The sequence below is a fragment of the Micropterus salmoides genome, unplaced genomic scaffold, assembly GCF_014851395.1.
Source record: "Micropterus salmoides isolate LMB-PRFRI ecotype aquatic unplaced genomic scaffold, ASM1485139v1 Ms_hic_scaffold_22, whole genome shotgun sequence".
NCBI lineage: Eukaryota > Metazoa > Chordata > Actinopteri > Centrarchiformes > Centrarchidae > Micropterus > Micropterus salmoides.
In genome coordinates, this window is record NW_024041373.1 from 8,618,710 (window position 1) to 8,762,529 (window position 143,820).

General features: G+C 41.3%; 1 protein-coding gene and 1 long non-coding RNA gene across 2 annotated transcripts; both read left to right on the plus strand.

The window, feature by feature from the left end:
- The first annotated feature begins 10,657 nt into the window (after positions 1 to 10,657).
- wdr11 (WD repeat domain 11) lies at positions 10,658 to 70,321 on the plus strand. Its single transcript, XM_038737231.1, has 29 exons — positions 10,658 to 10,860; positions 11,959 to 12,070; positions 14,576 to 14,729; positions 15,009 to 15,182; positions 15,444 to 15,645; positions 19,874 to 20,039; positions 21,932 to 22,034; positions 22,704 to 22,902; positions 23,888 to 23,988; positions 27,138 to 27,314; positions 40,612 to 40,696; positions 46,718 to 46,824; positions 49,974 to 50,049; positions 51,211 to 51,319; positions 52,090 to 52,211; positions 52,631 to 52,778; positions 55,148 to 55,254; positions 57,117 to 57,231; positions 58,556 to 58,727; positions 58,893 to 59,001; positions 60,623 to 60,685; positions 60,979 to 61,044; positions 62,290 to 62,479; positions 64,427 to 64,522; positions 65,173 to 65,338; positions 65,769 to 65,866; positions 66,197 to 66,342; positions 66,914 to 66,993; positions 68,277 to 70,321. Exons 1-29 carry the CDS (start codon positions 10,775 to 10,777, stop codon positions 68,477 to 68,479), a joined length of 3,732 nt encoding a protein of 1,243 aa, XP_038593159.1. The 5' UTR covers positions 10,658 to 10,774; the 3' UTR covers positions 68,480 to 70,321.
- On the plus strand, positions 27,323 to 33,288 carry LOC119917116. Its single transcript, XR_005447225.1, has 3 exons — positions 27,323 to 31,042; positions 31,670 to 31,733; positions 32,433 to 33,288. It is a non-coding gene; the product is annotated as an uncharacterized LOC119917116 (long non-coding RNA).
- Positions 70,322 to 143,820: the final 73,499 nt, after the last annotated feature.

Genomic DNA, 143,820 nt, shown 5'->3' on the forward strand with positions numbered 1-143,820 from the left:
GAGGTAGTGTAACAGAATGGTGGGCGGACAGAGGGTGTTTGACATTAATCTGGGAAGCTCTATTGTAAAGCTTTACCATTGTTCAGGCATTTACATGGTAGTAAAAGCTGAATGAAGAAAGGGGACAGATTATAGAGAGTGTGACTGATCATTTTACAAAACCCTAGATTAAGTTTTTTTTTTTTTTTTTTACATCTAATATCAATGTTTTTAATACTATCACTTTCTGCAACATCTGCATGGCTACTATTGTATGGTTAGGGTTAGGCAGTTTAGGAAACATCATGGTGACAGTACAAAAGGCAGTGTTTTAACAGGTTTAAACCACTCTTGGCCCTAAAAAAGTTTTTTAGGTTTTCTAGTCGAGATTTTGACTACGTCACAGCACCAGGGCTGCTCTTGTTAAGGCCATGATGGACATTAAAATTAAAAATAGGCCGCAAAAAACAGCTGTACGGGCCAATGGGAAATTTTTTTGTTAGGCCGCAACCTCGAGTGGCAGAAGAAGTGAGGAGACATAGAATAAAGTGCAACAAAGATGTAAGGAGGGTGGTGGGGCGGACTGTCACTCAGGAGACTGAGGTTTGGATCGTTTGGATGAAAGTCAAAGATGACGCCACGTGACTTACGTTAATTCTGTCATGTGTTTAACGTAATGTACTTATTTTAACCCAAACCATGATGTTTTTCTAAGCCTAACTGAGTCAGTTTTGTGCCTAAGCCTAAGCAAACATTAACCATAGAGCTGTAAGATCATAAAAGGTTTGTCAATAATGATTTGTAATGGGTTTTAAGAAACCAGACGATGTTTTCCTGTCGATTGGGGCATCTGATTAGAAAACGCTAATAGATGATGATCAAGATGAATACCAATATAATTTTAAATGTAGAGTTTAGCCAATAAAAAGACTTTTGTTTCTTTGGAAATTCGTTATTTTTTTAGATGATAATTTAGATAATTCCATTGCTGCTAGCTGATGTAAACATTTGATTCAGAGAAAACAAATCACTCTTTCATCAGCATATAGACATTGGTGGACTGCTGGGGTATTATGGTCCCAACTGGTCGGGGATCAGATGTACAATAGCCCAGAACAGTTCACAACCTCTTCCATTTTCTATCTCCGTACTGTAATGCATTCAGGTAGCCTTCCAGCTCTTTTCATCTGGATTGACAGGGGAGAGCACAAGACAGAGGAGTTACACCAACAGCCTGAAGTGAAGATTTACTTTTACAACAAACTAACTTACGTACTGTCTTCTTTTCTCTGTTTCTCTGTTTATTTCTGGTGGCCTTTGCCCGTCATTGCCTTACATGTTGTTCTTGCTTCCCCCTCACTCCCTCACTGGCATAGACACACACACACTCACACTTGCACTAAGGCAGCGGTCAATTAATATTGAGCTGTCATGCATCCTCGGTTTTGGAAAGTAATCTGGCTTAATTGAAACTTGGGTAATAAGCACATAACTCGTCACTGGTCCAAGATGGAGTGCCTCTAATTCAAGCCCATACATGCACCAGTAAACACGTGAGTGCACATACTGTGTGTTCACGTGCGTGGAAATAGATAAACACACAATTAGGAGCTGGTCGGTTCAGTTGTATTTCTTTATGGACTACATTTACGTTAGAAGAGGAAGAGAGCAGAGAGTGCAGCAGTGTTTTCCTGTGCAACTAAGTTAAGATAATGAATGGCTGCGCTTACTGTGGACTCCTTCACTTTCTTCCTTCCATCTCACTTTCACTTCTTCCATTATATCCAGATCAGGCAGGACAACTTGAAGCTACTAGGGATGACATGATCTGTTTCAGGGCCTGTGTTTACAGTGTGCGGTAGCCTATAATGCAAGCCCTCATATGTATTCCTATCGTTCCTTCTATTCAATTTTGCGTTTAATCCATATTCTATTATAAATCCTACCTGATGAATACTGCCAAAGCAGAATGCAATCAGATGTCACTGAGATAGAAGAAAAACATGCATTCTGTCTATTACTTCATCTCTCTCTCTTTGCTCTCTTTGTCTTTTTTATGCCACTGTATAATTTAAATGTATCCCTGGCAACTGAATCTTTATTGTCTCTGTTGCTGCCTTCACCATTGACTGCATGGTATCCAGGGATAATCTATCCCCTTTCTCTTAGGTGTGTAGGAGAAACTAGCTCAATGAAACGTCACCTTATGAGTTTAAAAGTTCAGACCACAGAGCCAAATAACATTGTTAGGAGGTCAGATAAACTCAGGAGTATATTAATCAGGAATGTGTGTGCCCCCAAGGCTGTAATGGAATTACTGTATCACAGCTTTACTCTCTGCCTTAGAAACCAAAGTATGCGAGATTTGGATCACAGAAATATATGCTAGTGAAAAATGATTTGCATGACTGTAATACATCGAAACATTATCATGTTGATGCAGCTTTATAGGCTTCATCATCACATTAAGCTGGTGAAATACTTCTCTTATGGCCTTCACACCATCCTCACACCACTCTTCTTTGGTGTAACTAATAGGCTCTGAACCCTCATTTGTCTTGCATGTTGAATATAGTCTTACTGTTTTATTGAAAGTTCACACACCCGAGGTTTAATTCATTGTGTTTATACTCCTCTCGGGAGAGGCTCATTTTCTTTAACAGCATTTCATATCTGACTGTCTGTCTCCTTGTCATTTATTAGACGTTAATAAAACATCAAGAAGGAGGCCACAGCAAGAAAAAGTAATATGCGCTGACAGTCACATCAGCATGTGTGGTTTGTGTTGATGAGGCATTAAGTGTAGCCAGGAGACAGAAAGTACCACTTATGGTTCTCTCAGGGTCAGGTTTAACTGACACAGAGTTACCACTACATTAAATATTCTTTCCACATTCCCTGTAAAATGAAACTGACAAATATGCATAGTCATTATTTGTGTGTTTTTCTTGGTTCCTTAGTCAATTTATATGAATTCATTTTCCTCCTACAGTTTCTCATTGTTGTCTTTGCTGAGTGCTTAGTGGTTTATTGACTCATTCCCTCTAATGTTTAAATGGTTTGAGTCTGTGGATAATGGTTCAGAAAGGGCTTAATGACCAGTATTATGCATAGTTTAACAAACCTCCATCCCACTCATATCTCCACTATTAGGAAAGAGAATGCCGGTGCATACAGAAAAAACTTGAAGGCTTCTCAAAAGTCTAATCATGATAATCCTCAATTGCTATTCAATTGCATACTTATTCCCAAACACACATGATAGAGATATAGATACAGATAGGTGAAAAAAACAACCTATTATCTATAGAAAGGTGTCACCACATGCCAGGAAGCCAAGCCAAAAACAACTTTGTTATGATGCACATGGAAAATATTTGCAAGTCTCTGGAGGGACGAAAGACATTCTTATAAATAAATGCCCTCATTTGGTGTTTGGATGACGCTGGTGAGCTGGCCCTAGTCATGCAAAAACAAAATGCTACTGACAGTGTTTTTGCTTTGGTATTTTTATTAAAATATTTTGTACTGTGCAAATAACACTTACACACTTGTACGGTGCATGTCGGCGTATTTGTTTTGTGAGTGTGTGTGGTGTTTTGTGCCACCACAGTCATATTTTATTCCCATGTTACCAGGATTGGGAGGTCTTTAAAATGTGATCTGGTACAATTACAAATTACTTGTTAAAAAATGTAATAAGTTCCGTAATCCAAGTACCACCTAAAAGTAATGTATCCTGATTAATTTTAGTTTGGATTACTTCAATGCCAAATAGGCAAATGAAGACAAGAGAGTTTCAATAATACGTTTTCTGCTCATTGTAATATTAGAGAAACATGTACAAAATCTTCCATTTTCCATGAATTCAAAATCCATGTTTGAATGTTTTTATATGATAGGCCTATGCTTTGCACTATGTCACCACCATGGCAGTACCTTGCCCATCAATGACAAAAAGGTATTCTTGATGATATTTAAGAGTTGCCCCACTGATTACTGTACAAAAACACAACTTTTTTCACATATTTTGGTGAAACTGGATCATATTTGATGGAGAAATATTAGAAATATGGAGAAAATATTTTTCTAGTTTTCGCTCTTGCCTCAAGTCTGTGATTCACAGAGTTTCCTGATGGACAGATAGCTTTACTTTTTTTGCTGAAGTTAGGTAACAGCTTGGTTAACTAGCTGCAGCTGTACAATCACTGGTCAGATTAGCTCTGCCCGTACTGGGAGCTCGGAGCACCGTGGGAGAGTTATTGTTTACCATAGACTGTATAAAGGTGTTAACACCTTTACTCAAGCACTTGAGGTTTTCAGGACAGGGGCAGGGGGACCCGGCAAGGAATGATTGAGGGGTGCTGCGCCTGAATGGGAACCGGAACAGGGCGAGCGGCCTACAAAACCTTGCTCACCAGCCTCCCAATGAACACGGAATAAACAAGACAGAACACAGCCTTGGACTTACACAGAGCTTCTTAATGGATAGCTTTACTTTTTGCTAAAACGCTAACTGTAGCCTATCTACCTGTATCTGTGGCTGGTTAGCTTGGTCGGTTAGCTGTGCTGCTAGCGGTTCTATGCTTACTCCAAGAGCCAAATCCGGCAAGAAAACGTCTCGGGACTGTATTCCCAGTGGTCAAACTGGCCTCTGTTGATCTTGGAGGCTGTGCTCGTTCCCCGGCTGCCACTGTTCACTCACTGAGGGCTGGAATCAGTCTGCACAGAGTCTGCATGACGGGGTGCGGGCGTGTGCATTCAGCGCTACTGGTGACTGTAAACACCAATCAATGTCTGTGTGACGTCCCTCCCTGACTTTGTGTTTTTACAGTTACACGTACATATACCATAGACTATATATAAATATATTTTATGGAAACTTTCTGCTTAAAGTAATCCCTATGAGTAATCCCCAATTTTACAAAATTAACTTGTAATCTGATTACGTCTATTTCTTCTGTACTGTAACGGAATACAGTTACTTTTCTTTGTATCCTGATTACGAAACACCGTTACATGTAATCCATTACTCCCCAACCCTGCATGTTACTTTCAGTAACGGTTCCACTTCATTGTCGGTCCATGCAAAAACATCTCTGGTGTGGTCCTTTGTGTATAGTAGTACTTTCTCCTTTTGCTAAATCTTTTGCAGCTGCAGAGTGGAATGAAAGTGCAATCTGCTTCCTGTTTACATCGGCATGCGCATGCCCAGTGTATGTGAATGCCCACTTATACTTAATGTGCATTTTAATATAGATGAAAACACTTAATGAAATGTACTTTTAACTTGTCCACATATTCATTGTTACTGACATGACATGAACTAGGGACTTATAGTGATAAATATGCACAGTAACTCCTCACAGCAAAAATATGGATGTAAAAGTAACTAAAGGAATGTATCGAAATGTATCAAAACAAGAACTTTGGTTCAGATCTTGGTGAGAATTTTCAGGTGTGATCGTCTCAGCAAGAAACTAGTGCAAAAATGTCTCTTTCACTCTTTAAAATCCACAGTAACATAACTAAATGTAATATAAACATGAGTTCATACGTTTACAGTGCTTTGTGAGTGGTAATTATCTTAAAAAAGGGGAAGAGTAACGATGAAGAAACACGCACACGCAACTCTCGCCTTCATTCGTCTGGAACGAATTAGGATGAAGAGAAAAGCAATCCCCCTACTGGGGCCCAGAGGCATTACCAACAGATCGATGACCAATTAACCCACACAGATAAGGATCAGTATTATCTATCGGCATTCCACTTCTTAGTATTACTTCCTGTGTAGTTTTAAACAGTGACCACTTAATATACACTCACAACTATTATAAATGAAATTACATGTAGTACTGTGATAAGTTCAAAGTGAAATTAGATTTTCATTTGAAATTTGAAATTTCAAAATTAATTATAAATGATTCTGTCACAAACTACATGTCACACATGTCATCCCCCCTCTCTCCCCCTGCTTTTCCTGTCTCTCTCTACTGTCATTATCAAATAACAAAAAACATGTTTAAAGTGCTTAGAAAAAATTGGAACATTTACTGTACATTTCCAAGACAACTGGGCAGACTTCATTTGCTGATGAAGATAATGTGATAAAGAAGATAGGAATAAGAAAAAGCTTTAGGACAGGTACTAAAAGGTCACCAATGAACTTTGAAACTCAACATTCAAATGTGGTTTAATTTCCTGAGCAAAAAATTCAATGATGTTAATCCATTGACACTATGCTACCACAGCGCTCTCATTTTCACCTTCTACTTTACACTGTATAATAAATATATAAAAAAAATGTGTGTCCATTATGTATAATTTTCCCCAGTGTGGAGAAATGATGCAGCCCAAGCATAAAATGATTACTCATTTTGCTGTTACAAGCCAGCAATTTAGAATCAATTTCATGCCAGCAGTAGTAATAGGAACAGTGCTGCCAATTACACAGATGACAATGCGTTTACTATACAACTCATTCAGGCTTTTATTAATATATGTATATGGCAGATGTTCAATTGCCTGATGATAAAAGTACATTAGGGGTATCGGGATCTCTCTTCTCAAACTGTGACATAATAACTCATTCTGACATGGAGCGCTGTAACTGTCAAGCGAGACTGTTTGAAATATGGAAGAGAGCTGTTAACACATTCTGGAGGCATGATTCAATGGGCTGGATCTGACATGCCTCATGAGCAACAGAAGGTCTAATCTGGTGATGAGAACTTTGAAAGAAAAACGTTTTGGCTTTTCTTTTTTTTCTTTTTTTAACTCAGACGTGACATGGTAAAACTTAACCTCCCATATGGACTGCTAGGATTTTAGAAAAATCTATAATGCCCACTGCGCTCACAGACGGAATTCTGCTGATTTGAAGCCCAAGAGGATGGCGGGTATGCATGAGAGCATACAGACTATGGGGGAGAAGTTCATCATGAATGCTCTGTTTTGTGAAAAACAGAGCAAAAAAACAGACATAAGAACACACACTGACATGGTGTGTGATGTACTGCGGTATATAATTTTGTATGCCTCCTGTCTTGTTTGTCTAGTTTGTTAGAGCTGTTCTGTTACTGTGTGCATGTTTTAATTGTGACCTGCCAAGGTTTTCAAGGGACTGCAGATGAAAATTACACTAACTCTGCCACAATACATCAAATTCTAACATGTAAAATATATTTAAAATTGCACATGGTCCTTTACAAATAAAAAAAAGTAGAAGGGACAAACCACCAAGTCATTAAACGGACTCAGATATCAGAGCAATTACATCTCTCCCGAGTTTGCACATCAGACAACTCAAGCTAGTGGCCATACTAAATCAAGGAACAGTTGACTGACAGATCTGGTATGTTTTGTTACTGATGGATTATTTTAAATGTTTCATAATCACTCTTTAAAGTAACATTGTGTTGTAACATGTTTTAAGCTGAAACTTAAGTATGGGAATTCTGGCAAAGTTTGCGGCATCTAAAATTTGTCATGAGCAAATATTTGTATATAACTCCCTGTAAGGCACATGATAGAGTCAATGTTGTAAATCAATACAATATTTCAGCATGCTCATAAACACATCTAACATAAGGGCGGATATTGAGGGAAGAAATACAGATGGGTAGCGGAAATAATGGGATATTTAACACGGCTGACGGCCAGCAGTCAGGCGCACTCCGAGCACTCAGGCTCTAATTGGGTTTTTACATGACCCAAAGTGTGATTATCCCTGCTCTCCATTTTCATCACAGAACCTTCATTACGCATTGCCATCCTAAGTCCCCTGGCCTCATCACAGCCACAGAAACTTAAAGGCTATAGGGAGAAAAACAAGAAAGAGAAATAAAGAACTGATTTATTACCTTTCACTCTATCAAATAAGGCCTGTCCTGGGAGGATAATCTTACTAAACATCTCTCCAGCATGGACAGAAGACAGCTGAGGTAAACAAGAAAGTTGTGCATCTAACAGACTTAAAAGCCAGATATTCTTTCTCAGGAGTTATTCAGGAGTTAGGCACCAAAACAGAGCTAAAAGGACAGTGACTATTACGACCTCCCAACAACAAACCTCTCAGAACTAGGCTACTTGTTTTTACGCTTATGTTTTGAACAGATTAAAGAAAAAGGTTGTAATGTGTTAATTAGTGAGCTTTAGAGGTGCTGGTACCATGACGGGATTTTTTTATGTTTGGATACAGCCAGGATAGCTGTTTCGCCCTGCTTCACCTTAACCAAACCATAACCATATGGATGACAGTTTTATTTTTGCAACTGTGATTTACAACAATTTTTAAAGGCCCTGACAAGAAATGTCACTCTGCTGTCAGATCAGAAAATGACTATATGTGTCACTGTGGTGAGCAATTACAAACAATGCATTTTGATATTTAATTGGGAGACTTATTGGGCCAGAAGCATGGGACGCTCTTATCACTCTGTGTAAACATATTAGTTTTAACAACTTAATTGTTATTTGTTTTTAAAGCTTTTAATGCGCCCGATGCCTCCCCCTACATATCTAACCTCCTCAGCCCCCACTCCACCCCTACACTGGCCCTCTAGTCAACCATCTTAAATTTAATTTTAAATAGTGTCCCACTCTCTCTTAGAGCCCCTTCCCAAAGCTCATTAAAAACTCAAAACCCACCTTTTTGCCCTTCTGTCTGTTTTATTTGGTTGACTGTCATTGTTTTGGTTGTATCTGTGTTTTGCCACTTCCATTTTTACTATGTTTTATTATTTCTTATATATTTTATTGTTCTTTGGCCTTTGCCACTATACAGCACTTTGGTCAACTTATGTTGTTTTTAACCCATTAGTCAAAAATGACCCAAAGCAGCTGCAAATGAATGTAAAATTAACCTTGCACACAACATGCAAACACAATAGTTATACAGTATGTTGATGTATAAAGACATGATAGGCTGTACAGCAGGTCAGAATAGCGAGTGGAAGTGGAAATTAGGTTCAGTCTGAATGAAATTGAGATAGTGTTAGTAATCAAACAGCTGCAAACCTGTTTCCTATCATGAACATTAGGTTGCACTGAGAGCGGTAGGAGGATGTGCCTCAAAAAATGTTCATCTATATCATGCAACATCATGTTAGAATAATTACAGAAGCACATCAAGAGGTTGTTTGACAGTAGATAATAAATAGTAAAATGTGATAGAAAACATGGGCTTGCAATGGTCCCCAGACGAAATTGAACAAGGGATGTTAAAGTTACTATACTAGTTTTCAGACCATTGTCATTAGTTGACTAGGACAACCCATAGTCATCATACTTAAAGAAATACTTTGAGATTTTGGGAAATAAGCTTGGTAGTGGTCTCCTGCATTCAGATGAGAAGATCAATATAAATGTAATTCGTGTGCATCCACTGGCTACAGATGCTGCTCAGATGTTTCACATTCGTCAAACAAGTACTGAAAAAATAGACCCTGCCGAGGGTAGGTTTTTTTAAGTCTTACTCTCATAATTCCAAATGTATCAGTTCAAGTAGGAAAAATAACTAAATTGAGAAATGCATAAATGAGATCCATTAGATACTTTAAATGACTACTGTACTTTTAAATTGTAGAAGGAGATTTAGCATGCTGTTGGTTGCTCGGATGATCTCACATTTATCGACAATGTATTTGAGTCATAACCTCTCAAATTGATATTCACACCTTTGATAATCTTGATATGGAAACCAGCTATATGTCTGATTGAAGTTTAAAGTTGTGTGCTTCAGAGAAGAGTGAGAAATACAATGATTCTATTTCAGCTCAGCAGACCTGCAATAATAACAATGAATGTGACAGATTCTGGGTGTGTTTGGACACCACAGTAGAATAAATGAGCAGAAGGCCATAACCACAAGATGACTTTGACAGAGAGTCAAAGATCAAGGATGTAAAGTGAGATGCAATCTTGAGTCAACCAATTGATTATTAATATGCAATTCAGAGAAGAGCTGCAGCAGATTGTGAACAAAATCCAATAATCATGTGACAAAGATGGGATTTATTGTTCTTGGTCATCAACAGGCATCATTATAGTAATCTACCAGTTTGTGGAAACTGTTTGTTAAGGTCACTAAACTATGAGAGATAAAGTATCTCGCCTATGTTCCAATTTTTATGCACTCCCCCCTTCTTGAGATCCTAGATTTTAACACATTTAACAATACTTTTAAGATGAAATGGCTCTTACAATTATTTAAAAACAAAGAGAGAGCATATGTAATTGTATTTTGGATTTAATTAGTGCTATTCTGTTTAAGCTAAAATGCAACTTCTGATTTGATAGAAGGGGGTGTTAAATATTGGATTTCTATATGCAAATACTGCTAGCTTGTCTACATGTCTACAAATTTATACCCAGTCAATACATTATATGGGACAGTGAGTTGTCCCTGACAATAAAAAAACCCCTCAAAGATTTGGTTAAAGATGAAACAATAAGAATTCCCCACAGCAGAGTAAAGTTAGGGGACCATTGGATGTAAAATAAATAGTAACATAATATGAAATAATATCTAAAAAATGTTTTTTTTCTTGTCTTGTCAATAAAAAAAGCATTTGACATTTTGTGAGAATTTAATCATTTCAACAATTTGTTTCCGCATTGAAACTCAATCGGGGAACCTTGTTACGCTGGGATTTATTCCCACACGGCGTTTCACTGAGAAACACCGTTTCACTTCCCGTTAGTAATCAGAACAGAGACGAACCACAGAAGCTAATCAATTGTAACGGCTTATACTCAACAAATGTTAATGTAGCACAAATAGTGATCGACAATTATGATTCCGTACACTGTCAACATCAAACTCGCGGCTCGGACGTTGACTGGCACTCTCAATTTGCAGAATAAAACCGCTGTAGATTGGTGAGTAACGTCACAGCACCTCTGCCGTTAGCATCATTTTGTAGCTGCTTCAGTCAAGATGCGCTACTGACAGATGATGTTTACGAAGTGCTAATTACAGTGTATGCGTTTCATTATATTGTTTTCTTTCATTGCTGCCTAGAAGGATGCCAGTGACTGTTGAGGCTGTATTGTTTTTCTCAACAAACCAGAGAAACATGTATTAGGGCATCTTGTGTCATGTGATGTGATGTGATTTGACATTTTGCTGGGCCTAATGCCTCATTTTCCCAGAGTAACACAGCAGAGACTGTGACTGCAGTTTAAGTTTTTACCAGTTTCGACAAGGTCTGCTCAATCACCAAGTTTGTCTCCACCTACATGAAGCTTGCAACCATTGATATTACATTTTATTTAGCAATATTCTTTGCAATAACATCTTCAATGAAAGTCACTTTCAGTGTAGGCTAAATATTCTGGATATGATTTACCTCGTGCAGGTAGACAGCATGTGTAGTAGTAAATAGTGCAGACTTCCCCTGCGTCTACTCTTTATTTTCTTTCTGTTATTATTCTGTTAATTTGGTTTACAGTTACACACTTCAGCCATGAGTTGTATCAGTCTGTTGCACAAGGCATCAATTGAAAGTCTGTGTACAACAAAACTGATATTAGATCATATTGGAGCTTTTCATGTGGAATTTGATGTGGTATTGAGTTGGGGTTTTTGTGCAGTCTGGATGCGATCCAGCCACATGTGCATGCAGAAGTTGTACATATGCTAAAAGATGAAGATAGATATTGACATGGAGCGGCAAGCAAGAAAGTGTAATGCAGACACAGCTTTCAAATTATACTATATCCATAAGACAGGGTATAAACCAGTGTTAGGTCAAATGGGTGCATTCATTGATGTTGTCTCATAAAATGAAATGTTTATATTCACATCTCGAAATTTGCTTGGTCTGGTGCATTACTTGGCTCCCACTTACAAACCATCTCTTTTATTCTGTAGTGGACTGAACTTTCAGTTCCCTCACACTTGCTTCAGCATTCACTTTCCTCTATTTCTGTTATGCTCACCCTCCCATCATTCTCTCTGGCTTTAATTTACTGTAGGGGTTGGCAGGGGCTGATAGCTCAGGGATGTCACTCCAGTATTCTCATCATCGATCCAAAGACGGCCCAGACCATCCAGGTGTTGGAGAGGCACAAAGCTAATGTGGTCAAGGTGGGTTTCCTACGTAAATGTTTTTATAGGCTCATCTGTCTAATTATTTATCTCCATGGTAGGGCTGCAACTAACCATTGTTTTCATTCGATTACACTTTTGGTTATTTTCTCAGTTAAATTATTAGTTGTTTAATCTATAGGGCTGAACAAATAATAGAAATTTTATCAAAATCGCAATATGGCATAATGCAGTTTTCAAATCTCAGGCGGCACAATAATTATTAAAGGTTTTTGTGTTTTAAAATATAATTTTAAATTAAATATTGTCGTGCTGCAGAGATGTCCTGGCCAACACATCATATTCTAGAGATTTAAGAAAACATATTTGTTTAGTACAGATTCCTACAAAAATCATACCATTATTCATTTTAATATGTTTTTCAATGAAAATGAGAATAATGATGTAAAATGATCACCCCCCTAGTATCGCAAATCATATTGCAGTATGTTAAAATAATTGCAATATGATATTCTTTTCAATCGTTCAACCCTACTATAACATCTGGAAAAATGGTGAAAAATGAAAAATCAGTTTTGTTTGTTAATTTTCTATCAATTGACTAATCAGTTAATAGACTAATAACTTCTCTGTAGGCTACAGAATAAAATTTGACATCTGTCAGTAAGTTAAGCTGACGATTTAGTGTACAATATTTTTAGGTTTACGTTAAAGAATGAATATGACAATTTGGTTTGATTAATGTGAAAAGAATATGTTGGATATAGAAGTTTGGTTTTGAGACACTTTTTCCGCTTCTTATTTCCTTTTTTTTTTATTCTCAATCTCAAAAGTGTTGACACAATTGAACTTGACAAAAACAAAAATCTGACAGTCAGCATGTATATGTATGTGAAGTATGGTTTGTAAGCTTTAAATGTCTTCAGTAGACTTACTGTACATATACTATATGTTCTTTATATACATGTCAGTTTCAATGGAGTAGTATTTTATCACCCAGTGTAAATGTTAGCATTGTGTGACCTTGCTCTAAGTTGTTTTTGTCCCTCTCTGCCAGGCTGATTCAGCTCTGCTTCACTGTGTAAGCCAACATTAGCAACAGTGGTGCAAGGTTGCTTCTGTATTGACTGAGAGTCCTATTGTGTGTTTTGTAGAAGGATAATAATGGGCAATAAATTCTACAGTGATTATCAGTGCCTGGGCTCAGTCAGATGCTCCCATTCCTCACTTGGAAGCACACTTTAATCTTGTAAAGCACTGCAGCCACAGCAGTGGGCCATTCCTTACCACCCAGCCTGACACAAGAAAGCTTGCTAAATTAAAAAAAAAGAAGTAGGCAGTGTAAAGAGCATGCCCATTCAAGAACAAAGACACAGACATAATCAATTATTATTATTAATAAACTTGTTCATAGAATAATTTGTCTTTTAAAGGCGAGGAATGTGATTTTAATCTTATACACATCTTTTTTGTGTGTCAGGTAATGTTAAATGACTTGCACACAGACATTCAGCTTATTTTGTAGTTTGCCAAGACATGCTGTTGTTGTGATGTTAGCTATAGCAGCAGGAGAGATATAAGTACTGCTGTCTGGAGTTGTTGCACTGCCTCTGGGACTGTCTCCTCCTCTCTGCATTTTAGCTTTACAGCAGCAACTGTAAGGATATTTTTGTAGCCTTCAACTCAGCTATCATTAGTTACATTACTTGCTGTGTTGTTGTTCGCTTTTATATCCATGGTATCATGGTATTGGATTTCTCTAGACTCGCATACCCCACCTTTAAAGAGGTCCTATTATGCTTCTTGGCTTTTTTTCCCTCGCCTTTATAGAGTTAATATCTTTTTTTATGCATGTAACAGGTTTGCAAAGTGAAAAATCCCAAAGGCATTTTCCTTTTATTCTCTATGACGTCACAGCAAAACGTGCGTCATAATGCTAGCCTAGCGGCTAATCCGACATACCCTCAAAAACACCGGAGGAAAAACACTGTACTACAGCTACAGCAAACAAGAAGTCCGCTAGGGTTGGGCGATGTCAACAAAATTTCCATGGGACGATGTCTACAATGAAACATCGGGATGGACAATGTCATCGGGTGCGCGCACACTCGCGGGGGGGCAGTAGCCGTCTTATGTGCATGTGTTCTTGCACAGACTTCACTCAATAAAAAAAATTGGTAGACTATTAACTTACCTTACAAGTCGCGGTGGAGCTGCAGCAGTGTGTAGTATGACAAAAAATATGGGTTTTTTTTGAAAATGAAACCATGTTCTGATACAACCTCTAAATACGATTTTGAACCTGAAAATGAGCATAATATGACCTCTTTAAATGTAGAGCTTGCATTGGCTGCATTACAATGTTGTGTTTCCTACAGGGTCTGATGTTATTTCTTCTATTTTCTGCATCCTTTTCCATTAAGCTCACATTTATATGGACTAGTTATTCTGTTTTTTTTACTTTCTTCACACATACAAAGTGTAAGTCTTGCAGTGTTTCCATAGCGACTGCCACATACTCAGCCTGTGTTTTGTGTTTGGTAGGTGAAATGGTCCAGGGAAAACTACTACCACAACTTGAGCTCTCCCTACTGTTTGCGGTTGGCTTCAGGAGATGCCTCTGGGAAGATCATAGTGTGGGATGTGGTCAGTGGCACCGCCCATTGTGAAATCCAGGAGCACTCCAAACCTATCCAAGGTAAGAGATCTTCCAGGACCCCCCAACCCCCCACCCCTTCCCCTCCATGTAGGCCTGGATTGATTCTTTGTCCATCAGCTCTGTACAGGAAGAGACCATTACCCTGTCAGCACTGCCAAAGGCAAAGCTTTGATCTGTTGCTCTGTTGTCGGCTATTTGTTTTCATTAAGATGCTCTTACTATCATTCTCTGTCCTCCATCCTGGCAGTGGCGCACATTACGCCTCCATCCTCTTCATTCTCACATTCTCCTCTCTATATTGCTGTCCTTCTCTGCTAGACTTGGAGTGGCTGTGGAATCAGGATGCGTCTCGTGATCTGCTTTTAGCCATCCACCCTCCCAACTACATCGTTCTGTGGAACGGAGACACGGGCACCAAGCTGTGGAAGAAAAGCTATGCTGAGAACATCCTCTCCTTTTCCTTTGATCCCTTTGACCCTTCCAATATGGCGTGTAGGTATACAACGTAGTGTCCAAAAATCTGACTCGGCCTTAGTTTATTCACCGTTTCACTTTTTCACTTTCTCGAAATTCAATACTATGCCTGAATATATCTTAGCACATATCAGACACAGTGCCACCTTTAGGGAGATTTTCCGTTCTTCATTATTTTTGCAAAAAGCAAGGGGAAAAAACGGATACATAAGTGACAGATGCAAAGTTGCAAACACAAGCAAGCAAACGCATCTTCATAGTGTTTTTCTTTCTTGGCAGTGCTGACCAGCGAAGGAATAGTCTTCATCACAGACTTTACCCACTCCAAACCACCAGGTAGCGCTGGCAAAAAGGTCTACATTGCCAGCCCCCATGCAAGCCCCGCCCACACCAAGCCTGCGCCCGCTGCTGCCCCTGCCCCTACTGGCGCCAAGAAGGCCCTCAACAAGGTCAAAGTCCTCATCACCAATGAAAAACCCACGTAAGAGCCACTATATTAGACTTAACTAATTGCAATATGTTGTTACATATTTTAAACCACTTTCAAAATCTGTCAGACTCTTTCCCATAAATCACTCTTAAAAATCTACCTGGTCTGCATTTCAAGTAAAGTCTCTTGCAGTTCTACTCCGGCAATTGGGATTAAAGGGCAATGCTCAGGGTCAACTCAATTGAGTTTTATTCCAACAGAGTTACAAGAGATAATTTTTATTTGTCCTTTTTTCAACACTCAGGACATTTTTAGCAACAAAGTGTATGTATATGCCCTTGGCCTGTAGTGAATCTGCACCTGTCGGCATGAGCTGATTAGTTGTGTCCTTTGCTGCTGGGCAACATATTCAGGCACTGGTGTCTTGTTTGATTAATCAAAGTTTACCGTATATCCCATAAACATGAGTGTGTGCAAAGTAAGAAATACAGTTTGGGGAGCATATTAACACAACAGGATAAGTCAGGCTGCCTGCATTTTCCTCTTTCTGTAACTTGTGCTGCTCTTCTCTTTTATTATACGAGCTACACCAAAGGGATTTGCCAAAATTTATCTTTCTCTAACAGGATGAAATAACCGGCTTAGATATGAGAGAATAATAATGGATTTTGGATCTTGTTTTCATCTTGTGGTTGACTTGCATGGAAAGGTTTGTTTGTTTTGTTCACTTCCAGGATAGAGTTTGGTGACTTTTTTTTCATCATGGTTTGACATTGATGGAATTGGGAGTGTCATATCAATTAAGCTCAGATCTGGTGATAAATCAAGTCAAGTGTCAGAAAATTGAGGGGCCACAAGAATAGGGAAAGATTTGGCAGATTTACTACATTGCTATTTAACACTGAAATACAAAGAAGCAGCAGCTAACCTAATTTATATGGATATTATTAAGTACATTAAGGTATATATTAAGTGACAAACTTAAGCAAAATTGTGTACAGCATTACTTTACAAAAAGTTGTGACGGATCAGGAACCAAAGGCTTGTTTGATGCACTGGCAGCTTCCTGTCTGAGCGGTTGTGACTGTCAAACAGGCTTATTTATAGCAGCAGCACCCCGGCCTCTCTGTCCACCCATCCAACCAGCAGTAATAACAAACACTCTATTAATCTTACTTGTCTTTATTCTCTCTCTCGCCTCCCTTGTCGTGTCCATTTCAGTCTCTGTGTCTTCTATCGGTATGTGACACCCTCTTCCCTCACCTTCCACACAGCGTGTAATTGCTCTTGAAAATGCTGAATTCCTTCAGTGTACCTTTGTCTGTGTGTCAGTTATGGGTGTTTATCATGGTCAGTGTTACAGTATCTCTCCTCTCTGGCTCTGTCTGCCTGTGGTTGATAGATGGTGGATTTAAACAAGGATTTGCTTTCCCAGAGTGTTCAGAAACTTGGTGTATACAGTACTCTATCATGCACATTAGTGTCTCATCAGGCAGCCATTAATCTGGTTGTTAGCCAGCCCAGATTTGGTGCCTTTATCAAGATGACAGAAATTGGCTTCATGCTCACATTCAAACATACCAGTTCACACACGTTTATTGTCAGAATTATAATGTTTATAAATTTAATTTCACAAAAATACTAGAAGAACAATAAATTATTTACTAAGACAGTAAAGTTAAGATTTCAGACAGCTGTGGAGGAGTTGATGCTGTGCAGCCTGTTGCCTGCAGCTCTCCATGTAACCGTTCACTGTAGCTGCTCCTTCCGGATCTGCTGATTTTAAAAAAAAAAAAAAATGCATAAAACAAGTGTGGTCTTGTACAGGCATTTAATGAACGATGCTAACCGTACAAGTCACAAGTACATTGTATATCCTATGACTGCTTCACAATATACCCGAGGTTGAATGCTTTTATTGTGAGGGATCCCTTGCGATGTTGCGTTTGCTTTAGCAGTAACTTAATACAGCTCTCGCATGGTGTAAAGAAAATCAACAGTAGCTAAATAACAATAAAATTAGTATTAATGTATTGTTTCCACTGCGGATGTGAAAGCAATTTCAATCCAGTGCGGTGCGTACTGTGTCTTTAACAATGAAAACAAGTACATATAGAAGTAATTATTGAATGTTAATATATTGATAGGCTGCAGAAAATGTAGTTTGATTAAACGCAAAATCTTAAGTTTTAGTGGCATCTAGTGGTGAGAGTTGCAAATTGCAACCAACGGCTCACGGTGCATTCACGTGCTCCTCGGATGGTCCCATTTCCCGAGTTGTGAAGTTTTTCTTCCGACTTCATTGTGTGTTCATGTGCTCTTAAGTCGTAATGTGGAATCAACATGGATGCTACTGCAAAGATGTGTTGGATTAGCATTATCAGAGCAATTTAATTAATATGGACTACCACTGGCAAATTTTTATTATTTGTCACTTATATATTTGTAGACTGTTCTGTATACCTCTTAATGTCCCATGTACACTTTAATCCTCTGTTTGCAATAAAGATTTAAGGAGGGCCACATAAATGCACCATCAGTCATTGCTTTTACAAGCATGCAGGAGAAGCTACAGTGGCTGACATGCTCTGTTGGCTCATGTGCTAATTAATACGTGTGGGCCTATTCTCTTAAAAACCGCAAAAGATATCTAAAATTCAAGGTCATGACCAACTAAAGTGAAAAAGGTTTACTGTGTTTGATGTTGTAGATATTTGTTTTGTCTGTTTTTAATAGTGTTCAGTTTTATCTTAATTTTTTTGGGTCCCCACTGCCATTTCCATATGCCGCTGGTCTTTTCTTAGCCAAGACTTGGGGAGGGCTCAGTTATTAAACATAAATATTCACACATTGGTGCTCATTTGCAAATCCAAGTCAAAGTCCTGATTTATGCACCACTGCCTGCCAGTATCAAGTTGTGTGAGTTTATTCTGTATTGTCTAGACATCAGAAGCTCAAGCTGAAGTGACTACATAATGTATAAACACTGTATTTGATTGTGATGTCCTTTGGGTCATCTATGTTTATTTAACATGATTAAATAATAGAGAGTTTGAAGCTTCAGTCCTTTGAGGTAGCCTCGCATGCTATCAAACGCACCTTGCACAACTCACATTTTGTTTGTGAGCACACATGTTTGCATATGGCAGTGTATAACTATGTATGATCCACTGACTGCAGTAGGCTGCATGCGTGACAGCAAAGTGAGAAAGATGTGAGAAGCGTGTGATGTTTTGGAAATTGGACAGCTGGATATTTTGGGAGGGTTTGGGGTTACAGGACGACTTCTTCTGTTTCCTTTTTCTCTTTGAAGATCTGTTGTTGTTGTTTTTTTTTACTTCTAAGACACAGAAGTATCTTTAACTGTTTCTTTCTGATGTTTTGCCTTTGGTGGCTCAGATATTTCAGCCTCTATCTCTGCTTCGCCTGACTTCAGGAAGCTGGCAACAGTGTAACAGCCACAGCTAAAGGTTCTCCCATTGAGTCGACTTTGTCTGTTCCGTTTTCCCCAAGATGATAATGATCTCCATTGTGTTATAAAGTTTGTCTCGCCTTTATTTGATACCCTGGTGACCTAGAGGAATGAAGCTGTAGGAATGACTGCTAAGTATTTGTGACTGCTATGTTGCCACACAGATTAGATCAAACCTGGCTGCTGTTGTGGATAATAGTACATGTAATTAATTTAAACACATGTGAGATAAGTTACAGCGGAAAAACTTAGCATTTTTAGGACTCTCAAAATAATGGAAAGGAATTTTGTCTGATGCTGCCAATGCCTGTTTAATTCATCAGCCTCCCGTCATTAGACCAAATTCACTTTTAAGTTCTCTCTCATTTGCTTGTGGCTCAAAGATACTACAGCAGTAATAACTAATTTATTCAGCCTTCTGTATGGGTAGATATGAATAAAGATCAAGTTGATCTTAGGAATGAGTCAGTTTTTATTAAACTTGTTTTAAGACTTTCTCATCCATCATCACGATGTTGTACATAATATTTGCATCTTTCAAATGCATGCGTTTTTACAGCAGTCTCATAAGATCATTGGTGATGTGACTGCAGGATAAGACTGGAAACACATCTTGTTATCTTACATTGAAATGTAAGAATAAGTTAATTTATCAATAAATACATAGGTGTGTTTTAGGCTTTTTTTTAAAGCTTACCTTTTTTCAGAGCACTCTCCATATTTTTCAAGAAAGTAACCTGACTGAAAAAATTTCCATTTCCTATTTTGTGTGCATTCCCCTCCTGTCTCTGCTTTGTGGCAATGCAGTGCGGAGGCGGTGACGTTGAACGACTGTCTGCAGCTGTCCTACCTGCCATCCAAGAGGAACCATATGTTGCTGCTTTATCCCAGAGAGATCCTCATCCTGGACCTGGAGCTCAGCCAGACAGTGGGTGTTGTAGCCATCGAGCGCTCCGGGGTGCCCTTCATTCAGGTGAGGCACTGCATACATGTACTGCAAATTCTGTGAAATAAGGATCTCAGTAAAGGTTGACGGCATCAAAAGTTTGTGGAATTTGCAAAGATTAAAAGAGTTAACTTAGTTTTGGGTGGAAATTAGGTGCTTAGTTTGCTCTAAGCCATTTTGTCTAATGGGTTGGAATGTGTTGGGAGAGACATTCCTGTTGTGCATTTGGAAGTTGCATGCAAAGACAACTTGCAGAATGTTCGCACTGGTCTAGGTGAAAGGATGGATGTGCTGTCTCACTCTAACACGCTTCCTACATCTCTTATTTTCCCTCCCCTCGTCTGAAACCTGGTACACAGTTTCTAATTTTGTTGCATTACTCGAAGGGCTTCACCAAAATCTGTCTTTTTATGGATGATTCTTCCAGGAAGCCAATTCCCTCTGCCATGAATGATAAAGTTCTCTACTTTTCTTGCTTTCTGTCAGTGCTCACCTCATCAAGGTCTGATGACTGCACAGCAGGGCCGTGCAGTCTTAGCTACAGCTAAAAAAATCTCACTAGCACTACATATCGTCTGACTTCTTGTTCCTTTCGAAAGTCACATTCAGCAGCATCAGGTGACCTTTAGGTGCCAATTCCCTTCTTTTGGAGTGGATTTCTAATTGGAAATTGATGAATGCTGTGGGGGTATAAGATAGTGGATTTGTCATGGCTGCAGAGCCAGTAATGGAACAGAAACTGTCTGTTAATGCCACACTTTTCACTTTGCTCTCACTCTGTTTCTGTCTGTAAAGGAATAACCATCGTGGTGGCTTGTCATTTCACAGAGTAAATCTCATGGTTTGTGGTAGTTCTACTCAACTGGAGCCATAATATGCCCATTTTTGAATGTATAACCTCAAATATCTTGCCTGTATCCACATGAAAGGACCAGTTTACTGTCCTTTAGCTTTTCACTATAGTTAATTGATATTTTCTGTGTGCGTGAAATTGTGTTCTGTTTTATATTTTATTGTACTTCCATTAATCATACTTTTTGTGGGTTGTCAGTGATCTTGTTTTAAGACACGTATTCATGGTTAAACAGTACAAAGCTGGAGAACAAGCCTTTGTAGTCAAGGAGTAAGTGCTAAAGTCACAGAGCAGGAGTAGAGGGGTATTATTCAGCCACCCAGGCTCTGTCCGGCCAACGCCTCCCCTCTCTAAGTGTTATTAAGTGCTTGTCACGCAGCCAATTTGCATGACTGATGACACAACTTCAGCAAAAGTCCAAGCTGGAGTGTAGAAGCTCCAGGAGCCAAGGAAAAACAGTGAATTATAGACCCACGCACATCTTATACTACACACTGACCAATCTGGCATATACACGGTGTACACAGTGTTGGTACATCTAATGCAATCCAATACACAATCTATCAACGTAGAGTTGAAATGTTCAGTTTCAACAAGGTGTTGATGCACCTGAATGGCCATTTTAAAAGGCTGCAGATTGTGCTGTTATTGATTTATATTGCACTATATTGGAAAGTGTATGTAATATTTTCTTTACCTGCACTGGCATAAATGGGTTTAGAATCAGCAGTTAATTCAATGACAATTAGTTAGTTGAAACCCTTATTCCTTGTATCTGTTATGAGAAGTTAACTTCTATAGTTACTCTTTATAAGACACAAAACACTGTATTTTTCAGACTGACATAAGGGCTTTTGTTTTGCATTTGTATACTAAATTAAACTAAATTACACACATACATATTGGTGAATATGTAAAATTTCTCGTCCTGTGGAACAGATGGATTGTTGCAGTACTAAGAGCAAACTTAAGTACCACGTGTTCAACACTATGTCTTCAAAAGATCCCAAATGTGATCCTTAACACACACCCATCATCACCTGTTTCCCTGACTCTTTGTGTTCAGGTGATTCCCTGCGCTCAGCGGGATGCCCTCTACTGTCTCCATGAGAACGGGTGTATCACCCTCCGAGTGTGTCGCTCCACTACCACTGCAGAGGAAGCAGCAGGTATGAAACCTCTTCGCAGAGATGTACACACACGTGCTGAACATGCTCGTCTCATACACAAACCACTCTCACTCCCGTGCTGTCCACCAGTCATCATGTATTCAGCCGAACTGCACTGCAGTCGGAGCCTGTAGCATTTTTTATGCTCCAGTGGGCATTTACCCTCTTACAGTCTCATTTATCTTTGGCTTAGTGTTAGGCCAATGGCTGTCCATTGTCTCACTGAATCTCTCTCTCCCTCACTTATTCTTCTTGCAATCTCTTCCACGCTGCTCATTCTTCTTTTTTCCTGGCATTTCCGTTTCAGTCTCTCACACTAATTTCCTGTCTTCGGTTCGTATCTTCTAAAATCTTGCCTTCTATCTCTCTATTCTGCTCCTCTTCTTTCCTCTTACACTTACTCAAAAATTGTCTTAAGCTGTCTTTCAGTTGAATTTTATCCTACTCTTATCTACTTCCCTTCCCCTTTCTGTCTCTATTCCCTTTATTATTTACATCTACTCAATGTTTTCTCCCACATATTCTCCTTTTTCCTCCTTGTTTTTGTCCCGTTCCATTAACGCGGAATTGATTTGCTGATTTCATCTTATTTGTTATCTCCCCTCTTCTTTCTTTTCCACTCTCCCATCGTCTCTTTGGCTCTTTACCCTTTATTTTTCCATCCCTCAGACCCCGAGCAGAGTGTCCACGAGCTGGTGTACGACCTGCGTTCTCAGTGTGATGCCATCCGAGTCACCAAGACAGTCAGGCCTTATCGCATGGTTATCTGCCCCGTCAACGAAAACAACGCTGCGCTAATGGTCAGCGACGGCAGAGCCATGCTGTGGGAGCTCAAAGCCCACACAGGCAGGACTGCTGCCAATCCCAGGTATACACTCACAGATAATTCTGCAGAGATATATATACAGTGTTTTAAGTGGTGGCTGAAATGGCAGGGAGAGGTAATGGTAAAAAATTTGAATACTTTATAAGGTGACGTAAACTGACTTTAAACTACATAATCCTCTGACCTAAATTTAGTCGTCTTAGGCACTAGTGCAGGTATGGGGTGCACAGTTTAGCTATCGTTGATAAGCCCTGCTTCCCTTTGATGGAGCACTCCCTTGCTGCTGTCGAGGAGACAGTTTTGTATTTCTCTCTTAAGTTGGCTTCCTGTGTGAGGCAGAGAGAGGTTTGTCAGCCTGTGAGCAAACCCAAACCAGAATTTATTTTGAGCAGACGTGAAGAGAGCTCAGCCGCATTGAATTAAAGTGAAATGGCATGTTTTTGCTTTTTGCGACTTAGTGATAAATTGTCTTATTATAGGCTCAGGCTTTCTATTTAAGGACTATTCAGATCATGGCATTTGTCTTTCATACCATACTAAATTGATAATCCGATGCTTTCTTGTGCTCAAAGTTCCAATTTGAAAGCCAAAACAAATCCTAAAAAGATGGTTTGGTTTTCACTGACATGAATTATTATTCCTGTTACTTTCTCTCCCTGAAGCTGTGTCACGGTGTGCTGAGCACAGACATAAATTAAGATGAGTTATTCAGTGTGGGATATTTCACTCTGCTGTACCTGTTTGGTTCACATCAAAGTTTCCAGCAGTCATAAAAATATTTTTTTCTAGGAATAATCTGTTTATTTATTGAGCGGCATCTAATCAATACAAGGATCAGTATACATGTCATCCTCTAGGAATGCTGCTGTCTCTCTCTGGTGTAGTCAGTTATTAAAAAGCGGATTACATTCATCATCCACACAAGCAATCTTCATTTATCACTCCCCATTCACTTGGTTTCAATAACTCATGTGTGCACTGCTTTCACACTGTATTTAATTAATATTCTCTCCCCTCTCTGTGTCAGTTCGTGTCTTTCACCGCTGTACTCCCCCGTGTCATTTTGTGGAGCTCCACTGGGCCCAAACCAGAAGAGGATCCAGGATCTCTCTCTCAACAGCATGATCGGTACGATTGTACACATCACTATTAACACCAAAGCGAGCACCAGACATGTTGGTGTCAACATTTTCTAAGGCCTAATGTCACATATATTGCTTCTTGTTGCAGCAACAGCTTTCTCCCGATAAAAAGAAAGCCAAATGTGAAAATGAATGAATGCTTTATGTGAGTGTGTGTGTGTGTTTATACGGTATATGTGAGGCCTTCGCGTATCTTTTATTGTACCTCAGTTAGTTGTGTGGGCCTCAGGGCAAGCCTTCACTTTCTGCTTTAATGTATGACTGCTGGTTTCTCCTCTGAGCACTACACAGGCCAGTGTTATTCCGTTATTCCCCAGTCTGAGCGGCTCTGCTCAAAGAGTCCCATGGGTGCTTGGCCCCTCCTCTCTTTCTCTTTTGTCTCTTTACCATCTCATCCATTTGCTTATAGTGTCTTTCCTATCTTTCTCTCTCTCTAGTCTTCTCTACTCAACCCCTCTCTCTCCATCCTCCCTGTTGATTTAGAACAGAACTGCCTATCAAAAGATGAATGTTGCTATAAAGTAGTAATGAGATGCAGAATTTTTTTGTACATTTGTCAGTTGTGTTCACCATGAGTCAAACTGCCAGTGAGCAGAAGGCCTTGGGTAGCTGGAGCAGTAGTACTCCTGCTGGCATAAGAGGGCAGGATTTTGCTTTCTGTTCACGCACACACGCACGCACACACACACACACACACACACACACACACACACACACACACACACACACACACACACACAGATTGGATCCAGCTACTGCTTGGAGCAATAGCTCTGTCTGACAGTAAAGCTCTTGTTATGAGGGAATGTCACTGGCCTGCAGGTTGCTAAAATTCTGTTAAAAGCTAGCTTGTTGTTAAAATCTGATGCTGATTGGCTGACAGAAGAAGGGCATCTGAAGGGCAAAGACAAACTGACCATTGCTATAGGCAAGAGCTGCCTAGAAAGCAATACTTGCCTTCATTGCATATTTTCAATTGCTAAACATGGCAATCATGTTTTTTTATTGATTTATTGGTTTGTTTGAAAGTATGTCTTCATCTCATTGTATTATATCTTCAAGCTGCACTGGTGCTCATTTTTAGAACCATTGCATTTCCAATGCAAATAAGCCTATTATGGTGCATGAAATGAAAACCAAATGGATTTCTCAACCAGTACCAATTATAACTTCAAGGTTGTTGCACCCTTAGAGGATGTCCTATAGCTCTGCAGCAATTACACAAAAGGAGATGATTGACCATTTAGAAAGTATAAACTGTAGTCATTAACACTGTGATTGTGAAAGGCCTTCCCATCTAAATGCTTCCCTAAAATTAAAGTGTGTTTAGGTCACTGAAAATATTGAAGGACCCGGGGCTTATAATTATGGGGACTGCCTGATATTCGAAATCTAATGAAATCAGCAAAATAGATTTAACTGGATGAAGGTTAGACATACAGCTGTGTAAAACATGGGTCTGTGGCTTAATTGTCTCAACTCACCACTAAATTCGATCACTAAAACTGCCCAACTTGATTACTGAGGCTGCAGCTTAATGAAACAAACAATACAGGCTATTTTCTGCTGGCTTCAGCTGTAGTGAAATTGTGTGAGCGTTTCTACTCAGTCAAAGAATAGCTTTGGATTAGATCAGTAAGGTCGATCTGCTCTGTAGCAAATAGGTATCCAGAATGCGGTATATTATCGCAGTTTTGAAGTAATTTGGTGCCATATAGCATAGTAAGAGTGTCTGTGGACCCCACCACACTGCACAGCGAGCCACTAACAGCAGCTTTATGGTCTGACCAAACTAGCTGCTGAGTGCAAGTCAACAACATTGCCAAGCAAACTGATTTTTGTAGTTTGACCGTTGTTGCTGTTCAATAATTGATGTTGTGGTGGTGGGTAGCTTCAGTTAGTAGCTTTTTTTGTGTTTTAAGTGCCTCATTTGTTTGTGTTTAATTTTGTCTGATGTTGTATTGTAATGCTCCAGGTATGCCAGATCTGAAAACTGTGTGATTGTGCTCTGTAGAAATAATGTAATTCCTAATGCACATTATTGCAAACAAGTAAACCTCATACTGGCACAGTCAAATAAACTCTTGCCAGCAGTTTTAATGAAATTTCCGTAAGGATTATTGCTTCAGAGTAGCTGTCTAAATCCTATCCAGACCTTCCACCCTAAACATTTACAGACTGAAACTGCTCTCTCCATAAAAATTATACAAAATACTGTAGAACACACACTCAAGTACAAAAAGTTATAGGGAGCTGTATGCAACATTCACTGCCATCAAATGTTTCACTAAAGCACCAGCATATCGGACTAAAACAAAAAAGTGCTATGGCGCACCAGACACAATTGAGTCATTTTGCCTTTATGGTGTTTTTGTAAAACCCACTTCATTCAAAGTGGACAAAAAGTATTAAAAAACTCCTCAAAGCCATCATTGTTAGTCTCTCTGTTCCGATCACCAACTCAGGTTTAGTCGAAATAAACCCTTAATTTACCGAAATATTCTGACTCTACGCTTCAGCGTGCAGCTGCTAAACAGGCTGCAATGGCTGCAACTTAATCCTTGTGGACAAATGCGACCATCAAAGTAGCATACATCCACTAAAAGTACAACAAGACAACATTATGGAAAAGATCCCCGTAGAGATAGACCTTTTTGTTAAACCTTGACATCATTTTTGTTTAACCCAAAACAGCTGTTTCTTACTAGCCATCAGACTCCGTTGAATAAAATTGCTGATCATCATAAAGCACACTTCATTCACACTGGCTATCTCAATGTACGCCTCAATATTATATTGGAAACAGTTATATCAACACATGCAATATTAAAGGACTTATTGAACATTCCTCATTAGAGCTTCAATCACATAAATTGTTTCTATATAATTTTATAAAAGTTGTAATATTGATTTATTGCTGATTGTATCCCCTGAGACAGAATGTAGGAAAAGCTCAGTCACCTCACTCTTCTTCCTCATATTACAAAAATATGCAACAGAAAGGAGGACATTTAATGGACACTTCTCGCGTTAAGTAGCAATACTAAGCATACTATATTTACTGTGTTTCATATTTTTTAAATTGCTCCATTACTAAACTAACCAAAGTTTTGTTTTATTTTGTTTTGTCTCCAGGCCAGACCTTGATAGCTGGTGAGGCTCCTCCTCCATCATCAAACCAGCAAGAGGTCCAGTTAAAATTCCTGCTGACTGGCCTGCTGTCTGGTCTGCCGCTGCCACCATTTGCCATCCGCATGTGTCCACCTCTTACTACCAAAAACATCAACCACTACCAACCGCTGCTGGCTATAGGTAAGTAAAATCCACCATTGAAATACATTCACGCTCACAATTCTACAAAATACTACCACTGGCAGAGTTGGGGTTCTATTCCCATGAATGAAAGATCTTCTCCACTTAATACTGCAAATTCTGTTCTGTGTAAAGGGGCTGTGATCCGTCTCACAGAGAAAGTACTGAGTATTGTGCACCGTTTTTCAACAAACCGTAACATTCTAAGAGCATTCCCTTGACAACTAAGCCTATACTCGCATGTGGAACGTCAGTGCGCACGACTTTCTTTGATGTCAGTGTAGGTTACCAAGGTGTCCTTTTCTTGCTCCTCTCTCCCGTCTGCGAACAGCCTCTCCTCTTCGTGCACAATTTGAATCAGAACATGCGCAGGAGGAAGCGACAGGTGTTGGGCTGAAAAGTAATCATCTGCCGAAAACTCTTTGACCTCCGCAAGAGCTCGCGCAGCATGTTATAGCTGTAACGTCCTGTATCTATACATCTACAGCTGCTTTTGTCTCAAACATCATGTCATAATGTGCAAATAAGTAGCAATGTTATGTCTTTGTGAAACGTTAATGTTTCTTGCAACAGAATAATCACAGTTGAAGTGTTTGCAGTTTATCAGGCCTGACAAAACGTTATTATAGGCAATAAAATTAGCCTATTGTTGCCGATGACATTTGTGTTTGGTAGGCCTATGTTCAAAATCCTTGTTTATATCTAGAAAACAGACTGTAGTCTTTGCTTGCTCTGTGCCAACCAACCCAGTCCTTTTATAACCATTTGAAATGTGGAGTTTTGTAGTATTGCTCTTTCCAAAAAGTATAACTAAATCAGTCCTTATTACCAGTTGACATACGTTTAAATAGCCAATACACCCCAATAGCCTATGCAGTTTTTCACTTGCCAAAAAAATTGTTCCACCTCCTGCTGACTGGAAGGTTCTCAAAATGATTTGATTTCATGTATGTCACGTGACATGCGCGGTGACCTAGAGCGCTCACACAGCAACTCCCCTATAGAGACGCCGTAAAAACAGTCAAATTTTATTTGGATCACCTTTAACTTAAGAAAAAGAAAAATATGAACACAAACTGCAAGTGTTGGGCACTTCCGATCCATATAATGTTACAGCATTTGCTGTCGCACTTCTACCGTTAAAAGCCGCCAGGTCCCTGCCGCCGTGTATCACTTGCCTACTGGTTGGCAGGCAGCGCAAAATAACGTCTTTTTTGCCCTCCAAGGGAGCGTTTTCCTTGGAATGTGACATCACGTGAAAACTATGAATATGAGTTATGGCTAAATGTAGCTCACCCAGTACTTTTAACCTGTTGAAATACATTTAAAGGGCAAATACACCCAGTAACAAGTTGTTTTCCACTTGCCAAAAAGTGATTGCAGTCTCGACCTTGAGACTTAAATAAGAAAAAGTAGGTAACAAAAGTCTGTCTGGTCAGTGTGGAACCGCAAATGGTTTTCTGAACATTCTAAAGACTGAAACCAACCTCGGCCAACTTTAGAATGTTAGTGTTAGTTGGTCGCTGTCTGAGCAGCATGCAAGCAGCTTTAAAGGTGTTTTCACACGGGAAGCGACCCTTGACCCTGGGGAGTTGCTCTGCGCTTCTCATGTGAACAGACAGAGACCAGCGCTCTGCGAGTAAATGGCAGGCGCTGTGTGCTTAGTAACCATGGCAACGGCTTCTGTGCGCTACACCGCTGCAGCCTATTTAGCTTAAGTTAAAATTATACATAACTTTACCAGATACATTCAGTTTTGTGGGGATGCTCTGCCATGCAAAATCCCTCCTATTGATGTCCTGATAACTATTTAGTAAACAATAATAGATTCTGGAAACTCACAAACAGCAAGGATCATTCAAACAAAAAGTTCAAGACTATTCAACTCTGGCGTGTGCATGAGACCAGCACAACCGTGACAGTTTCATAGGAACACGCCTGCTTGTCGCTAGGGTAAGCGAGTCGGTCTGGGCGTCCCGCCGTGGCTCGGGGGTCCCGTGGAGAATAAATGAGCAGAGTTAGAAATGAAAGGGGCTTGCCGTTACGGAGATCTGAAATGAATGTCTATGGGAGTGTTATTTGATTTCCAAGTAATAGTGCCACCTAGAGGCTGATTGACGCCAAATTTCACACAACCCCTCGGGAGTGCGTGCCAGATAAGGTCCCAGAGTTTGGTGTAGATCGGACATTGCAAACGTAAGATCGGACATGAAATCCTGTTTTTAGTGTTTGCACAAAAATGTGTTGGCTTATAATTTGGCCGTTTTGTGGCGGATCAAAATTCCCTCTACAAACTTTCTTTGGCTTGGTCCAGAGATGGTCTGTGCCAAGGTTCGTGCCGATAGGACTTGCGGCCTCAGAGGAGTTAATTAAAATAGGTTTTCCAGTTTTCGCGATTTTGCGAAATGAAAACGTCATCACGCAGATGGTCCTATACCATCGGAATCGACAGCATCCCCCAAACACATAGACATAATGTTTATGAATGTGTGATGTAGTGGGCTGTAGTTATGAGGCCCACTTTGGTTGAAAATCCCATTGAAATGAATGGGATTGTCTGATGGTATTTGAGCTTCGATTATAGCGCCACCTTTTGGTCGAATCGCACCAAAATTTTCAGGTGTGATCAGAGCCCCATGGGGAACAGTTGACCCAAATTTGGTATCAATCAGAGTTGTGGTTGTGGAGATATAAAATGCATGTAAGTCAATGGGATTTGTTTTACGTCTTTAATCTGCAGTAAGAGCGCCATCTATGGGCATATTTGAGTGAACTTTGGTGCCTGTAGTAAGGGGACCATGCTGAACAATTGGGCTGTGGTTCCTCTACAAACTTTTATCAGCTTGGTCCAGAGATTATCCGTGCCAAGTTTGGTGTTGATCGGACTTGTGGCTTCGGAGGAGTTAATTAAAATAGGTTTTTCAGACTTAGCGATGTAGCGAAAAAAAAAGTCTAGGCGGAAATGGTCATGGCCTATACCACAAGATTCAGGTGGATCCCCCGAACACGTCGATGTAAGGTTTTTGATATCCGCCTTCGTGAGCAGGAGTTCCAAGCCCAAACGCGTTGACCTTGCTTATAGTGCCACCTAGAGGTAGAAGTGTGCGGATTTTTGCGCCTGCGGTGACCTGGACCTACCCTATGAATTTCGTGTCTGTAGCACTTACCGTCTAGGCCGCAGTATCAGTTTTCTTCACGGAAGAATAATAATAAAAACCAGAATGATTCCAATAAGGTTCACAGCTCCGCTGGTACCGGGAACTGCGATGCCTTGCATTTGGGTTTCCCAGCCCCATTCGGGCTTGGACCCCTAATTAACTGCTTGTGTTTTGTGGCTTTGTAGCCTTTGGGTTTTTTACTAAAGTAGGCTTTAGTGTGTTGCTAACATTGGCATGGCAGCACACTATTGTACAATCCTTTAATATTAGCATGCATATGACTTTCTATATTTACATACTTTAGGTGATTGGAATAAAGCTGATAAAAATTGCATAAAAAATTTGGGATTTTGCATTTTTAATTCATTCATTCATTTACTTTTGTTCATCACTGTGCAAAGCCATCAGGATTCAGATAGTATACACTATAACGCTCCATGCCGTCTTTTTTGAAATTGGAATCCGCCTTGGTTACCATGGAAACCATCAGTGCATCTGTCAAACCTGATCTTTTGTGAAGACGTCCATTAACCTGCAGAAGTCAATTAAAACTTCATTCAGACATAAACGGTAAGAAAAACAAGCTTTCTTCAGCTGATTCATTTGTAGATGTATAGTTTAGAAGAGTATTATATGATCAAAGCCAACAAACTTTGTTTGGCTGCTATATTTTGACTGGCACAACTAGACTTCGTTTGTTTACTGGGAGTTTATTTGTTATTAATTTTACACAAGGGGTATGTAGTGAAAGAAACTGATTCATTTCAACTGAGAGTTTGTTAACATTATGTATTTTGTAAATTGTTAACTGGTCCTGTTGTGAAGTTGAGTCCTATCCTCCTTTGCATAAGGAAAGACTGACTAGAATATAAGTTAACCACACTAATATTGTTTTATTGTTGGCATTAATATCTTTTTTAGGTAAAGTTGCAGTTATTTAAAAATCTGAAGCACCGAAAGCTACAATGTTGGTTGTTATTTTTCACAGTTGCAAGTGTCTACGTAGATTTACACTTTCTCTCTTGTTGCTACTTAGTAGTGATTGTTTTGTTTGTTTGTTTTGAAGATCAAGAAAGAATTTGCACACTCCAGATATGTTTATTTGTGTGTGGGAGCTAAGCCTTATCATAATTACTGTTATTATAGCAGTTTTGGTTTTTTTTTATCCGACTTACACTCTGTATTTGATTATGTCAGAGTTGATTCACGGATGGTTGAAGCAAAGAGTAACACCAGCAGAAAAATTTGTTTATCAACCGAGGTAAGTTACCTTAAATTCAAAGCCACTTGCAGTATGTGTGGAATTTGAAAATGTAAGTTAATTGTTTGGCACACCTCATTGATAGTAGTAATTTCTATATTGGTTGCTTGGAATCATCTGGAGCAATCCAATCAACAGCAAGATGTAAACAGTATGTCACTACAGCAACGTTTTTTTTTCTTCAGTTTTAGGGGCCGTGATGTATTTAACTTAACTGCCAATCATTTGTGGCACATGGAGAAATATCTTTGTTTCAAAAATATTAGTAGTTTAGTTTACAGAGAGGTCAAAATACCTGAGTTGTAGTTGTAGTTAGTCTGGCAGGCTGAATTCGAAGCAAAAAAAATCTACTACTTTCAGCTTCCCGGCTAGTTCTTCACACAAGCTACTACTGGTATCTAAACTACAGATCCCCATCTGCTCACATTATAGCAGCATCCTTCAAATGATTATAAAGTTACTATTTGCAGGATTTCAAAATTGAGCTCAAAGTGCAGCTGAGCTCCAATCTGATGAATGATTTAGATAATAATGTGTTTCATTATATAGAAAATAACAGACTTGACAAAAGAACCCCCACTCCATTTTTTGCTTCTGCATGTCCAATTTGTGCTTGTATCAGGACACCTCTTCCCGTGTAATTAGGGCACATTTACCAATTAATATCCTCTTTTCCTCTCCATTTGCTTTTTTTCATAGAAAAAGACCAGCACAAACCTAGATAGACCTCATCATGATGATGATGAAGAGAGTATTAATGGAGGACAGCTGGATCAACATTAGCCTACCCACACTGTAGAAAAGCCACACCACTGTAACCAGTGTGGGATGAGTTTCAGACTACCTATACTATTGAAGATTCATCAGCATATCCACACTGGAGAAAAGCCTTTATGTCTATGACCAATATGGGAAAAGTTCCTGTCACTTACAGGACTTAGAGAGGCATCAGAGTATCCACGATGGAGAAAAGCCATACTTCTGTGACCAGTGTGGGAAGAGTTTCCGATTCACTTTGTCATTCAAAATTCCTCAGTGTAATGTTATCCACATCGGAGAAAAGCCTTATGTCTGTGAACAATGTGGGAAGAGTTTCCGTTGCTTAGGGGACTTGGAGATGCTTCAGTACATCCACACTGGAGAAAAGCCATACTTCTGTGACAAATGTGGGAAGAGTTTTAGGCAGTCATGCTATTTGAAGGTTTATCAGGGTATTCACACTAGAGAAATGCATCATCATCTACACAATTTGAAATGTATGATCAAATTGGCTATTTAAAAATTATTTGGATTATAAAGGTTGTCACACAACTGTCCCAATAATATTCCTATGCATGCAACTTAAGTGTCAAATTGTATTATTTTACTTCCACTGTCAAAGCTACAGCATCAAACACAAAGACACATGCATACACCCATGCACACAGCTCCCTGAAGAACAAGGCCTTCCCTTAATATAGCAATGCTTGAGTAAGCTAAAACTCTAGTATTGTAAGCCAGCGTGCTAAATATATATCTATATATATATATATAATTCAATTCAATTCAAATTAGCTTTATTGTCATGAATGTATAACAACAATATTGCCAAAGCATCATACAAACTACATAAGAACAATCAACCCTATACATTTCCATAAACAAGTAATTAAAGCATAATTAAAATGTATGTGTGTTTGTGTGTGTATGTCAAAAATGAGAAATTAAATTTTATATATATTCAGCTAATTACATGGCAGCAAAGCATTTACATAGACTTGGTCAAGACAACTTGCTGAAGTCCAAACTGAGCATCAGAATGGGGAAGAAACGAGATTTAAGTGACTTTGAAGGTCACATGGTTGTTGGTGCCAGATGGGCATTATTATTTCACGCACAACCATCTCTAGGGTTTATAGAGAATGGTCCAAAAAAGAGAAAATATCCAGTGAGCAGCAGTTGTGTGGATGAAAATTTCTTGTTGATATCAGAGGAGAATGGGCAAACTGGTTCGAGATGACAGAAAGGCAACAGTAACTCAAATAACCACTTGTTACAGCCAAGGCATGCAGAATACCATCTCTGAACGCACAACACGTTGAACCTTGAAGCAGGTGGGCTACAGCAGCAGAAGACCTCACCAGGTGCCACTGCTGTTGGCTAACAACAGGAGACTGAGGCAACAATTCGCACAGGCTGACCATAACTGGACAACAAAAAAACGTTGCCTGCTCTGATTAGTCTCTATTTCAGCTACGACATTCAGATGGTAGGTCATAATTTGGTGTAAACAACGTGAAAGCATGGATCCATCCTGCCTTGTATCAATGATTCAGCCTAGTGGTGGTGGTGAAATTGTTATTCAGTATGAAAGCCAATATTTTGCATAGAGATGTTTTTGGGTGGTATCTGTACTCATTTACTGTATCGTGCATCTCAGTGACAACAGATTTGGGTGTTGAGAAAAAAATACTTGTCTGATTGGATTTATGAAATGTTGCTGACCAGTAATGAGAGCACAAAACACCCAGTGAGGAAGAAGTGCTTTGGAGGGCACAGGGCTGAATGATTATGCAGCTACAGCTACACATTTTAATCGCCTACATGCCCTTTATCAGTATGCGTTTGTGGTAGGGGTCTGAAAAATAAGACATAATAAGCACTGGAAACGAATTGCAGCAGAGCAAGACCTCAAACATTGGTTTATCACAGAACAGGAAATTAATAGCTACTGATATGAAGGCAAGCATTAAGTCACTCAGGTCTTTACCTCAGAACAGCAACACATTTATGAGATATACTCATCCATATGCACTCCCTAAGGCACCTGTCAGCGTCAATGGAAGAATCTCCAGGTCAGGTTTGTTGTAATTTAAATTTAGCTTTAAATGTTATCTTTTATTTTACTGTTTGTAGTCCAATTAATGTAAGCTATTAAGGTTGCAGAAAGTTACAAGGTTACAAAGTGTTCTTAAACTTGCTAACACTTTTGTTGAATCCTTGCAGATTCTCATCTTTGAGTTTAAAAATGCTCTGATTTCTCAAATGAAGTGTACACATCAGTATGGTCATTGCTGTGAATTCTTCTCTTTGAGGCTGAAAGTGAGTAAGTAGCAGTACATTGAATCTAACTGTTATGGTCTCAGCAAATTATGCAAAAAGCATAGACTTAATCTAAAATATCAGCCTCTGTTATTACTCCCCAGAGACAGCTGCTAGGCGAGAAAGTGAGAGGCAGTGAACATTTTTTATTATATAATAAAGTATAGTTTAAAGATTTATTTGTTTTAGATCAACATAGCAATTTTTTTCAAATGCTGTTCCCTTGTCTTCCCCACAGTAATGATACATAACATTATGAGTCTCAATTTATATGGGAGCAGAATCATGTATCGATGTGACTCTGTTGTTTGTCTGGCTGTTTTTGCTTTATGTGAGTGTTTGTCTGTGTGCGCACATACTCATGCCTGGGCACCAAGTTCCATTTAAGGCCCAGGTGAATTGTTGTTCACTCCCCAAAGCAGCAAACCTTCAGTTTAGTTGTCAAGCTGAAAAATAGGCTATGCTCAGTCCCCTGACGTAGCCCACATAAATTAATCATATCTCAAAGATACATTGCCTCCCTCAGACCCTCAGACAAGCAGATGAATAATAACACCTTCACCCAACACAACGAGAGATGTTTTCACTGGGTCACTTTGATATGTGCATCACATCCACAGTGGTGGGACACAGGGATCTCTTAAGTTCACTACACATTATTACTTAATGACTGCCAGGCTAAAGTTCTAAAAGGCCTAAAGGGATGATCACTGCTGTTGTCCATCTGTTATTTACAGGTTTGCCTCAGGTGTGTTTTGTTAAAAGTAACAGGGCATCTCTACCTAAAAAACACAATTCTCTAAAAGAAGCCATTTCAAAAACACTTTTCAGTCAGAGACCTGTCTATTTTTTTTTTTCTTCTCCAATCAGTCTGTGAATTTTGGAGCGGGTGCAGTAGGAGCCCATCACGCCACATATGGTGTGGGCTTTACTCGGCACAGCTGGTTCCCAGTGGCACTTTGAATCTAAAACTAGAGCAGGGCGATTGAGTTTTCTATGCACATCATTTGTCAGGTCCCTATAGTCAGCTTGCAGAGTCAAGTAGTTAAACAGTCTCTTGCTGCATTATTGAAATCTGCCTTTTGTTCTTCTTCCTGTGTGCTGGCTTGTGAATAGTAAGTTCGGGGTGCTGGATAATTACATTGGGGATTTATATTTCTGTTAAAAGGTGGGGGCGATGTCCAGGCAATTTAAAAGCTGACATATGTTTAAGTATCTTGAAGCTTGTGTGTGTGTGTGTGTGTGTGTGTGTGTAGCCAATTTCTTATATTAGCACAATTTGGAATAATACATATGCTATTGCAGAAAGGTAGAAGTTACAATAACATTAGAAATTACCATATTTGAAATCTGATACTGTCATGCTTTATGAATTGAAAACATTCCTGGGTTACAGTTGCAATTGTCTCTTCCTCAGTAATGATGCCAATGCTGGTACAGTGACAGGTGTTCTGGCAGGTGTTGGCATCTGTCACTTCTCCTGTTTACCAAGAGCCAGAGAATGCACCTGATCACTAAATCCGGAGCGACCCATGGATGAGTGCTTGGCAGATCTGTCTGCATTAGGTTTCTCCCTAACGTGTAGCTGAGTTAAAAGGGGGACTTATTGAGTCTCAGTGAGGCGACACCAGTCAGAGGAAAAGCCAAGTGAAACCGAGTTTTTACACCTTCCACTAGGTGCAAATAAAGCAAGAGATGAGCTCATTGCTGATAGTGTGAAAGCACTGGTGGTTGAAATTGCCAGCCACACTTTCATTAGAGTTACACAGAAGGCAGGGATTCCCATCTGTTTTCTGTATTTCTGTCTCTCACGTTTCCCCTCTGTCAGTCTTTCCTGGCACTTGCCTCTAAAGGGAAGGTTACATAAGCTGTGCAGCCTACCTACCTTCCCAGAAGCAATCGTTACTGTTCTCCTGTCTTAAAAAACTGTAATCTGTGTGAGACCTGACAGCTCCATTACAAATAGGTACAAGGCCCAGAGCCTTCATTTTCAATAACAACAAACTGACAAACCAACATCCATTCCTAATCATCTGATGGTGGAAGGCTTAATTTGTTTATCCATGCTTGCCTGACAGCAATTCTTTCCTGCATTATTTGATGCAAAATGAAACTGCAATAACAGTAGAACAAAGTTTCAACAAAGCAAACACATAAATTCGTCAAAATGTGGGAAATAACACCTATGTACTGATATAAAGGCAGCTACTCAGGCATGCACCTCAAACCGCAAAACAATTATCAGATGGACTGATTCTCATTCTCAGCTCCATTGGTCTGTCAAAGGGAATATCCATTATGTTTGCAGTCCACAAAACAAAAGGCTATTCGAAGCCTCCAGTTTAGAGTATACATTATCTTCTGTCACCTCACACTTATTTGTACAGTTTGGTTCAACAGAGGATAGACCAGCTCTTTCATCAGCTGTGCTGTGTGTTGATACATTTAGATAGATTTTGGATTGCTCTGCAGTTTTGTTTGCGAGAGTCTCGCCAAGACTACGGTGCCTCTCACTTCGACTCGTCTTCTCAACACCCCTCCAGTGCTTCGCGGCTCAGGGCAGAGTGCCCCAGGCTTCAGGGAAAGCTATGAAAACATTTAAGAGTGGGTTTAGAGGCTACTGTACCCCTGTCTCCCCTCAAACGTTATTCCCCACGCAGCGGGTGCACCAGCAGTGAGTGACACCGCATTAGAGACTGCTCCTGGCTCTGATTGGTTGTTTTGTCCCAGTGTGGTGGATTCTTGCAAATGCCATCAAGAAAATGACAGATTATCTCATGTGCTACTGTCAGGCTATTGTGACAGTGTTAGCAAATAGGATAAAAAGTTATTTTTTCAATAATTCCCTTCTGCTACTTTAAGGTGCCACCTAGAGGTTGTGACCGTGTCCTGTTACTGAAGAGATGGGAAGATTTTGGATCTCTGGGCCTCAAGCAAGAACATTTTCGTATTCTTATCTTTACTTTCTCACTCTTATTTTTCATACTGTGGGCTCGTACAAGGGTTTGTAGGCATTTCTGTTCTGTGCGACACACATGCGACCCACAGGCACCAGATGTCACCTGATTTAACGTTTCAGCATTACTCAACTGTGTGCCTTTCCTATGCCGTTGTTGTGGGAGTTGTCTGCTGTGTTGGCTGCATTGGTCTGTGTGAGTGCGACTGCCCGGCTGGCACTTGTGGACTTCTCAACTCCGAAAACGTTTGAGCACATTTTCGATCCGCTATCAATTTTCATAAAACTGCGCGCACCAGACGGGGATCTGTCTGACCAATACGTAGTCTGCTGTGTTTTCACGTCACCTTTTGGTGTCGACTTAGCTCACTTGGAACCTCGACAGAGGTAATACAAAAAAAAGAGAATGTCCAGTTTTCTATGGCGAGATTTGCCTCTAACTGGCTAAATGCACACTGACTGTGGGACTGATTGAATGGTCTAAGGACCAAAATGTTGTATCTCTAAACTAGTTTATTGCAAGTAAAAGGACAGTGTGAGAAGTCCTCTCTTTTCTTGCCTAATACATAAATTCCTATCATTTGGTGAAGGATTTTAAAGTCATTTATTTGGGGAGATGGGAAATCAGACTGCATGTATAGAAAACAAACAAAAAATGTAATCGGTTGCAGAATTTTGCAGTGCTACAGATGTACAAAACCTTAGTGTCTCACAAGTTCAGCACCTTTAGTAAGTTGAATTTATTGGAACAACTGAGATAACCAAATAATTTCCATGGTGAAGCAGACATTAACTTCACTTTCTTGCCAACAGCTAGATAAGAAGATTGATACTAGCTTAGTTTAGCATAGGGACAGGAAACAGAGAACAGTACGTGTCTAATCTATTTTTGACGAAAGCCATGTCAAGCTGCACGGAGCAGATTGAAGCGGGCTGTAAGTCAGAAAGGGTGTGGAGAAATCCGGTCAATTTTAAAAATAAAACAACCTTGTGGTGACTCCCAATCATATTTCAACAATAAACACAGTTAAAACAGAAAAAAAAAGAAACTACATGGCCTACTTTCCCATGGTAGAAGCACAAAAATCAAGAATAAAATACCAAATAAACAAAATCTGAGCAAGTCAACAAAATCAGACAATACACGCTCCCTGTGGGGTATGAAGCCGTGCAGTGGACGAAACAAAACCAGGTTGCTGTGTTTTAACAATAGCTGAATGAGCATAAAAGTGACAGAGCGCTGTTTTGCATTCGTCTTGGAAAAAACTACAGAGGGATAACTTAACAACTGCCAAACACTCCACAGTGCTACTCATACATTGCATCTTTTTGGTATGTCTGTCTGACCTGAATTTGGCTTTTGATTCTTATGTCCCATGTTGTGGGTAAACTGGCAGTTTTCTATTTGCTGTCATATTTGAAGTATCTGTCCCAGAATCAAAATCAGCAGCTTTCATCTTTCACGTCACCTGGCCATATGGCGGGGCAGCTTCTTCTTGATCATCTCGAATAAATTAAACATTCATACTGTTTTTCTCCGTTATCTCCATCCACACACTACTTCTGGAACATCCTACACTTCCACACATGCCATCTACACAAAGAGAAGGTGGGAAAGACGCGCACACACACATGCACACCACACACTGTCTAATACTGATGTCTAATACTCCGCTGCCTATCACCACCTCCAGATGTTGTGTCAGCATGTGGTCGCCTCGCTGAAGCCCAGTGCAGACTGAGCAGTCTTTTTCAGAGGGACTGGGCACAGTCCATCATACTCAGGATAATTATAGAAGTAAATGTGCTCCTGCACCTGCCCGTGTTCACCACAATAATAAAAAGAACGTCTGGAAACTGAGACTGGATTTTTGACTTGCTTTCACATCTGCTGCAGAGTTTGTTTGTTTTTTTGCCATGCTCTAGATTTGAGTAATTATTTTAATAGCTGTCTTTTAGCTTCCTTGCTTAGGTTATAACCTCAATTGTTTTGTGCCTTTCATAACTGCTTGTTTTTCACAGTAATGTAAAATTAGCCCATGGCATTTTATAAAACCATGAAAAAGCTCTTCTAATCATTAAAAAATGCATATGCTAAATAGCATGTCAGCTTTTTATGGTTCAAAGCTGGAAGTGTGAATAAGGGCTTTTATTATTTGTTTTGCTACAATTTAATAAGATAAATTAGAAATCATCACCAATACAAAACAGTGCACAGTACTCAGTTCCCAAAAACATATAACACATTATATAATCTGCTAAATAAGCAAAATTATCTTTTAAAGCCCAAAGCTAAGATGCATCATCACTTGTTCAAATCTCCAGAAAATTATTTTAAGTCATCACTGCCAGGATACTCTTGAGCAAAGAACACAAATACATTATTTTCAACTTTCTCTGCATTTGCTGAAAAAGATGCACAATGATTTTAAGTTATTTTCTGCTGTTTATTGGTTTTCTCTGTTGTGGTATGAACAAAAGTGAAAAAACACCACTTTGTCAAACCACCTCAGAGCCTCTGATCACAGTGTCAAATGTCACCTACAGTATTTAATCAGGTGGAGTTTTGGGAGGAATGGAATTGTAGTGCTATTTTCCCAGCAGCAGATGAAACAGTGCAATGTTCCCAGGCTGTGAGCTCAGTGACACAGGGTTTGATGTGCTGCCTCTATCCAAACCTACTGCAGTGGCATGGAACACACAGGGTTGTCACACTGACACACCGTCTGTCTGATCCTGCTGGAGGGTAGATGCTGCTAAGATAAGGAATAGTACGGCTTGTGACTTCTTGTCTTTCTGTGTCATATTTCTAATGCACTGCTCTCTGTCTCTTCGTCTCAGGCACCAGCAACGGGTCTGTACTAGTCTATAACCTGACCAGTGGTCTTCTCCACAAAGAACTCAGCGTTCACTCTTGTGAAGTCAGGTAAGATATTTGTTTCTGTCTAGTTAAATGTGCACAACCATGCTGAACATTTCCAGAGTGAGCAGTTCAGAGATGCTCTGATCCGATTCTGATATCGGATATCGGCCTGATACTTACTCTAATAGCTGGATCAGGTATCGGTAACAAGTGGGCCGATCTATTCAATTACGCACGTACGACAACATGCATCAGCAGTATGCCAGTAGACACAAACATTTTGCTAGGAGAGCTAACATAGTATCAGTATCGTATCGGTACAGAAAAAGTTGTATCGGTGCATCCCTAGTTCAGCCCCCGTTGGTGAACAAGACTCCAGTGGCTAGTCAGTCAGCACGAGGTTGATTGATTTTCTGTTGATTGTTTTCAGGCTCATTAGAGTTTGCAGAGGCAATGGGCAATCACGTAATTAGATCACCATATTGTGTGTTAAAGAGAAATAATTCCTTAGCTTGCTTTATAGGGGTTTTATCTGGTTCATGTTCTCAGGGTGCTTCGGCTGAGTATGGTATTCTTTACTCGAAGAAATAAAGATGCACATCTCATTATATGAATGAAGAAAATTTGCATGTTTTATTAAAAAAACAAAAGGTCCCCTGCTCAACATTATATTAAATACAACAAGCTAACATGTTCATCTACACAATTTACAAAAGCAAGTTTAAGCAAGCTTAAATTAAATATAACATAATATAGTGGTCCCAGTAATATTTGTTCTTACTGAAGCATGTCACATGACAGGGTTAAGCTATGTCTGAGACTGAGAACATGACCTCAAATACTGATATACTAAATATCTTGTCAAACAGTTTGACTTTGGTGGCAAGATATTATTTGCACAAATTTGCTCCTCCTGTTATTGAAGCATTAAACAATGTATTTGTATGTATTTTAATTCATCCCATCGCACACTTTTATCACAACACTTTAAGACTGCCTATAGTTTTTTTAATACTTATTTTGCTTCCTAATTTAAATAATTTGCTTTTATATGTGGTCATTTTTTTCAAAAGTAGGTATTGTAATGAACTAATATCAGGTTCTCCAGATGTCTGTTTAAAGTGGGGAAAAAACTGATTAAAACGTTTTTTTTTAATTACTTTCTTTACATTTCACTGGCTATCTCACGGCTCTTCCTCTGTGGATGTTTTGCCGTCTTTCCCAGTGCACTGTGCAAATGACAGAAATCCACTAAATGCAAAGCACTTGTTAGAAAATAGTGTTTACCGCAAAGACACCTGAGTTTTGTCGGGGTGTGGTAGCGGGTCGAAATTTGACAGTCGGTCACCTCCTAATTCTCTATGCTGGAAAAACCTTTAATTGAGCTTTTTTGACAAGCCAAACGCAAAGCAGATAGTAGTAGCATTGCTTCTTTTTACAAGTGAAACACTGAAGGTATATTTAAAAACAAAAATAAATGAAAATGCTTCATGTTGCCAAGTGACAATCTGGTTACCTTTTTGATATATGATGTACAGGGTGGTGATTGTCCAGTGGATAAGACGCATGCCTTTGTGTGGGAGATCCGGGTTAAATTTCCACTGTGACACATCCACCTGTGTGTCCCTGGGGAAGACGCTTAACCCCTAGTTGCTCCAGGGGGGTGTGCAACCTTTGACATACAGTATATAGCAATTGTAAGTCGCTTTGGATAAAAAGCGTCAGCTAAATGAGTAAATGTAAATATAATGTACAGTGGTGAACGTAACAGAAAAATCCTGGCACCACAAACTGTGTATCAAACCAGTGTTGGGCAAGTTACTACCAAAATGTAATACATTATAGATTACTAATTACTGTCATTTGAGAGTAATTAATTATATTACAATATTACTGTCTTTGAATTGTAATGCTTTATGTTACTTTTGCGTTACTTTCACTGCTATTTAATTGGCCCATTATTCTTATAGTAAGATGTACTGCGTAGGTGGGTTCTAGTAATGTGCAGAGTTATGTCCGCGGATTGGGTGGGTCATAAAAATTAACCTTCTGATTAATAGCGGGGATGAAATAGGATGAATCGTTTCCTCATTAAGAAAGACGCTGTGCGCATTTACGCATTAGGTACAGCAGCATAACGTCATTGATTATTTTAATCTCCCTCCCAAAACTCCGACAGGATCGGTCACGATGAGCTGACAGCAGCCTCTCTGATCATGAAAGTAATTTGTTAAAACACAAACACCAGCCTTTAGAGATCCATTTATGCATGATCCGTCAGGGGAGCTACCGTCTTGTTAAAAGGAGCCGAGCTGCCCTGTAGTTAGCACCCTGCCTACAGTCTCGACCGTCAGATTCCCACAACAGGAAATAACGTTACTCTTTAACTCATGGATTTGTTTATCTGCTGCCGAAATGTTTCTCGGTGTTAGTGAATTAAAAAAACAAAACACCATTTAATTTCACATTAAAATGTGTTGTAACATGCGTTACTGAGATTGTAACGGGTATAATATTACTTTTTTTTTTTTTTTCTATTACTGCGTTACAGCAAAATGCAATACATTACTGTAATTGCGTTACTTTTGTAACGCGTTACTCCCAACACTGATCAAACCACAGCACACTTAAAACAAAACAAAACAAAAAAAACCCTGCACAGTTGCAAGGAGCTGATGAACATAATGCAGAGCTGCCTTGGTATGTTTATCCCAACAAATAAGTGAATGGTGAAATTGTTTTGCGAAGTGTGGGAGCTTAGATGCACTTGAAAAATGGGACCAGCTTTGTGTACCGTGCAGATACATTCATCACAACAACTCAATAAATGGCATTACAGGCCTGTATTTCATTCTGTGTGTGTGTGTGTGTGTGTGTGTGTGTGTGTGTGTGTGTGTTTGGGGTAGAAGGAGAGAAGTGTGACAGATTAGTGATGTCCAATGTTACACATCTACCCAGAGCTGCTGATGTAATACTTAGATACAGTAAGTAAGTAAGTGGGTTTTGTATTTGGCGAGTTAACAGTAACAAATATACTACCGTTGCCAATTCCGAGTATTAGAAATGAAACCAATATAACGTCTAGATCTTGTTTACCAAGCAAAGTTTATACGATATACCCATTTGTCTCGGTAAACATTTTGACTTGTCAAACACAGGGGTTACTAAAAACATTAATGTAAGGCTCTGATATTGTGCATGCTGGCTCACTGGAACACCTTAGCAGAACAGAGCCATCATAAATGTTATTAGTTACACTTGTTTGTCCTGCTATGACAAGTCAGAATGACTACTGGGAGAAATGTGAAATAAATGCTGCATATAAATATTTTCCATTCTCACTTGGAATAAATTACTTGATACGTGGCTGAAATTGAGCCAAATGTTCTTCTGTTTTGTTCCTTTAATGTCCAACGGGGCCGTTCAGGGAATAGCTGTATTCTAAATTAGGAAGCTCCCTCTTTCTGCGTTTGAACCAGGAAAATAGAAAATAAAAACAGGGTTAGCGGGAAAGTATTGACATTTCTAGGAATCAATGACAGAACTCCCAACACAATTAAAAGCTATTTAGTTATGAAACTCAACATCAGAATTTTCTATCTGATACAGATTGAATTTGATAAATTGTAGAGACTCTGTTGAATGCCTGTTGTAATGCATTGTATGAACACCTCCATGCCCTGGACCTCTGTGTAAACTCCCCATGCTCAGTTGTATAAGTATTTGTTTGTCTTGTTGTCCTTGATGTCACCTGGCAACAGTGACTGTGAGTGTGTGAAGAAAAGCTTTATCCTCCTGCATTTTTAAGAGGTGTTACCACAGGGATAGCTGAAAATAGTATATTTTTCAATTCAAGTAGGTAGTAATGAAGCTTAGTCAAGTAAGTAACGTTCCTATAAATTTAGCTAATGTTACACTGAGCATTTCCTGCATAGCTTCCAGACCGTAGTCGGAAGCACAGGGGAGATGTTTGCTAGGGCTAACCCCCCTCACTTTTCCAGCAGTTGAGAAACAGTTTTCTTGGTCCTGACACACTGTAGTCTACACTTACTTACTTCTAACCTTTTTCCTCTCCCCTGCTCGCATGCATAATAATTTTTCTGCCACTCGCACTCACAGACATTACGCACTTCCCTGTTCCTTAAAGGAGCTACGCTACTCTTGTAATAGTACCTTTCACGTAGATGTTAGTGATGGGCGGACTTATTCTTTTCACAGTATCGGTTCCTTTGAGTTGATACAAGTAAATGTGTCAAATCTTTCAAAAGTTTTTATACTTTTTGCGGCGTCACTCCATTACAGTGAACTTTCGACAGATATTGCTGCCCACCCCACAAAACTTCATTGCATTGCCAGACACCATGTATACATACATACCATACATTAATAAAGAAAAATAATAATTTTAATACACTGATTCAGCATCCCACTTGTATTTAGGGAGGCTTTGTAAACTCAATACGATGTTAAAGAAATGTCACTGACTAGTGATCGGTCTCTTTTTGAGCCAGCTAGTAGCAGATGGCACCATTAACTCTGCGGCCTTGTGCTGCCGCTGCATTTATGTGGTGTCAGAATGATCTGAAAAACTATTTGTCAGTCATATTTCATGGTTCATCTGATCCGTTTCTTTTGCTTTTTGTGTTATTGAACACTTCTCTAGCTTCCATGTCGGTTCCACTTTACAACTTAAAGCTCATCAACACTTTGAAGTTGGAAGAACAACCATCCGAGGAGCACGTGAATAGGAGTGGGGAAAAGTCAAGGATTCATGAATGACCGGACGTTCAACTAGCTGACCCGGTACATACTGGAAACTAAAGAGTTTTCATTTTCGCCCATCGCTAGCCGATTTGAAGAATGAGGAGAGGGAGCTCTGTGTCATAAAGGGAAATGATAGTGATGTGCTTGCAGTTTTGTTATCCATTAAACTCCTTTCTCCTGCTGTGCCTCTGTAACATACTGGACATTAAAGACCGTAATTAAATGGTCTGTGAGGCAGGTCACACTTAAAAGGGATCAAGTCAGAATGTCGCACCACCTTCTGAACGCCCCACAATGCAACAGCCAAACATCAACTAAGGCTGTGAGTCATTAGTTATTATTCTCTAATGAGCAGCAAAACTATTTCACCAGGATTAATTAAGCACGAGACTAAATCAATTAATGCTGTTAAGAGATTGATTGGGAGCAAACACCATCCGTTGAAGCAGAGCCAGACTTTCTCTAATGAGAAGAGAGAAAAGTTGGTATCCACAAGTTCAAAACTCCAACAAACTTTAATGAGCTACGCAACACAAACATAAGTTACTTCAAATGTCTGTAGCTACTCCTGCATGTGCGTATGTGTGGATTAAAGCGAGTGATTAGGCAGTGGTTTCCTCTGCCTGGTTTCTCGTGTCAGTTTGTCACTGTGAATTTGCTCTACAGTCATGACACTCAAAAGCCGTCTTTTGATCTGCTTGTCATCTCTCACTCAACACCACTGTACCTTGTGCTCACACTCGGCATATATTATTTAACACGTGCAAGCACTTCCACACTGTTTAGTTTAAGTGATGTTGCACACTGCTTTGGTGTATTTAAACCCCTCGTTTTTTGTTTGAAAATACCTCCATTAGATTTTCTCCCTTCCTGCATAGACGCATGTAGGGCACTGCTGTTATTTCCAGTGCTGTGACGTTCAACATTAAATTCAAAGCTGTGTGTTTTCTGTGGAAGGGAGAGCAGAGGTGCTTTATGGAAATGAGCCCAGCAGCCCTTGCCCCAGCACAGCCATGCCAAAAGAGGCCTGGCTACTTAGCATCTCATTTACATTTTAGTGGGGAAATCGACTAATTAATCATGTGGCTATTTACCATCTCATTACGGTGGAGTTTGTGCTCCCTGAGCTGGGCCCACTTCTCAGAAAAATTCATATCTCACACTTGCTGGCTTGATTTGCTGTGCATTTTTACATCTTATGTAGAGGTTTTAGGTGTAATTTATCTTGCTAGGATGTGGTGGAGGAACATTTGACTCTGCAAGAATTAGATAGCAATATTATTCATTTAATTAAAACGTGTGTGTGTCTTTATTCCACAGGGGGATTGAATGGGTGAGTCTTACCAGTTTCCTATCTTTTGCCACTTCTTCTCCCAACAACATGGGCCTCGTGCGAAATGAACTGCAGCATGTCGACCTGCCTACTGGTGAGAGGCTTAGAGGCTTACACACACACACACACACACACACACACACACACACACACACACCTGTACCCTTTACCTGAAGGTACCAACCAGCAATTTTCTATTGCCTTTTGTTATTGAGGTTTCTGTTTTGTTCAGGATTCCTGCAGCCTTAACAGCAAAGAGAGTATACACTTCAGTCTCTCTCACTCTCTGGCCTCTCTTTTTATTTGTCTTTTTCTGTCTATGTGGTTCTCTGAGAGACTCTTCTTGTTCTCCCCCAGGGGATACTTAACACACTCCTCCAAATTAGGTCCAAACTAAACAGTGTTAGGGTACGACCAAGGGATGCCTAGCTCTGAAAATGAGATCCTATCATGAGTTCCTGCAGAGCGACTTATGTCCTTGCCTGTGCCCATTGATGGGTGTATAGAATTACTGCACCAGCAGTGACCTCCAGGGAGTGGATAATATACAGTGCTTCAGTTTTTGCGCGAAAGAGAGGGCTGAATTGGAAAGTAACCTGAAGGGGAAGCAACGAGTGGTCAGGAGGTGATGGTTAAGTTTCAGTGGAAATCTTTTCTTTTAGTATATATGCAAATATATGAGAATCACATTGAATTATTTATAATTAGGGCTGTCTTCGACTACGGATTTACATAGTCGAATCAGAATCGTCAAGTGCTGCCTATAGTCGACTGATATTCGAATCATGTGTGTTTATGTGCGGTGGCGATTGCGAGCTGGGGAGAAGCCGCAGAGCTGCAGTCTCTATTCATTCATCTTACACTGTAAATTTCCAGCTAAACTGAGGCTTTTTTGTAGACCCATTTCTCTCTCTCTCTCGCCTGTCATTCACCTTGCGCAGAGTTTTGCGTGCATTCCGTGCTCCGTCTCTTCAGCAAGTGTTCCTCTTCCGCACCTACACACACATTATGCCTACACATGCACAGGACGACCCAGGGTTAGGGTTACAAGTTTGGATTTATTTATGCACTTTAAAAACATTAACTGTGAGATTGACAGTCGAATCAGGCTCCGCCCATCGAAGCATCAAATCATAGACTATTCAGGGTCAGCCCTTTTTATAATAATAATATATAGGTAATTTTAAATACAAATAATTCATGAACACTTGTAAAATGTAACAAATCTTTTGTTTTTGTTGTGTCTACTTAAATTGAATGTGTTTGGCTTGAGAAAAACTATAATGGTTGGGTCACAGAACCTTTATCCATAATTCATTCAGGATGACGGTGAGGGAAGTGACTCTCAGCACCAGTGGTCAAAGTTAGAAGTCCACAGCATTAGCTTTGGTTACAGGCCTGCACACTTTAACACACTTAACTGTTAACTCGCCACTTCAAATTAGTTTAACTGACTGAGATCCTCCAAGGTGCCCTTGACTGTAAATGTAGCTGCTGGGAGTGCACGAAGGCTGTGGAGAGCTGAGTGTCATGCCTCACATCTCTGATGTGTGAGTGTGTTTGCTCTAGTCACAGCATTCTGGGAAATACACTTTGCTGTCTTATCAAGAGATAGATGGAAAAGATCAATCTCAATTTAATCTGTGTGTATTCAGTAAAGAGATACAATAGGTCTGAGACGTGTTTAGCCCAGCATAGCACCAAAATGGTAAGGGACACAACGGGGAAACAGCTCCATCCATACTGAAAAAAGACTCTCAAGATGACTTTTCTACAGGATGTCTTTATTTACAACTTGTAGAAATAAAAAAACGAGAGATTGTGATTTAACAAGCACATAAAGATGAGGCTTTTTACAGAATTACAGTTTTTCAGCCCACCCATTTGAGTGCAGATGTGTTCTTTCCATATTTTCTATATAATGTTTTAATGGTAGATGTTTGAATGACAGTTAAAGCCTTTAAATTGCTGCTAGACCTGGACATCCTGGGCCAGATTCAGAAGACTTCAGACAGATTAGCACATTTTTGTCACTTGAGTTTGTGTGCGTTTGTCTTATTTATTTATTTTGTCTTAAGTGAGGATTTGTTTTGCATAAGTCCTCAAATCAAACAGCACAAAAATCTATTCTGTACTTAAAGATTTGTGCTCCACCTGTAAGACTAATCTGCTATGGCAGACACCTTGTGACCTTTAGAGCGGGAGCATTTTCTGATAAGATTTCTGACTCTGTGAGGAAAAATCACCTTCCTTGTTCGCCTTACTCATTTCTAGTGATATCTGGTTTCTTCAGCAATGTTAGCAGCTGTTGTGAATGGACTTATTCTTTATCTATGAAAGGATTTTTTTTGTGTGCTGCAGGGAAGGTTGGTGTTGAGAAGTGGTAATGAACTCAGTTTACATTGCCTCACACAGTATACATATGTATTATGTGTGTACATTTGATAATTACAACACCATTTATACAAGCGTGATCATGGCAGGTGTCATCATCTTAGCACTTTGATGCGTCTTTTCAGTGATCATACCCAGTAAATGAAGAGCATGACTGAGAAAGCATGCCCTGTTGCCTTTGCCTAAAGCAGCTGAACAGACACCTGTGTGTTTTTATGAATGCACATTTGACACTTGATTAGAGCCTGTAGACTGATCATCTGAATAATGAGCCGGAATAATTGACACTCTGCCTTCATGCAACCCCTCCCACTGTGTGTAACTGAGGAAACAACATGGTGAAAAGGGACGCTTTAGTCCGCTATTTTGTCCCCTCTGGTACGCACCAACTGCCCTCTCAACACAAGTGTTGGAGGTCACATGCAACCCCCCCAAACCGCCACAGGCAGCTCTGTCACTTCAACATTTTAAACAGGCCATACACACTCCTCCCAGATCAGCACTTCCTTAGGCAAATGCGATAGGACACCTGAAGGGCATTTTTGTTTTGTTTGAAGGGGTACCTCGGTGCTCTGCATAATGTCGACTTTGGTAGGGTGGAAAAATGCAAAGGAAAGGCAAGGATTAGAGCAGGTGGCGAGAATAAGTTGTCGGCCGTTTGCTCTTCCCACTCAAGCAAAACCGATGAAACCAAGACGCTCTGACACTAAAGTGAAATGAGATGAATCCTCACAGGTGTAAGGAAATATACCATCTTCTGCCTTACATCATCACCTTTTCTCCCCCACACTCTCACTGACTCTCCCTCTCTTTCTCTGTCTCTCCCTCTGTGTCTGTTGTGTTTTCCAGGCAGATGCTTTGCATTCAGAGGCGAGCGAGGAAACGATGAGCCACCCATTGAGATGATTAAAGTGTCTCATCTCAAGTGAGTTGCCTGCACCCCCACCGGCAACAAAACCAAATACCAAAACACCACACAATTTCTAATGCTTTTACCTGGGACACACACACACTGCACATTTACATATACACCATTTACACCCATCACATACCGTCACCTTGCCGGCCCAGAACCATCTCACCTCTGTCTCTCTCTAGCTCTCCTTCTGTCTTTGAGCATTGAGAGTTGTAGTAGCCCATTGAATCTATATTCATATTGTGCAGTTTTGAATCGTCATTTTTCATGTATTTATCAGTCCTGCATCTTTTAATGGGACTATGATATTTTAAAAAAATAAATAAAAGAGCATGCATTTACAGTCATCACACATTTTCTGAGAAATAAAACTATACACAAGGTTATCAGATAGCAGCTGTCATTTGTATTCTCAGTTTCTCTCAAAGTGTTTGACACTAACTTCTGCTTTCCTTTCAAGGGCATCGTATTTTTCTGAGCCAAGTTGGAGAGTCCTTGTCTTCTGTATACATCAAAAATATGATTAGGCGGATAGTGTATTATACTGGAGAGTGACACCTCTGATTATTCTGCCTACGTTAAGTGACTTCTGACACTTGCGTTTTTGCTTTATTGCTAATAGCAACAAATGTTCCCTTCTCTATAGTGAAATAAGTAGGCTGCTGTGGAGGCAATGAATGCAAGGGTCAGTACACAAGCCATGGCCATAAAAGTAGTATATATTACATACAAGCTGCTTAACAACTGCAGATAAATGATGTGCTGCTTACATAGTAAGACTGGTTAACATTTTGCACCTAAATTTGTTCTTTAGATTTTTTTTTACTGAAACTACTTTCAGAGTCTCATAGGGACAAGGGATAAACCCACATTTGCCCCAGTTCATATGTGCAAAAAAAGTTCTTGTCCATGCTGCTCATTTGTGCCTACTTACAAGGCATACTTACAATATGGTTGAAGAGTTTAGCACAAAGCAGGGGCAGTTTGGAAATTCATCCTTGTTGCATTTAACTTTCTGAAACATTACCTGATGAACTGAATGCATGCTCGCACAAGATTTAGACATCCACGCTGTGCGGCAACCAGATATAGAGACCTTTTTTGGAATACAGAAACCACAAGAAACTGTGTGTATTTGAATGTTTGTGTGTTTGTGATGTCCATCCCCAGACAGTACCTGGTGGTGGTGTTCAGAGACAAACCCCTGGAGCTGTGGGACATCAGGACGGGGACACTTCTCCGGGAGATGGCTAAGAACTTCCCCGCTGTTACTGCATTGGTACTGACAAAGTTACACACTAATAAAAAACATGTCTTTCACCGATCCTTAAGTCCAAAGTGGTAAACACAACAGGAAAAAAATACAACAAATACTGAAATTCAAACTTAACAGAAATGCCAACAGGCGTTGCAGTATTATGTAAATTCACAGCTGCATATCTGAACATCTACAGTTTATATATTTACTTAAACAAAACACACTGTCAGTGTTCAGTGTTGTAATAACACCCATTGTTGACTCTTCCCTTTGTTAATAGTCTCTTATACTTTTTGACCCCTTTCCCTTTCTTGTGTTTGAGTGGGCCATTTGAAAGATTAGTCTGCGCATTTTCCCCAAACTCAGCAAAGAACAGTGGCTTCATTAGGCCAGAGAAATGCTCATAAAAGAAGAGTTATGCTGGACAAACTTTACTGTGGGGCTGTAAAATCCTCCACAGTGCAAATAAAACCGCCAGTAACCTTAATAATACATGCTGGCCTCCCCCAGCCCACATATTGCTGTCTCATTTCCATATTGATTATAACCTCGAGTCAGCCAGACTACAGCCACAGTGCTCCAGCAGCTAGACAGGAAGGCCGGGGAAAACAGCTTTCCTGTGTGCCTCGTTTTTATTTAAGTTAGCATCTACTGTACGTGCAAATCACTTTCCTTTCCTCCTGTCTCTATCTGCTTTTTGCACTGTAATGATTTGCTGTTGTCAGCAAATGTGCTTGTGTCTGGGTCTTTGTTGGGGTTTGTTGCTGTAACTGCATGTACTGTGTAAACAGGAGTGGTCCCCATCCCACAACCTGAAGAGTCTAAAGAAGAAGCAGATGGCAGCGAGGGAGGCCATCGCTCGGCAGACGGTGTCGGACGCCGAGCAGAGTAGCGTTGAATCCTCAGTCATCAGGTCAGCGTTATAAACTTCAGCTTGTTATTGGAAGCCTTTTGCCAGGATGGAAAGCCCTAAGGCAGAGTGTGGCATGTTTTTCAGACTAACACTCCAACACCAGATTGAGATCTGTATTTTTATATTATTTAAATAATATTAAATAATGTTCATACAACTGAAGTCAGTGTTTACATCAGTACATACAGACATCTTAATATGTGGATTTTATTTTATGAAATCATAATTTTTATGTTTTCAAATTAGTGGAGCTTCTCTACAATTGTTCCCCTGACAACAGCAGTTGTAGCAGTACCCCCTGGGGTACGATTAGCCTTGGTTGGCCTTACAATTGTCTGCAGCAGAATACTAAGATATTTAGCCAAAATATTTCACGCTGGAACGAGTGAAAAAAACCCTGACGTGTTTCTCCACTACAGTCTCCTGCAGGATGCAGAGAGCAAGTCGGAGACCAGCCAGGCCATCTCAGCCAGGGAGCATTTTGTATTCACTGACACAGACGGGCAGGTCTACCACATCACCGTAGAGGGCAACACAGTCAAAGATGGTGCACGAATACCCCCTGATGTGAGTCCAGAGACTTTGTGACTTTTATATGTCTGTTTTTACTTATTATCCCCCTAAAGGTCATCCACTCTGATTTTTGCACAAAGCTAATCCGACCCGTTTCAGCTCTCTCCCTTTCCATTCAATCTGATATTTTGTTAATCCTTTCGGTACACAGAGAGTCTTTTCTTTTCCCTGTTTACTCTCTGCGAGCATCAGTATGTCTCCTATCACTACTTCTACCTCTGCCTTTCTCCTTCCCTCTCTCTGTAAATATATGTATCTATGTGTTATCTGTAATCTATTAATCCATGCTTTCTCTCAGTATTGTAACCTACGTTGTCCTCTATACTGTATTTGACTTTTCCACACCACATCCATCATTGTATGTGACAGATTGTGTCACTTTTATATTAGATGAAAAAGGGTGCAAGTGCCTTTCTTTTTGTCTTTTGTCTGTCTCCTCTTATTTTTCCCTGGCATCATCTGTTATGTTTAAAGGTTTAATCTTTTTTTATGTACTATTCTTTCTCAGTGTCATAAATACTATAAAGATGATAGCAAAGTGTTCAATTACTTCCCTCTTTGTGTGATCAGTCAACTGCATTGTGTCAAAAGAAACACTTCTTTTTTGGTTGCTAGCCAGCATCCGCACAATTTCCTCCTCTATAAAGTCAAAGTCATCACTCCCCCTTTTATATTCTGTGTCCTGCAATTTTTTTTGTGGGGCCTGTGTGGGGGATGATACAGTAGATTTTTTGCGTGCCACACTCAGTAATAAACTGTATGCAATCAAGCTGAAGGTTTTTAGCTAAATTCTACAGCTTTATGATTTCTTTTTTTCTTTTTCCTTTTTTCTTTCTTTCTTTATTTGCTAGATAACAAACTAAACATGTGTCATCAGTGTGTCATCACTTTGTCCCAGAGTGAGTGTTCGCACTGTGTTCTCTCCACTGGTCCAGAGCGTGACTCAGGCTCAGAGGAAGAGAAACTGTTACTGTATTTACCTGTAAAGCATCTAACTGTAACCGAGCTATTAATTTGCTTTGACAGCAAAATGGCCAGGCTGGTAAAACCAAAAACAATTTTTTGGTAACTATTATTGAAGACAGGGTTTCTTTTCACCTGGATGACACCTGGAAGATGTGCTGGTAATAGCATAGCAGCAGGATGTTTTACAGGATGGATTACTTTACAAGTTGATGTGTCACCACTAAGAAAGAACCCTATGAGTGTTGATTAAAGAAAGGTGTTTAGCTGCCCGAGCATCTGTTTTCCCCAGAGTCCCATCACCCGTCTTTTTGAAGACTTTAGCTTCAGGAACTTTCTTGTATTCATTATCTAGTTGTAATTGTGTCAAGCTGAGTCATGCTATATTGTAGGTAGCACCTTCTGTTTACTGTTGATTGCCCGCCTCTTCTGCCAATAAAAAAAGCACAATTTCATACCTCTTCTACCGTCAACAGTTATCCATTTTCATTTCATTTTTTCAATCGAGACGGCTAAATTCCCTTTGCTCCACACAGTAAAGGAAAACCACGATGGTTTATCAAATTCTCAAGTCCATTTCTGAGCAGCATTGTGATACAGTCTGTGTTTTGCTCGCTCACTACCTTCATCTATTCACACCACACAGACAGACACTGGAGGGTTACCTGGGGATTTTAAAGCCTTATCTTCATGACGGCTGCAGATTCATTGCTCACAGATTTGCATACCCCAAAGGTTTTACAGTCCTTTCAGGATGATAGAAGATCTTCATATCTCTGTCAGGAAACTGACGAAAACTCTCCTAAAAAGTTTTGTCCTTTCATCCACTGCGTGCGCGCTGAAGGTGAGCTGACACTTTACGTCTTCACATCAGCACTCGATCTTGTGGCACAGCCATACTTAAACTCGGAAGTCATGCTTGTTTACCACTCAGCTGCCACATATATTTTAAATTTTATTTATTTTCCTATTTTGATTCACACTCAAACATTAAATGCCAGAGAGTACGATGCTTTTATAGTAGAGGGAAAAGGTGGTTTTCATGCTGTTGCAATTGCACTTTTTAACTACCATTGGTTGGCTATAAAATAAAATCACAACATCATGTTTTTTTATGTTGATGATGGTGCACTAATACAGGTTATCTCAGTTCTGGAAGGGTACAGCTACAGTAACTCATTTGTGACATTAATAGGTAGTAGTGTAATTCCTACAATTTTGTGTCTGTAAATAATTGAAAATAATCCACACAGGCTTAAAGGCTTAAAATCAATACATGCTGTCAAAATTGTTTAGGTCAACATTAGTAGCAGTTTTCAAATACATGACTTACATGACTGATTTACTTATTTTTTCTCTCACTCCTCTCACTGAATGTGTGCGTGCCTCCTGTGTTGCAGGGTAGTATGGGCAGTATCGCCTGCATTGCCTGGAAAGGTGACACCCTGGTGCTTGGGGACGTGGACGGCAATCTCAACTTCTGGGACCTCAAAGCTCGTTTGTCCAGGTAACAACTAAACTCCAAGGTTTTGTGCACGTTTTAGGCCACTTACTACACTACAGTATACTACATCACTACCAGCAATTCTCTAAAGCATTTATTTGTGCTTTTTATTTTTTTATCAAATTTTTATTTGTAAAACCTTACAATTTTGTGTTGCGCAGGCTAACATTTATGCTTAGAGCTTATAAAATAATTTGAGCCTGACCGATATGGGATTTTTAAGTCTGATACTGATTTCAATATTTGAGTATTTTGGTCACTTTTGAATGCTGGCGGTGCTTTCACTCTAGTGGTAGCATGAGACGGAGTCTACAACCCACACAAGTGGCTCAGGTAGTGCAGCTCATCCAGGATGGCACATCAATGCGAGCTGTGGCAAGAAGGTTTGCTGTGTCTGTCAGCGTAGTGTCCAGAGCATGGAGGCGCTACCAGGAGACAGGCCAGTACATCAGGAGACGTGGAGGAGGCCGTAGGAGGGCAACAACCCAGCATCAGGACCGCTACCTCCGCCTTTGTGCAAGGAGGAGCAGGAGGAGCACTGCCAGAGCCCTGCAAAATGACCTCCAGCAGGCCACAGATGTTCATGTGTCTGCTCAAACGGTCAGAAACAGACTCCATGAGGGTGGTATGAGGGCCCGATGTCCACAGGTGGGGTTTGTGCTTACAGCCCAACACCGTGCAGGACGTTTGGCATTTGCCAGAGAACACCAAGATTGGCAAATTCGCCACTGGCGCCCTGTGCTCTTCACAGATGAAAGCAGGTTCACACTGAGCACATGTGACAGACGTGACAGAGTCTGGAGACGCCGTGGAGAACGTTCTGCTGCCTGCAACATCCTCCAGCATGACCGGTTTGGCGGTCGGTCAGTAATGGGGTGGGGTGGCATTTCTTTGGGGGGCCGCACAGCCCTCCATGTGCTCGCCAGAGGTAGCCTGACTGCCATTAGGTACCGAGATGAGATCTTTAGACCCCTTGTGGTGCTGGTGCGGTTGGCCCTGGGTTCCTCCTAATGTAAGACAATGCTAGACCTCATGTGGCTGGAGTGTGTCAGCAGTTCCTGCAAGAGGAAGGCACTGATGCTATGGACTGGCCCGCCCGTTCCCCAGACCTGAATCCAATTGAGCACATCTGGGACATCATGTCTCGCTCCATCCACCAACGCCACGTTGCACCACAGACTGTCCAGGAGTTGGCTTTAGTCCAGGTCTGGGAGGAGATCCCTCAGGAGACGATCCGCCACCTCATCAGGAGCATGCCCAGGCGTTGTAGGGAGGTCATACAGGCACGTGGAGGCCACACACACTACTGAGCCTCATTTTGACTCGTTTAGGCCGTCGTAAGGACATTACATCAAAGTTGGATCGGCCTGTAGTGTGGTTTTCCACTTTGATTTTGAGTGTGACACCAAATCCAGACCTCCATGGGTTGATGAATTTGATTTCCATTGATAATTTTTGTGTGATTTTGTTGTCAGCACATTCAACTATGTAAAGAAAGGAGTATTTAATGAGATTATTTCATTCATTCATTCATCTAGGATGTGTTATTTTAGTGTTCCCTTTATTTTTTTGAGCAGTGTATAATGTGTGTGTGTGTGTGTGTGTGTGTGTGTGTGTATGTGTGTGTATATATATATATATACATACACCAATATAGTACAACTACTAAAAATAATAATAATACCATATATCATCTCTCATGTCATTGCTATCATTATTATTATATTATTACCTTACATATAATCTGCCACGATGACTACTTTCTACATGTAGTTTATCACCTGCACTCGTATGCTGTATGCTAATGTATCTTACTTTTTTTAATAAACAGGAAAGAAATGACCAGTGCTGTTAATGATTTACAGGGGAATACCAACACATCGTGGCTGGGTGAAGAAGATTCGCTTCGCCCCAGGGAAGGGCAACCAAAAGCTGCTGGTCATGTATACAGATGGAGCAGAGGTCTGGGACACCAAAGAAGTGAGGCTCCACACACTAACCCTTGGCGGTTGCCGGCAACACTTCAGCAAAACCTTTGCAGTTGATTTATCGATTGGTTTGTTGTAACAAGTTCCCTGCATGCGTCACCTGACTGCACTGCATAACTCAAATACAAGGAAAGAGTTTGCAACGGTCTGCTGGTTAGCAGCAGTGGTTTAAATTTGAACAGATTTGCTGCGGCAGAATGAATGTGTTTCCATAGCACAATAATCACTGAAGCACTACGATATTGTACTGTATATTTATCTAAAGTCCCCTCTCACACTAATGCTGTGGTAATAGTATATCCACTGTAATTGCCCTGTTGTATTAAAGAATCATTAGAGTGCACTGTGGAAGTACACATACACAATGCTTAAAAGCTTTCCACTGACATATATAAGCTCAACCACAGCAGGATGGATGGTCCTGATTCATGTAAGCGGCATGCATCCTCGCCTCCTCCTTAACGTTGTTTACCGAAGTTGTCGTCATCCAGAAAGTCCTCTCTGCACAGTCTTCATTTCAGCTCATCTAAGAATCCTTGCGGCTAGTTTGCACTCCAGTTCACCATTTAATCTAATATCACAGACAGGACTTTATTTGTTTGTTATCGGTAGCCACACAACAATATTTGTTAGCTTACCCAGCAGCAGTGTGTTAAAAATTGAAGAGCAGATTAATGTGGACACAGATATAGAGATATATGCTCTATTATAATAAGCAGCATGGGGTGGAGGGCGAGGGTCCCACTGTGGCACTATTGTCTCGATGGAGAGATGTGTTTTCTTGAGGGGAGCCGAAGTAAGACACAGTTTTCAGTCCCCAACTGTAAAAGCCAGACAACAGATGGATCAAGCTGCAGAGGGAAATGAGCAACAGCCATAGGGGTGGGAGAGAGAGGGAGGAGCAGAAGAGAATGAGGGAGGGGAGGATGTGTAGGAAAAATCTCCGAAATGCTTCAGCGCTCTGCTGACAGCTGGGACTGCACTGAGTCCCATACAGCCTGATAAAAAGCCAGAGGGAGAGAGGTTTTGGAGAAAACCTTTTGAATAGGCTGTTTGTCCACTGAGTCTTCCGTTCAGTATTCTGCTATACACAGCATAAATTAGTTTGCAATTACTACCACGTTGCCAGCCTTTGTTTTTAATCCAACAGGCTTTTATTGAATCAAAAAAAAATCATCCTGCTTTGTGTCTGTCTCCCTTCTGAATTTTGCAGAGAAATTGTTCACTGTTAAAGTCCCTCAGGTTGTTCAGATGCTTTAAAAGAGGCTTTTAGGTGACAGTTTGAGATGAACTACCCTGGCCCTCCTCTCTTGCAGGTCCAAATGGTTAGCAGCATGCGGATCGGTCGCAACGTGAACTACCGCGTCCTAGACATTGACTGGTGCACATCAGACAAGGTTGTGCTGGCCTCTGACGACGGCTGCATCCGAGTGCTGGAGATGGCCATGAAGTCCGCCAGCTACCGCATGGATGAACAAGACCTGAGTGGTGAGCCAGGGAACACAGAGTGTGAAGGAATGATAGAAAAATTTCATATGGAGGTTTGAGGAGATAAATGGATTGATATTGATTTTACTGTAATACAACTGATGATGGCATTAACAGCCATGGCCTAATATTGTGTTCTGTCTGATCTGTGGGGAATATGTTCAGATCCAGTGTGGTGTCCTTACCTGCTGGTGCCCCGAGCTGCCCTCACACTCAAGACTTTCCTGCTGCTACAGCCCTGGTCAGGAACCTTCACCATGGACATCACTCAAGTGTAAGTCTCAGTTCTGAGTAAGTCTACTGTAAATGTTAGTAGAGCTAATACAGAGACAGTATATCCAGACCTACGGTCAGTTTTAAGTTCCAACTTCACCTGACCTGCATGTCTTTGGACTGTGGGATGAACCCAAGAGATCTCAGAAAAAAAGTCACATGAAACGTGATTACTTTGAAAAACTCCAACTCCACAGACTGAAAGGACCGAAATCGAAAGTCATGACCTTGTTAAAATATAATAAGCCCTAGTTTTCATGTTCTTGTAGGTGTATCCTGCATATGCCCAAAGAAATGTTGTTAAAACATGTTTGTAAGCAACTTGATATGTCACTCTAGAATAATGAAACAGCACTGCTTGAGCAGACGTTGCCCTGAGCCAGCTAAATCAGTATCAGCAGCTGACCAATGCATTTTTTTATTATTTGTATCCACTACGTAAGGCTTGATCCAATGGATACTGTGTTCATTGTAGTAAATTGTAGGGCTGTGCAATTAATCAAATTTTAATATCAATTCCAATTTTGGCTTCCTAAGATTGTAAAAATAAGTTAATTGTGATAAAATGATTACCTGGTTACTCGTTTACCTGGTCTGTGCTTGTAAAATATCCACTGTGTTCGCGTCTTCTAATTTATTATCTATTTATATTTTTCTTACTTGCCGTTTGTTTAAATCACTGCATAATATTTTTTAAATGAAGCAATCAAATTGAAAAGTAATCTGTCAATCTTATATTAAACTTACCGGGAAAAACAGTTACAGACTGACCTCCTCTCATCACACACAGTATGTGTGTCATTCAAAATTCAACCGCATGATGCTGCCAAACACATTTTATCTGAAAATGGCTTTATCCATTTTAATGCAGACCTGTTTTCAGACTGACTAACCTCAGTTTCTACAGAAACATGAATAACTTGAATTGGGATCTTGGTCAGAACTTGAAAGTGCCATCCCTATTTAATACAGCTTCGCTTTGAATTTAAGAGGTGGATTTTAGTTCAGTTACAACATTACAAACTAGAATAACTTGTAAGCAGGAATTCTCTATAGGTCGAAGCTAGTTGTGTTTAGTAATATATGTAATAGAAACTTGTTTTGTAAGTAAATCATAAATGAAAGACCAAATTGTTCTTATGTATTTAATTTCCAAAACATCAGGGTATAAGAATAGCCTTGATGTATTTTTTATTCCTCTGTAGCATACGCATGAAGTTTATTATACTCATAACCAATTTACCAGCGTAAACAACTCACCTTTGTAAACAGGTCAACATGAGAGTCAGTCTCCTGAGAGTTTTAGTTTTGTTTTTTCAGACATCTGTGTTTAACTATAGCCAGATGTAATTATGTCCCATTTAACTGATCCATCAGTGCAACGCTGCTTTCTTCTATTAAATACACACAGCTGCCTTATCAGAAGTCAGGCAGCTATATTAGCAGCACTGTGCTGCCTGACCTCAGCATAAATGTTAGGACAGACTTATCTATTATTGCCTGACACCACAGATCGACTTCTCTTAACAAGCACGTTCCTAGCTTCCTGTTTAATATCAGGTCAGGTATTTTAGGGAGACTTGAGAGGAGCCATTTGACTGAGTTTGATCCCTTTTCTTCAGAGACTACAATGAGAAGGACGAGATAAAAGGCCTGATCCAGGAGCAGCTCAACTCCTTGTCAAAGTGAGTTACTACACTTTCTAATGGGAAGGATTACACACTGTAGCTTGTAGTTAATATTAATGTCATGATGCAAATGCCAGTCAGTTTGTACTATCTATGCCAAGTATAAGTTTTTGTTTATGTATTTTTGAGTCCCAGGGTCCTTTGTGTGTAGACAGCCCCAAAGAGAATGTAGTCTGTGGGTTGACAGATAAGAGGAATCTCACGTAACAGCCACACTGGCCCTGCTGTGTCTGAGACGTGTAATTGGCTCTTGCTGTGCTCTGATTGTCTGTCTCTGATTGGCTCCCCAGTGACATGAAGAGTGTGCTACAGGACCCGGAGCTCAGCCTGCTGCAGCGCTGCCTCCTGGTCTCACGGTGAGTAAAAACTCAGTATGGAGTTATGACGGTTTGTTGTCTGCACTGATTGTACTGTGATCTTAACTGTTTACTGGTACCGCAGCACAATTATTTTGTTAACATTCAAACAGTGCACCTGCGTCAAAGACTCATGAAAGCAATAAAAACAAAACTATAGAATAATGTAACTGTAAAGACAGAAATGTTACGTATAACAGAACACATGTTATATATGTTTTGCTTCTGCTATTGTCTTCCTGTCTGTCTGAATGAAGTTTAGGCAGTAAAGTGAGTCTATTTGTCACAATGATCTAAAGTCGAACTGGGTTTGCGGTCAAGCTACATGTCAAACTGTTTGTTTTCTGATTGTTCAGGATATAATTAAACAGAACAAGACATAAGTAGATGGATCAACAGTGATTTCTTTATTTCCAAGGGCTTTATTGACATGGAAGTTTAAAAAATGTTGCCAAAGCATCAAAATAATAATTTATAAAAATTCTCTACAGAAATCTGTGCTAAATGGTATACTTATATATAGTGATATAAAAATGTATCTTATTTTCTTCTTTTTTTGATTTTCCTTAATTCAGACTATGTAATGTGATAAGGAAGGATAAACAAGATGATGTAATACTATGAGGCAAGTTGAATAATTTTGTTTTCAAAGCAGTCACATTGTTTGCCAAGATATACCAGTGTTTATTTTTGCTATAACTGTACAGCCGTGATTCTGTATCTCCACGCAAAAGCATGACGTGAGAGCTGGTGTCAGCAACTCTGATCTCATCTCTGCTCCACTTCTCATTTCCCTCGAGCGTCTGAAAAATCTAGCACAGCCAGTCGGAGCCGAAATGCAATACCCCTAAACCTTTTTTCTACGACGAATACTGTTTTACTGTTTTCTTACAGAAAGCTCATGATTATGTCTCTGCATCGGTCCGTCCAAATTTTATGCCATTGATAATGTGGCAAGGTAACCTAGCAACAGCTGTATGCCTGTGCAGATATATTAAAGGAGGCTGAGAGAACTAAACGATGAAAGAAAAGGCAGAAGGATGTGGAGAGGGGGTGGAGGGGAGCTTACTAAAGGAGAAGGTGTGGGCTGGAAGATTTAGGTACTATGGTCATTAGTGAACAAACCAGAAGTTAGTTGAAGAACCAAGCAGCATGTTGATTGACACTGCAGAATTTGACTAACTACTCCAGAGAGAACATTATCTACTATGGGTCCAGCTGATGCCTTGTTGTGCCACACCACAGGCTGTTTGGGGATGAGTCGGACCTTCACTTCTGGACAGTGGCGTCCCACTACCTCCAGTCGTTTGCACAGGCTCGTCAGCTAAGTGTGTCCACTGCAGAGGGTCAGACCCAAAGTGAAGGAACCCAGCCGTCACCTCAGAACCACCTGGACATCTGCAATGACGTCCTGTGTGAGAGCTCTTACTTCCAGGTCAGTGAAACAGTAGAAGAAGAGAAAGTGTTGGCCTTTTTTTGTTGCTTTTTCTCTCTTTTGGATCCCAGCAGTCAACATTGAAAAATTCCCTTTGAGCTCATCCAGAGACACTTACTATCCTCAAGTCAGACCACGCACAAACACACACCACCAGCCTTTCCCTTGTCATCACAGTGTCAACAACATTGCCCCGGTCACACAGTACTTTCTATTATTAAAGACACCTCTGTTGTCTCACTAAGCCCCTGTCTTTAAGGGAAGCAACTCACATTTTTAAGCCTTTGAGGTCAAACCTATCTTTCACTTTTGCCTTCACTACATTTAATTCCCCCAACATTTCCTCACAGTGATTCTAGCCCACACCGGCATACACTCAATTAAAAAGCCTTCCTCTCTTGTTTGCACCGTGTCATTGCTCGGATCAATGCGTCTGGCTGATGCCATAGCTGAACCAGAGTACAAGGCCCGTCTAAACAATACCCTTCTCTTTTCTTTTTTTTCCAACTTTAATTATCGACCCAGTTTGTTCTGAGAAGTGTCTGAAAAGTTTCTTCAGAAGAAGCCCATTGATTGGCCCTCTTCTGCTGGTCGGCATGGCAGCCACACAGCCCTCTGAACAAGGACATCCACCTTCATGTTGCCATAGTGTATGCGATTAGGTTTATTTGTTCGTTTTCTAGTTGGGATGTACCGCACGTTGTTTTTGTGTCCAGGCGGCAGAAAATACTTTTGTGGACTTTACTTTGGACGGATAGTTTGAAAAAAAAATAGTGTGGATAGTAATTAAAATTTTGGCACACTGTGTGATGACAGCCATTCTCTGGTTTTTGCTGTCTGGTCTCTTTCCCCACAAGGCTACATCAGTATTACCCAAAGAAGCAGGGGAGAGGAAAGAATGTGTCCTTTTTTTGATCAAAGACGAGTACCCAGTCGAGAAAAATTAACTTTTAGCTAGCATTGAAGTTTGAAGTAGCAGAATGTAAATGTACCATCTAATTTCAGTCAGCATACGTCCTATTGAAAAAGTCTCAAATAAGCCTGTAATTTTCTTTTCTTTGAGCGTTTTTCAGGATTTTTTTTAATGGATTATGCACCATTCTGTTTTTGAGAAAGTCGTACTCCCTTTTAATGAGGGGCCATGCAGTGATCACAACGTTAAGACTTTCAAAGAGCTACCCAGACAGTCTGTAGCTACATTTGGCTCCTGTTGTCATAAAGCAGCTTCAGTGGCACAAGTATGACTGTAATTACTAATATCCAAGACTTCAATATAGAGCACAGGGTTGCTAAACTCATTTGGTATCACTGCAAGGATTTATGCCCACGGCTGTGACTGACAGAAGAATTCATCATAATAAAGTGCAAAAAAAAAATAAAGCTTTTGTGTTATATACAGATACGCAAGTCTGCACTCACGCTGACACACATACAGCCTATGTAACTCATTTTCTACAATGCTGTTATCTCTCCCCTCATTGGATCATTTCCCCCCTCTAGTCCTCTTATAAAACTGATGAGCTTTCATGCTTTGAAATATCTATAACTGTTTTCATGTTTCATGCCTCTCATTTGCTCACTGGAAAGAAAATCTGATCTTCCATCAGGGAACATGTAATGAAATAATGGCTCTGGCACCAGAAACACTGTGAAAACTCCTGAATATTTTAAAGGCTTTATAATTTCACTCTCGATCTCTGGACTCTGCATTTCTATAATTGTCCTCCATATCTTTTTTTTGCTCATCATTACTCTTTTAATGTCCTTAGTGTATCATCTATCTGTACAAGCTTATTCCATCTCTCTCTCTCTCTCTCTCTCTCTCTCTCACTCTCTCTCTCTCTCTCACACGTACAAGATTTGACCATGGGTCTTTGGAAGCAGTGTGTTTGAAAAAAATAAATAAAAAGTAAGCTAACTTGTGGCTCCACCTCTACTGCTCAACAGAAGTTCCAGCTGGATCGGGTTCACCTGCAGGAGGTGAAGCGCTCCAGTTATGAACACACTAAGAAATGTGCTGACCAGCTCCTCCTGCTGGGTCAGGTAAGTATTACACTACCCATACTGCTCACACAATGATGTCGGGGGCTACAGATACATGATGTATTTAGCACAGCGGTTAGCATACTGTAGCCTAAGTTTTTGTCTTTGGCGGTCACATTTAGTGTCACAAAAATAAATGTGACACAGAGTTCTCTCTCCCGCTTTGCAGCTTTAAGACTACATTCTGTCCTTCTCTCTGACATACACACTAACACCTTCACACGCTGTAGCTGTGCGGACATGCATATTGTCATAATTATAAATAGGTCGTATCAGTGGAGTCTAATGATGCAAGATGGAAGATAAATGCTGCCTTTGTCCTCGTTGGCATCTCAGCCTGCGGGGATTGGAGTCACCTCTCTGCCCTGTCAGTGTCAGCACTCTCCCTCAATCACAGGCTGCAATCAGCAGGCTATGTGTGTGTTGGAGGTGCAGTTCTCCTGTAGGCAGACATGCGGAGGCCAGCCTGAGCTGACCCCAAAATGAGCTTGAGCCTTCATCTACACCAGATGACAAGCATGATAATAAACATAATTTCCCCTTGTTTTTCCATCTTGTTCAGCTCACGCTTGCCTACCTGTGGTGCTAATGCCTTGTTTCTTCCTCCTACTTCAGTCATTAAATTCTCATCTCTTTGCTGTTGCTCTCAGACGGACCGGGCGGTGCAGTTACTGTTGGAGACGAGCGCGGACAACCCCAGCTACTACTGTGATTCACTCAAGGCTTGCCTAGTGACCACCATCACCTCTTCCGGCCCCTCACAGTCCACAATCAAACTAGTGGCCACCAACATGATCGCCAACGGCAAGCTAGCAGGTAGTGTTACTGTGTGTGTGATAGCAGTTAGCAGCCAGCTCAGTTCTTATTTTAATGAGCACAAGCAGCATTCATTGTGTGGGTGTCTGCAGCCTTGAAAGTGCCTTAAAATATCTTTAAATAATGAAGCTAGTCTTTATAACTGTGAATGAGCTATACACCTTTAAATATGATGTTTTATAAATGTTTTAATGAGGTTGCAGCTACTTCTAACCATATTTTCACCAACCTATAGTTTAATAGATTCTGCATTTTTTCCATTCTCACAATTACATTGTCCACATTTTGCATAATGATTGTGGCTACTGCCAGCAAATTTACACTGTATTAAAAATCCTCGCAATGGGGCCGAGACACAGTTAGCCACCTTGTGTAATGACAGGCCATCATTTCTCCATCTCACAAATGCTCTACTTGTGCTGTCTTTCAGAGGGAGTACAGCTGTTGTGTTTGATTGACAAGGCGGCAGATGCTTGTCGCTACTTGCAGACCTATGGGGAGTGGAACCGCGCCGCCTGGCTGGCTAAGGTAATACAGTATGTCGGTGTCCATCAACAGGGAACATCTGATACTCTGTAATGTTTGGATAGTTTGTGAGTGTGTGGGTATGCAAGTGGTGGCTTGAGTTTTTTTCTTTTTTCTATTGGTAATTGTAAGAAGTTCCTTTTAGTTTTAGCATTGCAATAATGGATCTGTGACACACAGGCAAGTTAGAAGCATTCAGAGCTGCCCAACAATTTTATTTATATAGCTCCAATTTATAACAAAAGTATTCCTCCATCAACAAAACAGTTTCTTACACTGTTCATACAATTTGTCACTAAGGTTCAGTGCCTTGCATGTTGTGTGTGTTTCCAGGTGCGTCTGAGCCCAGCGGAGAGCTCAGATGTGCTGAAGCGCTGGGCCGAGCACCTGGGCTCCCCGCAGGTCAACCAAAAGTCCAAAGCCATCTTGGTGCTGCTTTCCCTGGGCTGCTTTTACAAAGTGGGAGAGATGCTCCACAGGTAAGAACCAGGATGGATGCTGTGAAGAGACTTTTAAAAGTGAAATTACTCTGTTCTCTGATCTTGTATTAATCCCATTCACAGAAATAGATACATGCAAATGTCCAGTCTCACAATTGATTCCCTTTTTAAATTCATTTCTTTTAAATTCAGTTTTTTTTTAAATATATGTGCACTGTGACTTAAATCTTCTTGACCTTTACCTCCTTTCGTCCTTATTTCTTCCACAATCTTTAAACACTTGCGTCTTTCTTAGTTTCTTCTTCTCCCTTTCTCCCTGAATACATCGGAGGACACTTCACAGTGTATGGTACAGTCTGACTCCGTATTTTTTTACCTCAGCATCGATCTGCTTTCAGTCTACTTTTCCTCCTCCTTGACAGCTCGTCTTCTGAAATGCCTCAGGCGGCAAATGCACTCGCTAAGAATTGGAGTGCCATTTGGACGACAGGGTTGATGTATGCTTTAGGATCACTGACATCAAGGCAGGGATGGTGTTGGTTTCTGACAATAGCTCTCCCCTCCCCCTTCTGCCTGTGTCTTTCTCTTCCTCCTTCTATCTCCTGGGCAGTATGAGGTACTTTGATCGCACCGCCCTCTTCATCGAAGCCTGTCTGAAGTATGGGGTGATGGAGGCCAACGACTCTTCCAATATCCTTTTTGAAAACCCATTACTGCATATTGAAGGCCATCTATAGCAGAGGTTAGCTCCACCGCTCACTCTGTCCATCTCTGCTACAGACGTGCACTCAATGGCTTTTTCTCAATGTCAATTTAGATGCTCCACAGAGCACATCGTGCTAGATTTCACAAGTTCCCAATAGCCACTATCACTCTGTGGTTAAAAAGCACAGTTAGGCCGTAGACTCGGAGGAGAACTTATGCAACCTAAACTTTGAATTCATACTTATAAAGCAAAAGATAGACACATAAAAAGTAGATTTTGGGCACAGTATCTGTTTGCCAGTCTGTGTGGTTTGCAGTTTATTACATACTAATACATACACATTTACAACTAACTTGTAAAAATGTGTTTTTATATAATATAGTTATCTTTTTGTATCTCTAACCCAAACAGAAATTCTCCCCATGCACAAGTGGGACTAATCCTTGAATTTTTGGTGACCATCAGCAGTAGAGTAAACGGAGCAAAGTGTGGATAAGAGGCTGAATGCATTGGGTTGCCCTTGCTAAAACAGTCAATTTTTTTGTGTGTGTGTGTTTTAACAGGGAGCTAGTAGGTAGGTAGTATGTGTAGCCTATATGATAAACGCCCCTAATAGGTCTACAGACATATTAAAGTTTCTTTTCTAAGATAAAAGGAAAACGCTGCCTTTTTTGCTCCGTCCTCCACAACGTCCCAGAACACCTAATCAGATGTGCACTTAAATGGCCTTAATGGTGATGGTGTTAGCATTAAAAGGTGATCTGAGCGGGGAACACACACAAGTACAGGCAAAAATTAATAAAAATAAATTAATTGAGCTGCCTAATCCGTAAAGACAGCCTCCTCTGTGCCACTCCTCACTCCTGCCAGCAAGTCCATTTTGAGCCAAGAATATACCACACAAGTACAAAAACACTGTGAAAAAATGAATTGTAACTGAATGTACAGTACTGTAGGAAACAGCAAATCAGGAAAAAAGGGCTCGGAGTGTCTAAGATCTGATGACTACAAACATCAGTGTAATCTATATCATGAGTGATAGGAGCAAGTGAATATGATTGGAATCATCTGCATTCATTTTGTTTCTTTACTTATTTATTCAGGTTTATCCATAACTTTTCATTTGTTTGTATGCGGACATTTTTATTTTAAACCTGTTGATTAAATTAAATGAAAGCATATTTTTGAGTGATGACAGCTTTCATTGGCTTACTGTGTTTTTATGTCCCACCAAATGCTGTGAGTTCTCCTTAAACTGCGTTTGCACATAAACTTATCGAGGCTGCATTTTTGGACTATGCACGACTGTTACGCTCCCTGGGCCTGAGGGAGGGCGCTGCTCTGTGGGCATCACGGGCCGGCAGTGCCGGGGAGCAGCTGATGGAGGAACTGTTCCAAGGAGAGGAAGCTGGGCCAGAAACCATTCTTGGCAAAGACGAAGTCGAGCTTGACCAGGAGCTCACAGAGTGACCTCAAAGACAGGAGGTTTGGAAGAGAACGGATGACACACTCTTTGATGCAAATCAAGCCCGATCAGTCTAACTTCAGTAACGTAACCATTGCGAATAAACATTGTGTCGGCATCCAGGGGAAGTATGAGAGGAGATATGAGGAGTTTCCTCCATTTGAAGTTGTCAGTCACTAGAGTCCATCTGTGTCTGTGACTATGAGTTTGACATTTCTTAATGTTTGGTATGACCAGTGTGTTTGTGTGCATGTAACAGCCCCACACTTTTGTCCTGATTTCCCCAGCAAGTGAAGTAATACAGATTGTTGTTTTTGGTCTGTGTTCTTGTTGGTTAATTAATTGAAATCATTAGATTTTTTTAATGGTTCAGCTTGTTAAACTTTATTTTGTGTGCCTGTATTAATAACTTTAAAGTACTGTTGTGGCTCTACAGGCTTAATTTGCCTTTTTTGCTGCTGAGATTAAATGTGGCAAAATTAATTAATCCCAAAATAATACACCCGTCATTTCATTATGAAAATGCAGTGCCATTACAGAAGGCCCCCATTTACTTTTTACCATGCCTGAATTCCAAAATGAGGTTTTTTTTGCACTCTTGATTTAACCAAAAACAGCACACTGTCTGAATGATTCCTCTGCCCTCCCTGTAACAGACACAATATTGCTCTAGACAGACACATACCAGACTGGATGTTTTATCCACAGCTGGTGGTGCTGTGCAAGTGACTGACCAAAGCCTCTTACTGCACAAGCCTCTGCAGCTCTAACTGCTGGATGGCAGTAAAATTAGTTAGCCAGGCCTCCCTGGCCGTATTAGACACTTATTAGTATGTTATCTCCCTGCGCACAGAGGGAGAGGAATCTGACCACTGTCACCTGAGTGATGCCATTTAATTAGCTTCCGCAGAGTTTAGTTCAGTTAAATAGATAGTTGTTCATTAATCCATTCCATTAATCCAAATGGAATATTTTTAATTTTCTACTTTTATGAAGTCTTGAGAGGATACTTTGTTCTCTGCATTGTTGGACGTTTGTGTAATGAGTTTGTTCTCTGGTGTGTGTACTACAAGAAGAGCTGTCAAAATGAGTCGTAACTCATTTTAATCATGACCTCTGATGGATCATTTACACACAAACAGTAATCTGTGCTGCTCCCACTGTTGCTCATCACAATCACAAAGCCTGACACGCAGTTTAGGAAATGATTTAGTCTTGCTGCTGTATCTCCTCGGATCTGCTTTTGCCTCATCTTTACACAGTTAATATTCATCATCAAAATCATCAGTTTGACAATGCAAAGACTTTAGTGATTGTGTGTGTAATTGCCTCGTACCGTGTTTAGTTGTCCTGAAAAGAGACAGTAACTCCATCCACGTGTAGTGTGTTAATGTGTTTCATAAACACGTCAGTGCCGTTTCTATTCTGTGTTACAGTTAACCCCAGACACTGTCACTATGGCAACCCAGGCCTATTTTAGGGGACTACATGTTGTTCCTGTAGATGCATTTCCCATAGCTCATAGAGAGCCAGCATAGAGTCACACAACCCAGCAGAAAATCAGCTGTAGTTTACGGTGCGGTGTATCTTCCTCCAATCATGTCATGCAGTATTGTGGAAGCAACATGTACTGTACTGCCTGTTTATGTTGAGGCACTAGTTTGATTAACACTCTGCTGCTTTTCTTTGTACTTAGATGAACTAAACTAAGTTTAAGCCTTTTTTTCATTGTTCTGTGTTCATTGTTTACACAGTGATCCTAATGCTTTAAGCTATATAAATATACAAGAGGAAAAAAAAGATATATGTATATATGGATGGCAATAAAATCAATATTGTTAACTTTATATTTTCTGTGTTTTTTTCCCGTCTAAAGACACAAGAGGGCACTCTAACCCCTCAATAGGAGGCAAAGTGGCTGTGGCTTTTATGTCTAATGGCAGGCACTTTGTAAGAAAAGACCTGTGACATCAAGTGCTCTTTGCAATTATCCTCCTTTAATTTCAACCCAGGTAGATTGAATTTGAATGTCCGTTCATTTATCAAACTGTCTTAAAAGCGAATTAGTTCCTGCATGAGTCGCTTCCGCAATTAATTATTTCTTTTCTGCTCAGAAGGAGAGCCAACAGCTGGCTTCAGCTCGCTGCCCAGGTCTAACCGTTTTCACTCTTTTCTTCGCCTTAGATTTATTCATTGACGTGTATTCTGTTTCTTCTCTCTCTCATGCAAAACGCAGTGCACAAAGAGAAGAAAAACAGTCTGAAACAGAAGGCCACACAAATAACTTGATTGTGTTCCTTTAATGGCTTAATGAATAAGTGCCGGAGAGCCGATCCAGCCGTTACAGCCAGGTCATCAGTATGCAGGGCCTCACTGCAGGATTTCTATTCTGTCATACTGCTTCTACTTTAGACTACCACACAGCTAGCCAAATGGCTCTGATAATGACTCCCACCCAGCCATCCTCACATGTCAATTCCTTTTTCCATCTTATATGTACTGTATCCCCCTTTTTCCCCTATCTTTCGGAGTTTTTCTTCCACCTAAAGGAAAAAGGCAGACACTGTATGCCAACTCATGTCCTCCACTAATTTCCTGGAAACCTTGTTTCCATCTGCTGCTTGGCTGTCAGCTCTCAGTACCCACCTCTTGAACGTAAGATTCTATATAGTGTCAGAAACACAAGATTAAGTGTATTTGGATCCAGAGCTACGAGCAGCACTTATGTTCACTTAACAGATGGAAATCACTGGCCTTCACTGGTTCACGCTACATACGGCGAAAATTAACAGCCGGTTGCAAATCAATCGTATACGCTAGTCTCGCTGTTACGCATTCTCAATCATCTGTACAAGTAGCCATCGAATCAGGCCTCTATGGTGCAGCAAGCAGAGGCAGAGCCAATGCTGCACAGTTTGTGTGGGTAAGACAGCAGGTCATTCACTTCCCATGAGCATGATCTAATCTGTTGCTGACAAATAGCTTTTAATCCAGGATGGGCAGGTCCATACCTGCTCGCAGAATTTACAGAAAACCCATCTTACTCTGTGTTTGTGTGAGATGTTTCAGTTTGTTTTCCCCGTCCTCTCTGAGGGTTACCACTGAGTTCATTCCTCATTTTCTCTGTAATTATCCCACCTTCCATTGTTTTCTCAACACCCTCCCCAGACGGAGCATTCTTTAGGCAGCTCACACCCCAGGTGGTGGAATTAGTTTTGGGTTGAATGGCTGCTCCGTTTATGAGGATAATTATTTGTCTAGGTATGTTGATTGCTGTTTCACTCCTGTCCCTTTGACCTGAGTTGAGCTGAATTAAATGTACTTGCTTTCCTGATACTTCTCACCCGTATAGCCAAACTGTTAGTCTTCTCCACATCACTGTAATTGTGGCTCACTTTTCTCACCTTTTTTTCCACACTGTTATCAACTGTTTCTTTCTCCCAGCCCGCTCCACAGTGAACCTGATCTACACGTGTAGAGGTCACATCCAGAGTAGAGTGTGCCCACACACCACATCACCTCCCCTCACCCACATCTGGGGGTATTGCCTGCCGAAGAAGGAACCCACAGGCCTGATCTCATCTGACACCTGCAGCCAGACACTCCTCAGATTGGTTAAGCAAGGATATCCCTCCCTCCTTTAAGCCTCCGCTATTGGTTGAGCTCCCTGTTGCCCCTGATGTTTGTGGACTCTGGTTGGCTGCCCAGCAGCGCCTGGGCCCCTCCCTGGGGCTGCAGGTGATGTTTATGTTGAAGGTATTCAGGCCCCCAGCTTTATCTGATTCCATTTAGATGAATGTCACAGTGTTCAGCAGACCATGGCCTCACTTCGCCACAACTCCACAGTGCTCCCATTTAAGGAAGCCATAAGTGAGAGAGGGTAAAACGGGGGCAAGGGGCTAGGCAGGGGTAGCATAGGGGAACAACAGGATCTCTGGAACATTACCACACGATGACAAACTCTTATCGAGTCCCGATAATGACTTGCGGACAGGGTAATCTTTTAAAAAGCTTCTGCTATCTCTGAAACAGCTGTTTTGTGGCTTCCACGTGTGCATTTTGCGGCCAGGGCTGTTATTTACGAAAGCAGAGAGGAATCAATGAGGGCATTGTGTCAGGAGCGTGGTGCTGCCTCTGTCAATTACTGCATCATGGTGTGCAGCTCCCGCACAGGCTTTTACATGAATCCACACTACTAATCCTCAGAGAATGACCAGGGTTATGTGTGTGAGGAGGAGACTAATTATTTGCTAACAAGACACGGAAAGACGGTGGGACATGCAAACTTCATAAGATTGACAGATGCCCTGGGGGAAAAATCCAAACTGGGGGTATGAGGTTTATCTGATAATATTAATGCCATGTATCATAGGAAATCCTCACTGCTATGTCAACAAGCCCAGAAGACACAACTGAAAGATCTCTTCCCCAACTGCTGTTGACTAAGCTCAAACCACATCCAGACCCTCTGTGTTTTGTTATGTGTAAATAACAAATAGACACTGGAGGGAGATCTTATTAATTACTGTGAAGCAAAAAGCAGCTAAACAATGAGGTTGCAAGAGATGAACAAAGATTAACTACACAGTACAAGTTAGAGAGGAAAATTTAAGCCAGGTCTATTTTATGCAGACATGAGAGGACTCCAGGGGACCCTGATATCCAAGCTATGCCTCTGGTTGGTTCTAAAATGCGTGGGTTTCAATGGCAGGCCATGAGGTAATAGAGATGCTACAGATGCCCCTACTACAGCAAGGCCCTCCCCGGGCTAATTGCCACTATCCTTTGGGAGATTAAAGCAGGGGAAGGTACACTCGGCCAGCCGGGCCCAGAGCTTCAGAGTAAGGGTGTTCCCTTTCGTTGGTGGACAGTGGGAGGCAGTAGAGGATGTAAAGGATACCTGTGCTGCAGCTGACCCATTTCCTGTAATGTTGGTTGTGTATATATGTGTTAATCTGAAGATGTATATGCGTCTGCAGTGTGATCCCAGTTTTACTGCCCTGGCCTCTTTCCTGTGAGGGCAAAGAGACTTTCCTGCTGTGTTTGGGTCTCTCCCCGAGCTACGTGTTTTTGTTTCTAGTCAAGCGTGTGTTTCCTCTCTGTGTAGTCCGACTGGATGCACTGGGCCTGTGTGTGAGAGCGGGCCGTGGGGGAAGCTGGAGGCTCAGGAGCGGTGGGCTGTTTTGCTGCGGCCCGTGCAGCCCTTCACTCCTGGGGATAAGCACGTGCTACACTGCCAAGAGAGAACCAGGTCCAGACTTGCACAGACTAGTCATCTACTGTATAGGCAAACAAAGCTACAAGCTTTGTTTTATGGCTGCAATTCCTGACTATGTTCACTTGAGACAAGCACTGTATCCCAGTTGTATTCTTTGAATTCTAACCATGTCTTGACTGTATTATGTTCAGTTTAAAGGAATTACACCATGATTTTGACAGTGGCATTGATGTATGTCACACAAATGCAGCATACCACAGAAACAGAGGGTTCTTTACTGCTGCTGAAAGTAAAAAAATGTGGACAGATATGTCACAATTTCAGTGACAGCATGAAAAGACAAACAAATCAAGCAGAAAAGCTTACAAAACCTAATTTACTAACTAATTTTTAAGTTATCAAATTCGAAATCGTTTGAAAGTTGTAGTTTGATTAACATTTGTCAGTACGCAACTTATATCTTTCCTGTTTTGTTTTTTTTGTACAGTTCATTCATGCTTTGTACACTATCTGCCAAAGTAGGGCACTGTCAACATTAGTACATAGTGTGTATACTGTACTTTTGTATTAGTATAGGGCTGATATCTTATTTAATTCAGTTCAGTTTTATTTATATAGCGCCAATTAATAATAGAAGTTATCTCTTTGTACTTTTCATATAGAGCAGGTCTAGCCCCTACTCTTTGTAGTATTATTTACAGGGACCCAACAGTTCCCACCATGAGCAAGCACTTGGCGATTGTGGCAAGGGAGAAATCCATCTCATCAGGTAGAAACTTCGAGTAGAACCTAGACTTGGGGTGGGCGGCCATCTGCCTTCAGCGGTTGGGGGGATGGAGGGAGGGGGAGAAATTGAGAGAGAGAGTAGTCCAACCAAGAACAACACAGAGATGGATAACAAAATTAATGGTAGTGGTACAAATATTATTTTATGATTCCACTAGGGGGCGGCAGAGGTCTGGAGAACAGATGTGTGACGTGTCTGGTAGTGAGTGACTTTCTCCTGAAGCCCAACTTCTAATTTAGGGTTTGGGGATTTAAGATACCCCTTTTCCAAATGTAATCTATATAGATTAAAAAGATTTAAAAAATTCACGATAGCTTCTACTGTAGATGCAACTAATTAATATGAAATAATGGATCGGCTTAAACATCCTATTCTGACTAGGCTACTTGTTATCTATTCTGTAGGCAACAAGTTATTTTGCGGCCTCATCCCTATTAATAAAAATGCTGCGTCCTTTTTAGTAATCCTTTGCATAATTTATCTCATTATTAAGTCTTTTTCAGGACACTAACCAGGCTGCAGAATCTTTGTCTGAATCCCTTTGAAAAGACTCACATTCCAGTGTGTCTGCTGTATGCTTCTTGTTGGCTGAGGTGTGTGTTAGTGGGTCATGCATTGAGAGAGCCAACCAGAAGTTGCAGGTCCATTTCATAATAGTTTACTGTGTTTGTGCATGGCGGCGCCATGTTCCCTCTATCACCGAGACAATCTGACACCAGCAGTGCTGCATGTTGCCTAATCTGGGAATCAGCGTAGCAGCTATTCCTTATAGCTGCTGCTCACGTAGCTCTCTGTGCAGGGAAACTTCCTCTCACATATGCCAAACTAACACTTGGGATAAATATTTGGAGGTCACCGACACTCTTGCTTGATCTCTTTCAGGGGACATTGAGTGATATTTGATGCAACACAGCTGGGCGAAATGCTGGCATACTGGAAATGTATTACATCAGACAAGACTGAAGTCTAATAGGGAGAAGAGGCAAGAGGGAAGGATTGAAAGGTTAAAGTGAAGAGGAGAGTGGAGGGAAAAGCAGGATGACAGAAGAAGTGGAAGGATGGGTGGATGAGGAGGGGCAGGTGCTGACAGTGTTTTGGTGGAGTTGTGTAGATGTAATCCCTTCTGATGGGCAGGTCAAGCTGCCTGCTGAACACTGAGGCACCGGCCAGCCGTGAGTGCGCACATCACACACACAAGTATGTGCGAGAAGCATGCTGTGTGTGTTTGTGCAGGTCCGTGTGTCCGTTGAGCCCCTTGTTGCAATCTGGCAAGACTCATGAAAGGGGGAACAAAGGGTAGACTTTCTTTTGCTTTAAGCGGCGAGGGCCGGCCCGCAGAGGAAAGAGAGATGGATCTTCTCCAAATGCCACCGTGGGCGCACTAATGCCTGCTTTGTTCGCCACGGTAATTCTATTATGGTAATGGAGGATGAATCCCAGCTTTCTTCCCCTTCTTGCTCCATCCCAGTTCCAAGTCTCCTGTACCCACACCCCCACCAGAGAGTTTCCGGCACAAGAACACAACAGTTAAATGGCCCCTAGAGGCCCCTGAGAGATTAGATGCAAACTCCTACTGTTGCATAGTTGTAGTGAGTTGTGCAATAGCTCATTTTTTCTCCCTGTCACTGATATTTATGTGCCCCAAGCAGGTTAAATGTATCATGGCAGCCTTGTGAGGTTCTATTCTTCACATTTATCAATTAGTCATTGTTTCCAAAACAACAGCAGATGAGATAATGATACAATAATGGCGTTCGGCTTCAGTAAGGTACACAATAGAGGAAAAATACCATGCAAGATTTGCAAAGATTTGGAAATCATCCATGACATTACTTTGCCATTGTGCCCTCCTCTGGGACTTGGTCTGCCTTGTACAGCGACATGCTGGGATGAGGGTGTGGGTGGCTGTCAGGCTAGGCCCTTAGGTCATGCAATGACTCGGTACATATACAGTAATGTTCACTCCACTGGGACTGGTCTCTCTCTCCTTTAGGCAGCGCTTTACCCAGCGGCCCCTAGGGAGCCCCTAATCCCTCCAGCCTGGGAACAACTCCAACTTGCAGTCCCTTGAAATGTCTTGGTTTGTGCATTATTAGATGCTATGAATTACCCTTAGCGACGTATGGAGGGAAAACATGGCAACTGGCAAACATGGCAGTGATAAATCTGAAATAATGAAACAGGGCTGTAAGTGGATCCAGTAGGGCTTTGCTGACCCAAAATCAGAGTAACTCGATAGGCCTGCAGAGCTGCTGGAAGCAGGACTGCTAGTAAAGCCCAGCTGGACCTGAGGGGTACCTAACCTCAGCACAATGTGGAGCTCATTGGAGCCCTGGGAGATCTGAGGCGGGTCACATTCCTGGCCTTCAGAGCGACCCCGGGAGAGATGGCACTTCAGTGGTCGGACCAGACAAGGTGTTACTGAGAGTGAAATTCTTGGTGTGACCCCCTACTAGACACGCTATATCTTTATTTTTATTCTTTAAACTTCCACAGAAAGTTATGGTCCTATCAAGAGTGTAAGTGATGGCAAGGAGAGGTACAGCTAACTAATGACAGGCTTTTTTGCTTTGAACTCTGATAAGTTATTACTCCAGACTGCATGAATGAATTACTTAACCAAGACAAATGTTGTCTTCACGCTCAGAATCCTCATTCTCCTGTTCATTCGTTAATAAACAGGAAAACCAGATAAAAACTTTTTTCATGTGTGTAGACATAACTCAGGCCTGCTCTGGTGTAATTCCCTGTGTGTGTCACAGCTTTGAGTGTATTCTGAGCCCAGTGTATATGAGGGGCCTCACTACTGTGCAGCCATAAAGGGCAGCCTGTGTACATGAGCAATAGAGCCCTGAGCACAAACTGAGGTGTAGTTGCTTTTTCACTGTGAAAGCGATATAAATTCCCAGCTGGTAATATAGCATGTATGGGTTTGTTGGTGTGTGCAAAAGTGTGTGGGTGGAGGAAAGAGGGCATGTGCGTAGAGTGTGTCAGAGAGAAAGGGTAGAGCGGGGCAGTGAATGAATAGTCTGTCACAGAAAGGCCAGCTAATAAAGTAGGTAGTTGAGGGAGGGAGGTAAAAAGAATGCATCTCGTCTTTCGCCCCTTCGCCGTGGGTTGTCATCGAGGGTGAATTAGTTTTATGCAGGGGTGAATGCAACCAATAAAGCTCCATCCACTGACCCACCACCCCACCACCCCCCCGCCTGCCATTGGAAATTGCATTGGCCATGGTTTAGGAGACGCATGTGGCTCAAGTTTCAACCCTTTTGAAATTTTCATCGTCGATAAATTGCTAGATCAAGCAGATTAGTTAAGTGTATTTTGGCTTCTTTTTACAGCTGGGCGACCTTTGTGTGTGTGGGTGGGTGGGTGTATGTGTAAACATTAAGAGGTAGTTGTTCTTGGACTTCACTTGTGCTTTTCCAGAGCACAGCCCTCACCCCTATGTGTTGAGTGATCTGACAAAAAACAGCAAATTATTCAGAAATTTAAGTCCAGAAACACAAACATACTTCTTCTCATCTTTTCTGTTACAATTGAAACTCTTAGTGATGTAGTATTTCAAAATTTCTCTGAGGTTGCTCACATTTCACAACTTTTTTCAATTTGTCCTCTTCTATGCTCTAGGGAGAGCCTTGCATCAGAATCTGCGTGAAAAAAGTATTTTATTTTGAAATGCTTTAATCGCAATATTTGTCACAGCAAGTCTGAGAGACCATCAGATGGATGAGTGTGCTTTGAAGCTACGGTTTGCGTCTGCTAATACCATATTGAACAAGCACAATACATCACTGTAAAAGAGCCTCTCACACAGTATTTGACTGATATCAGTGTTAGACCCTGACTCAGCCTCACGCTTTGACAGCTGCTTTCACAGAGGAACAGCCCATTCTCCATCAGGCTAACAGCTCCACTTTATTCAAACCAGGCTAACAGCTCTATCCCTCCAGTCTCACTCCTTTCCCACGCCTTTTCTCTGGAGGAGGGGTAGAAAAGGGAGGTGTTTGGGCTGATAGGCCCTCTCCATCTCCCTGACACTGTGAACAGAGCAATGTCGAAGCAGGGTCTCTGGATAGAGATGTGGCCAAGCGGAGTGGTCACCTTCAGCTAGGAGCTGGAGGAGGAGAGAGATGGAGAGCAAGGGCAGCAAAAGAAGGAGGTGGGGTGATAAAGAGTCAGAGTTAATGATGGAGGTCTAGCTGAGAGTTGGAGTTATCTAATTGGTCATATGTTTGACAGACTCTTTCTGTTCCTTACAGTCACTCACCCTGTCAAGCGATATCAGTACTGCTGGGGCGCCAACTTGTTATCAGGCCCACAGAGGCCAATACGTTTGCACACATTTGGGTTATCATAAATGTGCATTACTACATACCTAATGTCTGACTCCACTGAGCTCCACAGATAAGGCTGGGCTATATGCTGACATCTTTTTAATGTATTTGGTCAGTTTTTCACTCATTATTGATAGATATGACATGCAGTGCAAACATAGGGATGGATGCCTGCACATGTAAAGAATTGTGGTCACCTAATGATAAACGCTACTCTTATATATTGGGGACGCTAACAGGGAAAGGGCAGGCTCCCAGTCCACATCCGTAAACCTGGGGAGAAACTCCATCTGTCACCATCCTGCATCACCCCCACCAGAGAAAGAGGCAGGGAGGAAGGGAAAAGAGGAAGGATGGAGGGAAGTGTAAGCTTTAATGGAACCCAGGCAGTCACATGATAGATAACAAATTTCACAATGGGGAATGAGGGAATACCATAATGCGAAGCAGCCGTGGGGGGGGGGGGGGGTGCAGCTGTACTGACCAGTACAGCCCCAGCATTACACACACAGCCACTGCTGCTCTGACTAAGAACTGTCTTATGCAACAGTGTGTTGGAGGCTTTTGCGCGTTTATCTGGCATGTTGAAGCACGGTATGCCCTACAGTTTCAGCTCTACCTGGCAATTCATTTTACTGTACACTTCTAGTAGCTACTTGCTCAAAGTCATAGTAACACAGTGTATTGGTTAAATATTTATAGCAACACCAAAGCAAGATAAAAGTGGCACCTTATTTGCTGGCGTACGCTGTTCTCTGCACAATTCATGCTGGGACAGGTGAGCCCAGCCATCATTGTGTATGATGGGTGTACGTAAGGGATTGAGCAAGGCTTCTGAGCAGGAGAGGCTGTTGTCCAAATAGACTGTTGTGATTTCACACTTTGCTTCACGATGCCAATAAAATCACTTCTCACAGATGTCTTTCTGGTTTACTTTGAGGCCTTCACTGGACAGGAAAAGGGAAGAAATAAACCACAAATAGATATAAATATACTTTGTATATGTTTTATGTGCTTACAACAGATATTGCAGCTGTGAAAAATGATTCTTCTTAATGCATAACATAAATTTTTGAGAAACATTTCAAAATTAGAGTGCACTCAAAAACCGGAGACCGGAGTATTTTGCTCCAGTTGCAGAAAAAATAAGGTTTTGAAAAAAGGATCCTCCCCCATATTGGAAACCAGCTCTCAGATATTCATGTCTAATCTGTTTCCATGTAAATTTTGAGAAATGAACAAAGATGTGAGGGTTTAAAGAGTCTTAGGATGTATACACTATACAGCTGGTTGGGCTTGTTTGCAGATGTTGCATGCAGGCTGCACTCCTTGGCCTCCCCTCCTGTTCATGTGGTGCACGACTGAAATGTCACAAGAGGAGTGGAAACGGATTAAGCTCCCTTTCAAATTAAACAAGTCACCCTTTTCCACTTCTCAATCAACGTGTGTGTCTCATTGCAAATGCACAGGCTATTAATCAAAGCTAACATAAATAAGTTGTGATAGGGGAACTGTAATGGTCTCTGTGACTGCTGGCAGCAGGTTTTAAGAGCCAGATCAACACAAGATAAGGAGGGGAGCCAGACAAACATGGCAGCTCCAGACGTGACCACTTCTGGGTAGAGCCCAACCAACATCTTCTATGTGAAAACTGCTCTTGCTTTTGCTGCTAGCTAATGCTTCGTGCCATTTGAAATCCCCATTGTGTCAAGGCAGCGCTGACATATTAAGATTGATGCATTTTTACACTCATATAACACCCCCAACCTCTCGTGAAAATGTTTTGTTAGAGGTAAACTAGTCCGTATGTGTGTTTCTGAAACCCACACCAGTGAGAAAAGACTGAATGATGTGTTCCAAGGATAGGATAAATATTTAATATTCCAAAGGCAGGCCACACCAAACGTATGGTGAAAGATCACAATGAAACAGAAAATACACGCACAGTCTAAATAAAGGAAAAAATATATATATATTTGTTATATTAAAGTCATGATCCCTCCCGCCCCCCAAATTGTTTCCTTGGTCTTGATTCGTCAGCTGTCAGCTTCAAAGCCTTGGCATCCCAGCCAACCACTTGGAGAACAAAAGAGTCTCTGCATGTTGTCATTTTGGGGCTGAGTTTGCTGCCCAGTTCTAGTGTTTTTAGAGAGTGTATATTTTCTCTCTGGGTTCGAACTTTGCTGTTCTTTCTGGATCTCCACAGCTCTCTGCTTCTGTTTGCTTTCTCCTGGCTCGCTTCAGTTCCTCATGTCATGGGCCAGTGATGCTCTTACATGGGACACACACCCACCTTTTCTTTTTTTTTTTGATTCTCAAGAGTGTGTTTGTTATGATCAACTAACCACCCAAGCAGGAGGACACAATCCTCTCTGGATACCTCAGCGTAATCAGTGTGTTAAAGAAAATGATAGAGGTCTGAACATATTCATTTCATACCTTGTTATTCTGGATTGTTAGTGTATAACATGTACAGTATCAAAATTTGAATACCTCATCTAAATGTCCTCCACCACCACCTATATAATTTCTGCATTTGTTTCTGCAAGCGTGCGCATCTATCACATGTATGGCTTCACACGTGGAGATCTTTACTTCTTTGTTCATGTCTGTGTATCTGTGTCTGCTGCAGTCTGTCTGTCATAGCTTGGCAATCGGGGGTCAGCACATGCTTTTAATCAGGCAATCTCTGGCTTTGCCAGACGAGTGTACACTGTTCCCCCTCCTCTCTTTCTTCCTTGGTCCTTCCCTCCCTTTCTGTAACAATTTCACACACTTCTGCAGGGAAAGTGGCTCACTTGCTCCACACAGTGGTAGAGATGTACCACAGCTCATCCAGTACAAGCCATAGAACTTTACTGTATCTTTTTATGAGGTACTTTTACTTGACTATTTTCATTTCATGCTACTATATACTTCCACTCCACTACAATTCAAAATATTGTACTTTTTACTCCACAACATTTATTTGACAGGTGTACTAGTTACTCTTGAGGTTAATGCAGCCACAACAACATTAACATGAATTGTTAAAGATTAAACGATTAAAAAAGTGGCCTTTCTGGCTTGCAATGCTTTAAATAAAAGCAATCTGGAAACTCAAAGAAGTAAACTCTCCAATATTTTACATAAAAAGCAAACATTTGAGAATATTCAAAAAAAATAATACAGATTTGTGTCCAGGGCTTTGTTTTTTTCTTCTTTCCAACCCAATTAACCATCTCATGACCCCTCCAGATTTATATTGTGACCCTTTAGTGGAGGCCTGACCCCCAGGCTGGGAACCACTAGACTGTACCCAACTACAATATAAAGTAGTTTAAACTAGCTACTCTTTGACCAGCTACTACAATTAAATGCTGCTTATGCACTGATGCATCAGCATTAACAATCTAATACTGATATAAATATATAAGAAAATCAGCAGGGCGAGAACTTTTACTTTTGATACTTTAAGTATATTTAGAGGATAATATTAAAGTACCTTTAAGTAAGTGGGATTTTGAATACATGACTTTTACTTGGATTAACCAATTTGGATTGCTCTACAATTAAAATTTTAGTTTTCACTTTAATCCTTTGATTTCCCTGATGACTTACTCTTTCTTTCATTTCCTGCCACTTTCAGCCTATCTCACCTCCTTGCCCTGATTTCCCCCATCTATTGCTGTGTCTCAGGTGGAAATAAGTGACAGTTGGAGTGACAGGCTCATTAGGGCTTCATTACATGGCTGCTTGGACAGGAGGAGGAGAGAGGCTATATGAGCTATAAAGCAGGACTAGCTAGCTGGACGACCCCAGCAAGCCTGCAGCCTCAGGTTCTCTGATGGCTCCGGGTGGGGGAAGCGCACCTGGGCCAGGTGAGGTTTGCCATGAAGAAGGGCACTGGGTGCACGTTTACCGAGAAAGCGGGGGTGGATTCCTCACATTCAGCCCAGGAGGTAACCCTGAGGCACTACTTCATACACACAATATACTGACATGCACATGCACATGTCCACACATACACACACACTGTCTGCCAAGAGTATTACAAGTTTATGCTTTTCAACAGGTCTACTCAGCTAAAAGAAAACAGAGCAAACAGTGAAATTACTTTTCCAAACTTGAATAATGAGAAGTAAGACAAGACACAAGTTGTGACATGCGCTTCTCACATTAGATGTTTCAGGCTGCTCCTCCTTGAGCTGTACCACACCTCTGAATCCTGTCAATCGTCAAGACTTGAATAGCCAGAACCGATTGTTCTGCAGTTGGATTTGACTTTAACGCCTGGCAACAAACGTCAGTAAGAGGTTTGTTTTCCTGGGGCGCGACTGAGAAACGTATCTTGAGCTGCAGTGATTAAGGCATTGAGGAACCATTATGTGGTTAAATTAAGTGGTTAAATGGAAACCAGGTTGCCTGTCGTTTTGAAAGATTTAAGGGCAGGATCGGATAACAACTCAAGTAAAGGTCTCATTTAAATAATGTTTACACATAATTCATAATGTTTAGAGTATTAGATTTTAGGGATTTAACCCAGCAGCACAATTACAATAGAGTTTTGTAGGCTACTTTAAGATGATTAAAATATTTTCCATTCCAATACAGTTTAAAGGTCTGTAACAAAATGAAACTGGCTGAGGGATAATCCTGCTCTATGGTGCTGCTGTCCATTTCCTTATTAGTTCCTGTAAGCGCCGTAAATACTTCAGCCACACTGCAAAATACTGATAGTGATGGCAAGCAGGTTTCAGCACCTGTCCCGGGCTCCTTGCACTTCCTTAATGGTGATAAATGAGCCAGGTTAAGTCTGTTGGGGTCTTATTGAAACAGCCTGCACCCTGAACTATATGCCAGTAAAATATATCTTAATGAAGGAAAAGTGGCTTCACTGGGACTTACAGCTGCCGCAAGTATGCAAGAGTGTGCGGTTAAATGTAGTGTGAGTGAGGGGAAGAGCTTGGAATTGAGAGAGTGATCTTGACATTAGATTTGTGTTATTGTTAAATAAATAATATAGGCCTAAATCTTGGTTGGGTATTTCCCTACACTAGAAATGTAGCGCATGTGAAATCGAAATGCTAACACAGTTGATAAAAAACATACAGATATCTTAAACAAAACTGTGATCCATTACTCTAACTAACTTCGTAATGTCACTGTACAATATCCTTACCTGCTGGTGGGTCTCACTGCAGCAGGAATCTGTTCAGCAAGATGTCTTCAGCTCTAAATACAACACAGAAAAAACATTAGTGATCAGTTCACTGATACATACACACTAACAACAATATAGCAAATAGTATTGCACTGCATCAACCCTGATTATTCCTAGTATCATATAGCTTGTGTGTCCACTGACTTTTAAGTTATGTTGTCACAGCATGCAGTCAATGATTTATCAAGACTTGCCAAAACCCATTGTTTAGTCTTCCCACTGTTCCAACGAACACCAACTCTGATTTGGATGAAATAAACCCTTAATTCACACAGTTAGATGTGAAAATATTTTTACTCTACACGCTTTCACTGCCTCTCTGATGCCAGACTTCCCTCTCGTTCCTCTCCTGCTTGACTCCTCTCCTTGCCTGAACCTGCCGTGTCTTGCTGTGTCTTGGTACTGTCTTCCATGTTGTCAATCTGACCTCCAGTGGTCTAAGTGGCTCTGTTTGTACCTGTAGTAAAGGCTGCTGAGCCCGGTTACATTGCCCGCTCGCTCGCTCGTCTCCGGTTCCGGTGCAAATTCCGGACTCAGTCAGCTAACTGACCTAACTAGCTAACGGTTTGCAGCAGCTATGACCTGATATGCTGCCCCCTATTTTTTTTTGTTTTTGTTTTTTAATAGTTTGTTTGCGTTTACAATCCACAGAGCTTAATGTGACTCCATACAAAGCTCCTGTGTTGTATCCCATGTCTTAGACTGTGTTGCTCATTTTCATCTAATCATGGAGACATCCCATAAAAAGTGAATCTGAGGTTTTTGAATTTATACCTTAACAGGAAGGCTGATCCCTCCGAAGAATTAAGTGTGATTTGGTTCTGATTGCAGGCCAAAAATCATAGAGGAAATATAAAGTCTAAACCTCACTTACAATCTCATCCTTTTTTTCCCTCTCTCTAACCACGCTTCTCATCTCATTTTTCCAGTGAATACATAACTACCCTGCATTGGTCTTTCCTTTATCCCCCTTCCTTTGGCTGTAGCAGTTTCCCATCCCCATCCTCAGATGTGACCTTTCACCCCTGGCGGCCCACTGATTCTCAATGGCAGACATGCTGGTGTCTAATGCCCACCGCTCCTCATATTGGTTAAGTCATGGTCATTGCCTGCAGTCACTGTGGCTGAGAGAAAAAAGGAGCTTGATGGAGATGGAGGATGGATGTGATCATTGTCTTGGCCAAATATAAACTGTTATTGACTTTTCCCTGTACTTCCTCTGCTTGGGAGACTAGCGGACGCCTCATCTCTTGTCTTATCCTGCTCATTACTCTCCTTTTCTTTATATTCCTCTCTCTAGACTGGCTTTGGTCAGCCTGTGCCCTGCCAGATGTGTAGAGGGACAGGGAAGCTCATTTTGACAGCTCAAATGCATGAGCTGTTTTTGTATTGCGTTTTTCATAATGTCTTTCTGTATATCACTTTAGAGATTGGTTGGTTCATACATTTCTCACAGTGGCCACTCAACCAATGACAGAGTATTCTTTCTCTGAATGACTAAATACACAAAAGAGACCAAATTAAAGACAGACTGCAAAAGGCATATCAAGCTGACATTTAAAACCCATGACAGCCGCATCACTAGATATCATAGCTCTGTGTGGTGAAATGATAATTATGATAATTGTTCTGTGAACTGTAGCAGTGTGGGGTTGTAATAGTTGCTCTCCCCGCAACAGGAACTACTGGGATCTCTGCATCGGCTTGCCAAAACCACAGAGCTTACACAGCCCTGAGGATGACAAGACAGGGAGAATGAAGGGAAGGAGTGAGTGAAACAAAGAATGAGGCACACTACAGGGTCCCATAAAGACTTTCATATGTACCCTGCCCAGCATGTTTGATTTTCAGTGACTGCGGCATGGCTTGGCTGCCTCTCAAGGCAATCCAAGAATCATTTCCATGAGTCGAGGAGTAGATCTGTGTCTCTACAGATCATAGCACTCTGTTAGTCGTATGTATCTCATTGATTCAGACTTCTCTTCCCTGTTATCCGAGTCTTTCAGTGATAGGTTTAGTATCATGACTGTAATTGACCTAGATATACAACCATGTCAATCAAAACTTTTTGAACACTCAATGTTTTAGCTTTTTTTCTTTAAATCTAACATGGCCATTAAAAATACCCTAAAATAGGAAAAAATAAGGGTTCTAAGTGAGAGAAGAACTGTTTAGGACTATTTATTAATTTATTTAGAGTTCTTGTTCTGCACAATTCTAGTTTCTAGATACCGTTTGATCCTGTGAACTGCAGTTGCTGAAAGACACTTGGCAATATTTGATTCATAGTTGACATTTACCCCCATGATTGCAAAGTGTTTGATTTATGACACTGTTGGCCATCTTCACCAGAGGCCAATAGGTTACATTTGTTGTGTTTCCTGGGATCCTGGCAAACGACCCCACTGAGGTTAAATAGCTTAGTTTCCCTACCAGTCAGTCAGAACTGAAGAAGTCCCTTGGATGAGGGACGAAACGTCTTCTAGTATCTTCAACCAAGTCCAGTTGTTCTTGACTTTAACCTTCTTTGGATATCCATTGATTATGGTTTATTTCTGTTTACCATTTTTTTAATAATTGATTCTGTATTAATGTAATATTGTCTACTATGTAGCAGAAGGGAGTTACAAAGCACAATTTCACTCTATAACTTGTTATGCTGTGACAATAAACCTACCTACCTATCTACCTATGTGTGCCGTGCCTTAAGTAAAACGCTGGAGCCAGGAGGCAATTAGCCTAGCTTAGCATAAAACTTTGACAAGGGAATACAGCTAGCCTCCTGTCAAGTTCAAAATGCACCTATGAATACTTTTAGAGCTCATTATGTTGTATCTTGTTTGTTTACTCCACAAAAGAATTATAAAAATGACAATTACTGTTCTTTTGGGGCAATGAAACCATGTCTTGACAAACAACAGTTTATTCATCTGCCCACTCTTTCTGTGCAGCATTTCCAGCTATAGCGCGGGTTGCCAGATACAGGCTGTGAGCACAGGTTTTACAACAGGTCTCTGTAGGCACAGTGGTGCAATAAATGGTTACACATAACTCCCTCTAAAATCACAAACTGTTGTTTTGTTTGAATTCAACAAACAAGATATAACATGTTAATTAGAGGTGCTGGCAGCTGTGTTTTTGAACTTTGAGCAGACCTACGCTAACTGTTTCCTCCTGCTTGCAGTCTTTATGCAAAGCTAGGCTCATCACCTACAGGAAAACATATTAGGAGGGATATTGCCATATCATGCCATATCAAAAGCACTGCTTTAGGGTGTTGCATGTTGAAAATGATATGACACATATGCTCTGACTGAAGACACCGAACATTAGGCAGGATTTATGCCTGTTGAGCTGAGAGATTTTGTTCTGCTGTGCATGTTCTCACATACACATACCCCTTACACACAGTCATTATTAGAAGTTGGACAGTGTTCTGTCTCCTTTCCCTCTAAATCCCCTCTTCATATCCAGTATCCTCTCTGTCTCTGGCTAGTGTTTTGTTTTTCCAGAGCTCTCTGTTAGCACTCTCAGCTGTCAAAGAATGATGCTGCACAGCTCTGCCAGGCAAAGGTGAAGATAGAGTAGTGAGATGAATCTCCTTCCTCTTCATCAACACCTCTGTGATATATGTGGTGTTACGTCTCCATCGTGTATACAGGCACGGATATACTTCCATTCTTCTGTTCAGTGGCTGAGATCTTGGTGCCACTTGATCCTATATGTGAACATCATCCTTTATTTTTGTTTTTCAGCAGAGAACAGCCAGTTTAAAGAAAGCTATTTGGCAAAAAAAAAAATCATTAACCTGATTCCCACTTGGTGATTTTCAGATATTGGTCTGATTCACACATTCTCACACACACACATACACTCACACCCAGCGAGCAGACATGATGCTGGCGTCACACGCTGGCACAGTCTCAGTTCTATTTTCTACATCTAATTTGGAGTTTTCAGGCTGGATAAGTGCGTGGACAATATGCGCATGTTGCCAGGTTAGTGTCAAGATTTCCAGTGCTCCCGCTGTGGTAATGGCTGGGCTGTGAATCGTCTCCTCTGCAATGGTCAGACGTGGCCAGGCTGGTGACGTACAAAGGCGAGTCCACCCAAGACCAACAGCAAGTGTGTGTGTGCGTGTATTTAGAGGTGTGTTCAAAGTCCTTCTTTCAGGTTCCTGAGGCGTGGGCAGCGGTGTGAACACAGGGTCAATGCCAGATTCTGCTTTCTTCATCCTCACTGGAGTGCTTTGGTGGGGCAAGTGTTTGCACCTTGCAGCTCTTGTAGAGTCCAGCATCCTGCCTTCTCTCAATCTCACACAACCTCATTTAGCCAGACTGATCCTCATCAGGGTAACAGGAGAGCTTAATTGGATCATTGTGTGACTGGGGCTTTGTAGGTACAACAAAGATTTTACAGACCGTATAATGTTGTCAAGTCAGGGTGGCCTGCTGGACAATTTTGGGACTGAAAGGTTGTAAGTTCAGTCCAAACAAGAGCCAGAATGCATTTTCCTTTTTTGCCTCTGAGCCTTACAGTGAACTGAAACCAACCATCCATGAAAAAGTGCAAACCACTCAGCAGGAGCTTTATTTTTGTGAAAACAGTTTTACTTAATTGCTGTGACAGGGTTTGTACCCTCACAACAGCCATTGCTCCACCTTCTTCTTCTTTTCTACAAACACATCCATATGTGGGAACTGACATCCCGTGATGTTTGCTTAAATCTTAAGTCCGTCAATGCCCCGGCAGGCTTGGCGCAGTCCAGGAACTGCAGCAGCCATGCAGCGGGGCCACATTGCTGGAGGGCAGGAACCCTGAACAGGAGGGAGAGCTCCTAATTGGCCTGAATGGCCACAATCAGAGCCAATAAGAGATAAGCGCTGGATTGCTCTCCAGATCGGCAGCGATAGCATTGTGCTATGTGACCAGGCTACGATTGCACTGTTGACCAAACAGAGAACAGGTGCAAGCTCTCTGTCGCTCAGGTGGCCTTCCCAGCAACCCCGAGCGGGTTCCGCCAAGGCAGGCCTCACACACCCTGTGCAAACACACTGAATGCTTGGATTGCACTACATTTTATGTTTTCATACTTTCAGGAGAAAATCCATCACTGTGAGACAGGCTTGTTCCCGTGTTATAGGTGGATAATCTACACTATGGAGGAATGTCTTCATAAACATTGGAACAAAGGCACTCTTTTAACCTGCTTCATTCATGCCTAATCGAGCTTTATTGACTTTGGTGATAGGGGGCTGGTTAGACGGATGTTGGCGGGTTGAACCGAGTGCAGTGCAATGTATTACTGCTTAATTTTTTTTATGGATCACAAAGTGGCACCTAGTGAATAGTAGTTTCATCTTTCCTGTGACTGCTCTGAATACTAATTAAGTCCCTTCTACCCGCACAGCCTCTGAAGCAAGTATTTCTATTTCACAAACAATATATACTGTAAACATTTGGCTCAGATGGCCAGTCTTTGTTTTGATTAGGAGCCATAAGTGTATAAATATGCCTATAACCTTCTTGGCAAGCACACCACTGACATTAATGGCTTCCAGACGGCAAAGGACCAATGAAGGAATGTTAACAAATTCACATTTAGTATTGTAAACAAAGGAAGAGAAATAGGATAAAGAATAACAGTAACAAAACAATTATTCACTAGTTTCTCATTTAGGCTTTATTTTTCTGTTTGCTTACACACATAACATATTTTCCATAAGTCAGTGTGCTTGGTATTAGTCATTTTAATGCTGTATGTTTTAATGATTAAATTCTAGAAAACAATTAGATATTGCTAATAAAACAATAAGGAAAAAGCACACAAAGGTAACTGCAAACACAGTAAATTTGTGTTGTGTAATGTCAGTTCATTCAAATACTGACACACATGCCAGGCCCCCTTTTCCTGTGCTGTTTACATCTGAATTTGACTGAGAGACTGTAACTTTTTCAATAAGAGAGGAAGGGGGTCTTTAAGATGGAGGGGGGGGGGGGGGGGTCACATCCTGTGCCAGAGCCCTGCACTCTGTTTCCAAAGCCAGCAGAAGTGATGGGTGTGCTGGGATAATGAGGGGGTCAGTATCAGAGGGTGAAAGCATTTGGGGATAAGCCATGGCTAATGACGAGGAAGTCCGAGGTGGCTTTGATCTACTCGGGTCCTTTGGCACATCGAGGGAAAGCTGTGTGCTATACCAAGGAGACCCCTAATCTTCTTAGGGATATGCTTAACATTCCTCTACTTTTGGGGACCAAAAAGAGTCTGTCCTTTTTATTGGTGCAAGTCAAAACAGTCTGAAGGCCTGCATCCTATTTTGCTGTTGGTTTTGGGGGGATAAACTGGAGAGAACATGACGGAAAGAGAGAGCTGTGGGTTGGTGGGTTGGCTGCTCGATGGAAGGAAGGCCTCTTTTGGTCACAGTGTGGGATGGTTTCTACTAAGCTGGAACAGCTTTTTTGGTGGGTTTTTGGAAATATTGCTGCATCAGTCACTGGCATCGTAGAGCTGAAGCCGAGTCTACAGAGGAAATTTCGATTCTTTTGGTTGTGGAAGTTGTTCTATTTCAAAGTGTCATCATCACCACTTCAAAATGATTGATTTCTCCCCATGTCTACTGGGATTATTTTCTACAAAACCATTCCTTTTTTCCCTGCTGTGGTTGGAAGGTATTTATAGATGTGATATTTCCAATTAGACTGAATTGGCCTTAGAGTGACATTAAGCACTATTCTCTGAGGCGTTTTGAGAAAGGACAGAGCTGGAAATTACAATGGCCATGCCAGCCTGCTGCCTGCCTGCGTGCCAGTCAAGGAGAAAAGCCCAAAAAGCAGCAACAAAGATGGAAAATATGGAACAGTCCTTTTCTCCCCTGGCTAGACTGGCACAGTGACTCACCAAACAAATGAAATGAGTTCAGCACAGTTCGCATGTTTTCTATAAACACTTTCCCGTGGTTGTTTTCTTGAGTTTTTTTTTTAGAATAACGCATTTATTCTCACAATCGAGAATGGTTTTGTACAGTACATTCGTGTACAATTCGAGATGGACCAGAGAGGCCAGCTGGTCAATCAAATCTTTGGGCTGGGGGAAAGTGACGGACCCAGAGACCTCTGAGTCTTGCTTGCTGTTAGGCCAACAGAGCATTAGCCAGCCGAGGCCTGCGTGTCTGCAGGGGCTTAGGCCTGCCTTCATTCCCCACTCTGCAGCCAAAGCCGACACCCCTCCAGGGCATGAGGAGAGAGGAATGCACTCCGACCCTCCACCCTCCTCTCCTCTTTCCCTCCAGAGGAGCAGGGATGGAGGCCCCTTTATGGAAAGCGTCCAAGACCCTAGGCATCAGATCCCTGTTTTTCATCCTTCTCTTTACCTCCTCACCCTTTGCGCCTTTGTGCGAGGGTTGTTTGCAGCGGTAGAATACACACTGTGGCGTAGCCACAGCCTTCCAGAGGGCCATGGCGGACTAGGCGGGGGCCACTGATAAGGGCTGCACTCGGCTGTTGTGAGGGCCATGAGAGCACAAACATTACACCACTGAGTAAACGGACCCTGGGGCCCACTGCTGAGCGCCTTTGTTATTGCAGCTCACATGCAGCCGGGTCAGAGCAGATTGAGAAAGCAGCTCATATGGCTGGCTTATCACAAAATCCAGTCCTGGACCTTGTGGTACAGCCTATTCTTGGAAGTGGGAGCATGTCAACTCTCTGGTTGTTTTTCCTTCCTTTTTTTATGTTTCTTTCAGGGATTAGATTCAAAGCTATTTATAAGTGCAGTTATGAAAGGGCATTTTAGGATAGTTCCAGATGGCTATCTGTGCTGTTTGTTTGACTGTGATAAACCAGATCAATCATTTATGTTGAATATTTGCCCACGATATTAATGTTTAATTAAAAAGGAAATGGCTCCCCTCAAATCTCTGTTAATCTCACCGAAACTAATGTTATCTTGCCCTGCTGTGGGAAAAATACATCTCTGCCTCTGTTCAGATCAGATAATCTGTAGACGTCCTTGACTTATTGCAAGATTTTCTCTTTTAAAGGTACAGGAAGTGATAGGATACTTTCCTCTCAGTCAGTTTAAATGATGTTTACAAATGACATTTCCTTGCGTACAAAGTCACTGGACATTCCAGCACCATCTAGTGACAGAATAAAATCTGTGTACGCATCTATTGACTGCTTCTTCTCTGTCTGTCTCGGACACTCATCTCAGCATCTTCCGTCTGTGTCTCTGGAGGTGCAGGATGGAGGAGGCAGGGTGAGTTATAGCGGGGAAACAGAGACTTAAACAGTTGTCTAAACACTGTCAGCAGTGTTCCTGGGCTTTAGCGAACGAGCTCCTCGTGTTGCTGTGTGTTCTGTCTGAGGTGACACTCTGGAGGCTCTGGTTCCTGTCCTGGTCCTTGGCTCTGGCTCTACACCATCCCTGCTGATGTCCCTCGAGCAGTAAGACACTTTCTAGATTGAACTAAGTTTTAGGAAAAATAAATTTTGTTAATATGGTTTGGTATGCACAGGCTTGGCTGGTATCTGTGATTATCTCCTGCCGACTGGACAAGCATATGACAGCCTGAGCAAAACATCTTGTAGACTACTCTGGAATTCATGAAGCATGTTATTTTTCTTCCAAATGATGACTTTGCTGGAATTTGCCTTTAAGGACACAGGGCCAGCGACCCGAGTCACAGGCTCTGTATGCACATGCCAAACACGCAACACCAGTTTCTTTGCAGCTCCAGTATTTTACTGGAAGTTCAGGTCGCTCTGCTGTTCCAACTTTCTCTGTTCTCATCGACAATCCACTGCTCGGCGTCTTGCACCAGACTTGTGCAGACAGAGCGGTCTCACCTTGGTAAACCCAGGGCACTTAATGAAAACTGATGACAGATCAGTCATTAGAGCTACACACAGCAGCCATTTAGACTCTTAATCTGTCGTACACAGGTCACCTTGGGATCCGTGTGTACATGGGTGATTGTGCTCTTTCAGGTGTGTATAGTAGGCCTATTGATGGCATCATGTGAATATGTGCATTTTATACTCTTATGTTAAAGAAATGAAATTGTAAAATGAAATGAGTGAGAGTTTGTAGTGAAAAACTCACAAAGAAATAATCACCTGACTCCCTCAGCAGTTCCCCTCAGCTCTGCGGAACGTTTTAGCATCTTTCAGCTCATTGTTTTGGTCTGTCGGTCCACAACTTTAATGTTTGGTTCACCCTCCCTCATCAGTGTATTTTCCTTACTCTTACTTGTAGAGCCTTGCACGGACAAGTTCCTCCTTACATCGATGACTTTACTTACATTTCTAGCTGTGAAAAAGCTCTAAAAATCCACTGTACGCCATGTGTCCAGCACCAAACAGCAGACATATAAAGTCAGCAACTAGGTGATGAACACAGTGGAGCATTTAGCAGCTAATGAGCCAGATATTTTCCTCAGGTGGTGGAGACCAAAACACAGCAAAAAGGGGAGTAAATGTTAGACTTGATAAATCGTTGCTAAAGTAGCTCCATAACTGCAAGATGTGCTAATAGCCAACTGTTTAGACCAAATTTGCCATTTCAAATTTATAAGGTCATATGTCACTGTTGTGTTTACAGCTTGTTCCCGCTGTCCCCAAGTGGACAGATAATATAGGTCTTTTTCAAGATTCATCTTTTTGCCCTATTGCTAAACAATAAGAAAGAGAAAATCATTGGAGCAAATCCAGAAATACTAAGGTTACCACCCACAGAAGCCTAAATAGACCAGAATGCAAAGCAGCCACAGTTTTATTCTTAAAGTTATCGGCACAATTGTCACTTTTACTCAGCTGGGAAAAGTCACCATGTTACTGCTGCTGTATCATTTCTATCACTTTCTGCCTATACTTATAATTTCAGACCATTCAGACACATACTGGGTTTGTCAGAGTCATTCTCGGAAATGTTGGAAATAACAACCAGTAACAAAGTGCAAACACTTGAAAAGTAAATTGCAACACGTCCCACACTGCACTGAGCAAAAGACTGATTGCTTACGACACTTCAAAAGAGTCCTAGGATGGAATTTTCCTTTAAGATGAGACACTCACCTTATGCACGTCTGTGTACGTTGTCATACATACAGGCATATAGAAGCTGAAAGCCTACGTGTCCCAACAAGCACGTGTGAGCAAGATGAAAGGTAAATCAAGACAATCTTTCAATTCGGTTAAGCATCCGGGAGTCTTGAGCAACTTCACTATGCCTTGTAAAAAAAAGTTAGAACTGTTTTACATGTAATAAATAACACTTTAACAAGATATTCACATTGGGAAGAAATCCAATATACATTCATGTATAGTGTTTTGAAATAATTGCCGTAGCACAGTTTGCAATATCAAGACAGATAGAGATTGAGTCAACTAGATTTGATAGATGTTATTGTTTCCTGGTCAGAGCAGAGCTGGAGATGAGCCAAAGCTCTTTATAACCCACACCAACATTTGCAAAACAATGTCTCAGTGATCTCTTGTTTTTGCCACTGACCTCTCCAGGCTCATTAACATGATTAATGGGTATCTGAAAAGCTAATGAAAATGCAGTTGGATCCAAGCATAGCATTGGATTTCCACAGCTTTTTAATTTCTCATCACTCCTTAAGAGAAAAGTCATTCAAGTCTCTTGCTGAGATATTAGCTTGAATGCGATGGCTGTGACTCTCCTGGAGAGAGAGCAAGTTAAAGGTTTCCTTAATGAGCCTTTTTTTTTCGCTCTTGTCGAAGAACCATCTTTATTTTAATCATCAGGAGGCATTTTAAATTGTTTTAATCCTTCAAAAACACCTGAACCTGTGCCCTATCTTGTCTCATACCAGAGAAAGTATTATGAACCTTATCTCCTTCCCCTTGTTGCTCTTCCTAATGGGGAATTTCATTTACCGTGGAAGTGATCCTTTTTGTCTGAGCATAAATTGCAGATAATTGTGCCATTTGGACATCGGACAGCGGGGTCGCTAGACGAACAGTCCGGCTGAGTGAAAGTGGATGCCTGGGAGTTCACGGTTGGCTGAGGCTAAACGCACGGATACACGTGTGTATGTGTGGCCGCGTGTTTTCACTTGGTGTGTACTATGTGTGTGTGTGTGTGTGTGTGTGTGAGAGAGAGAGAGAGTGCTCCTCCCAGTGTTTGTTCTTCTATTCACAGTGGGTTTTAAAACAGGCCGGCGCTGGCTGAGGAGTATACTTTTTAACTGTATGTAATTGTCCTCTACAATAACAGCCACTATATTTGCTCTGGCAGCAAACAGCGTACAGACTGTGTGAGAGAGGCACGGGTCCAGCACTGTTAGGCCCATGTTTTATTTTCTTACGGTATCTCACTTCACCACAGACTGCCAAGATCTATGAGGGCAATGAGAGTGCATGGAGATATCTGCAGGGCGTTGCTATATCCAACTTCTTTCCCACTCCAACATCTAACACTTCATCATCAAGAATGACAAATCATCAAGAATGACAAAAAGCCAACACAGTTTTCCCTTGTTTCCATCTCTTTCTCTCTCGGTGACACAACCTGGCAGGTAGAGGGTGAGCCGGTGCAACACTGTTTTCCCTGAGGTGAGCTGATGTCCCAGCACAAGCTCAGTCAGGTGCAGTTGTTGGAGGAGGGTGAAGTGGTGCCCCAAGCCAGCACACAGGAGCTTGAGCTTTTGACTGACAGCTCTTTAAAGCACGGGCCCTGGAGCTGGTCCAGGTGTGATAGTGAGGCTGAGCTTCTGCACACAGAGCCTGATTAGGAGTGTCTTCTTGAAACAGCCCAGTAAGGCAAATTGGAATGACTTATGACTTAAATGTCTGTAGAAAGACAGGTTGATTTATCAGCTTAGCGATAGCTCTCTGTGGTATAGCATTGCATTTGGCGGGTTTCTAGAGATGAGACAGAATAATCAGAAAGACATGAACATTATTTAAGGATAAATCTGGTGATATTCTATATGTTTTGTTACTAACCAAATTAATTGAGGTGATCTGGGAATATGACAGCATCACTAAAAAAGAGGAGGTGAGATTAGTGGTGAGAAGAAGGGCGTCAGCAGGTTTAAATCAAATCCCCAGGTTAACCATACAAATCTAAAAGAGAATTCAAAGATGACTTCCCAAATTGTTTGTTGTAAATATTACAGTTTAAAGACAGACCTCCTCAGCTCTATATGTTTTCATTTGGAAACTATACAATGCACTGCATCTTATTACCATATCACTGCCTTTGCACTATCCACACCCCCACTAATGCCTCAATTCTTTGCACTTTTAGTGCACATACTGTACATATTTTTGTGTGTGTGTGTATGTGCATTCATGTGTATATCTTCCATGTAAATATATTTTATTTATTTATTTCTTCTTTCAGTGTTAATTTTTATATTCTACTTTACTACTTTGTTCTATTTTATTGTTTTTTCCCATTTTAATTTAAAATATTTCACTTGTTTATAAATGCATTTCGTTGTGCAATCTTGTATTGCGTGATGACAATGAAGCTGAACCTTGAACTTTTGTGGTTCAATGTTGACCTGCTGTACGTTTTCATGTAAAGTCTACCTGTGCAATGAGGCATTATTCCAAATAATTCAAGTGTGCTCACTTTCAGTTTACATAATCTGTCTTAAGTGTAGGCTTGTTTATAACCTGTCCGATCCTCTGATCTCTTGTTTCTTGCCCCAGCTTTACTGTAGCGATGTCACAGTGTTCCCAATTAATTCACACGAGCAGGTTATTATAGCAGAAAGAAACAAAACGATTGGCCAAAACTATTACAATAACACCCAAGTTGTAATAATTGAGATTTTTCCTTTAAGTGTTTATTTCTAGTCAAAGTCGATCATCTCCCAAAAACCATCCTATTTCCAGGATTGTCAGAATCAGTTAGAGGCCCCTGTCCTAGGGCTGCATCACCAGATCAATTCCTGTGAGTGCTGGCAGGAACAGGAAATCAATCGAGGCACAAAGGCATGCATATGCTTAACCACCACAGCTGAGTGTGTTTTGGCCTACTGAGGAGCTCTGAGAAACTTTCCCCAAAAGGCAAACTACATACCCTCTGTCTCCTCCGCTCATGTCAGCCTTTGCTCGTCCAAGCTGCAGCCACCACGAACAATGTGATGTAGCACTGATTCATGGCCATGGTAGTTTTCATTGACACTTTTGGCACTACATGTCAAGACATCAGTGGCTACTTATTTCTTCTCTCACCCCTCTGTTTCATAACATGTCAGCCCTTTTATCAAGGCGAGGCTTTTAGTTCTACATGCTCCACCAGATTTGGCTTTGAACAATGTGACTCCAAGCACCGCGGGGGAACATGTGAGGCAAAATCTTGGTCAAAGGTCAACCTTTAATTGAGAGTTCAATGAAGCAATTTACCTCTTCGCCCTGTAGAGAGACATACCCAGCAAGTCCAGGGTGTATTCATCCAAAAGAAGAACTGAATTAAACCAAAGCTGCAAGCATGTCTTCACCTGCGGGACTCCAGCAAAGCCAGGAATACACACCTGCTTCTATTTTGACTCCTGATGAGCAAAATGAAGTCACTACAATTAAATCTGAATGTGAATGAATGACACGTTACTATTTGAATGGCAGGCGAGTTTGGGTTTCTCTTGCTTCCAGAGCAATTTTCCCACTCACGCATGTTACGATCCACCCATGGTGGTTGTTTCTGAGTTTTGCGGATGGAAGTCTTGTCCGCACATGCATGCATGAAATGACTGTAAATATTTATGTATGAATAGAGGCCTACTGTATCAGAAGAGAGGAAAATGAGCCTGGGGGAGGAGGAAGAGCCCCGTAAATGGAGCAATATTTGGATTGTTGCAGTCTTTGGATAATGCACCATTAATCTCACCTCTCACGTGTGTTTCCCATCACAAAGCATTCTGTCTGGATTCTCATGAGAGAATCAGATAGTTAATCTTTACGGGTTATCGAAGCTCCATATGGAAAAGTAAAAAGGCTCAGCTTGGCCTGTGCTGACATGCAGAGTTAAAAACATTTCAAGTTGACGCCTGCCTCCCACTCTCCTGCTGTTTATCCTGTGTTTTGTTTGTTTGTTTAGTCAGGCCAATACCACTTGCTGGACGCTTGTTCTCTTTGGTGTATGAGTCTAGTCATAATGTTTGGATTTTGAGCCTCACTTTGGTGTGGGTTTTGGAGGGGGCTCTGCTTTGAACAACAATGTCACTAAAAAAACAAAACAGCTATAGGGGCTCTGACACTGCCAGTTCTGCTAGAATAGCAAAAAAAACAACAACTGGTGACAAATGAACTTTTTTCTTTTTTCCCCCCACTTCAGTTTTCTCCTGAAAATGTTTGTTTAGTGCTCTAGGTTTTTGATTAGCATTAAGCTGCACTGTGGGGTAGTAGGTTTGGCAAGAAGCAGCGAAGTAAGCATGGAGTGCCAACCAGCTTGTCAGATGGTCTGTGCTCTGCAGGGGATAAAGAGTACAGTTTCTTGTATAAACCGTCAGTTATCCACAGACACACAAATACAGAAATGCATGCCAGAGTCTATAAACACGCACATTTTCAGCCATCTCTCTTGCACAGACATACACAGTCTCAGAGTCTGTTGGGGGTAGATGTCATAAGTGCTCCACTTGCCAAAGGAAATCACTGTTGTATTTATGTATGTGAGCACAACTAGTACAGAGGATGTTTTAAACGGGAGAAATTGGGGGTAATGAATGAGACTCATACATTCCACAATTCCAGTGGGTTTTTTTCCCCCGCTCACCCCTCCTCTGAAAAACAATGAGACATTGTCGCTAGAGAGAAGAAATCCCTATTCAACAGGCTGCTGCTGTCGTTGCATTTTCCCCCTCTTTCCCTCTCATGTCTTTGCTCCACTCTCTCCATCTTTTTTTCTGCACTCACTTTTTCCTTATTTGTCGTGTTATTTATATGAGCTCACCCCGCTCACGCTGGGCAGCTTCAGAATGGAAGGTTCCCCTGGGGGAGGTAGTGGTGGCAGGTTGAGGAAGGTGTGTGTCTGTGAATGTGTGCGTCTGTGTGACTGTGTGCGTATGTGTGTGAAAGCAAGCGTTTGACCCACCGGCCACCCCTGCACAGAGGGCCCTTTGTGCACGTCCCTGGTTTATAACACCTCCACTCTTCTCTACTCAGCTCTCCTTTTACGCAGTTCCCTTTCTCTGCAGCCAGTGCCAATCCTGTCCACTGACACTTTCATGCACAGAAACACACATATAAACACACACATATAAACACACATCAAACTGCTACCCAGTTTTTATTGTAGGCAGGATCACTCATTCTTTCCAGGGAGGGAAGCACGTCGTGAACTCTACGGCTCTAAGCCCAGGGCTCTGGCAGTGGCGGCCTGTGATGCAGCCACAAATTCAAACCGGGTCCCCCCGGTCTGGAACATCCTGCTGCTGTCTCTTGCTTAGATGGGAATAGCACGCAGATGTTGAGATGTATTATAATGCTTAGGTGTACTTGAAAGTTATGGTATTGATTTTCTCCCTTTCGCTGCTGATATATTCATCTCAAAAGTAACCTAAATGCACCTTTTGGCCCCCACCAATCATCACTTCCTGTATTTCCTGCTACTACTTTCATACTTCTGATACTCTTTGTAACTTCAACTCTATGCAGATGCTTCATTGGTGTGAATCTTTTTGCCAAATGGGTTTACACCATGTAAATATTATAGTACTGCACTGCAGAGCAATTCTTTCTGTTTCTGTTTTTTTCAGTTTCTTCCTGTGTCTGTGTCTTAATATCCCAGGACATAGAATTGGTCTATGAAGCAATTTTGGCGTAGTGGCCACACTCAGTCTTGCAGGATCACATTCTGCACACTGGCCCAAGAACACTTTTCCCATACGCAAACATTAGAAAAGGAGTGGCTGTAAAACAACGAATAAATTTTTTTTCTGAGCTTATCAAACACCTTTCAAGCACTCTTTGTGTTATTGGAATTTGCCATTCAGTCCAAAAGGATCAGGAAAGTGTAGAAGAGCTGTATCATTAAATTATTTTCATGCCTTTCATGTGTGCGGGGTGTCAGCAGGAAGTCAGCAGGCTCGAATGTGCACGCTCGCAACTGGTTCGACCAGAGAGGGACTTGCATGACCAAAAACGTGGAAATCTGAAGAACCCTTTTTTCCTGATGTGTCCAATGAGCAAAATGAATAAAATATCCTATTCTTTTAAATACATCCATGGTCTGTCTCCATTACTCTCTAATTTTCTTCCATCCACAAATACATACAGTATATTCACTTGCATCTTACTGCTTCACACTTACAGTACATATCTCAGGAGATGAGAGTAAAGTTTGTAGTTGGAGCCAAGCTACAGCACAACACTGTTCATCATCATTTTTGGTTTTCACCAATATTAGAATAATATTCAGAGCTCATTTGTTTCAATAGAATTTTTTTTATGTCCCCATTAAATTGATTTCCTGCACCATGAAGACACTGGTCACTATAGTTTTCAATAAATACGGTGATTTGTGACAAGCTCAGGAAATGTTTGCGGTAGGCCTAATAGAAATTGAAGATATCACAAATTAACTGACAATTGTGCTCCAAGGTCACTCAGAGTAATTGAGTAAAATATATATTATAAAATGAAATAAACATAAGGTTTGCAGGGTGTTTATAAATTATATTTTTATCCGATATATGACACTATTTTTTTTCATTCATGTTCCTGAACAAGAAATTAAACATTACTTAACTTTGCTTTCTCATTACTTTTTCCTTGAAATTATAATAAATATATAGTCCCTTTCGTCACTACAAAACGAACAGTTCACACATTCCTTCAAAATGAATAGTTTAATGTGCTCCATATGGAAATACTCATGACATCTGTCCTTTCCACTTTCAATGAATACGGATTCAGTTTCACCACAGAATCAATATTTATGCGTTTTCCTGTTTCTCTGAATTTGCTACGTTTGTTTAGCACGCCTGTAAAGTTTAAATATTTTGTCAACAGCAGAGAGGCAAATGTTTTCATTTTGAAACAACAGTCTGTGGGATATATAAGGAATGTTGACGAGAGAGGAAGGAGAGAAGCAAAAAGATTTATGAAGCTCCCCCTAAAAGAAAATATGGGTTTCAAGTTACATCTATGGCGCTATGGAGATTTACGTTTAATAAGCTTCAGGTGTTGGCTGGCTTGAGTTTGGACCGGGGAGGGCGGGGGGTTGGATTGCTGGCAGGGAGTGGAGTGGGTGACTGTTTGACACACGCACAGACACACACACACACACACACACACATACACCCACGAACATACACACACACACATCCTGCTCTCAGCCCATTTTTGCTGTCACAGTCCTTACCGACGCTTCAATTTGCACGGCTGTCTTGCATTTGGAAAAACAAAGCTACCTTTGTGCCCACCTCTCAAATGGTGTCATGTGGCCGTCCACAACACCCTTATTACAACACACAGCCTGTCAGGGGTGAGCTGAGACAAATGGAAAAGCTAATATACGACTAATAAGCAAAGAAGGGGAGGAATGTGCAGGAGAGGTCAGAGGGGAAATTGACAGCAGGTATTAACCTCCTTCTTCCATCTCTCACTTTCTGCTGTGTGTTTATGTGACTGACAGGCACTTTGTGCAGGTGAGAGCCTGAAACAAAGGTCAGTCTGTAGTCTGAAGGTGTGCCTCCTCCACCAACTCTTCCGTGTAGCTGTAGAGGCAGTCAGGACAGAGCAGAGAGGATCTCAAGAGCATCATGAGGTGCGTGATGGTGTGGTCCCTACACAAAGATGTATTTTACCAAGGCTGCTTTTCATACCCCAAACATATCTGTCTGCTCTTGCCCGTGCCAAGTCCCTTATAGATCTACCTGTCATTTATAAGCCGATCGTAAATCATCATTGCGAGCATTCGTCCTGATACCTGAAAGTGTCTCGACAAGATGGACTAAAAATGCCTGTGTGGCATTTTTAGTCCATGAGTGTGTATGAATGTGAAATGGAAACATGTGAAATTCAATAGCAGAGAATGTTCTTGCCTATGGCTGTACACACTCCCTGCTTCTCTCAATTTTATTCCCAAAGAGAACAAGCTATAGTTATATAGAAATCCTCTAGCAATCCGTCTCTCTCTCTTTTTCCACTTAAGCTCACATTCTTGTCCATTGTCTTTCTGTGAGGGTAAACATTAGTTTAATTAAAGCCATTGTGAGGACTGAACTGTGCCACCCACAGTAATAGGTCATTAAGTTTGCAAAGCTGAAAATGAGACAAATTAAAAGTAGTCTCTATGATAAAGAAGTAAATTGAAGAAAACAACTTAATTGCGTCTCTCCTTGGTTCTTAACTCTAATCTGAGGTAGCAGCATCTTCTCTTCCACTCTGTATTTCAAGAAAGGCACAATAATCTATTGTGTTTGTCCAAAACATGTTACTTAAATGTTAAGCAAGAATATAGCTTTTCAAGGTCATTAGTTTTTCATGGAGAGGAACAATGGTATGGTGTATGCTATCTTGGTATTGTTTAACAGTGGGATTAAGGTGGGTCACAGCACCAGGGGAAATGAAAAGCCTGTTGACTTGATTGGTTCGTCTTTTGGTAGTGTTATTGTATGTTGTGTAAAATGGTTGTTGTGCACAAGTGGCTCTTATTCAGTGGACACACGCTGGAGGGCCCTGCCTTTCTCCTCAGAACAATGGCCCACAATTCCCTGGGTAGTTCTCAGGTGGATCGCCTTACTCATACTGTGGACACAGATGCATGGATGTGTGTACGTAAACACAAGCAAAGACACATTTACAAAACGCCTGAGAGTGAGTTCACACTATTCATAAACTGGTGTTTAAGCTGCTATAACAACTGGAAAACCCCATTCTTGAACACATGCATACACATGCTAGCAATTATGAAGCATTAGCAACACACTTCCAGTGCATGGAAGCAGTGCATTCAACTGTGTCAAGGGAGAACTGTATACTGTCACCCAAGCTGCTGCTGTAGAGTTGCTTTTCACTCTTGAAGCCAATCGCAGGCTTTCCCTCCCGGCTAACTGTCCACGTGCTCACTGAGCTGAACTCTCGGATTCCTGGAGAAGATTTAAACATGCTGCTTTCCCAAGACAACAGGGCAACCCAACACTACACACATATCCTCATCATCAAGTTACGCCACTGGTTTCTGCAAACAGCCCCACAGCCAAAAATCTACATTATACTGTACTGTATATGGGAATGCACACACACACCAAGCAGCAACCTCCAGGGCTGAGAAATGAAGCCAACGCCTAAATGTCAAAAACTGCAGTTCATCAAATGGCCATTAGAACGCGTTGAGCCAACCACACTGAGCTTCGCAACAGTTCTTCAGAAATAATGGGTGATGTCGTGGACACTCCGTCCATGTTTTACAGTCTATGGCGCGTACGTACACACATGCACACAGACATTGTGTTTCTTGTCTATTAGCTCAGAGTGTGGGCTTTTCAGGGTCAGTGGAATATATTTGATACATGAAGTGCTGCTTTTCATCAACCTAGCAAATGTTGGGAGTGATTAATCTTGGCATCTGACAGTCAGCATGCCCATTCAGGCCTTCCTCTCAACTTTACTGGTTTAACATCAGGACCAGGAAAGAAACGTGCACTTGCACCCTCCACATAGGAGGATTTTGTTGGTCTATTTTGGTCGTTATCACTTTAGTTCTTTCCAGCTCAGAGACGTCTTCCTCATGTACAGACACAGGTAATTATCCACATATCCACCCAAGCTGAATTGTCAGAGCCTCTGCCAGCTGGGATTTACTGCACACTCTGGCTCCAGAAACGGAGACAGAATAAAATAAAAAAATGTGTAACTGTGGAGGGAGTAAGAGAGTTCATTTTAAGTCAATGATGTATTTTGGCAATAATAATGTATATTATTTTGTTCTATTTTACTATTCAAATATTCCAATTGGTTCTATTCTATCATATTATATTACGTTTGGTCTTGTATGTGGTCCTCAGGACTTTCGTTTAAACACACAGTCTCTCAAAATCAACCATTCTATTCCCGCTCTGGTCAGCTCCCTCTGTTTGCTCCTGTGCTGTGCTGTGCTCACACAGCACAGGAAAACCTATCACGTAGCAGTCCTTATACATGTCTCCCTCCATCTGCCTCGGGAAATGGCGCAAAAGGCTCAACACCAAGGCTAACATGTAGCAGTCCTACTAAATCTGTTCCTCTGCCCTCCCAGGACAATGGCACTTCACTCTCCTCGTTTACTTCTCTCACGGAGAACGAAAGATGAGAACTCCTGACCCATAGCCGTCCCACTACATGCCCACTGGACCCGATTCCCACGAATCTCCTCGAAGCCATATCTCCTACTGTGGTCCCAGCAATCATGTGATAAATACTTCTCTGGCTTCAGGAACCTTCCCGACCAAGCGCTCGGGTTACAACCTTGCTTAAAAAGCCCTCACTCGACCCAACTCAAGTTGAGAACTATCGGCCAGTTTCTCTTCAACTATTTTTATCCAAAACTATCGAAAGGGCAGTATTCAAACAGGTCTCAGAATTTCTTTCACGAAATGACCTCTTAGATCGATATCAGTCTGGTTTTAAGAGTGGCCACTACTGAAATGGCTCTTTTGTCTGTAAGAGAAGCTCTAAGGTCAGCTAAAGCTGCAGCCCAATCCTCGGTTCTTATCCGGCTTGACCTATCAGCTGCCTTTGACACAGTCAATCACATGATCCTCCTATCCGCACTCTCAGCAATGGGCATCTCGGGTAAAGCACTCCATACCACTGCTACGCAGACGATATGCAACTCTACCTATCCTTCCCGCCAGACGACCCCACCATCTTGGCGCGGGTCACAGACTGTCTCTCGGACATATCTGCATGGATCAAGGCTTGCCACCTTCAACTAAACCTCTCTAAGACTGAACTCTTGGTCATTCCAGCCAAGCAATCTATCCACCATAACATCAAACTACAAATTGGCTCTTCAACATCCAGGGTGGTGAGAAACTTTGGTGTCATGTTTGATGACCAGCTGTCCATTTCAGACCATATTGCTGCTGTCTCTCGGTCGTGCCGCTTTGCTCTATACAACATCAGAAAAATCAGGCCCTATCTCACTCAATAAGCCACCCAGCTTCTGGTACAGGCCATGGTTACCTCTCTTCCAGCTTGTGTGGTGAAACCCCTACAAATGGTTCAGAACGCAGCAGCGCATCTGGTTTTTGATCAGCCCAAAAGGACGCATGTCACTCCATTGCTGTGTGACCTCCACTGGCTACCCATTGCCTCCAGAATCAGATTCAAGTCACTAATGCTTGCATACAGAGTGACTACTGGGTCTGCACCCATCTACCTAAACTCCATAATACAAGTTTACGTTCCTTCTCGGCCACTACGCTCCTCCAACGAACGCCGCCTGGCTCTGCCATCCCTTCACACAAAACAATTCCAGTCCCGGCTGTTCGCATCTGTGACACCACGATGGTGGAACAAGCTACCACATACCATCAGAGCAGGGTCGTCCCTCTCTGACTTCAAGAAGCTCTTGAAATCTCATCTCTTCTGAGAACACTTCCTCTAACTCCTAACAGCTAACATGCACTTCCTGTGCTCTTCTCCTTCTATCCCGTATACAATTATCTTGTATTGATTGCACTTTTTGTTAACTCTAATTTCCTTCCCTAGGTATTTACCCCATTGATGCGATATGTGCCATTAGCGCTTAGTAGTATTTACTGCTGCTTTTATTATGTAGTGTTAGTTGTAGATCTTGTGCTATATTATATGCTCTGTTAATAATGTATGTTGTTCCTCAAATGTAAGTCGCTTTGGATAAAAGCGTCTGCCAAATGAGTAAATGTAAATGAAAAAAATTGTTAAGTCCATTTAAATTTTTATCTAAATTGCTAGGATGACTAGTTTCTTGCAACAACAAAGTAGCAGATTGCTGCACTAGCATGCCGATAATAAAGAACATCTTTATATAAAACTGAGCTTCTATGGAATAGTTCAACAATTTGGAAATAAGCTTATTCACTTTCTTGCTGAGAGTTAAATGAGAAGACTGCTACCATTCTCATATCTGTCCATTAAAGCAACATTATGTTGTGTTTTCTTGTAATAAGGTGAATGGAGTCTCTGTCATTGACACTCAAGGCTCCCAGCAACACTAGACACTGCGCTGTGTAACACTGGAATCCTGGGCAGGACATTTATCACGACAACGGAGTAATGGTTTACAGCACCAAGATGACTCATCAGCATGCAAGTTATAAGAAGACGCCGAAAGTATATAATGTACAATGTGCATTCTTTGGCAGAAACTAGCTTGGTATTCTCAGTACGGACATCATGGCAGAGAGACCGAAGAAGACATCAGAGGAAGCAACAAAGAGAAAAAGAGATAGTGACAGCAAGCGAACAGACAAGAGTAAATGTCGGATTGGCTTCTCCTCTTTCGAATGAGCTGAAAGGATGAAAGACAGATACCGAGCTGGCCTTCTTTCTGTTAGACTAAGTCAGTAATAACTTATTAGCTGGCTTGATAAGTCTTGTGTGGTTGCACTTGCTTGATGTTTGCCTGTGTTAGCATTGTTGTCAACTCAAGCAATATCAGCCAGAAGTTTCACAGACAGAGGTTTAGCCATTAGCGATAAATATTGAGCTGATGTTAGCAAACTTACTAGATAACATACTCGCTGCTAGTTTCCGGTCTCCATGCTAAGCTAAGCTAACTGGCTGTTAACTTTAATGAACAGATAGAAGAGTGGTGTCAAGAAAAGCAAATAAGCATATTTCCCCAATTTATTCTTTTAAGAAGTGGCTTACTGGTACTGATTTCATTTCCTCTGGTAGTTATCTCTGGTTGTTCCATCAACTTGCTTTATTGCCCAACGGAGAGGGGCCTTTTTGGTTCAGACCCCGCTGCTGTGGAACGTCCTGCCTGGACAGACACATTCACAAGTACACTTGAAAGTGACTGCACAAATATCCTCTTTTTAAAATGATGTTCAAGCTGCTAAAACAACACCATTCATGAATACATTCATGCACATGCTAGCAATTATGAGACATTAGCAGCACACTTTCAGTATATGGAAGCAGTGCATTGAACCATGTCCAGGGGAAACTGTACACTGTCAACCAAGCTGCTTTTCATTCTCAGGCAGGTAGGTCTCTTGAAACAAGTTGATTTTTATTGGAATAAAATCTCACTCCAGTAGCAGAATTTTACCTCGATTTAAGAATACATGTTTTTGGGACAAGTGATCAAAATCACTTGTTAAAATTAAAAAGAAAGTGTGGACAGTGGGCAAGGATAGTAAGAAGATAGATATAGTAAATAGATTCTGTGGAGGGGGAGGGGGATGACTGAGTAATGTGTACATTAATGTAAAATGTATTTTTAGTTTTAATCTATAGCTAAAGAGAAGGGTGCAGTATGTGAAAGTGGATACAACTGGTAAAACCTACCAATGGAAGGAGAGGGATCAAGGGTATTACAGTCCATATACCCCACCATGTGGACCAGTTTAAAGAAGGCGAGGGGATTTGTTTCAAAGTCCTACACACAGCGTCCAACAGAGCTGATTTACTAGCAGTCTGAACTGACATTAAAACTAAAGACAGTGTGATGAATCAAATTTCTGCTGATATCTCTGTAACTGGCCAAATTCAACAGAAGTGACTGTGTGTGTGTGTGTGTGTGTGTGTGTGTGTGTGTGTGTGTGTGTGTGCACATGCTACTGTATTGGAAAAACAGTTTGAGCTTTTAGCTTCAGAATGGGAATGTTTCTGGAAAGTAATGTCATTTTGGCTGAGGTTTATGATTTTAATTACAATACAATTACAATATCCTCTGGGTATTTACTTAGGGCTACCCCCATCTAATGATTTTATTAATCGACTAATTAGTTCAAGCCATTAGCGACTACTACTTGCATGTTCATGGTATGGTTTTAATTATTTAAATAAATATTTTTGGAGCATCAGAAAATTCCAGGGCTGAGGAAGAATTTTATAAGTAACATTGTTAACACTGCATTACAGAATAAACAGCTTTACAAATTGCCGTTTTACAAGATACATTTTACTTCAACATAGTATAACGTCACACAAGTCTCGTTCACAACACAGGAATAAATAACTATACTTCACAAAAACAAACACTCACAGACTTATCAACACAATTGATGATATATAATGTCACTTACAAATTTACTTCCTACAAACTCGCTCCTCTCACGACTGATGCGTCTTCCGTGTTCATTGGGAGGCTACTGATCCGGGTTCTGTTGCCCACTCACCCGGCTCCAGGTGGTGCTCATTCCGGCGCCGCTCCCCGGCAGCATTCCCAGCTGGGCTCCCACCATGGTACTCCTGGAGCTCCAAGCCCAGGTAGAATCAGCTAATAGGACCGCTAACTGGCTAATGGCAGCTAGAGTTAGCAGCAGCCTTGTCACATTATTTTCATCTAAGTGACAAGGTGCAGCTCCCGAATGGAGTTTGAAGTTTTAGTGTTTTTTCTGTGACTACCTGACTAATGAAGTAATAATGTCGACTAAGACTCTTCTCATGGATGGCAGCCCTAGTGCTTATTGTATATTTAAAGTATATTCATATTTACAAGGATATAGACAGTTACTATTAATTCTAACAATTCATTGTGTCATAAGGATTCAGACAAAACCTGTTTGTGTTTTCAGCAGGAAAACCTGCAGTGGAGTACTGCATGCCCTCTTAGTTTCTGCCAACTTTGTGTCTCCTCTGATGATAGAAAAGTTTAGGGAGGTCCCATCTCTGTTTTTGGAAAGGCACTAAATACTGTATTATTAAATACATGGAAAAATCAAGCAAAAGATGCACAACTCTCTGACAAATTTCTGTCTTTTCCCTGACTGATCAGTGTGCACACTCACAATTTCATTGAAGGGCTTATTCTGAGACTATCAAAAGAATCGCCCTGCAATTAAAGAAAATGCATAGCTGCAATCTGTTAGTGCTTTTGATTTGAATTAAACTTTTGTAGGTTTTTTTGTTTCTTTTCTGTATAGTATGGTTCTGCATCATCCAGAAAGTCTTACAGTAAAGGTTAGTTTGCAGTTATGTAGTTGGCTAGGGTTAGGGTTTTGAGGTGAGTGACTGAATGTAGAAAATGGTCCTCACATATATAGAAAAATGTGTGTAAGCATGTGTGTGTCAAAGAGACAAAATTGAAGAGAAAGGAAAAAGAGAGATTGCAGAACATCAGCAAGATTTAGATGTCTCCAGACACTCTGGAGTTGATGGATCTGAACAATCTGGGATTTGATTTCTGTCTGGAGTCTGTTTCAGCACTCCGATTCACCTCATCTCTCTGTCCCATAGCACCAAGATCTCATTCACCTTTGAACTCCAAAGAACCCCCCTCAGTGACTCCCATGAGCCTTAAAGCCGTCCGTTTCCAACCAGGTGCAAAGCTCCGCTTACTTCCATCTGCAAGTGTGCCGTTGTGGCGGATGACGTAAAAGTTTGGTGTCTCCTTAAATCCAGCCAGAAGATGGACAGAGATAAGGAAGACAGCTCCACAAGTCAGAGATAGAAGATTGGAGGAGGCGACGATTCAAGCAAGGAAGATTGAATGATCTGGAAAATAGATGAGATGAGAGGAAGTGAAGGAGGTTGGAAAAGGTGTAGGAAACAAGAAGGACAGTGCATTAGTCACAGGGTAACTTTAGCTGCCTTTGTGGCTGAGCAGAGAGAGATATCTCATAAGTGATTTGGCTACAGAAACACTATACATGCCAGACGTGCCATTTGTCCATCTCCTTTCCTTTATGTCTCTGTCTCTATTTTTGTATAAGCTGTCTCCACCCAAAAGATCAGCAGGGCAACAGACATTTTTCTGCCTAATGTGGACTCAAATGTGGGGTTGGATTGTGAATGAACTGAAACTTTGATTACTGTAACTACTTTGCCTCTCCTTACATTGCTTAGTATTAGTCTGTAGTTTGTCTTCTTACTGTTGAAAATGCTTAGTATTACAGGTTGTATTTGCATGTTTTAGGCCAGGGGTCCTTAAACTAGGCCGTATCCAGCATGCGGGCCTTACTGCCTCCACATTTGGACCAGACCTCTGAACAATGCGAGAGACATATTTTGAAAATTTTAATTTAAATAAATGTTTTAATCATATCTGTATTGATAATAAAGGCTAGCTTTCAAACTAAAATTTCCCATAGGTGTTTACTATAATTATTAGTAGTATTAGTTTCACCCACTAACAGAATGGTACATACAACATACATGATGTTCCATCGTGATCAGCAGGTGATACTGACCTATATGCACGCTAGCCAGCAAAATTCAAAGAGACAAGAACATGGCCAAAGCTTGGGAAAGAGAAAAGTGGATTCAGAATTCAGTAGGGCTGTCCCCGACTAAGGATCTACATAGTCGAATCAGAATCGTCAAGTCCTTGGCAACATTGCAACCTGAACATTCATGGCAATGGGTGAGAAAGAGAGAGAGAGAGAGATCTCTCATCTCATGGAAACAAGTTTCTGCCACTACATATCAAAGTTTCCTCCTCATAGAGGAAGAGCTGTCCAGGCTGGACCCTGATCCTTCTCACAAGAGGTGTTACAATAGCTATCACAATAGAAAGTAAACTCAGCCGCACGTGTCTTTATTCCCCTGCAGCAGTGTTCCTCCAATGCCACTACACGCTACGCCTACACATGCACTAAGACTGATTTATTGACGCACTTTGAAAATATTTATTGGAAGTTTTTTTCTTTGTACATGTTTATTCACTACATTAAACGTTGAAATGTATATTTTAATAGGCTGTATATTAACTTATTGGGAGAAAACTGGTAGTTCTATGTAAAATTAGACGTTTAGCACCCCATATCGCCCAAATGGCATGATCCTTGTTTCTTGGAAGCTTCGACTGTGAGGTTGATAGTCAAATCAGGCTCCGCCCATCAAAGCATCGAATCTTAGACTCTGGTCAGCCCCTTGCAGTGTATTTAACCAATACTGGACAAGTGATTTTTTTTTTGTTCATTGCAAAGAAATTACTGTTTTCTCTCTGTCAAGAAACAGTGTCTGTGTTGAAAGTATATGATCTCTGCCGACACTATAGCCCCTTTTCCACTGCATGGTAGCTCAGCTCCATGCCTGCGCTCCACCGCGACTCTACTCCCCTTTTTGTGTTTTCCATTAGGGAAAAGTTAGGGAAAAACTTGCTTTTTTTTTCGTACCACCTCCGTCGAGATTCCAAGCAAGCTGAGGCGATACTAAAATGTGATGTGAAGCAGACTACTACCACTATTCACACACCTGACAGAGGCCAGCAGCAGAAAGTTTTATATATTACAATTTTTTTGTTATTTCATCACTAAATCCATTTCTGAGAAGGTTTGAGGTGATAAATCAACTGTGTAGATTTCGAATATTGACAGTTTTACGAGAAGTGATGGCGGAACAAAAATGTGCTTGAAAGTTTTCGGAGTTGAGGAGCTCCACAAGTGGTGGTGGGGGAAGCCTGCGCCAACCCGCGGGAGGAGCTCACAAGGCCGGCCAGCCGCCAGCTCACAGAGCCCTCTGGTCCCACTGTCACAGAGACCGCTGCAGAAAGATCGGCAAAGGAAAACACAGCTGCACGGTTTTCATACCGCTTATCTGTCTTTACATTCTCAATAATGTTGAAACATTTTAAATTAAATCAAGAGACAGCTGTTGTGTGGGTCGCGTGTGTGTGTCACATTGAACATTGCGTCGACAGCAGTTGTGTGTGGCATTGCTATGACGACCAGCTATATTGAGGGGTACTTTCTCTGGGTACTATCTGCAATGGAAAACGGAGGACGGCCAAACTGAGTCGAGGCGAAGCGAATTGAGCTGGTACTGGTAATGGAAAAATGGCATATGAAACCTGAAACAATGACAAGTATGCAAGCTTGCAAGGCCAAATGAGAGCAGACAAAGCGTCAAAGCTAAAAAGTGGACTTTGAGCTTAGCAGAATACATTTGTACGCCAAACCCGTCATCTAGCTTTCAGGTAGCTGAACTGCAACCAGCGGTGGGCCATTCAGTGATGGGGAGTTCATCAAGAAATTTATGAATGCTATTGCAGAGGAGATGTGCCCCAATAACAAAGATGTCTTGAACGTGGTGAGTCAATCTGTACAGTACAATCACCAAACGAAGAAATGGGCACTGGATGAGAGCAATGACGTGCAGCACACAGCACAGCTGCTCAGTTTTCTTCACAGAGTTAGCTCAAACTTTGAAAAGTCCAAGTAGCATGCAGCCCTACAAAGTCTCTAAGGACAGGGGAGGATATTTTTGATAAATTGTGCTAAATGATTGGAGAATTGGATTTGGAGCCGCCACCGAGTTTTGAGGTGTTTTTACGAGCTGCTACCCAAAATTAACTCCTTTCTTCTGACAAAGGGCAAAACTGTCCTGTAACTGATTGACACAGAATGGAAATGGGACCTTCGCCTTTTTAACAGCAGTGACAGAAATGTTGAATGGCCTCAATTTGCTGTACCAAGGCAAGGGGAAACAAATATGTGACATGTATTCCTACATAAAAGCATTTGAGGTTAAGTCTAAGTTTTCACCCATCTCCCTGCTATGCAAAGCCTCTCAGCTGAGAAACCCATGACCAACTGAAAAGTCTGTGAAATGCTGAAGGCAGAGTTTGATGTGCGATTCTGTGAGCTTCATGTCCACGCTAAAGGAATCTGCCTTTTCCAGAACCCCTTTGCTGCCGACATTGATGAAGCCATGCCTTCTTATCAGTTTGAGTTGGCTGATTTACACAACTGTGATCTACTGAAAGATGCATTTAAGCCCATCAGTCTCATTGACTTCTGTGCTGCCCTCCCTGACGAGACATACCCAAACATCAAAAGGCATGCAATGAAAATGTCCACACTTTTTGGCAGCACATATAACTGTGAGAAAACCGTTTGAAATTGATGAAAACTCCAATGACATCAAGACTCACGGATGAACATCTGCATCAGTCTTTGAGACTGGCTGTGACAGGAATGGAACCTGACAGAATTCTCACCAGCCAGAAGCAAGCCCACAGTTCACACTGATTAATGTGCATAAGTAAGTAAATGTTTTGAATTCAACAGCAATAAAGATGAAAAAAATCACTTTGATAGTAATAATAAGCTATAGGCCTATATCTCTTGAAAAGTAATGATCATTTGTTTGTACGGTGCATAACAAAATAATAAACTAATCTACCATTAGGAGGCATACTAAATGCATTTAAAATCACAATTTGATATCCATAATAATACTGGTAGTCACTCTAGCACATGTAATTTTCTTATACAGACTAACCTGGCCCCCTATTAAAGAAAGGAAAAATTATGTGGTCCTCAGAAAAAAAGTTTGGGGACCCCTGTTTTAGGCTATAACATATAAATCACCCACAACTATTTTAAATCATACCTTAAGTTTAAAGTTGTATTGATTTCAGCACTTCTAGACAGCAATTGGTTGCAATTATCACAAGTAAAATGAAATTGTAAGTTATTTTTTGCAAGAGTTACATTATTATGTTATTATGAAGTTATTTGCCAAAGGAGCCTGTTTCAAGAACTCTCACTGCTCCATGCTAGCTGCTGATCAGCAACCTTTCAAACTATACATGCTCTTTCTCCACGTTTGCTTATTGATTGTTTTTGGATTAAGATTTACCAAAAACATGACTTGACAGAAACTGGGATTTTCAGTGGCTGACTGGATGCACCAGTAAGGAAGGTTTCAATGAACTATCCCACTAAGGCCCCATCCACACTACTCCGTGTTAGTTTAAAAACAGAGAAATAAAACGAATATGATCTCCGTCCACAGCAGCGTTTTAGCTGTGTATTAGAGTTGATCTCCGTCTATACTAAAACGACTGAAAGCGCACATCTAGTGGGCCGTTCATGTACACTGGGCATGCACGTGCCGGTCTCTCTCTTACATAGTTACAGAAGATTTGGTGATAAAATAAAGTACTACAGACGAAGAACCACACCAGATTTATTTTTTTGTTGCATGGACCAATAACAAGCTGGGACTTTTACTGAATGTAACACGAGTGTGGCGGCGGAAAACAGCGCAAAGTAAACGGCAAAACAGCACAAGATGTTATTTGACAGATGTTATTTGCACGGAACAGAATATTTTAATAAAAATAGTCAAAAACTCTGTCAGTAGCACCGTGTGTCTGCTTTGCATAACTTATAAGACCCAATAAGACAGCTAAGCGTGAGTGTCTGCTTCACCGTTTCTAAAGTCCTCCTTTTTTGCCCGTCTTCACTAAACGGTCTCCAAAGTTTCAAAACGAAAAATGGGGTCCGCAGCGTTTTCAAACTTCTTTGTTTTAGACCGGACGGGAGGTGCAAACGTAGCCAAAGGTCTCTGTTTTAAAACGAAAACAGAGCAGTGTGGATGGGGCATAAGATAGAGAGACATAGCATGTTGATTTACATGGAGTGTAAAGCAAAGTAGGTCGTCAACTTAAAAATATGCTTTGAAAAATGGTCTGCAGCAGGTTAGATGGCCTAAAATCTCTGCACAACAACTGGTGGGGGCCTTCAATGGAATCAGACGTTCACTGGCGGGTCCACTATATTGTCATGTTTGTGTATTGATATACTGTTACTGTTATGTCTGCTGACTGGGCCTGCTGGGGTTTCTCGCTTCTTTTGTTATTGCAGTGAGGGGCTGGGTGAGTGTAACGGAGGTGTGTGTGCAAGCACGTGTGGGGTTTTTGTGTAGTAGTGTATTTTGACGTTACCTTTTTAATTAAAGGACATTGAAATTCAAAGTGTCTGTCTCTTTCTTTTTTTCACTCACTGTCCTGTGTCTGTCATGTTCACCTCTCTGCCTCTGCCTGAAGCTCCTCGTCACAGTCTCTCACAATCTCAAGGTGCTAGATTGGTGTGAAATGTGTTTCTCTGAGTGGAAACTTAACAGTGTGTTCATATGGATGCACGTGCGCTTTTACAATATCTGAGTGAGTGTGGGTGAGTTTTTCCTCTGCAACCCCATAGTCCAGAATACCTGTCATCACCCGGCTATAAAGCAGACGCCTGTTGCCTCATGGGACCTAAACAGACACACAGAGGTGATTAACTCAGGTCACCATCCATACAGGTCAACACACTGTCACACACCATTGCGTCACTCCCTGAATTGTCTCCTTCTCCATTTTGGTAAACATGTAGAATCAGATTGCTTTCAAGTTTCAGATTATTAAAGCCTGTAAACTTGGTACTTTGCAGCGGTAGTTATTTGATTCCCCTGATAGGGAATAACTTCCCCCGGTTTCTTTTCCCTTTCACTCGTTTGGTCTTCTCGTAACACAATAGTGAGAAGAAATGTGTGAAAAAAGATGTTAAAATTTTTTTTCTTTGAAGTGGTACCGTAATAGCTTTGTAGCACGCAGGTAGTTATGACATGGTGTATTTTTTGATGTAGCCTTGCAGTGCAGTCTGTGTGTCTGATACATTATCACGTTGGCTTGTGAGAAAAACAGCAGTATCCCTGTAACATGCCATTTATCTGCAGTTTAAAAAAAGCTACTTCAAATGTGAAACACGGCCATGTCAGAGGTCAAATATAGTGGCTAATTCTACCTTAGGAAAACATGGTGTACATACCAACATATCAAATTGCATTCGGAAAAAAATGTCTTTGTATTTGCTTGAACCTGATTGGAGGGCAAACAGACCACATCAGGACAATTGTCATTGCACCAAGCAAGTCGTTGCTCATTGAAAAGTAAACCAAACAAATACCTAATGGGACTTTACTTGTTACTTGCTATTATTTGGGACTATTACTTTGATAATGTAATGTAATGTAAAATCTGTTCACAGTGAGCTCTGTGGACTATCCTGAGTTTCACTAACATTAACAGCAGGAATCTCAGAGACGTCTCAAAGGAATAGTTAGTGTTAGATAAGAAAGTCGATAGCACTTTCCTGTCTGTGTGCTAAATATGAAGCTAAGTCAGCTGCCAGTTAGTTTAGTTTAGCACAAACGCACTTTGGTTTTTGTATAGATTGTATTGGTGGTGCTGATGGGCTTATTTTGTTACCTTCAGACAGAGTTAGGTTAGCTGTGTCCCCGTTTCCAGTCTTTATGCTAAGCTAAGCTAACCGGCTGGCTGGCTGTACCTTCATATTTACTCTACAGACATGATAGTAGTTTTAATCGTAAAAAAAAAAAAAGAAGCATATTTCCCCAAATATTAAACTTTTTTGATAAAGAGCACATAAAGCTGAAAATTTTAATAAGTGGGAAAGAGAAAAGTATTGCTTTCCCCTAGGTGAGTGTTTGCTGGTGAGGCTGCATGTGTAGTCTTGCAGGGTGACTTCATGCCATCACTGGGTGTTTTCATTATGCCTGGGTGCTGGCGAGCCTGGCGGGAATTTCAGATTGTCTCTGGTTAAGGACTGTTTGGCAGATCCCAAACAGCAGAGAGAGAGACAGGGTCTCAGGAAGACACACATGCTGCGGGGCAGAATTAAAGATAATAAATAGACCACTTGGAGGAGCTTCACTCAAGTTGCTATTTTTTTAGCGGTGTCCCAGCCTGGCAGGTTTATTATCCCACCCTGCAGTGGATGTGTGCAGCAACCATTCAGTCTTAATCTTCTATGTTTGTCCTCCAACAAGTTGGGACACCTCAGTCTGCTGTGCGTGTGTCTTTAGGGTGCTAACGAGGGTTGTTCCAGGAAAAAGTGTTTTTCTCCATATGCAGCAGTGAGCAGGTGTGGAGTTGAATACTTCACACTGACTCCTCGACTAATCCTCTTCTCTACCCAGGGGCTGAAGAAGAACTTTTATTGTAACAAATAAATCCTTTACTTTTGAAATACCTTCATCATTGAGCTGAAGGTGAAAGAAAATGTTGTGACTCATGCTCAAAATTAGGCCATGGGTTGCCCCTTTTATTAGATTTCCAGCATTTAAAATAAAGAATATGCAGCTTCTTGCTACATTTAAGTGGCAGTTTTTTATTACTGCTGCTGTAACTGATGGGAAGGTGAGCCATCATGTGCCAACTTGTAGAGAAACAATGTGATGTGGTAATGTGAGAGGAAAAAGCAATAAAATGACGTCAAAGTAAATGTTCTTGTAACTTTAACAAATACACCTGTTATGAAATGACAGCAGGCAGTAGCAGGGTAAAAGTGCATTAAACTTCAGTGATAGCTTATCTCAGTGTTAACATTATGACAGATGTTAAACAAAAGACAAAACATGCAAACACTACTCTTTCAAACATCATCATATGACCATGATGGCTTTTTTCCAAGCCTTAAACCATGAACTATAAAATAGTAATTAGAATACTGCTGACATTTTCCAGCCATTAGTTTCAGTTTATTGTAGACAATCATTCATCATCATTTGCAATGCTATGAAAGTGGCTTTAGATGGTTATTGCAATCCATCCATCCATCGTCAACCGCTTATCCTGCGTACAGGGTTGTGGGGGGCTGGAGCCAATCCCAGCTGACATCGGGCGAAAGGTGGGGCACACCCTGGACAGGCCGCCAATCCATCGCAGGGCATTATTGCAACCCAATAAACCCAATATCTTGGTCACTTGGTAATGCAGTTGCTTTTGCAAAAACTTGTTGGTGCATTCAAGGATGCCCTGACAATAGTTACTTGACAGTTGGCTGCCAAACACTAACTTTCTGAATCTACAATATGCTAATAATCACATTGCTTACCCTTTTTATTGTACATTTTCACTTACTGGTTGTTGCTCGGGTTTTAGTTTCTTGCTCATGAATGCAACGCTCATACACAATTTCACATGTTGGCGCTTCCATTAATGTACCAACAAGCAAAGTTTTTAGGACTGATTTACTGTGACAAAAATGATAAAGTCTATATATATATATATATATATATAAGATTATCTTTTTCAGACCAGTTTGAAGTTTAAACCAATTGATTTTCATAGCGTGCTTACATGAATGATCTGGTTCTGTAACATCCAATTTCTGACTCACAGTAATCACTCTAGTTTATTCACCTGCCACTTATGCTTAGCAGACAGCGTCAATAACTCTTGCTGGATTATGACTGTTTCAGGTGAGAGGATCTCATCGTCCATCCCTCCCCTCCTCTCACAGCGAGCTGCCAAGCAGTCAATAAAGCAACAACCTTTCCTGACTGCACCCCTGGGTGAGAGTGATCTACTATGTAATGTTTTTTCTGTCCCTCTCACTCTCTACTTTTCTCCCTCTTCATCCCTCTCCATCTCCTCTTGTCTGTTATTATCATCAGCCAGGTACCTTTGACTCATACAGGAGGACATGCCTTTCATCAAGAGCACTTGGCATAAGCGTGTGTGTGTGTGTGTGTGTGTGTGTGTGTGTGTTAAATGCAATGCATTGTGTCCTGATGTCTGGTGCAGATGTGGACACGGCCTGGCTGTAAGCACCTTTAGGCTACATGTTCAAGATTGTTACTTTCTGTCACATGATACAGAAGTTGAGGATCAACAAGACTGCACTGTTCAAATAGTGTTACCCACCACTGCAGTCCAGGACACTGCAGCAAAAAATCACCGTGGCTATCTTCTCTAAGTTCTATTTCCTCTTGTTTGCCTTGTTGGCTTCATAAGCTATTTACATCACCTGCTTTCTGATGAAGTTCCTCATATCTTCAATAGTCACAAGATTTGGTGATTTATAAAGATACTGTCAATTTTAAATGGCATAGTGCTGGGAAGGGGCTTCTTGACCTCGATCACCCTCAAAGAAGAGGGCTTTAAAATGATGAATTCCAAAGCAATATTAAACAATGGGAAAACATAAAGGCCTGCATCTCCGTGCACACAGTCCCGCTGAGAGCTGCTAAACCACTTGCAGAAGTATGAGTGATGATCGACACTCATAAACTACACTGTTATCAATTAGTGCAGCTGGTTTGGAGCATCTTTACAACACAGGCTGGCGTAAATTACAAGTCCCGTATGTGTGAGAGAGTATGTGTGTTTTGTGGGATCGGTAAAAGTTTAATTTGCCAGAATAAGCCTTCATGTGGAAAGGCTCTCCTCTTGGTATACCAAAGCTCCCGCGGCAAAACTGCTGTTTGTCAAATGAGAGACTTCCACTGTGGGTTAACTGGAAACATCGGGGCTCTTGGTCAGAGCTACAAGAGGCAACGAGACGCTGCCTTCTGGGAGACAAAACAAAAACATGTCCTGAGAGTGAAAGGGCATTCACTGAGGCAGCACGGGAGGAATACATGCAGGTTTTACAGGAACATCTGAAGGCGGTGAAATGGTGAAGTGAATAAAGCTTTCCTCCAATCAGGCCGTTGTTGGTTTAACTTAACTCAATCCAGCCGTCACCCCTTTATCAAGATTAAAGATCAAGTTTCCGTGTTCACAGGCTGCTTGACCTCTTTGTCTTCATCTACCCAAGAACGTCTTACTCTTCTCACCCCTCCCAAATGGCCAACAGCCTAGTTTCTGTGATTTTATTCTCACATGAGGGCACAAAATTCCAAGTTCACTTGAAAACACAAGCTGAACTCTGAAACGTGTTATTGTGCTTTTGTGTGTCAGTGAGCGCAGAGATGTTTGCCTGAGGCCTGAAAGGACATAATACAAAGGAATGCAAAGTGAGGCCACACTATGACACGCACTACTGTCTTCTGGCCAGACCAGGGCGGTACGCACACAAACACGCTGCCAACACCTTGCAGTGAAACTGGTGACGGAGCTCTTGGCCGATTTAAAAACAACAGGAGCTTGGCGCAATTTTTTTTTTAAATCATGAATTCATCCTGATTATGCACAAGGGCTGACTTCATACAGTAGATGGGTGGCAGTGGCTACAGTACAGGTGTTAGCATTTTAGAGGCGGACTTTAAATACAGTGTTTGTGTGACGTGTATGATCTCACAGCATGAGGTAATGGGCACGTAGAAGTCAAAGTCGAAATTTATACAAGAAGTGGAGTGAGTGAATAACTTGTAAAAATATACATACGTCACTTTACTACAGACCTGTATAAAAAGACAGGAACACAAATGCAAACATTGCAAAAACAAAAGACACTTAAATATGGGACAGATTACTTTGCAAACACGCAGTGATATAGACGAATGCTGAAGCTCATGTTTTTATAGGAATAACCTCTCCAAATATCGTTTTGTTGAGTATCTGAGGGTCTCTCCATAACATAGCTGGAAAAGCAATGGTTATTTGTAACATACTGAGCATAAGAATCAATGTTGGAGATGTTAATTATCCTGCAGGAGTATTTTGAGAATTTTCCATGGATGTTTTGATACATTTTGACACTCATTTCAGTACAGACATTTTTGGTCCCCAGAGGATAAATCATACTGACCCTGGTGATTCCCTGACCTTTCCTCTAGCATTGCCAAGAGGTTGACATTTGTCAGTTTTAGTGAAATGTTTCAATGATTACTAGATGGATTGCCATAAAATTTGATTTAAATCCCCCCCCCCCCAGGAGCAGTTGTTGTAAGTTCACTTTCCATCGAGTGCCATAATCAAGTCAAAGTTTCAGTTAGTCCAATACTTTGATTTGTGACCACATACCTGCTAAACTACTTGCATAGTATGCTAACATGCTAACCTAAGATGGTGAAAATCGAGAACATTATATCTTATTTTATCACTACACCATCAAAGCATTATTATTATTATTATAATTATTATTATTTTTCAGTCGTATTCCTTTAATATGCAGAAGTAAAATTCTGTGACAGAAGAAATGATGTTCTCTGTTTTATCCTCTTATACTCTATGAACCAAAAATGTTGAATTCATATTATCTCAATCTTATCTTATCTTATGTCTAACCCATGCCATTTTAATGTGACTTTAAACCACTGAGCTTTATTGTATAACACCATCCAGCTTAGCAGATGTTTTGTACAACTATTCTTGCCGTCTCTCTACATATCAATATGCAACAGAGACATCCAGCTCTGAACAGGTGTTTCTGCTCATGCATGTGAGATCATGGCTTGAGAGAAAGACATTACAGACTTGAGTAGCGAAGATGGTGTCTTTCTTCCACACTCCTCCTCCTCATCCTTCATCCCTTGCATTCTCCATCTGGAGTTCTATCTGTAACCCATCTTCTATCCATTACCACATCATCCATCAACAATAACAGTAAACAGTGTCTTTTTCATTGTAATGCAAACCTAGCAATACTACTGCTCCTCGCAGCACATACACAGAAACACACACATTGACTCGATCACTGTCACTAAATCCATCAACCAAGTTATTTTCATCTTAATCACATAGCCTTTATTGCCTCTGCTGCCCTCCTGGCCCCAAACAAAATGGGCACTCACCTGGCTGCCTGTTCTGAAAAGCTCTGATTGTCCCTAAATTTTCGGGTGACTCTGGGACTACATTGTTTACCCTCAGCTCCTGAGACAGGATCCTTCCAGCCACCCAGTCAGGCGCTTATCTGATGCAATGGACCATTGATCACCTTTTAACCCTTCAATGAATCAACTCTCTGTTAGTTAAGTGGAGAATCATCCTCTTGGTAACCTAAAACTAACTCAATATATAGCTGCTTCAGGGTCACTAGACCTCCGCTTGTTGGTGTGCTCCTGTTTCAGGCAGCATCCGTACATAATGCGAGGTGGATCAGGTTCAGCAGCAAAATAAAATGGGATGTTGCATTTCATTTAAGTTGCACTGATGCATGTCCAGAGGTTCAGAAGTGTAGCAGCAAATACTGTATGGCCGTACTTTGGGTGATCATCCCACTACAGCAACGAAGCCATAGTGACGTCACCTGAAAATAAACAGATGAAACAATGACAATTTCTTCTAGATAAACTCATTTTATAAGCCATTCTGTTTAAGAAATCCCACCAACTATTCCCATCCAACCCTCCTCATCCTGAGAAGCCATCATAAACCTGATGAATGACTTTTCATTCGGGTTGTAAATATTTATCCACTGCACAAATCCAAATTCCATTAGGGGAGTAAACATAAACATATTTCTTTCTTAAGCAGGCATATATGAAATTAAACAATGGGATGCGGACAAAGAGTTCAGCTAAGTGCCACCATATGGTCAATGGTGGCTCTCAGAGCTGCATTGTTACTTGTGTGCGCCGTCTGTTTCTGACAACAGCTTGGCTCTCATCAGCCCTTCATCTCCAAACACGCTGCATGTGGAGCTCCCACCAACGTGGCCCAGCTAAACCCCAAACACAGTAACAGTTTGTAATTTGTCACGACTGTGTCAGAAATGAACTGATGTGTTTGGGGTTGTGGAAAAGATCCATTAAAGAATTGAATTGGTTTGTTGTGGGTGTCAGTGATACAACAAATGGCTCACACACATTTACATGACGTCCACATCCCTTTGGAACTAGGTTTACGTTAGCACTAACAACCACAGGCCCGAGGGGTGTCAAGAAGTGGTGGAGCGGCAGATCGTGGACTTTGTCTTTGTGTTTGGCAATCAAAAAATTTCTCTCTTCTAATGATGCGCAACATTTTTATAGAAATAAATGTAAATTTTGCAACTCCATGACCACTTTATGTAACACAGCTGTGGTTCAAGCTATACCCTTTTCCTGAAAGTTTGATCTTGTGCCTTTTGGTTCTTAGAGCATCATCTGGTAAGAAGTAAGTAATGTTCTCTGCAGCAATTACAAGAAAAGGAGAAGAGAAAGTCCAAGGAAGAAGATGTCACAGGACTAGCCACACTGAAAGTTTTTCCTTGCCTCTGTCGCCTAGTGCTTGCTCTTGGTGGGAATTGTTGGGCTTCTGTAAATAACACCACAGAGTATGGTCTAGACCTGCTCTTTTATGAAAAGCGCTGTGAGATAACTGTTGTTGTGATTTGGCGCTATATAAATAAAATTGAATTGAATTGATAGATCGTCATGCATTACAGGTCTTCTGTGTCTTTGCGGGTACCCTGTGTACATAAGTATACCTCTGTGAGGCAGGGGGATGTGGCCCACACCACATGCTCCCATTTGTGCGTTAGGGAGCTCATTAGCCACCACTCGGTCCATTACTGTTTGGACCTCATGGCACCAAACTGTCTGTATCCTGAGAGGGTGAAGGTTGGAAGTTGGTCTCTTGCGCTCCCCTGAGTCTGAGCAGATAGCATCACACCAACAGCAGAAGCAGTTAAACGCTGAAACCTAACCACCAGAACCCCCTCCTCTCGCCCCCCGACTTAATTAGGCCATAATTTTACTGTATGCCACAGTGTGACAATATCGGCTGTGTGGGGAGAGGGAGGTGGGGTGAACAGGGGTTTAACAAGGGTTCCAAAAGTCCCATTAAAGGATTTCAGCAGCAGCATCTGGGCTCACATTGTCAGTCACCCACAAATGTTGTGTTCCAGTGCAGGTCAGCATTCCAAGACGATCAGAGGTTTTAGATCGCTAACTGTTAGAAAGAAATGCTAGAAAGAAATGCCCCAACCTGTTCTTAAAATGAAAATATGGTTTTGCCATCAGCTTGGAGAAAGTGCTTAAATCCCCCCACAGCAGTACAGTGAGGTGAGTCCTACCACTTCAAGAACGTGAAAATGGGTAAATAGATTACCATCTCGTCCTTCATACTATTTTCAGTGGAGCCCTTTCAGTTGGCTTATTACTGAAAGAAACAATGTGTCCAGTGTTTAAGCATTACCTCGTCAAAATTTGGGCAACAGGGGCGATAAATGTTTGCACACACATTTACTTTTAACACTTTTGCACATCGGCCAATATTAAAACCTATCCATTCACATTCACACAACTAACCCACGTGTTTGTGTGCACGCGCTGACAAAACTGCCATTTAGTCATATCTTGTCAGTGTTACTCAGCAATGTATTTTTACAACCAAATCCTCACACCTAAAAGGGGAATGTGTTTCTGACCAATGGGGGAAAAAGCAATTTTGCTCTATAATTCTTTCAGGCATAGCTAAAACCACACTCAAGCACACCAGTCCCAATTTTGGTCAAAATGGTGTATTTTAATGCAGCCAGATAATTAACAAGGCAGTAAATTATACCATAGTAAATGGGCTAGGCTAACCTCTACAGTTAATTGCTTTTATACTCTGTGCATTCTTTCATGGAAGGAATGTAACAGGGTGCAAATACACAGCCAAGAATTACATTCAGTCTCCCAATTCCTCTTTCTCTCTCTCCGACCACTCTCTGTACTGTGTAGTATTCTCTGTATTCCTCATCATACATCAGAGTCAATCCGTCTTTGTCCCTGACTTTGTGCATCTGTGTTCAAACTGTGTGTGCGTATGTTACTATTTGCGCTGTTTAAACACAACATGCTGGTTTCTTTTATTGCTGACACATATTTCACAACTTTTCCTGCCCTGCAGCCAGAGGAAGACCAAACATCCTCTATCGTAAATTTTCTACCGGAGCACAACCTGGAGAGTATGCCACACAGGAAACCATACACACATGTACATGTACACACACACACACAAACTGTGGGATGGATAGGGAGAGGAGAGAGGGCAACATATATCACAAGCACAAATGAAGATTTTCATTTCAACAGAGAATATATACCATTTTAACACCTACTCAACTAAAAGGATTTCAATCACAAAATGGTTTTGAAAGTTATTTAAAACAAACTCACTTGATTACCGTAGTTTATTTTTTCCAAAGCAGATAAAGCATTTTAGCCCATCGCTTCTCATATGAATAAACATCATATCAATCACAGTGGATGGCATGGTTTTTGCGACTGCCCCTCTTCACGTCGCAGGCTAATGGGAAATCAAATCTTGAGAATGTCTTTAGCTCATTGCTCATCTTCAGGACGCCTGCCCAATTAAATGGATTCAATTTATCCGTCATGATTCATCCCCAACACAAACTCATATTTACCTCAACTGTGATTGATGAGGATCATTATGATGATTCACTTTGGTCCAAAGTGTTCGTGTGACAGCCGTCTTTGTCTTCACAAAGGGTCTCTGTCCCTCCCTCTCTGGCTCTGCACTGTATGAATGAATGTATATGTCTGCATGAGGGGGTGAAGACAAAAAAGGGGAGTTATTAGTTTTTATTTTAGGTAAGTAGTGTGTACATATGTGCAGTCTCAGTATCATGTGTGGTATGTGTTTGCCATTAAGAAAATTGACTCCTTTCCTGCATCTGCTGTGGTCTCACATGTTTCGTGGTTTTGGTTTTGGACTCTAGGCAGTGGCCGACAACCGGACACTCTTGGGAACTTGTGGTCAGCTCTTTTGTTACGCATAGAAGTTTTCAGCTTTCTCACACCAAGGGATTGGTGAGGAGCCAGGACAGCGTATGTTTGTATTGTCCAGTGTTTATTTGGTTTCTGGTTTTGAGTGTGTATGTAGATAGCCATGATTAAAATGCAAGGGGTAGAAAAAAGTTTGATTTCCATCCAAAGTTGAATAACACACTATTTGCTTTGTGACAACATTCATGTTGGGAAAGGCAGTTTAAGCAGTGGAGTCATTGCTCGCTGTTCATTATGTTAATTTTAGCTCGTTTATTTGTCCTGGGAAAAGACATAAAACTGGTCAGACTGACGCCTGAGACGAGAGACAGGGGCGGGCAGACAAAAGTAAATCTGGGTGCGTTGAGATGGTCTAAACACAGGCACATACACAGAACTATACATAAACTGCTGTGTTTAAAATCTTATCTACTCATAGATTTCAGGAGTTTGAGAAGCAGCCTTGTTTTGACCTTGCCTGCAATTTTGAGATTCTCCAGTAGCTTTGCGAAAGACTCTTGGAGGCAAAAGGTTTTCATACATTAAACATATGCATCCCATGCATGCCGTTCACCCTGCTTCAATCTGGCAAGAGATACAGAAGTATCCACCTAAATGAACCCTTGAAATGTACAGATACAAATACAGATCTGTAAAAATGCAGTTATTTGATTAATGTGTATGTGATGTGATATCAAATCAGATTTTCAGATTGTTTTTATTGTTGCATTCCATTTATAGGGTCATCTCCCCATGGCCAAATATAAACTAAAGAAGTGCTGTTGCCAGAAAGTATAAATCCCCCAGCTGAGCACTAATTGCATGATTTAAAGCATAGCTGTTGAACACCTTGGAGAGGCCCCACATTGGCTTTGTGTGGACATTATACAGGCAGACTTGCACAGGGACCGGAAGATAGAAAGTGAAGGGAGAAGGAGGAGGAGGAGGAGGAGGTGAAGGTGGGGGTATAAAGAAGTTACAGTTGCTGATATGAGACCTCAGTGCTAATGGGTAACACCTACTTGATTAGATTAACATATGACCAAAGCCTCTCCTTTCCTTTTTCTCCTTTCTGGCATGTGGATTTCCCATTCAGTCCCTCATGCCAATTTCTTTTAAAGGTTATATTATATTGCACGTCATATAAATGACTGCAGTAGCACACGCTGTCCTATGTTGTGTGACCTGCAGAGCAAGTGGAAACCGATTCAGAGCCACAGGTGAATTCACTCTCATCTTTATGGCGTAAAACTGATAAAACTGTTGCCTTACCTCTGGTCTGGCCTGTCAAGTGTTTACCTTTGATAAAAACCTCAAGGTAGTCATACATTTTTGGAAAGAGTCACATTGTTTCAGTTTGATTTATATTCTTAATTATAGAGGTGCAGAGTCACTGTGTCTTCATGTCCGCTATGCTCCAGTAGCTTTACTTTGCATCTTTTGGTAAACTGCCACTAAAGTTCTTTGACTGCCATTCCGTGAGCCTAAGACGAGACAAAAGAAGGGAAAAACATCAGGAATAGGAGAGGAAGTCAGATTAAAGAGTTTCCCAGTTTGCAAGCCAAAGCTCTCTGGAGATACTCTCTTGTCACTCGCACTAAGTGCTGGTCCTGGAGGAGTTCTAAAGCTCCCACAATCAACCTCACCACACTTTTAGCCATGAGGCCTGGGAAGACCATAAAGCCTTTTTACAAGGTGACATGACATAAAAAAGCAGGGAGAACAGAGAAAGAAGGGGGTATATCTAGGAAAAAAGATGAAAACCTTTCTCATTTGCTCTCCTTCTCTCTCTATTGTTTGCACTAGTGCTTTCTCATTGTGTGTGCGCGTGTGTGTGTGTGTGTCTGAGTGAGTGAGTGAATGAATGAATGTCCTCACATGTGTTTTTCCGTGTGTGTTTGAAGCTGCGTGGCTGGCTGGAATGGGTGGGCTGGTGAGCCGTTCCTTGTCTGCCATCACCCATGTCCACTTACACACCCTCTGGGCCTCAGTGGGAATGAAGAGGGGATTATGGCTCTGACTGATCCTGGAGGGGCACACACTTAACACTACTGTAAACAACAGGGCCATTTGAGTGGTTCACACCCAAGTTGAACTTTAGAGGTGAAAGCTGGGCGACACAATCTGGCTGCATATAGAGGCTTGTGGTGGTGATATGAAGATTACTGATGAGTGCAAAAACAATGGTGTTGAGAAGGACGAGCATCTTTTATCAAAAATCTGTAGTTTAGCTGTTTTTTATGCTCTAAAGGATAATTGCAGTTTGATATTGGGTCTTGTTTTTCATATTTTTGGACATCATTTGTCTTTGGTGTTTAATTAGTCTAACCTGTGTACATAAAAAACAGTAAACTGTGCATGATACAAGCACACAGAAAAGTATCTGCGAGAGGAAAAGCACCCTAACGAGGGTGCATTTCTGCCCCAAATGCACAAACGCAGTCCCGTGCACGTGGTTGTGACAAGTGCTCTCTCAGCCCTCTCTATGCACTTGCAACTGCTTAATGTTAAAAGTTGACTTTTGAGACTTTGGAAGTGGGGATAAAATAGACGTGGCTGATGTTTTTATACTCACCAAAGTGACTGCTGAGCTCTGGAGAAACAAGGATATTGCTACAACATGACGAAAGATGACTGGCAAGATGATCAGATGGCTTGTCAAGGCATAATTTTTTGCTAAATTATCTAAACCACTTAGTGAAATCCCTCAACTGCACTGCAAAACTATGGTAAGTAGGCTACAGAAGGTAAACATTGAAGCAAGAACTTGCGACATATACTGGGATGGGAGACTCTTGAGACATCACTACGACCTGCAAGGCGAGGATGACATTCACCTTGCAGGTTGTGGCTGCACGGTTACGGATATTTACAATGCACTGCTTGGGCTATACTTTCCTGTTCACGCTCATTTTGTCTTCCAACTTTGTTTGCTAACCTGGGGTTTCGTCTGACAACCTGTGATTGTTTGACTTCTCGTGTTTTGTGTTCCCAGTTCTCAGCAACTTGTAACTTGTTTACTGCAATATCATTTATATTTATAGTAATGATACCTGATAACCATAACTAGAAAAACAACGCCCAAGAAATAAAAAGAAAACATAACTGTCCTTTAATGGTTTGTGTGAGCCTCCAAAGGATGAGAAAAAAATGTTTTGGACCTCTTCCATCCGATGTTAGTCATCCTCCAGCTGTGCCGGGAGGTTTGTGATTCAACTCCAAAGCCTCAGAAAACAAATGGTGATTTTTTGATAGATTGATCAATCACTCAGTTACATTGTCCAGGCCCAGTAATGTGACTTGCTTGTTTTTTGTTTTGCATCAGATTCTCTGAAGTGGTCTCTGCAGGGCCTTGGCTTTTGCTCTATTGTTTGTTTTCTCTCTCTTTCGATTAGGGAGGCCTCAAGGATTCAACGTAATGGCCTCGCTAGGAGAAATGGGATAAAACAGGGGCCCTTTCCAGGAGAAGGAGAGCAAGAGATGGGGCTTACTGAAGTTTTTGCGTGACAGAGGTTCATATAAAAAGATTTTGGTACATAATTTGCTTGGCTTGGGCCAGCTCCAGAAAAGGCAGAGGAATTTTATTCTGTTGCAGAAGTTGGGGGATGGGGAAGTACAGAAACCTGCCCCACTAAAATGCCCGTCACAATATGGTTCACATTTTTCTCCCTCATACTAAATGTACCATGAACTATCTCGCTTTCCAGTCGAAAGGGAAAACTTTGATTTCAGCTCATGTGTAGCAGTGGTTGAAAGGGAGCATTGAGCTCTACAGTATATGCACTCCACTGACTAAATCTGTACATCTATATGAGTCTGAGTGCCAGGCCACTCACTCTGGCACTCCTTCTTCAGACTTGCGTCTCCAGCGCTATATATGTCTGGATCCAAAATGTAAACAAACCCCATGAAAGGACGGGTGAGTCAGGAGTCTGCCTGTCTCTGCCTCGTTACTTAATTGTGTTTGCAGCACCACGTTGTGTGCTGATCATTCCCACTTGCCTCTGCTGCTGACAGCCAGCGCACAGACTTCTATAAACATAATAAATCACTTTTGATGATAGTGACTCATCTCACACCATTTATTCTCTTTTTTGCTTCTTTTCATCAATTGTCAAGGCATTCCACACGGGCAGCCAAATGCAACCTGAGCAGGTTTTTTGAGCACAATTCAAACATCATTATCATCATCATAATCATCCAATACAATCACAACAAGCCAGATCACATCCACGGATTTGTTTTAGAGGACTATGCTGTGAGGTTTCTGAAGTAGTTTTGTGCTGTACTCTGCCACTCAGTGTGAGGCCACTCTGCTGCTCTCCCATGGGAATGATCTTCAGAGTTAAGGCAAGGAATTTCAGCGCAGCACCAATGGTTTATTTTTGCAGCCCTCTGTGGTGTATCTCAGCCGAGCCTAACCAGCTCAGCCCAGCCTGGCTCTGTGCAGCTCACGGAGCAGTTCAGGAAGGGCCTGTCACTCCAGATGGTAGTTCAGTCCCTGCCAGCGAGAGGGTCTGAAGGCCTGGCTGCTGGCCTAGAACCACAACCTCTGACAGGCTAAAGCCTCAGGCCCTTCTAAACCAGCACAAAGCATCTTTTCAGGGGCCCTCTCTCCTTTGCTCCCTCCTCTCACTGCTCAGCCAGGGGCCAGCCACCTCATGGAGCCAGGGAGAGAGTGTATTCACAGCAGAAATGGGCTGAGGTTCAACAAATGGATTCATATGGTCCCAGCTGGGACAGATGGAGAAGACCAGACAGACTTCAATCAGTTTACAGACCATGTATACACAATAACATAATAAATAGGAGGTAGGTGCACAGCGGCAAAGCATTGTTAATCAGCACCATATTGATCCAGGACACAGAGTGAGACTTATTGCAGCAGCTCATGAACCCAAAGTATTTCCTGGAAAACGCGAGAAATTGACAAATGTGTCAGGCCTAGAGGAGGTGGATGCTAACCTGCGAGTGAACCCAAAACTCACACTGTGTCTGAGTTAAAGCCTGCAGCACACCTTGAACTGTTTGCCCTCTCTGTGCATGTACGAACAACCTCAACCGCAACACTCTGCCCACACCCATGATTGTCTCTGAATGAAAAAAGTAACTATCCATAATGTTGCAACACTTTACTATTAGCAGGTGGCAGCAAAGCTGAAAAAAGAGAGAAAAGCAGAGAGGCAAAAGCTGTAGAACTAAAGGGCTTTGAGGTAAGTGATTAAGTCTGGGGCTATAATTATCCCATCTTGCCTGGGCAGGACAGAGCAGGCTCTTATTGTTTCTGAGCAGACGGGCAGGTATAGAGGCACATCACTCACTGCACAACTTTTATTTAATGACCTCCTTAGAATGAGAAAGAGAGAGAGAAGTTTCCCTTTACATGCCCCCAAACTTTCATCAGCACACAATCACTCGAGCCATTCAAATCGGGCTGACGACAGAAAAAAAGAGTGAGGAGGGAAAAGTAGGGAGACACAAACACAGGCAGAGAAAGAACCAACAAAACGTTGAAAGCATATTTGAAATTGACAAATTGGATCGAGGGGGGTGAAGGGAAATGAGCTGTGTTGGCATTCAGAGAAACAGTGGACTTCTTGTTAGCTGGAAAGAGTGATGCAGGTGAAAAGGGGAGGAGGGTCCCGTGGTGATTTATTTCCCATGTGATTTATATCCCCTGTCTGTCACCATGGCATTGTCATGGTGATCATTCGTCATTTAGATTGTGAAAACAGTCCACCTGACAAAGGTAGGCGCCAACATTTGCAGCTGAGTATGTATAAACTTTACCCCTGAACTCTGGTGGGAAATTTTATTCAGCGCATATAACATCACTTAGGCCTAGAAATTCACAGTATAATTCTCTAGTGCGTATTGCGAGAACATCATGTTATGGTATGTAACCAGGAAAATATTAATCTTGTTCAGAATGACTAGAAGTTAAATATTAAAATGTTAATAGCTCCAAAGGAAGCAGTTTTGGCCCTGAGTCATGCATCTGACAATTCTCTCTTCTACTTTCACTTCTGGAGCCCAAAACAATCCTAACCTCCCTTTTCAATCAATCCTAACCTCCCTTCTTCCACTTCCTGCTATTCCTACTCCTGGTCCCCTTCCCCCAGCAACCTGTGTGTGCATGTGTGCGTGCGTGTGTGTGTATTTGTGTGTGAACTCTTGGGAGTCATAGCTCTGACGAACTGCCCTCCTGTGCAGTTTCAATTAAACATCATTTATGGACACTTTTTTTTATTGGCCTGGGCTCGTAACAGTAACAGTGCTGGAGTGGTTAACTGTCCTGCGTGTACATTGCCATATATCTCCATCCAGTCTGTCTCCTGATACGGAGGCAAGAGGGGGCAACAGACTCTACAAGGCGCTTTCTGTCCTCCTGTCAGTAATATACTGCACTTCCAGTTCAGCTAAACTTGTGTGAGGGAAGAACTGAACTTTGTCTCTAAACTTGGCTTCTGGTTTTGTTGTTTGATTTTTATTTTTTTTTCAGACACATTTAATATGTGATTCCAAACTACAGTAAATCCAAAGAACATAATAATGTAAATAAACTACAGGGACTCTCTGCTGTGATTCTGGCTTTGTCGGAGATAACAGATAAAACACAGTAGATTGATAAATGTCTTCTATCATGAATTAAAGCCCACTGTGTGTGAATATAAATTGTGAATATAAATGGGTTCATGAAATAAACCACTATTTTTAAGGTGTAAAGAAATGAAACTCATTTTAAAACCACAAACATGTATTGAACTAAAAGGGCACTCCACCAATTATACATGTCAAATCACATGGAGTAGTTTTCAGCTTGTGAAAACAGTTGTACAACATCTGCTGTGGCTCTAAATGAGCTTTATAAAGTCTGAGAAATGTACTCAAGTGACATTGCCTGGGTATCTCAGTCAGGGCTTTTGGAGATTGCTAATTTTTAATGGAAAGACTGTGTTACACATTGGCGAAAATTTAAAAGACGTTGGTGTTCTGTTCACACCCGGTTTTCTTGTATTGTTTTGTAGTTTGGTATATACTCCTACTAAATCACTTATTAGAGCAATTATTGGACAAATGCTGGTTCCATTGAAAATCCAGTAAACAAAGTTATGCTAGCCACACACTAAAGGATAATTGGGCAGATTTTGGGTCCGATTCGATTTACTATTTAATCCACTATAAAATGTATAAGCAATGCTAATTATCTCCTTTTTTGTTTTTCTGTGCAAAACACAGCTCATACAAGTGCAACTAGCAGATGACAACAGTCTGCCTCCATGTTTGTTTATGCCTGAAGTCACATTCGATCACATGTGATACTGTGAGATCCCAATGTTGGAATCACCACCGTAAAAGTGTGTGGTCCTGTGTCTTGACTAAATTGTCTGGTGTGTGGGTTCTTAAGATTTAAATATTGGTTAATTCTGTCGTAATGTCTGTGGTATCCCACGTTGCAATGCGGTTAAGTTCTGAAAATGCTCTGGTGTGCACTAGGCATTGGTGTTTATCAGGCGGGGAGCATAGACTGTAGATAAGAAATGGACGTAGTCATCGTGACGTCACCCGTTGGTTTGTGGACTGCCGCTTTGAAGCATCGAGTTCCATGTTGAGTTTTTGTGACGATAAAAATGATTAAGTGACGATACGGCGGAGCTAACGGCTGTGTGCGAAGCTAGCTAGCTTGCTTAGCTAGGTGCAACTGTAACTCACGTTAACTGTCATTTTAACAGGGCTGATAACTTTGTCTAGCGAACAACAGTCCTAAAACTAAATGTACTCACCAGATAAAGTGAACAGCCAACTCCTAATAAGCTTTTTCAATGGTGCTGGTTAAATTTACACAGTGCCGAGGGTACGAGTCACTCTAGCCTGATTGACAGGTCGCCATGGTAATGACTTGTCAATCATAAATAATCCCATCCTAAAGCATACTCTGCTTTGTGGTCTATTTTAAAATAAATGGGACCATAATTTACTAAATGAACATTATGTTGTATTGAAGACATGAAACTAGTGACTGCGACTGAGACCATAAACTCATCAGGAAAGTGTTTACTGGGGTAATTATTCAGCTGAGAAGTAGGGTCATTTCCCCATTATTTCTAATGGAGCCGGACTTCTTTTTGCAACCAGAAGAGTCGCCTCCTGTTGGATTTTCAATAGAATGCAGGTTTCAGGGACTTCCGCATCGGCTTCATATTGTAGACCAGAAGCTTCCCGCTTGGCAGGGAGGGCCTAACAATACACAATACCTGAGTTGCATCATGGGAAATGCCTGAGCCCATGTTTTCTAATTAGAGGCTCAAAATCAGGATATATCATTATGAAAGTGCAGTACAAAATTGCTGGAGCCCAGTTTCTTGTAAAATGCAACATTTCCTTGGTCACACGCTTGGTCATAAGCCCAAATAAATCGTTACTACATGAGTCATGATTTGTTTGCGCGGAGAATAAAAAAATCTTGCCATTGGAAAACCCACGCTTGACACCTTGGCAGGACATCATTAGCATGCGTCAGGGTTTATGGCTTTTGATGTCACCAGTGACATCATCACTGCAAGACAAGGCATGGGGGAATAGGGCTGACCGATGGGGTGAGTGTTGTGATTGGCATCACTGGGCAGGGAACATTATGACTAAGCTCATTTATAGAAAACACCCAGAGCTGTAAAACATGCCACGTTAGCCCAATGTAACAAACCTCACCTATTTAGAGTAACATAATTTTGTAATGTGAAATTCTGTGCGTGTAGATCAACACTGGCACTATTCGCTAGTGTGCAATATTTAACCTACTTAAATCTGACTAAACACTATCAAATGGGACACATTTTCCCCCTGTCTCCTGCTTAGTCTACAAACAAAAACTGTCTGAACTCTGAAGATGTTAGTTCTTGAGTTCTACCCAGTTGTCCTCCTCTAAACAATTTAGTTTCAGCTCTTCTTTTTCCACTGATTACACTCCAAGAGCTGTTACCTCAGACCTTTAGACATAGCAGAGTCAGCATATAAACTATCTGGAAGTGGAATCTGTGAATTACAACTGCTCAGACACAATTGCGCCATTAGTGAATGTTTAGAAGATCCCATGGGGCAACAAACCACACACATGCTCACTCGAGCGTGCACAACAGTCCCACACACAAACACACACTTGACTTGTTTATCTTTTTGTGCAGAACCAGACATGGTGACTTGCAAGCCCTTAATCAAAGACAAGTAGACCCCTCCCACTCGTGAGCACTGACCTAGCAATGAACCATTCAGTATCTGCTACTCAATGCAAATGGTAGGTTGAGGAGCACAACCTTGACAGATACATACAGACCCCGTTGGTCACTGGTTTGGTGAGGGGAGACAGTTATGATAAGGATTAAGCCATGGGTATAGCGGTCACTTGGCAGCTATCTTAAACTTTAAGTCACCAGCTAACTACGCCCACTGGACTCCCACCATCTCTGAACCCTCCTTCTCTCCTGGGGTTGGTGGGTTTCTTATCTTAAGTGAATGTGGGCTCCTCTGGCTTCATGTTGACATTCCAGAGGACCGAGCCTTGTGCAAACACACCAGGCCCCACCAGATGGCTAGGCGGGGGAGGACAGGGCTGGGATGAAGGGCGCAGAGGTTGACTAGAAAGGACAGGAAGAAACAACGGAATCAGAATGAAAATCCCCACCAAAATGTCAGGCTACCCTATTCGTCACAGAGCCAGATGGCTTCCGGTTCTATCCTCTGACAAATCTATCAAATGTTTCTTGAGCAAAAAGCTGACATTTGTCCCTCACATTCAATTCAATACATACACTACCAAACAAAATGTGTTCTTCTTGCCCCGTCACCCTAAAGTCATTCAAAGCTAATATTTGAGGGTCATCGGGTTAATCTTGAGTGCATTAGGAAACCATGGAGTAAAAAGCTCTTTAAATGAAAAACTCATTTAGGCCTTTGACTGAGCATGGTGGGTCATGTTTATCGGTGGAGGGCAAAAAGGGATCACCGCTCTATGAGCGATTGGGGCATTTTGTGAGGGGGAAAAAAACATCAGAATGCATTCACTTTGCATTTTAAAGAAGTGTATCGATGAGGGTACTGTGCAGCATATAAAGAAAATTTTTTTGTGCAATCCAGTATTATACAGTATTATGAAATTATACTGACAGTATAATCACAGTATAAAATTAAGCTATAAATCAATACATTTTATTATTGATGTAATAATATGCTGTGTTTTGCTGGAGCAAAAACACCCCAAAAATAAGCCTTTAGTAAGGATTGTATGTTTTAAATCAGTTGTTATTTGCCTTCACATGAACAATGACTGATGACTGAGGTCATAGGTTACCCATCTGTTTATTTACCCGTACATCTTTATCAATATATAAAAAGAAGCGATAATTTATCTCTTTAAAGAACAAGCTTTTAGTCCTGAGCCATTGCGTCACATTACTGGCATCAGATAAAGTGTATTTGTCTCACATAAATGTAATGAAGCTCAGAGGGCATTTTGTCAAGATGGAACAAACTAATCCACTATGTGGTCTCCCTGGAGTTTACCCCTCCCTGCTCCTTGCCTGTCTGTGTGTGCCATCAGCCTACAGCAAAATAGACAGCCTTTCTGATAAAAGTGTGCATTAGCTAGTGTGGAGATCCGGCCACCCCCTCACCCCCACCCTTAATGAGGGCGTATGGTGCCATGGTTTATCCTGCCACTCTTTCTTTCCAATCCCCCTGTATGGAAAAAGAGGAATGTTTTCTGTCTGACTTTTCCCTCCAAGCCCCTTTCAGGATCCGGAGACATGTGGAGACACGTCTATTGGAGGAAGACTTGGAACTGGTGCGTGTGTGTATGTTTATTTGTAACAAGTCCAAACCTGGTAATAGAGGGGATCAAGATTTATGTTAAAGAAAACTTTTTTTAAGTTAATACTCACCTTGCCAAGAACCCATATTGTTGCTCTCAGTTTGCATGTTTGAGGGTATATGTCGGTGGCAATGTTGGTTTGTCAGTTTGTCCACCACTGTTGTATATATATATATATATTAGTGCTGGGCAACGATTAAAATTTTGAATCGCGATTAATCGCATTGTTACACGCAAAACTGAATAATGAATTCTAAAGTAGTGTATTGCACACTTTTGATTTAAATGTTTTTTATCAGTAGTATTCCCTTTACACAGTAGCAATAAAATATTTCTTGTAAATCTCAACTTAAACGTTAATTTAATCAAATCAAATATTAAACCAAACCTATTTGCCACTGCCAGGGAATTACCTTTTATCTAGCTTGTAAAAAACAAGTTACCATCAGAGTCCAGTTTTTTTGGGATTTTTTCTGAGCAGGTATCAGCAGAAACGTTTTTCTTTTATCAGGGAGCAGCAGCAAGTGTCCTGTGAAACAGGAGGGAATTGCACATGGCAGAGTATCCCCGCAAAACTAAATGCAGGCCTATCAGGTAAAGTTAGCCAATGTATAATTTTAATTTAAGTTAAAAGGGCTACGGCTGTGTAGCGCACAGAAGCCGTTGCCATGGTTACTATCCATAGAGTGCCTGCCTATATATCTTTTTTGTGCATGTAACAGGTTTGCAAAGTGAAAAAGCCCAAAGGGAGTTCCAATCTCCCACAGAAAGCTCTGCTCTGAGCCGCTTGAAAACAGCTCGTTTGTAGTCCAGCCCTTCACTTCCTTTACTTGTGACGTCACAATGAAAACACGTCATAAAGCTTGCCAAGCAGCTAGCGGGGGTCAGGCACACCCTCAAACCAAGCTAGTCTGAGTGGAGGCCCGTTGGCTCAACTCGCCTTTGTTTGGTTTTCTATTGTAGAAATGTTGTACCTGTACCTGCTTCCAGGTTCTTTTTTTCATATCACCTCACCTCCCTTAAGCTTCCAAGCGAGCTGAGGGATACTAAAATGTAACGTGAAAACACGACAGACTGCTGATTGGTCAGAGAGAATATACACTATTCACTGCATCATCATTGCTGCACCAGACAGAAGCCAGCAACAGAAAGTTTTATATTTTACAGTTTTCGTATGGAATTTCATCACTAAATCCACTTCTGAGAAGTTTTGAGCTGAGAAATCACCTGTGCGGATCACTAGTGTGCGTGTCGCATTGAACATTACGTCGGGGCAGTTGCGTGTGTGTCGCTATGACGACAAGCTACGTACTATTTCTGGGTACTATCTGCAATGGAAAATGGAGCATGGCCGAGCAGATTATTGATTTGCGCTATGGTAGCATTTTTCGGCAAGGCAGCATAGATCGTCAGTAATAAAAGACGATGCAACTCCGACTCTGTTTGGGCCTGGAAATTCACAATCACAACCTGTAAGTATGCTTTATTATAAAGTTATAGCTATAATGCTAATGTTACACCTGATGTGAAAGCTTCTAAGCAAACAATCAAATTGTTTGGCCAATTTTTATGTAAAATTGAGTTGAAATATGATGATTTTTGTAGTGGTTTACGGTAAGATGTGGAACAATGATGTTGTGTGGTTGTGGACTTGAGAGTAACTTATACCATCTTCAAGGTTATGGTCGCAGTCTGAAGCGGCTTTGATTTGGATCACACTACCTTGTTTCTTACGACCCGCCTTCTCTGCTTCTGATTGGCTAGTAGTCCTTACCTGGGAACTGCGCACATGTAACTCCCAACAAAGATTTTGTACAAGTAAGATGCATCACTCTGTAGCTCAAGAGAGGAGCGTTCATCACACAGGGTGAAAAGAGGAGCTGCAGCAATGTGCATGATGAGAAAAATATGATGTTTTTTAAAAATTAAACCATGTAAACCTGTTCTGGTACAACCCCTAAATAAGATTTTGAACCTTAAAATGAGCATAATACCACCTCTTTAACGTGCGATAAAAAAATTGTCGGCATTAATTAATTAATAAACTATTGGATAGATTATTCAGACATTCATGGTGCATAGAGGATGAACCCTGCTTACTTTTGTTTATCCACAACACCAGCAAGTCAAACTTCTTACTTACTTACCAGTGAAATATATCAACATCCACTGCATAGAATTTTGTACAGACATTCATGGTTCCCAATTCTGTAATGCCTATGGAGGTCCCTGGCTATTCCCCGAGACACATGTGCTTTTGAATTAGATGTATTGACAAAAAACAGACAGATTGCCATGAAATTTGACACAGACATTCACATTCCCCACAGGATGAACTGTAACAACTTCAGTGATACCTAATACTTTTTCAACTAGCAATCAGGTCAGAATTTGGATTTGGCCAGAACTTTTTGTTTATGACCAAATGTCTTTAAGGGTTAATGACATTTCCATCAACCCCTGTACTTGTGTTTAGGGCTAATTAACAAATGTTCACATGGTAAGACACAGGGTTCCTACACATTTTCCATTTTAAAATTCTCATAAACTCATTTTCAGACTTTACAAGCATAATTAATATATGTGTACAAATAGCTAGGTGTTTATTATGTAAAAATATGCTTGTAAAATCCAACTGTTAACATGTATGTGACATTCTGACTATGTACGCTATTATGTTGCCAGATATGACATCTCAATGGCCGTTAACACTCCTTAGCAGAAAGTTGGCCTCTGTCAAACATCTCTGCCCAAAGAGGAAGTAAATTAATCTGTGCTACCTATACGATTGTTATTTATATTGAATAAATAATATTATGTTAGTGTTCCCCCCATTTTTGTCTATTTTATAAATAAGAACCTAAAATTTGTTGAAAAAAGCGAAATAATAAAATCTGTGGCATCTGTGCAGCCTTGTTTATTCACTGTGTCCATGGAAATGATTATGAACGCAGCCATAAAGGTGTGGTTTCCTTACGCAGAAAAGATACTTACTTTTTTGATGACTACATCACTGCTATACCCATGATGGTATGCATATATACTATTCAATGATATAGCTGCACTGTCTTTCATACTCGTTTGGTCGCAGATCTCAGAATTTGGTTATGAGGCACTTGGGGTGAATGTGCATAGTACAGTTACGCGCTATACTTCTTGCCTTGCCTTCGACAACATTAGGCTCGCTCTGGTAGTGGCGTCGCCAGCAGTCAGGTTGTGAGTATGCTATAGTTAAATGTAGTCCATGATTATGCTTTTTTGTTTTGTTTTTCAATTCTAGACATCATCGGCTAAATAAAGCTGTATTAAAAGTAAGTGGAGGCCTCCGTGTGGTGTTGAATTTGAGCTGGCTTGTTCCCTGTAAATGTTTCTTACTATCAATATACTCCTGCAAACAGTTTCTCGTCTTAAGGAAAAAGACAACTAGACTAGACAATGAATTGCCACATAAAACATGTATATAACAATGCATAATACATTAAAACAGGAATGTTGTGGAACTCAAAATGTTAACTGTTTTGGTATTAGCCTATGCACATTAGATAATTAGTACATGGCTCACATGAAGTAGGCTGTTGGTATAAGCCTGCCATTGGCCGACTATTGCCATCAAAACCACCATCCAAACTAGCAACCAACACGCTGAAAATGGCAAGTTAGCTTAACCCTGACTTGATTGCTAACTGTACGAACGTAAACAAGCTAGGAGCTGTTGCCTTTTCTTTTGCTGGGATTTAGCCATTTTCACACATGCAAATGTTCCACAAAAACAAGTTCCCAGCAACACTATTTTGTAAAGGCAAAAAGATACAATTTATTTTTTGAAATTCTGATTTTATCATTTAGAAAACAGAATAGGGGCAATAGTCAAAAGGCAAATATTTACCATACTCTCTTTTCTCCATACTTATCCAGACTTGGAAGTTCCTAAAATCATTCCATACTGCATAGGAACCTTGTGTATAAACCTTGTGTTTTAATGATCACATTCAAATTCTTCTGTCTCTTTCTTTCCGAAAACATTTTGAATTTAGATCATTTAAATTGGTTATAACATTATTCCAGGTCATCTAAATCAGGTTTAGAGGTCCCATTATTAACAGGTTGTTATGGTATTAACAGATGGATCTCTCAAGTAATGCAGGGAGAGAGCGTGGTAGTTCATGTGAGGATAACGTGAGGTGAGCAGGTGAGACTGTGAGTTTCAATAACGTTTATTTCCCTCAAGCAATGATTGTCAAATTTAAATATTTTGATCTTCAACAATGCAATGGGGGAAAAAAGAATAGAATGTCAAATATGCATATGTATTTCTTCAGATGTTGCGTGGTGACAATGATATCAATGACAGTAGAACATGTATAAAGGAAAGAATCCAGATTCAGTCTGTTGACTGTTCACTGTTAACACACCTGTTGAGAGAAACTGCACAGAGTTTTTACTATTTACAACATTGACGTCTAGGATCCTGGACATTGAGAGAGCTGAAGGGGCTAAAAGGACTGACAGGACTGCACTGATTCAATGTGCAGAGAGGCTGTGTGCTTCACAGAAAACCCACAGCAATGCTGTGCTGAAGAGACTGTGATTCTCCATCCAGCATGACTCCCCTCAGCCCCAAGCTTCTCCCAGAAGGAGCCCTGAATCCACTCTGCAAGGAAGATCAGGCCCGTATTGGATTTACCTTCTATGAATGTGGGGAAGCACAACAGTGGCTGGACGCCCATCACCAACCAGGCGTTGGACAAAGACGACCCCTTCTTTGAGAAGAAACTGCACTTTGTAACTTGTTTTTGAAAAGTGCTCTACTAATAAAGATTATTATTATCATTATTATCTGGGCAGTAAGATGGCAATAGCTCCCTGAAAATTGGCTAAGCTGACAGCCAAAATCAGCTTGGTGGACACGCACACTCCCAGTGAGCTGAGGGCCATTTCACTCCTACACCTCCTCCTCCAGGATCAGCCAGGAGAGTGTCTAGTCTCCCGGTGATGGCTGGGAAACTTGGTGGAACATGTGGTACGTTTGAGTGATGATGACTTTCTTTATGGGATCTTTAATGGAAAGTGAATATGTGATTACAGTAAGCGGTGGAGACTTGAGTACTCAACTATTATAAATACTAATATTTTGATATTGATTTTCAATAGGCAAGGAAGTAGCTGATGGATGCAAGATCCAGTCAGCTAAATCTAAGGTTTAGGAGTTTATGGAAGGACTGGAACATTTCCAGCTCTTCCACCTTCCTTCGCCAGGCATCCAGAATGAGCCCAGCAGCGCACAGAAATGGTACTGTAGACATTTTCCTCTTTCTCTGTCTTAGTGCTGCATGAAGTTCTCATTTACCTACTTGTGCATGCACCTGTTCCAACATATGCAGAAGTATTGACTGATGTTCTTATTTACTATTTAGGTGTCAAACCTGCGCTCTGCCGTGGCCTGTGCAGCAATGGACGCCATTGCAGAGCTTCATGTTATCCTGGGGAGAGCCATGGCTCTTGGGGCAGAGAGGACAGGCAGTGCCCTGCTGCAGAAGTTGGCACAGACGACCAATGCCTTCATTCACCAGCAGGCTAACCTTGCCCTGGATTCACTGGTGGAGAGCACTCGACTCAACATAGGGCTGAGGTAAGAGGTGGGAATTTGATCAGAATTTAGTCGGAAGAGTAGTTGCATTTAAGTAAATTGAATAAAACAGTTGATTTGTCTGCCACCGTTGGGCTGCAGTTAGGGAGAGCACAGGACAGCACCTTCACCAGCTGGTGGACATTGTTGGAGAGGATCCGATCTTGATAGCAGGAATATCTTTGCACAGCGTTTCCTTACTGCTGTCAGTAAGATGCTGCACCAGAAGTCAGGTTGGGTTACCAAGTGTTGCTTGGTCTTATCTTTTGTGGTTCCTGTGAGAAATGCTGTTTGCTTGTTCAATCTTAGTAATTTCTTCTGGGCATTGTGCTTATGCACTAAACTGCTAAATGAGAAATGTATGTATTCTCCAGGGACTTGCCCACCAGAGGGAGTTTATGGTACTATGGAATAAGTTCATCCCAGTGAAAGAAAGGCGTCCTTTGGAGAAGATCTTGATGAAGACAAGACAGTAGAAGCAGAGGTGATGGTGAAACCGGAGGTCATCTAGACAACGTCAAATCGATGGAGGAATATTTGAGCAAGTTTTGACCTTTTGAACAAGTTCACATCCAAACCTGCTGACATCATCCAAACCGGTTTTTAAAGTCTCTGAATAAAAGTGTTTTTGTATTACAGGACTGCAATGAAAGGCACTTTGGTAAATGCAACAGGGCTAATCATATAAATTTTAAGTCAACGCAGACATTGTGTAAATTACAGTTATATAATGAGAAGAGAAACATAAAAAATAACAGAAACAAAACCAACAGAAGTTCTACAGGCTCTGCTCAGTCCTCAAAGAGTAAGAAGGAGGTCCATATTGGATTGGGTTACCATGACATGGAGCAATTCATGTTAACCAGGTCAGGAAATGTAGAACCTGGTCTCAGTTCAGTAATATACTTACTCCTTTATGATACGTTGTAGTGGAGAAGTTCAGTTAAATCCAGAGGTCACCACAACACAGGGAAGTCCATTTTACAGTAACCAGGATTTCTGCACATCTCCCAGTACATATTGTTACTCTTCCTGCCAACACAAGACAAACGAAATCTGTTTTTATGATAGACTCATTCATTCTCTCGCTCACTCTCTCATTCACTCACTATATGTATTTAAATATTAATGTTACATTTAATAACATTTGCAGGTAAATGGTCTCTGTCCCTAACACAATGTAGGTGGGACCTTAAAAATAACAGCGGACAAGCTGGTGACCAACGGCCATGACATGCCCATGAGCTATAAGGCCCTCACAGAAACATCTACATCTCTTAAGTTGTTTTATGTAGCAACCAAAGCAGTGGAGCAAGCAATGGAAAGGATGTCAGGCCAGATTCCCCCAGTGCCATCCACAATGAAAACCCACCAAGTGGTCACATTTATGCCAGGAACAATCCTTTACCGGGAAGTCAGTTGCATGTGTTCCACACAAAATCAGTTGAGATGTCGCTTCACTACACAGCGCTTCACTTTTAACAAGACAGCCCAAAAGGTGCTGACAGACACACTTGCTTGGGAAAGTGGAGATCTCATTGGGAAGTAGTGTGTGCTTTAATATGACAGTAACCTTTATCCTGGGATCATCCTGAATATGGATGAAGCACATGCCCTGTAGAAACGGTCCCAATTTCGTAGAATGACTTGTGTCAAAGTCAACTGAGCCTGCTTTGCAGTATGTAGGTATGTATGTAAGTTCCACAAAAACAACGTGAAAAAACTTCCACATCCTTGACCCCTTTGCTCCCCCCACTACCGGTGCCCATGCCACTGGGTTCCCCCCATCCAGGCTTGAAACCCCCCTTTTTTCCCAGTGGTCCAAATCTCCTGTGCTGGCGCCATGCAACCACCAACACTCCCAGTCCTGGCAGTCAGCTTAGCTAAAGGACCACTATCTGCACAGCTAACTAGCTAGTGTTAACTAACGACAGCTTCAGTTAGCGGTTACTATAAATCTATCTGTCCATTAAAAAGGGGGGGGGCCCGCAATGGCTAAGACGCCTGCCTTTGGTGTGGGAGACCTGGGTT

Coding starts and splice junctions, on each gene's coding strand:
- wdr11 (XM_038737231.1), top strand. CDS start 10,775: ATGATTCCGTACACTGTCAACATCAAACTCGCGGCTCGGACGTTGACT. Junction 51,320..52,089: donor TCCCCGCTGTTACTGCATTG/GTACTGACAAAG, acceptor CTGTGTAAACAG/GAGTGGTCCCCATCCCACAA. Junction 65,867..66,196: donor GCGCCGCCTGGCTGGCTAAG/GTAATACAGTAT, acceptor GTGTGTTTCCAG/GTGCGTCTGAGCCCAGCGGA.